Raw genomic sequence first — 144,179 nt, 5'->3', positions numbered from 1 at the left:
GAAACAAAAACACAAAAACACTGAGCAGGTGAGCGACAGGCAAGACATTTAATCTGGTAATCCATTAATCTGCCATAAAATTTGATATTCATAGCTCAAATTATCATCTCATCGCAAGGTATTTGAAGCCTAAAAACTATTTAAATATGCTAAATATAAAGACGGTGTTTCCTCTTTAGCTTTAGATATATCGTAAAGTGTCACATGTCTTTGTTTTTGTAATGTTTTTGTTTTGCTACAAAAATACTTTGAATGAAAGAAAAGGTTATTGTAACTTCTTTGTTTAATTTACTTTAACATCAAAGAAAGAGTTGTGGAATTTCAACTAAATGTCAGTTATTCATATTGAATTGAACAAGAAATTAATTGTGTTAGTTTAATCAAAAACACATCTTCAAGTTGTCTTAAGTTAAGTTAACATAAGTTCAACCACCTTGATAATGTTTACAGTGCACTTATAATAATATGTCTGAAAAGACCAAATCTCTTATGTTTACCAGTGTCGAGTTGTTTGAATTTGAAGGAACGCATTTAATCAATCATTTCTCTTTTTAATAATTACTAGTGATGATGCACCTCATTTGTCCTTGATAAAGAGAATGAAAGCTGCATTTGGAACAGGTAAAAAAAAAAGAAAAAATCACATTTTAAAGTCAGTTTTTAAATAGAAACATGAAACAAGCGGTTGTTTTTTTCCCCCTTAACTGACTACAATATAATCACAAACAGAAAACAGTGGCATAATTGTTCATCATCATCACCAGAAGGGGGAGCTGTTTGCATGCGTTTTTATGTCCTGTCTCTTTTCCAGCACTGTCTTCTGCTCATTCCAGAGTGAGATCATTCCAGGTGGAACAGAAATGTGAAAATGTGTGATCTAAAATAATCTGTCACACTAAAGATAAAGTGAATGAAAACGACTTAAAATGACACAGTGATGTGTTTCACACACTCTTAGTTATGAGTAATTCCATCACCTCGATCACTCAACATGACAAACAGCTGCTCGGGATTTATGTGACAATTTCCTCGTTTTTTCCTGCTGTTATAAAAACTGAGGAAAACTCTTGGTGGTCGTCTTGTTGTCGCTGGACAATGACACAAACACATTTCTTAACTAGATTTAATCAAAAATAGCCTTTTTCTGTGAGAAAGCAACATTAAACCTCCTGATATTGTCAGCCCTGATGCACTTAACATTTCTTTAAAGCTAATCTAAGGACACATTTCAAACACATTTCATTAAATAAATTATATAATATACTACATTACGTCCCCCTAATTAATTCCACTTTGCCTCTTAAGTAATTAGCCTTGAATTTAAGAAAATACTCCCGTGTACAAGTGGACTAAAATGAGACGAGCGTACAGTATATGACACATATTAGAAGCGACGCTCTTAGACAGGTCATTTCTCACTGGACCACGCTAATTAATGGATAATTAGTGTTTTACGGTTAAAAAGCAGGTCAGCGACTGATCTTCTGAACGTTTGACATGGACCATCATCACGATCACCATCAGGTTCATGTTCTAATGAGATCTCCTCTTTCCGGGGACTCTGATCTTAAAGTGGCTCCTTCTGAATTAAAAATTGGACAAAGCCCACACATGAAAATCCAAGCGCTCCTCTTCATTTTATATGAATCTTAACTCACTGAACGACTGATAAATCTAACGGATCTTCTCTTGAAGTCTCTCAAAGAATACTGAGTTAGTTACTAAATCTGTTCAGCTGGTGTTGCACTGATGAAAAACTGTCATTATAATGTGTGTTTATGGACAAAATGAAATCTTGTGGAGGATAAAGTGGCAGAAAATGACTGATGTGTTCATGTCACATTGATTTGTTGCTAATGTGATGTCAGTATCTATGATTTCTGACTTAACCCTTTAACACCTAAGCCTCAAAAGACTTTTTTTTGCTTATTTTAACCATAAAAGGACCAGAAAATATCCTGTAACTAAGTGCTTTTGCCCATTTTTTCCCTGAAAAAAAAAACACTGCGTCAATGACATCATATCAAAGTTGACACAGGTAACACTGTTGTCCACTGGCATCATTTAAAAAGTACTCTTTAAATAAGTGGCATCGTATTTTCTCTCTTCTGTTGTTGCTCAAAAGTCTTCAACCAAGTAGAGCATTATTTTCATCACATTTCAAAAGTCAAACCCAAAAGACAGCAAGAAAACTAACTAGTAACTAACTAGTACATGCATGTGTGACTTCAAGACTAGACCTGTGTTATTCTGTATTGTCAATCGTCCCTATTGTGTCCTTAAAGACACACAGCTGGTCCAGAATCCTGGACACGTCCAATAAATGGACTGCAATTTATAGTTCTACACCTGAGGTGCCGGACTATTGGGCTACAAACTCACACAGAAAAGTGGGAGTTTACCCATTTTCCTCAATTTCATAAAATAGAACTGTTTAATGATAACAAATAATAATAAAAAACACCAGTTATCGATCAACACTAATGTGTCCATCTCTTGAATCTACAGTTTCCCTACACTGCTGTTACAAAATTTGTATAAACTAATATAAAATACTTGAAACAAAAAAAACATAACTATTGCATGTAAAAAAATCAAGTTTTAGTGACTTTAATCATTCTTTAATCATTATTCTGGGAATAAAAATGCATAATTTGTAATAATTGGCCAATGATGATTTTTTTGAAAAATGGCAAATATTGGCAATGAATCAGTTTTACTCCAGTTCTAATCAGTTATTTTAGTTCCCTTCACAACCGCACACTGAACTAAAACCACCTCTTTGTGGATCTCGGTCACTCAGACCCTTAAATTGTCACCTATTTCACCAGATTAGATGATTCCGCTGCGTCCAGATTGCTGTTAGCTTAACCTCACACTGTTGTGCTTGTGAATAATCCTCTCACAGACTCTCCGAATATTTATGGTAAAATGACTGTTATTGTGCTTCTCGCTGTGAGATTTCTTTACTCTCTCTGGCAGACACACTGGTGTGTGTGTGTTTCTGGTTTCAGATGACAGTTAAAAGGCTCAGTGAAGAGCTCCATCTGGATGAACGACACACGAGCCAGTATTTCCCTGCCTTTGCACACACGTGTGTGTGTGTGTGTGTGTGTGTGTGTGTGATACATGGGATTACACAGCGCAGTAATTAGCCCGTTGTCTTAAACGCGTACACATGTTGCAAAGACAGATTTACTGAATACTCAGTCTCTGTCCTCGCGCTCGCACACGTCCGTCTCTCTTCTTCTTTCCTCAACCAGAGTTGAAAATAAAAATTAAAAAGAACAAAATGAAGCAGGCCATTCATCATGAGCCTGGAGACATGGAATATGGGACTGAGGCACAGGTGAGCTCTGGAGACACGCGAGCGCATGATAAATGAAGAAAACCTAATATCTACCTATTAATACATCTTGAATATGTTATGTTCTCACCTGTTCCTCCGTCTGACAGTCCTGGGGGGTTAGGAGATAATTATGCCTTTACTGATGGACAGTGTGATTGGCAGTGCGGGATCACACGGCGGATGAAAGCAAAGGGAAAGAAATCCAATCCTTTGGGTATCGGGGACATTAATGACTACGGTCATTCTGAGCCACATATCGCTCTCATATAATAATGGACCGTATTCTACCTGGACACGGACGCACTTATCAGACTTTGGTCTCGTCGCTTGATTAGCTCGTCTCTCTAGGAACTCTTAATGGAGTTGACCCAGAAATGAAGAAATCTTTGTGGAATGTCATTAAAAGAGAAGGAAGGCGGCCGTTTTCTTGGGACGGGTTTAGTTTGAGATTTGTCGCCTGCAGCTTCTTTATGACACTTTGTTGGTGCCATTAAAGATGTCGTCGGTCCATTTTCTTTATGTGAGGGAACAATGTGCTGACCTCTGTCTGTCAGCACAGTAATAGCAGTGTTTTCGCTAGCTTAAAGGCCCTGGTATGCTTCCGCGCACAGCGTACGTACTCAACGCAGTCTTTGGACTACTGAACTTCCGCCAGTAGGTGGAGTATTAAGTCTCGCTCACCAAGTAGAAGAAACATTTAAACAACAGAAGAAGAAGAAGTCGCCAAGGATAGTCGTCCGAGCCTTGAACCGGCTAACACCCGGACTCCCCTGCCCGACGGGACTTTCAGCTGTGAGCCGCTCGAAACCAGACGTGTTTGAGGGAGCTGTAGCATCGTTCTCTTCTTCGTTGGTAGGAACGCGTCCTATTCCCTGCATCCAGACTTGTACCGCCACCCGATGGTGAAGTGGGATACTACAGGACCCTGACGTGCGAGTATACCAGGGCCTTTACTCTCTTAAATGGAGATTTGAGTTAACTTGAGTGTTGTACACAGTTGTATTATGTACATCTGTCTTTCCCAGATGATTGATTAGTCTTAAAGCTTTGGTGCGCAACTTTTAAATTTAAATAAATGTCTATTACATTCAAGCTAATGCTAAATGTTTCACACAATCTCAATGAAGCCTATCAGCTGCACGTGACTCTCTCTGTATTTTCCCAGTATTGTCGTGTTTTGCCACTTAAGTCATCGATATTGCTTTCAGACAGAAAGTTCTCGTTCTAGTTTTAGTTCTAGTTCTAGTTCTGGTTCTGTGTAACTCAGGTGAAATCTCCGTACTTCCTCTACTTTCCGCTCATCTTTACGCCCACTGATGATGTCACGGTTCAGAAGGAGGAACCACTATTTTTCTTGGTTCCACCTGACAACCAACATTTCAGATTTCGAACCAAATTTGTTTTCAATTTGAAAATGCCGGCTGTTACAAAATGATGTTCTGGAACCTGGAACCGTCACGGAGCCGTGCTGGTGCGAAAGGGCTACGACCAGTGACATTCCCACGCTGCACACAGGAAGTGATTTCTGTTTATGTCAATTCCAATGACTGCAACAGGTTGGTGTTTGGCTATAAACGCCAAAAACTGACCCTAAAAAGATTCAGCGGTGGATTCTTCTCACTGTTGTGTTTTGGTGACAACAGAAGTTACACACTGGAGCTTTATTAACTTTCATTATACCCCTGCTTTACCTTGGGCGCCACTATGGAGCTCATCTTCACTGTTCTGAGTGACATGTTCATCCCTAACCCTGAAATTATTGCACGTAAGGCCAGGAAATCACAGTAACCCACTAAATTATTCATCCATCCTTGTTGTTACCACTTCATCCTGCAAATGAGGGTCACAGGAGGAGGTGGAACCAACCCCCACGTGACATTAGGTCAAAGGGAGCAGCAACGTACACTCACACCTACAGTAAATTTAGTCCAATTCATCTAATCCCCAGGATCCGAACCAGTGACCGTGAGGCAGCAATGTTAGCCACTGCACCAAAGTTGGATCATAGTGTTTTTAAAGGGCGCTGATCTGACATGAACAGGTTCACGCAGGTCAGTCTGGTAGCATTGATTTACCACGTGCATGAAATCCGTGACAGTCTTATCAATGCCACCGTTGTTAAGCAGCAGAAAATTACACTCGTCTGCTAATCACATGCAAAGTAGCTCATTGATCACAATCCCCCCCCCCCCCCCAAAAAAGGCAATATTTGCAAATTCTGGTTCCTCCAACACATTTTTTTTCTTTTGGATCCGCAGGGGCCAAAAGAAAACGCAGGTTCCTGTCACCTCTCGTTACAGGAGGTTTAAACTCGTCACCCTGACGACTGCGGCACAATGCCACAGTGTCATCAGTCATCATTATCCAGGTCTCTGCTGTCGTCTGGGAAATGGCTCTCGGGTCAGTATGGAATGATGCCATTGTGTACAGAGACAAAAGCCCCCCTGAGATGAAGCACAACATCATTTATTCCCAATGTTAATTCACTGCTATCAGAAGAAACATACAAGTCTGTTATGGAAATGTGGAAAAAAGCAGTTGATGACAGCGACTGTATATGTATGTCCTGTCCTGAAAAAAGACGTTTGTTAGGGACAGATATTTCAAACAATTTTCTATGATTCGCAACACAATTTGTCTTTGGAAACCATTTTACTTTCCTCACTGTGTCATTTTAAAGGTCAGGATGGGTCAGGATTTAAGGAATTATAGTTGTATAAGGACACGGACAACACGACTGCCGGCAGGAGAAAAGATTTTAGCCAGTTGACCAAAGGCTCACCTGATGAGACAGCTGGAAAAGTGACGTTTGTATACCGCTCTCTCCGTGCACCAAAGTCCATAGAGAAAATCACTGATTTTACATTGCGACACGCCAGAGATCTTAATCCAAAGATGCCTCCATTAAAACATATAAATATGTTATCTTTAGACGTCGATTTATGGTTCGGCATTTGACATCCTTTGTTTAGATTTACCAAAGACGCACAAACCTATCAAATGTGGAAGCAGTAGACGAGCAGCCCTTGTGTCCGCATGAGCTAAAAACAGTGATTTTCTGAATGGACTTTGGTGCAGGAGAATGCACACTTTACAAACTTCAGTTCCCGTTCGGAAAAGTCTGTCTGACAATGAGATAAAGCGATTATTGTGCATTCTTATGATGTTATAGACTTGTGAAGTGGCCAACATCTGTTTTACCTCCTGTCCTCTGCGTGTTAGCAATGAGAGTCTGGGTTCCAGGGTGGCTCGGAACGGAGCAATAAATGGGAGGCGATTGTGTGTGAACTCTTCAAGCTTCCGTGGTGGAAAGCAAAATAAATGAAAGAAGCAAACAGCCAACACTTGGTGCACAGTTAACGAGCATCTGCTGCGGGTGAATCTGTGCCTCTTTAATGAACACTGATCACTGTCCAGAAGCAATTAACATATTCTCAGAGAAGGAGACGGAAAGACGGAGCCACACAAAGGACAGGGAAAGCAACAGCTCACACTGGCAACTGCCAAAACCCACAGAAGGAGCCAGCGCTCACCTGAGACCCCCGAGCTCCGAGAAATTCACGGCTCACAGTTTTCACGGTTGACAGGAAATGAAGGAGAAAAAACAACGTGGGTAGAGAAAACGGAGGAAGTCCAGGCATGAAACGAAACACAACAAAAACGGTTTGAGGGACACGGGAGGGTGAGAACAGAAGGATGAAACAAAGGGAGGAGAAAACTGTCCCCAGATGGCGGGGCATACGCTGAGATGTGTAGCACACAAAGCTGGCAAGCTCCTAGGACTTGGAGAGCGAAGACAACGGACAAGTGTGTGTGTGTGTGTGTGTGCGCGCGTGTGTGTGAACATGTGCGAAAGTGTGTGTCGAGGTCTTTGATCATTCCTCAGAGAGTCTTCGCTCTCCATTCCCCCAATCCCTAATGAAGATCTCTATTAAATCGCTAACACGTTGTTTTTTAAATTCGGGCTTAAAAACAACACACAGTTACATTTTCTGAATTGCTTGTTTTATGTGTTGTTGTTTTTTTTTTTTATTGGCCTGTAGAGGGCGATGAAACACTAAAGTCTTCACACAGTTTAGTAATTGTTTCACATAAGTCTTACTCACTAAGAGATGATCTGGTTTTATTTCATCTGCGGGCAGATAGATAAAGAAAATGCAAATGCGTCTCTGTTTTTGCATAAATACGTTTCATTTTCTCTGAAAGCAAAGAGTTTATAAACAGGCAGTAACTGTATTTAAATCATTAGTGATCAAAGCAAGGGATGTTTTTTTCTTTCCACTGTCTTCTCCTCTTGTTCAGTCCCATCCATCAAGTGTTTTCTTGATCTCTCCCCGGGGTCTTCTTTAGCAGATTGGTGTCACTGCCTGCTGCACTGTAAAAACACAACTTTTCATCGATCCACCGCCGACCGACTGACTGACTGACTGACTGATTAATAATGGATCAGGTCGGCTCATCAGCTTTGTCCGTAGGTTGCCTCACAAACACATTTCAAGAGCTGAGTGGAGCATAATTTCAGCATGTGATTAACCTGCGTTACACCACATCACTGTACTGTAGGTCAGGTGCGTGTTCAAACTGTCTGGTATTAGCCTACGTGTTCCAGTCATCTATTTTTTTCCTCACAAGATGCTTTTTGTATCTAAATGTGTTTAAAATCAGTGATTCCCAGAGTCTGGGTCAAGACCCACAGATGGGGGGTTTTAGGGTCCTGAAACAAAGTTGCTTAAGATGTATGTTTTTATCTTTTAAATAGCATGAATACATTTTTTTTTAAATAAATTTACCAAATATCTCTTGGAATTGATTTGTTTACTATTTCAAAATTATATTATTAACATGTTATGTAAAAAAATGTGCTTCTGTCATGATTTATAGTGTGATTTGGGTCACGATAGTTTGCCGCCTTCAATAAAGGGGGTCCCTATAGATATATACAATATAGAACTATAGAACTAATTGATGGATGGATGGACGACGGACACATACGTAGATGTAACGATAGATAAAATGATAGAACAAGCGAGCCAGCAAGCGGACGGACAAACGAGTGAATGACACGAACTAGCGAATGACACGAACAAGCGAACAACACGACCGAGTGAACAAGTGAACAAGACGAGCGAGCGAACAAGCGAATGACATGAATGAGCGAACGACAGGAACGAGTGGACAAGTGAACAAGACGAACAAGTGAAAGAAAAAACGAGCGGACAAGCAAATGACACGAACGAGCGAACAAGCGAAGGACACGAACAAGCAAACAACATGAACGAGCGAACAAGTGAACGAGACGAACAAGTGAAAGAAACAAACGAGCGGACAAGCGAACGACACGAACGAGCGAACAGGCGAATGACACTAACAAGTAAACAACATAAACGAGCGAACAAGTGAAAGAAACAAACGAGCGGACAAGCGAATAACACAAACGAGCGAACAAGCGAAAGACACGAACAAGCAAACAACATGAACGAGCGAACAAGTGAACGAGACGAACAGGTGAAAGAAACAAACGAGTGGACAAGCAAACGACACGAACAAGCGAACATCACGAATGAACGATCGAGATACCTTGGGTTTGGTGAAAGGCGCTTCATAAGTTATAAGTTATTATTATAGATATATATACACAATGCTGTGGAGACCAATGTCTTGAATGAATGGGTCGCACGTGCACACCTGTATGCACACAACAACTGTATGTTGGTGTTGTGCTGATCAATAGCTGATGCTCCAAAGATAATGATGCGCAGTAATAGCAGCAAACTTGTGTGTTAAAAATTATAAATGAACATATATCTTTTAAAGAAAGTTGATTTTGCAAAGGTTTTAGAACAAAGCTGATTTTTAAGCAGCGACCCAGAATATGAATCCTCACCAGAGCAAATTTGTGCATAATAAAACGTTTCAGAGTATTTTCACATTATTTTTAGCAGATAAAACACCCATTTCCAAGAGATATGAGTGATAAATGAATCACATGCACACGTGTTATTTAAATAAATCTTCTAAAAAATCTGCTGTAACTCATCCATGGCTCCCAAACCCAATCTCTTAGATTTAACCTCTTCATCCCTGCTGGAGAACGACACGTGTGCATCTCTGCAATTACAAGCTGATATGTGAATTCATTTTATAGTAAATGTCACCTTTGAAAATATGCAATAGGAGATTAAAAACTTAAGGAAATCACGTCACAACACCCCAATGATTCTCTAAAAACATTGGTGAGAAACGCTGAATGCAAATGAGTCGTTATTGTGTTTGTTTGGACAGATTTATTCACCGTGCAACATTTCTTTCCCAGATGTGTTCACAAACTCTTGGTATTTTGTCTCTTTCTCTTGCTTGAGTCTCTCTGATGCCCTTAAACTGTGCTGAGGCGACAAGTCCAGCTGTGTCAGAGCAGCCAGGAAGTGCAGTAACTTAAGCCCATATTGATCAGACCAGAGCACTGACATGGATACAAAGAGTCCAGATGTGATGACTACTGTAGCTTAACATTAGACATAAAAAAGCCATCTTTTTCTGTCAGTATCTGTTTTCCTGTCTGGTGGATGTATTTCCTTTCATCTTTGTTGTATTCAATACACAAATCGATTACTATGGAAGAGTATTAGGGCCATATGTAAATACAAAAAAAGAATTGAAGGAAAGAAAAAAAAAAACATTAGAGAGATTCTGAATTTCTCAGAATTCTGACTTTTTCTTTAATCTTCATCGCAGAATTTTCTGTCTTTCGTCTCAGAATATTCAGACTTTAATCTCAGAATTCAACTGTTTCTTTAATCTGAGAATGTTCTGACTTTAATCCCAGAATTTTCTGATTTAAACTCTGAATTTTCATCTCAGAATTTTCTGACTTTAATCTCCGAATTTTCTTTACATTAATCTCAGAATTACTGGTCTTTTATCTCAGAATTTGACTGTTTCTTTAATCTGAGAATGTTCTGACTTCAATCCCAGAATTTCCTCACTTTAATCTCAGAATGTTCTGATTTTCATATCACAATTCTGACTTTTTCTTTAATCTCAGTATCTACTGACTTTAGTCTCAGATTTTGTTTGCTTTAATCTCAGATTTTTTTTGCTTTTATCTCAGAATTTTCGGACTTTAATCTCAGAATTTTCTGATTTTAATCTCAGAATTTTCTGATTTAATCTCAGAATTCTGACTTTAATCTCAGAATATTCAGACTTTAATCTCAGAATTCTGACTTTAATCCCATATATATTTTTTAACATGTGGCCCTAATATTCTTCCGTAGATTACGGACACTGACCCTGACAGATCTTAGATGAAGTTTGGTCTTGGCCAAATCAAACTTCTGTGTCCTCTCCGGAGCCTGAGGTGTATTTCTGTTAATGACCGCTCTCCACCAGATGGAGGAGGATCAAGCAAATCACAGCCTTAAGTATATGAGTCTTTACAGCCGAACTGCTGCTGCAGACACAGACAGTGCAACCTCAGTGTAAACCACTGACAAAGTGTGGAGCGTCATTCTCTGAAGATTCTTTGAAAATTATCCCGCTGGAAAGTTTCCAAACCTCAGCCCTTTCCTTTTTCCACGGATGCCATTGAGATTCTGAGCAGCTGTGTTTACTCACTGATGTTAGGCTAATATTTCCCGACAAATCCAGATGGTTTCACACCTGTCGGTGTCGCCTGTAGCCGCCCGTACGATCATGCAGTGTCATAAATTTGCATCAAAAACACACTCGGCCTGATCTTAACAGCAAACAAGCCACAACCGCAACTTCAGATTACAGTTATGAGGTTTGTTTGATTACGCGCAGTTTCGACGGGATGTTTGCGTTGCACCGTATTACCGGAAATGCGTAAAGGTCGCTCCCTCAGGCGGCGGGGAACGTGGAAGAGTGCGACGCCAGTTCTCAGCAGCTGTGAACGCGGTGCGAGAACCATGCGACAACATTTAGGAATCACGAAAGAGTGTGTGAACAAACATGGGAGTCCGGGGGGTTCCGAGGGTGTGTCTTTCTGTTGAATTCATGAGACATCTGGCAGCCCTGAACCCCCAAACATCCCCCCCCCCCCCCCCCCTGCACTCTATCCCAACACACAAACACACACACACACACACACACACACACACACACACACACATCTGAATAATGACATGTCATGTCTCTCTCACACCATGGGACCTTCCATTCATGCCTCATCCATTCACGTCATCTTTCAAATCCATCTCTTGTGCTGTAACTCTCACACACACGCAGATAAACACACACACACACACAGGATGGAGGGTCAGGTCATTGTATTGAGAATAATTACAGTTGAGGATTGGCTGCTCCCCCGGCCTCCTCAGTATGAGCCGCTCCGATTGGTCCACTCCGCTCCTGCCCGGCCTACCAGCTGCCCCCGTTTGTCTCAGGTGGTAAAAGGCAATTATTATGATTAATGGAGACGTTATTTATCGTGGGAGATCATTTGACATCAGAGATGGCTCTAACTCCTCGGCCACAATGGGCTCCCATTGTTGAGGTTTGCATAATTTATCCGCTCTCACGCGCTCTCGTGTGAGAAGAAAAAGAAAAAGAGACAAAGTCCAAACTCTGAGGTGTTGGGAGAGGATTTCCAAATTTTTTGACATGATCCATGCCACATTTTTTGTATTTATCAATGATTTATTTTCCAGTGTGCAAGTGTTTGTGGTTTGGTTGATACAAACTCTATCAGTAAAACTACTAAAGTACACATTTACTGTATTTTCTTCCCCCGCCCACACGTACAGCACCTTATTAAAATAATATCTCGTCATCTCAAATCATTTGCACTTTCGAAAAGGTGCTTTGATTAATTCTCACCGTGAGAGGAAATCACACAGGAGACACAAATAATGTGTCGGGTCATTAGAAGATGACAGTTATTTCAAAGTATGCAAGAGCTTTTTATTCAATTATTTATTGATTGATTGATCAAACTTTGCCAAAATATAGTTTTTTATTTTTTATTTTTTTGAGTAGAAGGAAAGAAAGAATGGAACATGGTGTACATTGATTAAAAACAAGAACAAAAAGCATTGAAAAGTTGTTTTTGGTCCTCACAAAGATACAAACACACACACACAGGTTTGTGCTGCTATTCTTCCTTGGACACCACATGTTTAGGTTACCCTAACCAGTTAATGCTTAACCTTGACCTTAACCTTAACCTTGACCTTCACTACAAAGTCAAATCTCAGCTCCAAACTTAATTAGCACCTCAGAAATGACGTTCTGTCTCATTAGGACCAGGTTCTAATGAGACAAGGTCAGTGTTCATGTCAGAAAATGTCCTAAAGAGGTAACAACTGCAAGTACACACACACACACACGTCCATGTCCTTTCCCGTGACCCTGTTTACCTCGTGGCTGTGTTGCTGATGGCAGCTTTATAACAGTGCTGAGAGAGGCAGAACTCTCCAAACTGTGTACAAAACACTCACACACACACACACACACACACGCACACACACTACACTACACTACACTTTTACTGCACACACGGATGCATGTGTGTAGTAAAAGGTGAAGAAAGCAGGAACCATGTATGAGAAGACAGACTGACCTCGCGTGATTATAACATCCTAACAATTCACCACTTCCATCTAGCTATTTTCTTACGTGTCTTGATGACATAAAGGCCTTAACTTTTTTAAATTGTAACAAAGAAAAGGCTGAAGTGATGGTTTTTGGTGGTGCCACTGGGACCTCCTCCTGTGGATGTGGTTTCCTTTGGCCCAGTATATCAAACCAACATCACAAACCTGGGCTCAGATCTTAAGTTTGACAGTCACATCAGGTCATTTGCCTTGGGAATCATACACAACTCCTTATATGGACATCCTGTGTGTGTGTGTCTGTTTATAGGTCACATATTCAGCCTTGTAGAACCTGATAATGTAATAAATCCCTGATAATGTAATAACCCCGATAATGTAATAAAAATTTGCACTTGAGTCCATTGAAAATGTAATAAAACCTGATAATGTAATAACTTCCCGATAATGTAATAAAGTGCATTTCCCAATAATGTAATACACTTTTTACCAATAATGTAATAAAGTATTACATTAATAGGAGGTTATTACATTATCAGGTTAGCCTTCATTTCGCAGGTCCTGATAATGTAATAATTCCCCAATATTGTAATAATTTAACAGCAGACCACCCGTTACTTGGGTTCAAGTGGTGATACTTTGTAAGCAACGCAAGCTCGAGAGCTCTAGCGCCACCAACAGGACAGAGTTGGACATGCATGTATGTACATTAACTTCTGACATGTTCATCCGTTTTTTTCTGCAAACCTTTAACATATTTTAACCACACTTGGTACATAGATTCATGACATCATCATTTGGTGACCTTTGACCTCTGGGGGGATGTTAAACAGGAAGTTAGCACATAGCTCTGCAAGGTTTTTATTTATCCAAACCAAACTTGGCACATAGTCTTATGACCCCCATCCTGATGATGCACGAATAACTTGGTGACCTTTGACCTCTGTAAGAGCATTATAATCACAGTGAGTGTGATTATATCACAGTCGATCTATTACTTATTAATTATGAAACTGATGTTAGCATGTTCAATCCAGTTCAAATGCTTGTGCTTGGAGAGCCTGGGTGCCAAAGAAAGCTCAAATCCATGTTAAAATAGTCATGATGAAGACATCAACCATAGAGTTCTAAGTTCTAAAATTATGGCTTTAAAATGAGGTTGCTTTTCTGGATATAAGTTACTTGTGTGTTGTGTGTGTACTGTTGTGTGTTGAAATTAAAGGGGACATTTTATGCAAAATCAACTTTTTAACCATTTCAATACTTATATTTGGGACTCTGGAGGCCCTACCAGTCGCCAAAGTGTGGAAAAAGAATACTCAGTACTTTTTTCATGGTCCCCCTTAGTGTAAGTATAGGCGATAAAACATGCGATGTTGAATTCCCTGCACTTATGACGGCAGCATGCGCATTTCACCGCAAATGTTACCACCCCACCAGTAAGTTTACCTCGAGAGCTCCACCTTAGCTCCACCTTGTCCCTATAAAATGCGAGAGTGCAGGCGAGGGAGGAAGAGCGGTATTATGTCAACGCAGAGGGACAAGTGTGCTGTTGGTGGCTGCACAGTGGAGCACAGTGTTTTACACAAACTTTCAGCCTCAGAGGATTTGATATATGAAGCTAATGTGCCGGATAAAGTCAGCAAACGTGTGTTTGTGTGTTCGCACCACTTCACATCAGACTGCGGCCAGCGGTCGCCGTATTTAGTCAGCGAACGTATTTCACCGACGTACAATCACACACATTGTTAAGAAAAGGTCACATAGAGCTCATAACTGACCATTCTGACACGTCCTAATTAAAAATATTTGTTCAGTACGTCCTCCATGACCGGAGCACAGACTCAGTCTGATACAGCCACATACAGCAGCAGTTTATGCAGCTCGCCGCTCACCGCTGGCGATCAGCGGTGACGATCAGCGGTGCTGTCCCTAAGTGTTTTTAACTGATTTACAGTTCAGCACTGTTTGGCTTGCAAGAACAGTGGCACTCTCGCTGTTTTCCGCACATGCTGCCATGTTGATATTGTCAGAAAACTAGTGGAGGGAGGGGGAGAGGAATGGAGCGGAGGGAACAGGAGCTGAGTGAGTGAGTGAGTGCAGTAACAAGGACAAATCAGAAACCCCCTGGAAGAAGTGGGCGTGTGTTTGCCTGTGTCTCATTTGCATGTAAAGGGACCAGGCACAAAAACGAGCATTCTGAAAGGGGCAGGTTTAGCAGGGTTATTGAACTGCTATGGTGCTTCATCCTTATGGTATTTTGACCAACAGACATGTTCATTAGGACACCAGGGAACTATTTTAACTTGGGAAATAGGGTATAATATGTCCACTTTAAGTAAACAGTTTAAACACAGCGCCCCCAGAGGTCAAAGGTCACCATTTTTTGTGGTATCCCCAGGATGATGTCATGAATCTATGTACCAAGTTTGGTTAAATATGTTAAAGGCTTGCAGAGAAATTGGCTTACTTCCTGTTTGGTGGCCTCAACGTCATGTTTGATTGGCTGCCACGGCCAAGTGCCTTTGAATTTCAAGATGTTGAATGCATTCGTGTGGCATGGTCTGAAGATCATCTGAACGATGTTTTGAGAAGATTACACAAAATGTGTGACAAGACAAGCCTTTAAAAGGTTATGGATCAAATCAAAGATGGCAGAAAATCAAATATGGCCGAAAAAAACATTAAGGATGCGTTGAACTCGGCTTGGCCCAAGGGTTCCAGTGATACATCGTTTGTGAAAAACGGATGAACAAGTCAAAAGTTAATGTACATACATGCATGTCCAACTCTGTCCTGTTGGTGGCGCTAGAGCTCTCGAGCTTGCGTTGCTTACACAGTATCACCACTTGAACCCAAGTAACGGGTGGTCTGCTGTTAAATTATTACAATATTGGGGAATTATTACATTATCAGGACCTGCGAAATGAAGGATAACCTGATAATGTAATAACCTCCTATTAATGTAATACTTTATTACATTATTGGTAAAAAGTGTATTACATTATTGGGAAATGCACTTTATTACATTATCGGGAAGTTATTACATTATCAGGTTTTATTACATTTTCAAAGGACTCAAGTGCAAATTTTTATTGCATTATCGGGGTTATTACATTATCAGGGATTTATTACATTATCAGGTTCTACAAGGCTTTAAAAAATGGGTGTTTTTTCCATCTTCTCATGTGTTGTTGAGTCAAAGTTATGATTCCTTTTACATCAGATTTTTAGTAGTGATATAAAGTAGCAATAATTGTGCAGAAGTCACAAAATAGACAGTTTTTTTTTCTTTTTTTATCATAAAAATGAGCCGAGCGAACTTTGAACTGTAACGTATTTACACATTTTCACAAATTCAGTACGTGTGCTGGAAAGAAAGATATAAGACACTTCCTTCCTTTTATTTATTATTCTTTACAGCACTTTTTGGTCCAACTGTGCTTCTTTTAAAGTGCTTTACAAATACAAGTTGTATCTTTCATGCGAATACTCAGTCAGAGAGAAATTAAAGATCAAAACGAGTGAAAAGGAGAAGAAGTGAGGAGCAGACAGACAGACAGACAGACAGACAGCGCGTGCATGTGTTCAGTCGGTGGATCGGTGCAGGATAATTTATTCCGCCAGTGTGTAAATAGTGTGAAGAATAATGCCATTAGCTGTGATTATATGAGGCAGCTCTTCCAGGAGCAAGCTCTGCACCGAGGAGAGCGGAGGAGAGTAATGGAACTTCCCAATCATGCAAGCAAAAGATTTATTTTAGTTAGGTGAGCCAAGTGCAGTACGTGAGGGGATGAATGAATGACTTTATAACAACCGAGTGTCCAACAACGTGGGCTTTCTACAGTATGTGCATCGATTGTGTGTAGCTGTGTGTACTTTTACTCGAGGTAAAGTGATTCATCTTTACTTCCACAACTACTGATATTTAACATTTGACCATAAATCCACTTTCACTAGTGTTGAAATAACACAGTGTGCCGCCTCCTCTGCAGCAGACACCTTTCATTATCACTGTATTTTGACACATGTTCATGATTATGATGATCTCTACTTTGATTTATGGCTTTTTAAGGTTTTAAATCGCATTTTTCTTTTTTTCTTTTTTTTTAAACTGCTCTAATGCTTCTTAGTAGAGACGGACAATTTAAATCGGTTTTGCATTGGACAATTAATACTTAATGAATTAGATTATTACTTATTTATGTTAAGTTGCACAATGTTTCTCCTTGGAAACAACGACTTAACACAATGATCATCGTGTTTAGTCGTTGTTTTTACCTGAATTATAAATTCACTGCAGTGCTGATGCCAGAGACTGAGGCAAAGGTGTTTTTTTTAACAAAGTGTTGCTAATTTTTAAGTTAATATTTTATTAATTTAAAAAAAGCAAACTGGCCAAACATATTGACCAAACAATAATCTGTGTCATTTATCAGCATTTGGCTGCACTTACCATAGAAAAAGTCATATTATTGTTCCACCTCTAATTCTCACACAATTATCTTCTGCTGATGTGCTCCTGTGTGTGTGTGTGTGTGTGTGTGTGTGTGTATTATTGTATGTGTATCTTTGTGAGGACCAAAAGACGTACATTTTTTCTGGTCCATACAACTTTAAATGGCTTTTCCATGGTTAAGAACTGGTAAGAATTTGGTTAGGGTTAGGTTTAAGGTAAGGGGTTAGGAGATGCATTATGTCTATGAAGGTCCTCACTATGAATGCTGTGCAAACATGTGTGTGTATTTTCCCGGTATGACTAAATCTGTTTACACAGTCACATTATGGAGATGTGTCTTCCTTAAGGAGACAAAAAGCAAGTCTCCTTAACGTAAATGATTACATTTTAAGAGTAGATATGTTGTATGGTTAGAATGAGTTTAAAGTAAGTCTACAGGAAATGTGATGTCCTCTGAAGTGATGGAAACCAGACTGTGTGTGTATGTGCGTGTGTGTGTGTATCCTCACCACTCCTCCTCTCCTCTCCTCTCCTCTCCTCTCCTCCTCTCTTCCTATGTTGTGGTGTCCTTGTTCTGTGTATTGTGATGTTTTTATCTGTGTGTGATTGCTACACTTCCCCACAGCCAAAACACACAGCTCTCTAAAGGCACACACGGTGCCAGCTTTAGCCGCCCTCTGAGGAATAAACGTCAATAAAATATGAGCCGTGGCAAAAACACAACAGTCACACACACACACACACACACATGTTAAAGCCTGCCTCAGCTTGTGCGTTTACACTGCTGTGAGCATCAGAGTTTGCACGCAAACATGGCCGCCGCGGGAGTTACCGCGGGCCCCGGCTCTTCGCGTCATGCGGCGACTGACTCACACACACACACACACACACACACACACACACATCCATCTCTGCACTCCCTCGTCCTCCACAGTGAAGCTGAAGTGACTGTTGGCTGTCTGTGGAAATAATGAGCAGTGTTTTTGTCCCTTTATGTCCCGGTCTGATCTCTCAGAACCTTCCTGTCTTCCTGACTGCGACCACCAACATAGGCGAGAGAGGAGAGGACTGAGGAGGAGTGACACATGAGAGGTTCCCTTGTGGGAGTGTGTGTGTGTATGTGTGTGTGTGTGTGTGTGAAGAGTGGGAACTGTTGGTACAGCGAGAGCTTGTTGGTTGGTCCATCGAGTGACAGCTACAAACTACAAGTGAAAGTTCTTCAGCGGCTTTAAGTGAGCAAACGTGACACAGCAGAGGATCAGAGGACTCCCTACTTCACTTTGGGAATCACTGTAACTTGTTGCGATCGTTGGCTGCTGTAACACTGCATATGTCCTCATGTAAAGGAATATCTTATTGTATTTGTCTTATCGTTTCACGTCTTATCTTAATTTATTATTTTATTTATCGCGTTGCATCACATCGCATCGTATTGTATCTTGTCGTATCTAATCTCATCTCATCGTACCGTACCATATCGTACTGTATCTCATCGTATCGTATCGCATCATACCGTATTGTATCGTACCGTATAGTACTGTATTGTACCGTACCGTACTGTATCGTACTGTATTTTACCGTACTGTACCGCATGGCACAGTATTGTGTCTCATCGTATGGTACTGTATCGTATTGTATCGCATCGCATCGTATCGTACCGCATCGCCGTATCGTACCGTAGCGTACTGTATCGCATCGTATCGTATCGTACCGCATCGCACAATATTGTACCGCATCGTACTATAGCGTACTGTATCGTACCGTATCGCACCGTACTGTATCGCACTGTATTGTACCGTACTGTACCGCTTTGCACAGTATTGTGTCTCATCGTATCGTACTGTATTGTATCGCATCGCATTATATTGTACCGTACCGTACCGCATCCCACAATATTGTACCGCATCGTACCATAGCGTACTATATCGTATCATATTGTATCAGACCATACCGTACCGTATCGTATCGTACTGTATCGTACTGTATCGTACTGTATCGTACCGTATCGTACCGTACCGTACCGTATCGTACCATCGTATCGTATCTCATCTCTCCATGTCTCCTTGACAATAACTATGCCACTTATCTTCACTGGAGCTTCAGGTGCAGACTTTACAGCTCCCTGCTCTGTGTCCGTCTGCCAAAAGTGGGACTTTAACCAACTGCTCCCGTAATTCATGCCAGAACTGAGCCCGGGAGAATATTCTTCAAGTGTCTCCAGATGTGTTTTCCTTGAGCTCCTTCCTGTTGTCACATTATGTTTATTGACTGGAGTGGAGCAGTCGCCCCGGAGCACGGATTTCTGAGGATCCCAGAGAGTGACACAAGGACTTTTGGTAATGATACTATATGACTCAGAGAAAAGCTCCAGGGCCGCCAAGCTCCTTTCATTTTATCACTTTAACCAAAGCTTGATGCATGGACTGCTGAAGACAGCGGTGAGTTTCCTGACAAGCTCTTTTTGCACAGCTGCCATTTTTGTCTGGTCAGTCAGAAAATCACCAGTGTAAATAATCAAATTAAGGACGGTCGAGTTCCATTTCGATCACTGGGGTTTCAGGGTGCGCGCTGGTTCACTGCCACACTGTCCATAACTGAACAGAGCCGTCATTCATGTGATCACCTGTGCGTTTCCTGCGGAAAATGCTTTAAAGGGCCTGTTGTGATTGTTGGAAACAGATTTGATGTAAATATGGAAGGAAATGACAGTTCTCAAAAGTAAAGCTAGATCATGTTGACTGCCCCCTTTTAGACAGCTGCGGGTCATAAACCCAACCTTTTCTCTTCTTTATTTTTAATTTAGGTTGTTTTTATCATTGTGATTCATGTTCAAGTGTTAATTTTTCTTGTAACTTACATTTGAATATGTTTTACCAGTTGGGCAAAACTTTATGATTGACAGCTGCGACTGACTTGGCCTTTGAAAGTTTTTTGAAATCACCCTAAACAGACATTGGGTCATTGAAAGTGCTTGAATTTTGTGCAAGAAAGATGTTGATGTTGAAGCTAATGTCTCCCTTGTTTGTTGCGACGCCACCTACTGTTTCATTCGTTGCATTGCTTGACGTACGTAGACTAGGCTTAGGCACAGGACAAACAAGACGTACTAGCGGTGTCTGTGGACACTGTCCACTGTCTCTCTCCCCGCCATTGACGTGAGATTCCGTGCAGAACAATGAGCGAGTAAAGTTAAGCAAGAGAGAAATTAAAATTCCAACATCTCTTTCTCACCAAAGAAAATTACGAAGACTGACTTTGAACCAAGATCCCAAAAGGACAATCACTTTGTTCAGATGCAGAAACCATGCTGCCAATCAATAAAAGTGGACGCCATTTTGGGTCTCTTACAAGTTACCCTCCTATCTTAAGCTGTGTCAGCACATTCAGTCCTTGAATTTGAGGGAATTTGGCCTGGAAAGTCCTTGAATCTGATGATCTTTACAGTCACTGGGTTTCACTCTTGTCTCCCTGCGAGTCACCGCTCATGTGCTCAAAGGTTTCACCCAGTCATCACGTTTCACTTTCACTCCTCCGTCTCACACTCGTCAGTTTTGATCAATGCCGCTGTGCCACGTTAACAGTTATGAGTAGCCGTGAAACGTCACGTTTATTTTTGGCGCAGTCAGTCGGTGCATCATCACGTGTTAGCAGCACAAGTGACTCGACAAACTTTGGTCCCCGGTGTTTTTCCTTTGCCTTCCCTTCAAGTTCAAATCTCCCTGTCCTGTAATAGTTCTGTCAAAACTTTGCTCATTAGTATTGACAATGAAAATTGGATTGGTATTAATGAGAGTGTGTTATCGTTGTCGATCCAGACTATTGCGGTATTTCATGGTCTGGTTGTGGGGACACATGAAGCATGGACTGACCTTCATGTCCTGGACGTCCAGAGACACTGATGTGTCCTCACCTAATGTATTAATGGGCATCATTTTTTTGATAGATGTTCAAATTAGAACTTGCCTTTCAAGAGCTTTACCTCTTTCCCTTTGCTCTCATTTGTTTCCTCTATTGTTTCTTTCTTTAGGTCCCCTCTTTCTTTTCCTCTCCCACTTCTCTGTGAATGGACACAGTTGCTCATTAAAGACGCTCTTTATCATTTAATGAAGCCATTGGATTAGAGGTGAAGCAAATGACCAGTCAGAGGGAAGAAGGTGAGGAGAAGCTTTAGGAGTTTGAGTTTGACAATAAAACCATGGGAACAAAAAAAGTTGGACACTAGTGTTTATCCAAAGGAAGATTTTAGTTTAGTTTAGATTTTAGTTGAGAGAAAAAAGATGGAAATGATAACATGTACGATGTCGCATCATAATCTGTTTTATGTCACGACTTTTCTTACACACATTTATTATTATCTACTGTTTTTTGTGTGTTCACTTCTCGTTATGTGAGAGAACTAACACCAAATTGTGTTGTATATGTCACATGCAATGACAAGAGAGGTCTTCTGTTCTATTTTGGAGAGCGATTACCTGAATCAATCAGAATTTATTGCTTTCCTTTCCAAAAAATAAGCAAAAGTAAATGAATATTAAGTATAGCATCAATAAATAACCATTTCACTATTTCAGAATATATTTGTTTGCCAGAAAATATTGTGATTAAATGTATATATATCTATAAAACTTGGTATACTGTATTTACTAGGGATGCAGGATGTTGGACTTTTTGCCGATGTCCAATATGCCGATTTTCGGAAGAGCTTGTGCCGTTAACGGATACCGATACTGTATACGTTTTTCCCTGCGCCCAACTGCAGAGGTCATTTAGTCTCTTCTGTAGTGACATCAACATCATATTTTGCCTATATGTCGATATGAATGAACTTTATTGAGCAAAATGCCACTTGTTAAGTTTTATCTTAAGTATCTTCAGCCTAAGTAAGTAAATAAGTCTAAAAAAATAGATAAATACACTGAATTCAAGTCAATTACACTGGTACATATTTAAATATTTTGCTGTTGTAGTCATTAGTCATATCGGTGCTTGCCGATATCCTATTGTACATTTTAAATTCGGTGTCTGGTGATAATTATCATCCTACCCTAGTATTTACCACCGATGAAGCCTATCAGCCACGTGACTCTCTCTCTCTCTCTGTGTTTCTCAGTATAGCAGCGCTTCAATCGTGTGTTGCCGGTGGTATTTCCACGCTGCACACAGGAAGTGATTTGTTTTATGTCGAGACAAACTGAGGAAACGGTAAAATTGTGCTCCAGTAGTCAAGTGAGACGACTGCAAACACACTGTATTGAGTATGAGCCAAAAAGTTTCAGAAGTGAATTCTACTGCTTAAAGCAAATGCTTCTTGTCTCCGCCCGCCCTTGTGCTGCTGCTGTATACACACAAACGCTCCCTCAGTCAGGTCTGATAGTTTTGCGCAACGGCAAGCTTTGCCGCAAACAAATAAAGTTACATCATTTCTGTTCCTTTTCGTCATCATCAACAACAAAAATCACCCTAAGTTACGTACTGTGACTTTAAACCACAACGCTCATGTCCCACCGTTTAAACCCGGACACTGAGATACAGAAAGTCCGATTTTAGCCCCTTAAAAAATAATTTTTTTTCTCACCTCTCTGTGACTCTGGCTGCTAAGGAGCAGAGTTAAAGCACAGATCTGCTCTTCACATTCAGGTCACACAAGAGAGGGAAAGAAGAAAAAAAAAAGGTTGGGTTTTGATATTCCGCTTGAAGAAGAACAGGACTTCAAGCCTCATCCTGGTGTCGATCCTCGGAGAGATAGAAACATCAATGCCGCGTCTGAGCTTTTAAGTGTTGATGCAGCCTGAGTTCGTGTCCTCTGGACTCCAAGCCAAGGAGACGGCGCTGCTGTAGCTGTGTCAATATTGAGACATCTCTGGATATCTTAAACAGACACGAGTGGAGTCAGGTCCATTTCACCCAGTGTGTGTGTTTGTCTCCGTCTCCATTACCTCTGTTGTCTTTCGTCCCCACCCTGTGTGTCTTTGACTTCTGTCTCTTTTACTTTATGTCACATTATTGATTTTCACTTGTGTCGGGCTCCGTTCGCTCGTTCCTTTCACTCCAGTTTGTGTCCCCGTTTATTTTTCAATGTCCTACATCGTGATTTGTATACGTTTGACTCTTTTAATTCAATTTATGCTGAAAACCCCCGTTCTCCTCTGTCTCGTATGCTCTCTCTTTGGTCGTCGTCTACATTTTTGTTGTATACCATCATAAAACCAAAAAAATCCAAAGATAATTCACCACAGATGTGAAACAGAATGTGTTTTAGTGGTGGACTGACAAAAAAAAAACTTTGTAAAACATAAAAAGCTTCAAATGATGACTTTCATTTTTAAGTCATATCATATTTTGCCAAGAAATATGTTCTTTAAATTTGGAAAAAGATGAATCACCTTTTAATTTCAAGGTGTTTTTGGACCAAGAAAAGAATTCTTGACATCTGAAAGATTGACTTGGCCGGAGATATGATTTGAAAAGCTTCCCTGAAGATAACCAGTCTTGTATAAAGTACCTTCAATGAGACTTGAGTAAAAGTACAAGTTTATTTACCAGAAAATTACTTTGGTAGAAGATGAAGTCACTTCAAGTCAGTAATAATATTACTTAAGTAAAAGTCTTAAAGTTTATGACATTTACGGCACTTAAGTACCAAAAAGTTATTTTTAGAAGTAACTGTATTAGAAAAGTGAGGAGTTAGGATTGAGTCATGGTGGATCAGTGGTAGGGCGATTTGTCTTTCAACTGAAGGTTGGGGGTTCAATTCCTGGCTCTGCTCGTCTGTGTGTCCTTAAGCAAAGAACCTTAACCCCATGTTGCAGCGTGTGAATGGATGAAAACTGACGTGTAAAAGCAGCTCATCAAGACTAGAAAAGCTCTATATAAATACAGACCATAATATCAACTCTTCTTCTGTTATTATTTTATTGGTAGTAACGAGTAACAAAGATAGTTAGAGGAAATGGAGTGGAGCAAAAGTAAAAGTTGCTAGAAATATGAATAACAAAGTAAAGTACATCTATTATGTGAATTTTGTACTTAAGTACAGTAACAAAGTATTTGTACTTTGCTATATTATTAAAAATATTGGTTATTTTATTACTGTTATTTTTCTCTTTTAAATATCCTTCTTTTTCTTATTGTGTCTGTTTTGTTCTGTTGGTCCGTTATATAAATAAAAAGACAAAAGTAAGGACTTTTATGTTTAACTCAATTGTCCCCATTGTCTCAAAGCCGCAGCAGAGCCTTTAAAGTCACATTGAAACACATGAGTAAGTGTTATTGCACACCTCAATTTGAGAAATATTAATTAGACACTTTGGAAAAAAAACATGGAGTGAGTCATCAATCAGCTTCTCAAGTGCATAATTTATAGAACATCAAACCCCCTGCTAATGATTCCACCCGGCAACACGTCCGTGTGCCATTAAAGGAGAATAAGAGTTGACGTGTGACAACCTGTCCTTTAATCCCCGTCACCACGTCACACTTCTGAGGCCCCCGACAGAGAGAGAGGAAGCATTCTTACCGTCTTTGATGAAACTACGTTAGACCCTATAGCGTGATCACCTCATTATCTTTGCATTAGAAAAAAGTATAGTATATGTGTGGTGTTATAACGACATGGCCACTTTATTAGGTGCACCTGCTCAACTGCTTGTTAATGCAGTTATCATAATTAACCAATCACACGGTAGCACTTCGATGAATATCGCCATTTTTTGGTGCTGCTGAGGTACAAAGTAAGCGTCAGGATGGAGGAATAAAGGTGATTTAAGTGACTTTGAACATGACATGCAGTGGGTGTTGGTGTCTCTTGAGAGAGTTTGCAGTGGGCAGCAGTTCTCTGGAGGGGGAACATGTTTTGTTGATGGCAGAGGTCAGAGGAGACCGACCGACCAGACTGCTTTGAAAACAAGCAACAGTAACATGCATGGGGGAAAATACATCAAAATGGGTTTTGAAATAAAATACCATATATCCAACTCAACTAAAATAGACTACAAAATCAAACTAAATCAAAATAACGGTATACATCCTGATGCCGTCCAATAAAAATTGTTTCCTCATCAGTTTAAGCTTCTTAGAAGTCAGTAATTATGACGTGATCACTAAGTATGTGGAAGGAACACTTTGAAGTCCAAAGTGACCTTGTCAAGTACTCGCCACAGCACTTGCTGAAGGACTTAGAAACATTCGACCTCTGGAAATCATCAATTATTACAACTCCAGTGACTAAATGGACAACAAAAATATATTTTAAAAAAAGTGGACACCGTGCAGTCCAATCTGTGTCCTTATGACGTCATCACGTTGTTTCAAAGAAAGTATTTTATAGTATGTGAAATCATAAAATAATAAAAAAAAGACATTTTCATTATATCAATCTCGATACAAAATAATACTTTGCAGTTTGAAATACATATTTTAAAAGCATGCATCAGCAGCAGAGTGCCATCTATTGTACCTAATAAAGTGGCTGGTGAGTGTAGTGCGAGTCATCTTCTCGTCTTGGTCACCTCAGGAAACTTTGCCTCTCGTGAACGGTGACGGCAGAACAAGGTTAAATGAATGACGTGACGTGGGAAAGTGAAAGTTGAGAAGAGCGTTTGTGTAAACAGTCGTAGTAATCTTTATAAAGCGGCGTAGTCGGCTCTCGCACTGCGTCTTTTTCAAGCCACTTCACCATCACAAAGACCTCAAAGCTGTTAAAGCTCTGCTTTCATGCATGTGGAGCCCAAAACACTTGATATGATTTGATTAAACTGCTGTGATTGCGGCAAATTACTGAAAACTAAAATGTGCTCCTCCATTTTCTTCCTTTTTCTTTACCTCTTGTCTATTTTCCCCCACACTTTTTTTTCTTTACCCGAGTCCCCAACTCTGTCTCTCTGTCTCTCCCTCTCTCTGTCTCTCCCTCTCTCCGTCTTGCTCTCTCACCCTCTCCTCCCTATAGGGATAAAGACTCAGTAGAATTACCATTCTCTTGATCTATAATTACCTCACATCTCTCTCTTTCTCTCTCTCTCTCTCCCGCGGCTCTTTTTCTTCCTTGCTTGCCATCCACTCCCAGAACAGGATAGAGACATTTTTTTTATGTCTTAATGTCTGTCTTCATGTCCTGTTTGTGTAAAGAAATGCAAGAACCACTGAGACATTCAGTCTCAGGATGTCACACATACACACACACACACACACACACACACTGTATAAGAAATGCATGACAGCGTGACCTATATATACAGTGTATATATATATATATATATATATATATATATATATATATATATATATACACATATATATACATATATACATGTATATGTATATGTATATGTATATGTATACGGTATACATATATACATATATGTATACAGTATATATGTATGTGTGTACATATATACATATATACAGTACAGTACATATATACAGTACAGTACATATATACATATATACAGTACAGTACATATATATACAGTACAGTACATATATACACATGTATACAGTACAGTACACATATATACATATATACAGTACAGTACATATATACATACACAGTACAGTACATATATATATACATATATATATATCGGATAAGACGCAAAGAGTGCACTGGAAACGCGACGTCTCTCCATCTCGATAACAAGACATATATCATATGATTCTTTAATAGCAGCTCGGGTGCTAATTGCTAATATGCAAATGAGCCACACAGTTGTGTGTGTGTGTGTGTGTGTGTCAGATGTCTTTCATGTCGGCTCATATCTCCCCCCCCCGTCAGTGCTCACACACTCAGGGCTCAGGGCAAAGTCGAGTATTAACTCCCTATGATGTGCGATTCATTGGGTAAACACAGTTATTTGAAACACTCCAGGAACAAGTGGATTGTGTAGAAGAGGGAGGGTTTCACCCTTTCACCATATAGAGGAGTGACATCAGTCTGCAGTTCACTTTATTTCCTTCCTTCTACTTTATATTCAGTGCAATGGACCGAGCCAAGAAAAAGCCAGCTTTTCTGTAGTTAACACGACTGAAATATTCTACTCCAGTAAAAGTACCACTATTTTTTGCATCATTTACGTCAGTACATGTAAAAGATAAGATAAAGGTTATTTATCCACCATCGGGGAAATTCACTTGTTACAGCATCACAAACAGCAACATTAGACAACACAAAACAAGCAAGAGATTAAAGAAAGGTAAAACAGAAAAAATAAGGACTACAGGCTATGTGCATTATGTACAAGAAAAGGTTATGGACATTGTATACATGAATGAAGGCTAGAAAATAGTGCACACTGCAGGTAGATGTATAAATAAATATAGTGTATTGACAAAAAGTGCTGGTCTAAAGATGCACTCAAGATAAAGTTAAATAAAAAAGTAACGTGTTTAAAATGTGCCCTTAAAATGTAAAAGTTAAAGTTGGGTTTCGTGCAAAAAGGACAAGGTGACACAAATCTCACATGAATTGTTTTTCCTGTGCTCGTCATTCACTGCCAAAGTTTTTTTATTTCAAATTTTTTTTTTAAATTCAGGCCATTTTTGAGATCTAAAATGTAGCAAAGTACAGTAGTTCCATAAAAAACAAAGTTAAAGTAAAATTTACAAAGTACACAAAAAACCTACTCAATTACAGTAACGCGAGTAAATCACTGTAAATTCACCCTTTAATTAATTGAATGTGTGCAAACTGACTAAAAATACAAAAAATGAGAAGAAACAAAGCAAAAATATTGTGTTAAAATAAAACTTTTTGCTTTATTTACATTTCATTTCCATCTATTTACGCTCACATGTTGTGGCATTAACTCACTGACTATCATAGAGATATTAGAATTGTTGAATATCAAGTTATTAAGGTTATTTTTCGACAGAATGTTGTTCCAGTGATATATGTTCTGTTGTTCTCTATTTATTGATATCTTCGCTTTAAGTTGCAGTTCTTCTGTAGTTTTTAACAACCTTTACTCTATAACCAAACCTCCAGAAAAAGGTTGATTTCTTTATTTTATTTTTTACCCCACATGAACCTTAAAATGCTCAGAATGAACCATAAGCAGCTAATCAAGTCGTGTGAGGGCATCTAAATGTCCTGTGGTTCTATGGTCGCTCGACCTTTTCATGCACTGATTGCAGAAAGCTGTCACGCTGAAACACGCCGGGCGTTTCCATCTGCAGAGACTGTGGATGACCCTGGCCATGAAGCCATGAAGACAGTTTGTCGCCGCTCTTACAAAGCACTGATGAGTGTAACATCAGGATAAAACTGGCTCAGGATCTTAAACCAAACAATATTTAGAATTAAACTGTGGCCATTAGCGTTCAAAAGGGATACTGTCGTCCACACGTGCGGCGCAATTTGATCTCAAGTGGGCCGGACAAGTCCAATAATAGCATTATAACCATTAAATAACAAGAACTCCAAATTTTTCCCTTTGTTTTACATTTAATTAAGTGTTTTTATTTTTTTATTTCTTGAAAAATAAGTGCAATTTCAGCAAATAAACTGCCTAAATGTATCATTTCCACGTGTGCATTACATTACTTACAGAGCACAGTGGAACTACAACGGCAGGAATCTGGAACTGACAAATATTATTATTTACTTCCTGCGGGCCGGATTGGACCCCCTTTTGGGCCGATTCTGGTCTGTGGGCCTTAGGTTTGACACCCCTAAAATACAAGATATATTATTTTTTGACACCACTGCTCTTGTGGGTTGCCAGATAGTTTCCAAAAGAAGGAAACAACAAGCTTATACGTACATTTGTATACACAAACGGGCTGTAACTGTTTCCCGTCGTCTGTTACATTTTTCATCACCAAACTTATTTGGTGTGTGTGTGTGTGTGTGTGTGTCTGCGACGAGGCGACAAAAGTGCGACACAGGGACAAAAGAGTGGGTTAGTAAACGCTGGTTTGAGCCTAAATTGTCGACCTATTACTCTTCTAGTAACGTGGGTTAAAAACCGACAGTCTTTGAGCCCTCAATGAAAAATTCAAACCTCAATAAACTGTCGTTACGACCGCGATACGTTACTGAACACAATAAATGTCGAACATAATGAACTTTTAAGCAGTCGCATGTTCTAATGTCACAGCACCGCTGTGGGGGGAAAGAGCGTGTGACAGTTTTTTAACTCTAGGACAAAGTTCATGAAATCCGCCTTTTTGTGTGATGAAATCAATGGAAGCCATACGAGGCAGTGACCCGGTGGTTTGAGACCTCAGTGGGTTGTTTTTTTGTTTTTTTGTTTTTTAACCACCGCACGATAAGATCACTCAGTCATTTGTTTAACTATGATGAAATTAATAAGGCAGTGGGCGAGGCAGCGAGGGTAAACACAGTTTGTAACCCACACTTCTATTCTCCTCGGCATCTATTATTCATCGGCCGGGATGATTCTTTCATGAGGCGAGCGAGTCGCACATAATTCATAACGCGGGGCTGTGGAAACTAGGCCAGAGAGGGAGAGAGAGAGGGGGAGGACGTGAGAAAGAGGGTGACAAAAAGGATGAAGACTGAGAGTGTGTCAGGATGAGAAGGTGACAGAAGAAGGAGAGGAGAGGAGAGGAGAGGAGAGGAGAGGAGAGGAGAGGAGGCAGCCGGATGTGGATTCAGGATAATGCGCTACAGTGAAGTGGAGAAGACGCTGCAGATGAAATCACCGCTGAGAGAGAGAGAGAGAGAGAGAGAGGGAGAGAACTTGGAGATTAGAAAAACGATGAAACACGGGGAAGGGGGAGTTAGAACAAGAGAGGGAGAGAGACAAAGGAGGAGGGTTGAGTCTAGTCAACGTGACAGACGTCTCTATCAGGCACAAAGTGGGCGGACTCTACAGCGGCGAGGGAAGAAGTTTGTCATTGGCTCGTTTGTTTTATTTCCAACGCGAGCGGCGGAGAAGACGTTTGTTCACGCTCGACTGTGCAGCCTGCTGAGCTGACAGGAAATCAGACAGACACCTGTGTGTCTGACTGTGTGTCACATGTTTGAAGGCATTTTCTCCTCAAATGGGTTCATTTTCTTGAGTCTTACCTCACAAAGATAGCGACACGGCTCATTTCAAATCAAAAAACAAGAACTCCCTCCCAATAACAGAGTTTACACTGTGAGAAAAGAGTATTTAAAGCAGTTGACTCCGTCCTACTGGTGACTAAAAGTTGTCAATCCAAGAAAGAAAGAAGCATAATACGGTGAGAAAAGAGTATTTGAAGTAAAGAGAAAGCACCAGTGACCTTTTTGACCTTTTGTCAGAAGATCTTTCTTGAGTTTTTCTTTAGAAGCTCAGTTCTCACTAAATATCATGTTAATTAAAAAAAAAGAAAATTGATTTGGTCCCATCTGTGACTAAAATCTGCCAAAACACAGAAGAAAGAAGTGACATAAGAGAGATTATACTGCGAGGAAACAGAGACAGAAAGAGGGGATTTCTCTGGTCTGGTTCTGGTTTTTCAATTTCCTTTGAAATGTGTTTGTTTGTGAGTTTACGAGTTTAAGCAATAATTACTTGACAGTTTTTTTCCGTCAGAAATATAAATTTAGTTAAAAAAACAACAAGGAAAGCAGTTGATTCCCTCCCACCTGTGATTAAAAGCTGCCAAAACACAAAAGAAAAGTGTCATAATGAAGATTATCAAAGAGGAAAGAGTGACCGAAGTATCATGGAGACTATGGAGACTGCTGGAGGCAAAATATATATAATGTTTTTATATATATATATATAAATAATTCAAACATGATTTAGTGATCTTTTTGATTTTGTGTCAGAATTTGTGCTGAAATAGTGTGTTTTCTTCAGAAAAGAACATTTATGTTATGTTTTCTACTCGGCACAGCAGTTATTTTGCATTTCCATGAGCGACAGTACCTGGTTCCTTGGTCAGACGATGTTCCAAGCTGAGCCGAGACATGATTGGTCAGAGAGTGTCGTCACTGGAAGAGTCCGACAATGCCGAACTGTAGATGAGTTTAAATCACTTAAAAACCCTGAAAACGTGCGTTAATCTCCAACATTTAGCAAAGGAAACGTCTAAAATCTAATCATTTATCAGAGGAGTCTGGCGAAAACTGGCGATCGTGGAGTCTGTGCTCCGGTCATGCGGGACGTACTCAACCGATCGTTTTAATGAACTGATTCTAATGATTCAGTTACACCGAAAACAGCTGCTTTTCATGGGAAAACTGCGTAGTGTTGAGCTAAGGCGAGGCGAGGCGAGGCGGTACTATATAGTGGAAAAAATTGCCAAAATATGAAATAAAGAAAGCGAGTTCACATCGCAATTCTCTGGTCTGGTGCTTGAAGCAAAAAAACATAAGAGGAAATTTAAAAAAAAAACTCAAACTTCATTCAGCGTGTGTGTACAGTACGTGTGTGTGTGTGCGGGAGGGAGGGAGGGAGGGAGGGAGGGGGAGACAGACAAACGGGAAAATAAGAGAGAAAGATCACAGAAAGATTGTGCACTCTTTCCCCGCTATATAGCTCTGGGCCGTGTACACAGCAGAAAGTCATGACCCCAAAGTACAGCACACAGTCTGAATATCAATGACTTTTTCACTCAGATGGAGCATGTGTGTGTGTGTTTGTGAGGATGGGTGGGTGGGTGTAAGCGTAAAGGGGGACAGTATTCCCGTGGGAGCTGATAGCAGAAAAAGTAGAATGCTGAATTGTGACAATGACACACTACCCTGCTGTGTGTGCACGCACACAAACACACACACACACACACACACAAACATACACAAGCTCTAGGACGGGACAAGGTGACCACAAATAGAGTTGGAACCAGGCTAAGCGTCTTGGCGTCGCCTTCCATATCGCCAAAGACGGAGAGAGAGAGAGAGAGAGAGGAGGACGCGACGGAGACGTCGAGTGTTGAGCGGATGTTTTAAAACATGAAAAACGCTCAGTAAAGGACCAATAAGAGTGACTTGTTGACAATCAAATAGCTGTTTTAGATCCACGTTGAACTGAAAAGCACTTTGTGCTGTATACTTCTTCATATTGTTAGATTTAGAAACATGACATCATTCATGTCACCAAAATAAGAGACTGTGGCATTAAAAGGTAAGATGTGTGTGGTTTGCGAAAGCTTCTGCATCGATCCGTTTACGCTTCACTTTTCTCCCTGGTTTTGCATAAACGTGTGCAGTGTGTATTTTCGGTGTCACTGACTCATTCTCTGTATTTTATGTCAACGCGGGGCTCCTGAGACGCAGCAAAGCACTCTGGGAAAGAAAGAGAGAGCGCGAGTCTCTCGTGTTACAGTGTGAGTTACAGGTCGTTCCTGTAGCTCCTGCTCGTAGAGACAGTGTGATGGACTCTCTCAACGCTGATGTCATGACTCACTGTGATTAATAAGCCTCCAAGGCATTTAAATAAGAATAAACATTTGAACTGTAACGCCCTTAACCTACCGTCATATTCATCTGCTATACAGCTGTTGCTCAAATTTAACTCTTTAACACGAGCGTGTCGCAGACGACGCGCTTACGCATTTTGCATCACCGAAAAAAGAAGAAGTTGCACGTCAAAGTCAATGTGTGGTTATTACGGTAATTTTACTCGTGCCATTGCAGGAAGCCCGTGAATCAGCATCTTTGTCGCCAGAAAGGAGAGAGTTGGAAAAAACGCCTGCACATAGTTTCCATTTCTTCGGCCTGTTTTTGAACATTGAGACAAAAACTCAAAGAAATATTATTTTAGATATATTTTATGCTGTTCACATTTCAAATTTAACGTGCAAAATCTGGTGTTTTTGTGCGTTAAATTGCAAATCATCGCCAGATACTGGAAAAATGGACAAAAGCACTTAGTAACAGGACATTTTATGGTTAAAATAAGCAAAAAAGAGGTTAGGTGTTAAAGGGTTAGGACCCTAATACTCACAAAACAAGTCTGAACGTGCAAAAATGAATGTTTAGAAATTTTTTAACCTTTCTTGGCCTCATTTCTGCTGTATTGTTGCACTAGACGAAAACATTAATTTATATCATCGTAAATCCACGCGCAGTGTGGCCGTGTTTGTAGTCCTTTGCAAGGGGAGAAGCAACGCTGATTTATTTTTTTGTAAAACAATCTTGCATTTTATTTTGAAATTTTATTTGTACCTTAGTAATACCATGTGAAAGTTTTGAAGTTGATTTACTTGAATTTCAAAAACATGTTGCCGAGCCTGTTTTTAATTTGCCACAACAGTTTTATATAAAAAGTGGATGCAGTTGTTTGGTCATGTGCCTGAAAATGTCTTGTAGTCAGACTCCTGTTAGCACAAGCTGTCAATCACCCTAATGAGTGTCGCATTTCATCGTCTATTTCCCTCTGAATCAGAGGTGTCAAACCGGCGGATCGTGGTCCACATGAGGGCCCTCAAATCGATTACATGCAGCCCACCTTTTAATATCCTGTCATTATTGTGAAGTACACATCATTCCATATCAAAAACATCACACCTGTGTTGCTTCTCCAACCACTCGCTTCTGAAACTTCTTTTCCTTCACGTCTCATCCCAGGCTGCTTTTAGATGGTGGCAAAATCCGGACTCAAAACCTGTGGCCTTTTCTGTAGCTGCCCCCAAACTTTGGAACCATTTAACCATGGAAATTGAATCTGCCTCCAACATTGAACATTTGAAATCACTTTTAAAGACCCATCCTTGGCCACTTCTATCCCGATTTGACCATTTTACTATATAATTATGTCACTTTTTTACTGTTTTTACTGTAACTTGTATGGTTTTTTTTTATTGATTTTATGTTTTAAACATTTTAGGTTGCTCTGCTTTTAACTCTCTGAAGCACTTTGGTCCGTTTTTAAATGTGCTCTAGAAATGACTTGACGTGAGGTTTTTTCTCCCCTCATGACCAGACTAGACGTTTATTGATCCCCATGTCTTTGAGTTTTCATATAATATTAATATAATAATAGAAAAAGGACAAACCAAGACAATCAGAAATATAGAAAAAAAAATACATAAAACCTTTAAGTCTCTCTTCAGCATTGCCCCCTGGTGGTCATTCAATAAAGTGTTTTTTCCTCAACCTGCAAACCAGAAGACAACATCCTTGTTTTGTTTGCTTTCACACTCAGTCTATATGTGTTTTAACTAAAAAAAGAAATGAGCTTCAAAGGGCAGCCAAGGTCACGAGTACGACCCCCCCACCTCTCTTTTTTTATTCATCCCGTGTCATTTTAGAAGCACCAACTCTTGCATCCTTTACTTAAAACCCTCAGATTTGCACTCAGCTGAAACTTAAGAGGCTCCTCTGGCTTCCAGCACACCCATTTCAAAATCAATAGCCGGAGCCATCGCCCCCTGCGGCGATCAATAGTGGCATCTAATGGAAAGGGTTTTCAATGAGGTCGCCTTTTAAAGTTGTGTTTATCGCATTTTCTACTTTTGTCAGTGTGTACAACAAAATCACGACAAATTTCACAATTTACAAAAATACAAATGAATAACGTACAGTATAGATGAATATATTTATATTTTTTTATGTATTATATTCAGTTTTTGATGTTCAATGTCAGATGTTCACAGTGACTTTGGAGCATGTTCATTTACATCAAATAAGATGAAAAAAACACAGTCTTTCTGCATAATTATAATTTTGCATTGCCTCAAATTAACCACAGTAGGGCTATATTCATAATCGATTAATCTTTTGGTTGTTTTGTAACCGTTTGGTCCAGAAAATGCCGATCAGCGTTTCTCAAACCTGGAAAGGAGGATGTTCTCAAAACCAAAAAAGACTAATGGCGAAATGACGGCTAAATTCAAAATGGCCGACATCACGTTGGGTCAGGTTTGTGTTGGGGTTGGTCTCTTGTGTCACGTTTGAAGTTTGGAGGCTATTGGTCAATGTATGGCGAAGTTATAGGGCACTTCCTGTTTTGTGGCGAATGGTCGGAATTCGTCCAATATTCACATTTATGGAGCTGAAACAATCAGAAAACTTGTCTTAATTCCTTAAAAACACTCGAAGCGATTCATGGATTATGAAAATAGCTGACGATTCATTGAGTATTCGATTAATAATCGAGTAATTGTTTCAGCTCTAAACCACAGACGTGATTCCCTCCTCCTGCTGCTGCTGTAGTTCAGATGTAGACATGAACTTATGTTTAATCTGAGGATGTGCAGTCAACGCAGCGGTTCAATAACGCTGTTTCCTTCTTATTTTTCCTCTCTAAAACATCCATACATCTTTGTACCGACAGAATCCAAACATCAACTCCGGGGTATTTCCTCTAAGTTTACACAGCTACTGCTTCACCTTATACTGACATGTCTATTGATCCGTGTTGGACGTGGAAACAAGAAAACAAAATGTCAAGATGAGGTATAAAAAAACTCATACTTTTAGGAGATATTTTACTCTTTTATCGCCACTTTATTAGGTACACAGAACACCAGCAGGTGTGGTCTTCTTCCAACTGCTTGTTCCAATGATTTCCGGCAGTTTTCCTGTGACCTCTGGCACCGACAAGACTTTCGCTCACTGGATATTTTCTCTCTCTCTAATGCTATAGCGACGCCTTTGTGTGGAAACCCCAGCAGATCAGCAGTTAATGCCGAAATACTCAGCCACGCTGCGTTCAAAGTCACTTAAATCCCCTCATTCTCTCACGCTCGGTTTGAACCTCAGCTGGTCATCTTGACTGTGTCTACACGCCGAGTAAAATGCATTAAATTGCCACAGGGAGTGAATTTCCTGCAGTCGATATGTCAGAAAATCACTGAAAATGTGTTTTTACCCCACATTTTTGACATTATTTACATTACTCGACACCTCTCTGCCACCTTGGTTGGTACTCGCCTCATTATCTGCTCAGTATATGTTTCTTTGTCTGTTTCCACTTCTTTCTTTCCTCGTTTCTTTGTCGAGGTGTAAGGAGGAGGAGGAGGAGGAGGAGACTGACACTCTTCCTCCCTCAGTGAAAACCTTGTGAAGGATTTCCACTGATGACTCAGTCCTCACAAGTACTCCTCTCCATCTCTGTGTCTGTGTGTGTGTGTGTGTGTGTGTGTGTGTGTGTGCGTGGGTGTGTGTGTGTGTGTCGAGGCTCACTAATCGTTGTTAGTTTGTTTCCTGTATCAGACGTTTGCACAGACTCTGCTGCTGCCAAATGCCCCGAGGCTGTTTGTGTGTGTGTGTGTGTGTGTGTGTGTGACTCTGGTGACTCCTTGTTTATATTGGGGTCAACTGACATCACACTTCCTCTCTGGCAGTGTGTATGTGTGTGTGTGTGTGTTGTATTTGTGGCTTTGTGAGGACCAAAAATCATATAAACCACATGGAGTGAGGACATTTTGTCTGGTCCTCCCATCTTTACAGGTCTTTAAGGGTTAAGACCTGGTTTTTAGGGTTAGGGTCAGGTTTAGAATTAGGCACTTGGTTGTGATGGTTAAGGTTAAGGATAAGGGGCTAGTGAATGCATTATGTCTATGATGTGTCCTCACTAAGATATAATAACAAATGTGGGGTTTTTTGTTACCTGTTAGGACCTTTTTCTGGCATAAACACTGATCTCGTCAGGACCAGTAGTCCTTATGGAGACCAAAACCTGGTTGTAATGAAGCAGAACCAGTTTTTTTTTGTTTGTTTTTTTGAGGATGTGGTTAAGTTTAGGGCTAAGATCTTTTTTAAACTGTTAAGATGTAGGTAAAGGATGTTAAGATTCCTTTACCTATTATTCCACTGTTATCTACATCCACGAAGGAGCAAGCACTTGAATTTATTTACATATACACGTACAGTATTTAAGACCAGACTAAAATCATGCACAGGAATGAAAGAAGCGAGATATTTATTTCTACAAAAACAACACTCAAAAAACAACACACACACACACCTAACAAAGCTGTCACGGTGCCACAACTAAGTGAATGTGACAACCACCAGGGGGTCATTACACCATCGGGGGGGGGGGGGGGGGGGGGGGGGGTCTCTCTCCTATTCAATCTCTGCCGCCTGCTTTTATTCCTTTGAAGCTTTAATTTCCTTCTGTGTGTGTGTGTGTGTGTGTGTGTGTGTGTGTGTGATGTACGTTGGAGGGGGAGAGTGGGAGTTTGGCAGACAATGACACTGAAGGTGTGTGTGTGTGTGTGCGTGCATGTGTGTGAGTCATTTCTGTTGCAGTTTTGAGTTTTACATATTAATAATAACACGTAGGACGTGTGGCGTTATGTATTACATCCGTGTGGATAATGAAGAGGACAACGTTGAACATGACCGGCCACAAAAAAGTGATTATATTGAACATGATCAACAAATATAATATGGTACACACATATATATATGTATATATACATATATATATAGAGATATAATGGGGGGAGGTCCTGAGGATGATGTGTGGGAAACAATTATCAGCTCATTATGCTCAGTGTCAGACTTGCGGTAAAGAATCCACCTGTTCCTAATTTGAAAACAGATAAATGGAATTACTGAGTGTAAACTTTTACAAAACTTTGGTTTCTTTTCCTTCTTTTTTTCAGGCCTTTAAGGTTTTACTTTGAAAACCCTGCTCCACCTTATTTAACAGAGATTATGACGAAACCCCCTGATTTGCCATCCATCACTGACCTGGGAGTTTTTAACCCTTTAACACAGAGCGCGCGTTAGCTGACGACGCGTCCGCACAAGCGCACTTTGCGTCACCGTTATTACGCGGAGGTTTGTGCTGTCGGAAATATTCCATCGTTTTTCTGAAAGATGAGAAGTTGGCCCGTCAAAAGCCAACGTGTGGTCATTACGGTAATTTCACCGGAGAATCAGCATCTTTGTCATCAGAGAGGAGAGAGTTGGAAGAACATGTATAGTATATATAGACTTCAGACAGACCCAGATGGTTTTGTGACTGTATAGTGGCTGCCAGGAGGGAGCTGGCACAGCTGGCAGACACTGCAGACGGTCTCTAATAACAGCTTGTGTATGAGCTCAGTGAACGCTCACAGCGGATCGCTGGAAAACGAATGCCTGTTGTGCTTCGCTATAGGTCATTAATTATTTTGCCATTTTCTTCTTTTTTGGCATTCGGAGCCTCTGCAATTAGTCCGAAGAAAAAAAATCTATTAGGTGCACATGTGGTGATTTGAAAGGTGAGGACTGAGCACGGAGATGGCTTTACACCCACAGACTGTGCCGTGTGTAAATGTGAACCTAGTCGTTCAGTTTTAAAACCTATGTTTTGAGGCTTTGAGATTTGACGGGCGCCATGTTTGTTCCTGAGACTAGTTCACAGTTGTCACCTGCACCTGGTGTCCACTCATATCTGACGTGTTTTATCATCTATTTTTTCCTCTCAACGAGAACGTCATTTACACATTTGCAAGAAGACCCGGGTTTGCAAGCCCAGTCAGAAGGAGGGTCTTCCTGCATAGAGTTTGCATGTCGTCCCTGTGTGTGCGTGGGTTTTCTCCAGGTTCTCCGGTTTCCTCCCACAGTCCAAAAACATGCAGTTTTGCGGATTAGGTGATTGGACAAAATCTAAATTGTGTGAGAGTGGATGGTTGTTTGTCTCTATGTGGCCCCCGTGATGGACTGGTGACCTGTCCACGATGCACCCCTGACTTCTGTCCTATGTCAGCTGGGATTGGCAGCAGCTCCCCGTGCGACCCTCGGTAGAAGATTCATGAATGAGTGGCTACCATGAGTAACCTGATTTCATTGGTTGATGTCCACGCTCTTGCTTGGAAAGTGGAAGATTTGTCATTCCGGCCACCAATGCCCGGAATGGATTCCTAGACCCAAAATCCAACTGTCAAAGAACTATTTTGCAGCTTCAGCCTTCCTTATGTCACAATAGACCCTCGTGTGGCGAATAAAGTAGTAGATGATGGATGGACAGACGGACATGCTGCCTATTGAAGAAGACCTGGACCTTGTGATTGAGACCAGTAAGGATGATGTTTAGTGACATTATAAATCAAATCGAAGCTTGTTTTCCTTTAGTCTTCCATCCAAATAGAGTTCTTTTTACAACTATCAGTGTCACCCCCTGGTGGCTATCGATAAATGAGTTACTTCCTATTTATAGTAGGACTGTGAATCACAGGGTATCTCACGATACGCGATAACATCGCGATACAATGATTCTGCGATAATCAGTGTATTGCGAGACAATCATATCGCAATACATCGCGATTTCTGTCTAACTGAAGAAAGAACAAAACAAATATTTATTCACAACATAGAGAACAAAGGTCATAAAGTCTATGTGTTGAACGTGGATGGAGCATCTCTTAACGTAGCTTTCTCCACCTTTCTTTGGCTGGGTCACTTCCACCCAGAGGAGACACGAAGTAGTGACACCCGGCGAGTGAAACTGGTCTTAATATGTTAATTAAAATATCAATATTTGCTGTGTTCTGTGTATCGATTATCGCATTACACAAGGAAGGGCGACAATAAACAGTATAACTGATATTTTGATGTATCGTAAGACTATGTCCACTGTGTATGTGCAGTCCAAACATAGTTACTGATAAGATTCCTGGAGTCTCACTTGAAAACAATGAGGAATTCCTTTGAACGGCTGCTTCATTGCTTCCTTGTCACTGCCAAGGACGCCTGAAGGTCAACATGGTAAAAAGAAAGACGCTTGTAGATGTTGTCCACATTCGCCGCGTGCCATAACACATTACACGGCCCATATTTCATGTTAAACGCAGCTACTCGGGAATGCAAAATAAATTTTTACTTAAAAAGCCCGACGCCATTACGACACCGTCTCGTCTCATCAGGCCTCGTCATTTACCTGCCAGAGGATAAGCAGCACAGCTGGCCGCGCTGCAGCGGGAGCGCTGGGTGAACAGCTTGCAGACAGACATATAGGACGGCGATGAGCGGGGACATAAAAAGGCCGTATGGCTTTATGTTTCTTTCATGTGCTGCTGGGAGACACAGAGCGGCCAACGATGTTGAAAGAACACTGATTTCAGATGCAGACGGGGTTTAAAAACCTTCATTAAACAAATGAGAAGAACTGAATTTTGTGCTTATGGAGCAAAACAAACATTCATTGGGAATGAAGCGGCTTGTACCCTATACTATATCGATCTCATTACATCTTTTTATATATACATATACATATATATATGTGTACAACAAATATGACTCAACCGCAATGGTTTCGTAAGTTGAGCTGAGAGAACAGCTGAGTCTGGAGATGAACAGAAATACGTCCATTATGTCCATTTTCAGACGCTTTGGTGTCATATTTGTCCACTCAAGAGGCCGGTGCAGTTTGTTTGTGTCTTCCATGGAGTCACGGATGGTTTCAGGCCAAGTTACACTCACAACGCCCTCTCCTGGACAACTTGGGCATCATGTCGGACTGCTTGTTGCACTTCTAGGCTGTATATTTTGAACTCAAACAAGTTTTTAAGGGTTAAGTTTGAATCATTGCCTGCGATTGTTGCTGTAGAGTTACACGGTGTGGTCCTATTCAATAAAAAGTGTGTTAACGTAACTATGTTTTCAGGCGTTCCAGGTTAGAGGGAGATCAGACTTTTGTACAATTTGCAGCGTTAGGTTTGTGAAAATATCTTTCATAACCGAGCAACATATGGAAAACTAAATGAATCAATATGAATGTAGTTTTAGTGTATTTTAGTGTATGTGTTAGCAAGTGTTTATCATACTTTATTGTACTCATTCTTTTTTATATGTATCATTAGGGACCCTATTGAAATGCAAGGAGTTATTCTTCTTCTTATATAATAATATATTTCCCTCAAATGTGTTTTTGAGGGCTTTCCCATACCCCAAAACGCACGGATTTCTACGACTGCAAAATGTATGATGAAAGTCGTTTGGTGAACAACCGTGGAAAATTGAAAGTGGGAGGGGCTAACACATTTATTTTTTTTAAAAAACGCTTTCATCAGGGGAATTTTTGAAATGTTTGATGTACATGAACAAAACTTGGTACACGCGTTGATCATGTCAGGACGGTCCAAAAAGTCAATGACGACTTTACCGTAAGTCCTACAGGAAGGCCGCCATCTTTTTTTGACAATCGTTATTGGGTGTAATTTAGTTTAGCTTGTAGTTGTTATGTATATGTGTTTACATTTCATGTAAAAGGGACAAGAGTTGCAAACTAGCAGTAGCTATAAACTCTATCAGGAATCGGAATCAAATCCATTCAGAAAATCTGTCGCAATACCCATATATACCTAAATATCACTATTGCAATTAGTGGTACAAACAATGCAAAGCACCTGGAATTATGCATAAAAAAAATAATAATTTCAAAGCTCCAGGAGTCCAGGTTCCGCTGTTCCTCTGTTGGATGGAACCTCATGAGGGATCTGTGCTCACACTGTGATGTGAGTAGAAAAGATCCAATTTGGCATCTAATATTTACACAATAAAAACAACAAAGAGCCTAAACATGATGATTTGTAATTGTGTGTGTGGACAGACGGAGCTGTTTAGAAAGCCACTTGCTATAATTCAGGGTTCAAGTTGGATTGAACTGAATCCCAGCGAGCACCGGACAGACGACAGGAAAACCACCATCAGCATGTCAGCGTTCAATTATAGACCCTGACAAGGCAAACCACTGGGAAATTTAATTTGTCACAACCAGAGAGAGAAGATTTTATGCCCCATCGACAGTTCCCACTGGCTTGGATCATGTGACACGTGTTTTCTGCACTGAAACGTTTTTTAAAAATGATCAAAAAACCATGTCAATTATGCAGAAAGAGATCGTCTGTGCTTTCCCTTCAACACAAAGGTATTTGATGACCAGATCAATCAGTATCTTAAACCGTGACACTCCTTCACTCATATTTACACAATGTACTGGTTAACGGTGGCACATGATGGAAAAATCTCACTTTTTTACATTTTCGTTGTTCTGAAATGTGAATGGACAAATTGTTATTGTTATGATGTAATTGAAAAAATGTCTTAGTTTTTCCATATAATGGCTAGATTTAGAGATGTTATTGTGTATTGTAGATCTGATGTGCAAAATAACTGCTGCTTTTGTATCATATTTGGTTTTTACCCACACGGAAACTGGCATTTTGGGAGCCCTAAAATGTTTGTGCAATTCTCAAAATGTACTAATAAGTACTAATTAAGGGCTTACATAAGTGTTACCTAAAACGATAAGGAAAACCAATAAAAAAAGAATCAATAAAATTAGAAAATGTAGAATAGCGGGGAAAGTGTCACCGTGTTTTAACCACAACATGACCAGAAAATGTCCTGTGACTAATTGCTTTTGCCCTTTTTTCCAAAAAAACCTTCAATATCTGGCATTTATTTACAATTTACTGTATGTTAAAATACTGTTTCAACAATTTAAAATGAAGAAAAAGAAAAAGGTTTATTTAAAAAACCACTGTAGTTGTACACGAACATCTACCTACCTACCTACCTACTAAACTAACAGCCTACCTAGAGAAAGTGTGAATATATATAAAGACATTTATATATATATGTGTGTGTATATATATGAAGAAAGTGTGAATATATATATGTATATATAATGAAAGTGTAAATATATATAAAGTCTAAATATATATTAGAGAAAGTCTATATGTATTCAGACTTTATATATATTTATATACTGTATATATAAAGTATACATACATAAATATATATATTTATATTTATATAGACTTTCTCTGTATATATGTATGTATATATATGTAAAAGAAGTCAAACAAAGATTTAAAACACACCTCAGACAAAGTAAATGCGCTTCCGTCTGAGAGGTGAAAGTTTGACGTCTTTGTCCTGAGGTAGATTTTTAATAATAAAGCTGTAAAGCAATAAAAATTTAATCATATAATACATGAAATAATGGAGCCTTTTCCAACGCAATGTAAGAAGCGGAAAGTGCTGAGAAAGTGAAAGATAGCCCCCCCCCTGACCTGGCTATCGTGGCCTTAATTACTCGCACACTTGTGCCACACAATGGCGCGGTGAATCGATTCTGCAAGGTGCGGAGAATAAAAATGGCTCCCTGGTGGAAACGACAGACAATCCTCGGCCAAAGACTCCAGTTAAATCCCAGACTGTGGCGAATCCGGCTCTGTTGTACTCAGGTGGCTCCCAGTGTGACATAAGCCGCTGCGTCCTCCTCGCTCGCTAAATTTACCTTTAGAGGGAAATTTCATGGATTCACAAATACATTTTTTTCCCCCATTGTTGTGACATGTGACGCAGGTTTGGGTATTATGACTTCTGACTTTGTTTTATATATGTATATAGGACAGATTGTGATATTTTAGGGGTATGAACAGTCCAAATTCTGGGTTCCTCAATCCTGTCCCTGGGGACCCAGTGTCCTGCATGTTTTAGATGTTTTCTCTGCTCCATAACACCTGATTGGACCGTTATCAGGCTTTTGTGGAGCTTGTTGCTGAGCTGACTGTTTGAATCAGGTGTGTTGGAGCAGGGAAACATCTAAAACATGCAGGGAAGTGGGTCCCCAGGGCCACGATGGAGGAATCCTAGTCACACAGCTTCATTTTCATTTTTAGCAGCACCATTCATTCTTACCCGTCTGTCTCCAACTGAGGAATAGATCTGGTGCCCAGTTCTTCATCTTTTTTGGAGCTTTAATAAACATTGGTCTTAAAAGGACAAACATAATGTTTTTTGATCTGTTTGGATCCCAATAACGTCAGTCAAAACTTCCATTTTTTTACAGTAAATGGTGCCATATCTTTACTTAAAATTTATATAATATATGAAGTATATTAATAGATGTATTTTTGCATCATAGATGTATGTATAAGTCAACCCAGATCAAAAGAAACACTTTTTTAGTTTGTAATTCTGTGAAATATCATAATATTTCCCGCTTTTTCCCGTAGACCACCCCCTTCTTGACCAATCTAGATGCTCACTGGCCCCCAGCTCAGTTGACTTGTAGACTTTCTATCTTCTCCATGATTCTTCTCTGAATATCTTTACTTCCTACCACAGTTCAAAGATGTGCAGATTGGATTGGTGTTTGTTTTATTCACTCTAAAATTGACAGAGTTGGGCCTGTGATGGCGTGAAGCTGCAGGATTAACTCCCACTTAATATCATGTTGTCATGAAAACACAGCCCACGACCTCCTCTGCCTATAGACACAGCGCGTGTGGCTGTGTTGATAGAATATAGACATACACATAAGCTTGTTTGGTGGTTTAATTACAGTCATCCACGTTGTTATTTCCTTGATTTTTGACTTATTTCTCTGTTTTATGATATTAATAGATGTATTTTGCATCATAAATGTACGTATATGTTGACCCATATCAAAACATACACTTTTTTACTTGTGAAATATCATCATAGATATCCCACACCCTATTGAACAGTTGTTTTTTTCCCACTTTTTCTTGCCTTTTTCCCGTAGACCACCCCCTCTTGACCAGACTAGACTCTCATTGGCCCCAGCTGAGTTGACTTATATCTTCTCTATGATTCTTCGCTGAATATTATGGCTTCCCACCACAGTGCAAAGACATGGAGATTGGGTTTATTCACTCTAATGACAGAGTAGGGCCTGTGATGGAGTGAATTTTTTAATTACTGTTTAATTACCCACATTGTTATTTACTTAATTTTAGATTTATTTCTCTCTTTTATGACACTATTAGATGTATTTTGCATCATAAATGTGTATTTTGTGAAGTACATATCGATCCATATCAAAACGAACAGTTTTTTACTTGGAAATTCTGTCAAATATCATCATGAAGAGTCGTTTTTTTCCCACTTTTTCCCGTAGACCACCCCTCTCTTGACCAGACTAGACGCTCATTGGCCCTCAGCTCAGTTGACTTATATCGTGTCCTTCTTATGGCTTCCCACCACCGTGCAAAGACATGCAGATTGGTTTTGTTTTTGTTTTATTCATTCTAAAATTGACAGAGTTGGGGCCTGTGATGGAGTGAACCTGGGATTAACTTCCCCTCTTCCAACCCTTCAAACATAATCTGTACAGATAATGGATGGATGTTCTTTATGTCAGCTGACGCACTGTTCCCACTTTCTTTTCTTTTTTTCAATCACCGTGTTATGTATTTAAATTGGGAGAACAACAAAAACAAAAGTCAGGTGAGTCATCTGCGTGTTTGCATAAACGTCTCCGTGTCGCTCTCTGTTCCCTCTGTCATTTGCAAATCAGCCAGCGTGGAGATTTTAGTAATACAAGCATTAGCATAATATTCCCCCCCCAAAAAAAGTCTCGTTTTTGCCCGTGTCTGTGTAAACTTGTGAAATTGATAGATAGGGAGCTTACACTTTTAGAATAATCCGGGGGCCGCGGCCCGGGCGGTAAAGTGTGTAATAAGTTGCCGAGTTGCACAAACAGCGGTGGATATGTGGGACGGTTTCTTGTGGCGCGGCATCTCGCTCAATCGGCTGTGACAGACAGCTGCGCGGCCTCGATTGTGCTCCGTATTCCCCACAAATATAAATGCATAGCGTGCGACAAGATCGTATCAGTTTCCCCGCTTTTGTTGCAGGATGAAGGCGAGTCTTATGTTATATATGTTCATTTATTCCCCGGAGAACTTCACCAACCATACTCTCTTTGCCTTTATGTCCATCTACACACACACACACACACACGCAGCATCCAGTCCATTATTGCTCCATAGGGACCCGTTTATTTCCACCATGTAACGGTGAAATTAAGCAGCATGTGTGCACTTGTGTGTGTGTGTGTGGGCCGGGGGTGGTTTGTGTGTTCTTGTTTCCTCCGTGGGAGGAAATGGACAGAGAAGGTAAATATGGAAACATATGTGTAGCTTGAACATGGTTGACAATGTTTCTTGAGAGAAATTTAGTACATTGTGCTTTGTTTATTACTCATTGTGTGTGTTCTCCAAGCAGTTGCTATGCTATATTGGTAAATACCCATTTAATTTAACACTTAAATGCGACTCATGTCTTTCTTTGTTTGTCTTTTTCCTGTGATTTCTCCACTTGAGTGATAATTGTAGCCGTTAAACCAACGCGGCCTGTTTTTATTTGAACAGCCACGTTCCTGATTTACTACAAAGTGGTTGATTGTTTTGCGTCCGGCGCGTCTGAAGCTCATTTGGAGATGATTCACACTTTTCCCTCACTTACAAACTGTAAGTGAGAGTGTTTCAATACAACTCCCAACTGCTGCGGCTCAATTAAATTAAATCCACTCTGCTGTTAGTCTTTGTGAGTGAGTCTGTGTGTTCTCATAGGTCTTACTGGAGAATAGAGGATTATTTATTAAATCAGCTCCATTTATACATATATATATATCATATATATATATATATATATATGATCAATCATTGGTCTTAAGTTGTAAGTTTTATTCTATGTCCTGTGCTTATGAATGTTTTTGTGAGAAAATACAGTGACGGACAATAATAGCAAATTTGATGAGAATTCATTGCAAAAACTGATTTCCGTAAAAGTAAAATAATCCTTTTTTTCTGGGAAATTGTTCTTAATTTTTTGCCTAAGAAGAAAAATAAGTAGAAAAATAATATCTAACCTTCTCGACATAAGATATTACAGTGTATATTACAGTGTATAATTACAGTTTGTATGAAATATAAATCATATGAAATATGAAACAATACTGTGTATTAAGCATGTGTCAAATATCAATAAAATAAAATTCACTATCATGGATTGGTGTGTGTGCAAGTATAGGAAATACTAACATATATATTTTTAAAGTCAGCTTAATCATGTCAACAGAGACTTATTTTTACTAAACATTTGCCTGAGACACATTACAGTTAGATTTACAGTCAGGTTTAAGTTTTCTAGCCAAGCAAAAGTTGCCTACATCATTGGCATCATTTTCTTAAAACCAATATTTGGCTCATTTCTAGTGAGGCTGTTTTGTTTTTGCAGACAAAATAATGACAAATGATGACAACTGCATTGAGCTGTAATTTCAGCAGAGAATTCAAACGAGAGTCTATCATTCTGCTGCTGCTGTTTGTCTCTGAAACAACCTGTCAAAGCACTTGACACTTTATTCATCAATTTTACCAAATACACACAAATACAGGACATTTTCTATAACATTTCATTTAACACACACACACTGGCACAGCTGTCGGGGCAAGAATGCTTTAGCACTTGCCTTATGGAATTAGATTGTTGTCAATGTTTTCAGACAACACACAAATGAAACACAATATTTTTGAATGATCAAATTGATTTGTGTATTTTGATTGTGTGCTTTATTTTTGTTTGCTCAATTCATAAAGTGTTGCTTGCTTTGAAAATATTGCCACAAATCTAACTCCATAATGCCTCAACTGGAAGAAGAGACCCGGGAATCAAACTTCCGACCTTCTGATCAGTGGGGTCACCTGAGGGGTCACCTGAGCCACGGCTCCTCCCAGGTGTGTCTGTAGTGTGAGTTGTAGTTGTTTGATCCAAAGATGGAGAAACAACAGATGGACTGAAAATGTGGCCGGCTTAATTGAACTGGACATGCAATTGATTGCATTGCCCTGAACCCCCAGGGCGTGTGTGCGTGCGTGCGTGTGTGTGTGTGTGTGTGTCTGTGTCTGTGTGCGTGTGCGTGTGCAGCCAACACCAGTTTTAGAGTTATTTTCCACAGTTCTATTTTCTCACTTTCACAGCATTAGCTATCAGTCGTATCAGTATAGGAGTAGCATCATAGCATTATTGCGCATTTTAGCATTATTGCACATTGTAGCACTATTGCACATTGTAGCACTATTGCGCATCGTAGCATTATTGCGCATCGTAGCATTATTGCGCATCGTAGCATTATTGCGCATTGTAGCATCATTACACATCGTAGCACTTTTGCGCATTGTAGCACTATTGCGGATCGTAGCAATATTACACATCGTAGCACTTTTGCGCATTGTAGCACTATTGTGGATCGTAGCACTTTTGCGCATCGTAGCACTTTTGCGCATCGTAGCACTATTGCGGATCGTAGCATTATTGCGCATCGTAGCACTTTTGTGCATCGTAGCACTTTTGCACATCGTAGCACTATTGCGCATCGTGGCATTATTGCGCATTGTAGCATTATTGCACATCGTAGCATTATTGCACATCGTAGCACTATTGCACTATTGCGCGTCCATTGCACTGTTGCTTGGTGAGGTCAGCCTTAATACTCCACCCACCAGTGGGGCGGAAATTCAGTTTGCACATGTGCTGTCCATGCGTTGGGTATACCAGGGCCTTGATTAAAGCAATAAAATTGCAAATTTCAAATGCCAAACTGGACACAGGATCGGCCTCAGATGTGCTCACTAACAAATGTAAGAGACTGCAACACACGGAGGAGAACACATGAACATAAGTACTGTGTCTATCAGTGGAGAAAAAAGCTGGGGGAGTGAAAAAAGCTAAAGTGACAGAAAAGTGCAGGGATGGATGTGTGTGGGGGGGGCTTGTTGTGAAGAGCGGGAGAGGAGAGGGTTGACTGGAGGAGACAAAAAGGATGAAAGAGATAAAACAGGATGGGGGGAGAGGGGCATGCCTTTGGGAAATGGAAGCAATCAATAGAAAAAAATGCCAAAGTGTTGGGGGGTAAAGGAGGGGGGGGGGGGTGCTGTGTTATATAACTGCAAAATGGCAGCTCTGAGTTGAGTTGAAATCAGACTTGTGTCGCGCCCTCGTCGCTCGTTTTAAGTCGACTTCTGTGGAATCAAAGCACAGAGCAGAGAGTGTGTGTCCGGTGAATGGAGCTGCATGAACCTCAGGCTCCGGGGGAAAGGAAAAAAAATCCCCAAATCTCAGAAAGTGTGAGTGAAAAGTCAACAATATACAGCTCTGTGAGATTTGTCCATGGAAAATATGAAGCTGTGTAACAGGATTGAGATTCAACTTTTCCCGCCCTTTTAAATCCAGTGAAGGAGATTTTCTCCATTGTCTATTTATTTAATTGTTTTTTACCTGTGCAAACACGATTTATCTTATCTTTGTTTTTCTTTGATAAAAGATGACGAACAGATACATCCATCTCATAAAACTGTGAGGAACCTGAACCTTACTTGAATATTCTTCTTTTTATACATTTGCATTTCCAGATGAATATTTAAGATAAATACTTTGCGGTTCCTTCCTTTCTAAAACAAGTGTTTACGTTAATCTAGCATTCAGTCTTAAAGGAATATTTCACAAATTTTACATTTAGCTTTACTAGAACAGGGCTAGTATTTTTAAACTCAGTTTCCCCTGTGTCAAGAAATATCTTAATTCTTTTCTTTTTTTACGTGCCCACGAGTGACACTGTTAGCGTAGCTGTTAGCAAAGATGGCGGACACTGTTTACATTCTGGGAATGAGGTCCCGCCCCCTACGAGTGGGTCTAAAAAGTGCGGAATTAGCGTTGCAGTTTCAAGCCACTTTTGGATGTCCTTGTGTTCTTTGAGCACAGAATCGTAACGTGTTTCTTCTTCTAATAATAATAGAGGTGCAATGCTGCCCTCTACAGGAAAAAGGTTTCCATGGTTACCGACTTATACTTTGTCTCTTTTGACCTAGATAAGTGTGCGCCAACAACTGAGCTCGTGGATATTTTGGCGTGGCGATATTATATCGATTTTGAGACACGTGATAATATCTTATCGCGGTATCTCTGGTGATTCCCACCTCTAGTCTGCAGATGACGTGGTTGGATGTGGAAAGTGTGACCTGGCGCTTACCTTTTTAAAAAAAAAAAAAAACAATATTTGTGTAACAATGTTAAAAAAAAGGAGCAAACGTCACTGAATATAATGAGAGTCTTAATTCAAGCACTTCATTTTTTTGGAGTACCTCTGCCGTGGCTCCGCTGGCATTGTTTTCTCCACAGACTGCACGGAAAGTAAGTTACCCCGCAGCCCCCCCGTGCGCTTTTCTTTTTTTTCTTCATATAAAGTATATATATATTCCGGAGGTCCTGAGTTGGGAGATAAAATATGTGAAAAGAGAGCAGTAGGATTTGGAGCAGCGTGCAGAGAGGAGCAGCCAAAATAGAGAGAGAATATCAGCAGCAGTGCCTGCCAGCCTCACTGAGCTGCTAAGCAGGGCTTAACGATGCCCGGGGGGTTGTGTGTGTGTGTGTGTGTGTGTGTGTGTGTGTGTGTGCGTGTGTGCATGTCAGTGTGAGTGTGCAAATGTATTTCTGTGTGAGCTTTCCTTCCTTTTATAAGCCCAAAACAAGAGCTCCATGTTCCGGGGTCAAATAAAGGCCAGTGAATCTGTAAAGCAGAACTTTGTTTGATAACTTGTCAAGTAGTTAGCAAACTGTCTGAGTGGACGCAGGCAGGTTGGTTTAAGGGTGGGGGTGGGGGGGGTTGGTGTGTGTGATGGAGAGGAGACGGACTGCATGATAGTCCGGCTGCGTTGGCCTGTGGCTGCATCGCAGCTTTACTCACTTAACTGTGTCTATTTCACAGTGTGGTGCCGCAAAGCGACGTCCATGCTTTCATTTAAGAACGCATCAATTCTGCTGCACATGCACCTGCCAGGGTTTGAGAGCCACAGGAACAGAGACAGATGAAAACACAGCTGGCTACGTGTTTGTTTTAAAGCAGAACTGTGCAGGGTCTCTACCCTGCGCTAACAGCTTTACGGGTCATCGTGGCGGTTGCATGTCTTGTTGTTGCAGGGAGATTGGAGGACGTCCGCTGAACCGGAGTCCTCAGAGTCGGGAGGTCTCGCAAAGTCTCGGGGTCTAACACACTCCCAGGGCAGTGTTATATGGAGCTCTTCCATTAGTGACAGTACCTGGTACCTTGTACCCTGGTACCTGGCAGAGCCAGTGAAAAACGAAGCAGAGAAAACCGTCGTTGGAGGACGTGAGGAAGAGGAAACCACACAGAAGGCATGGGCTTCCAACAGCACTGTTGAAATCAAACGCACATGGTGAGGAAAGGGGAAGGGAGGGGGGAGGAGCGTCAGTGGTGAGTTTTTGACAACATTGAGGATAAAGCCGTAGACAATGGATGGATGTTTAAAGTGGTGTCGTAAAAATATGCATGACGGGATATGCAAACTCTCATAGAAGAAATCCTTGTGCTTTCTTCCTTTTCATCATTGTTTTTCTCTTGTTAGTTGAAGACGCAAACAACTGCAGAGGACACAATCCACTTCCTGTTTACACCAGCAAGAGCACGTCCTGTGCACCAATCTAGTGATTGAGACCGTTCACTCCTCAGGAAAATGTCGACTCATGATTCAAGTGAGAAATTAGTCAAATGTTCCCATACACTTTCATTCAAATGTGCCCCCTAGTGGCAAACTGCTACATCCATTCTTTCTTCCCGGGCGTTACATTTTTAAAACATCCATTTCTTACATACAGTCCATGAATAATCTCTGAATAATCCCAGCCATCGCACTCGGAGATTGATTTCCGTTACACTTCCTCTGAGAATACTCAAGAGAGGAGAATCGACATTATTTTATATCCGTGAGAAAAAAAGCACATTGATAATCACTCTTTTTTTTCACTCCAAATCCAAAAAGGCAGCATGCACATGAGCAGGGTCCTGGAATTGGGACATGCGAATGGAGGGAAGCCATGACGCTTCATCTTGGTAACGAGACGTATGCCTTTTCCTGCTTTCATGTGCCAGAATGTCTGTTATTGTCCTCTTTGGATCACCACAAATCACGTTTGTATGTTTTTTCTTCTTCCAAACACAAAGTCATTTGGGCTCAGAGCAACGCAGCAACCCGTCTACACTTAATCTAATGTAGACGTTCGCTGTTTTTATTTTTAATGAGGAAACGTCACGGAATGAGGCGTCATTTGCTAAAATGAAGTCGTTTTAGAGCTCATATTCTCCTCATGTTGCTCGGAGGTAACTGCGTATGAAACGTAGGATTTACTGTAAATGCTGCTCCGGGGGCCGAGTTGTGTTGCAATGTTTCGCCACTTATTGCTGCAGAGCGCTCTGAAAAATCCCAGAGTTCCTTGCATCAGAGGCCAGCTGGTCAGGCCCCAAAGCTGATTATTTTGGGGGGGGGGGGGGGGGGGGGTGTTCTTTACGAAACGCAGGAAGGAGGAGTTCAACTTTATCTCGAGGCCTATTTTCTCCCCAGGGGAAGTCTGGCCTGTCAGGAGGAAATATTTGAGAAAATGTAAATCGCTTGATTTTATGCTGATTTTCATGCAAAAACAAACTTGTTCTGCACATAATTTTTTTCCTCCGTATGTTTGACTTTTCTTTTGTTTCACACTTTTTATTGATTTTTTTTAAGAGATAAAATAAAAGGATTCAACATTGCGATCATCGCTCCCATCCATGGGAGTAAATCCCATACTCACACTCACCCTACAGCAGTCTGCTTGGCCCCATACACTTAAAAAAAAATAGATACAGCAATTCTGAGAGAAAAAGAAAAAACCTTTTCTATCAGAAGGTAAATAAATTGGCCACAACAAATAAAGCAAAGAATTCTTCAACACAGAGTATAAAAAGCATAAAGTTAATTAACCTTATACTGTCCCGTAAAACTAACTAATGGTGAATGGATTGAGGGAATTAAGAAAGAAGTGATGTTAAAACTAAACTTCTGTTGAATTATTGTGAAAATGTTTCAGTTCTGGTTCGATTTATTACTCTTTTTTTTCCCCTGACTGACTCCAAAAAGTAAAAAAAAAAACCTTCCCTGCTCCTCGAAGCTTAAGGCGTTTTCATATCTGACCGCTCGATGAAATCATTGGTTTTGTTTTTGGACAAACACAGAAGAGGTTGGTGAGCACAGAGGTCCGTCATTTGTTGCTATCTGCCGTCTAACCATTAGGTGTCACTATTTCTATCACATTTGTGTACGACTACAGTGTTTTTTTTCTAAAAAAATAAAACTTTTTGTTTTTCCTCATTTTAAATTGTTAACTCTTATTTGCACAGATGCAACCTTGGTAAATTTGTGTCATATGATTCTGATTCGGGTGTTTTTTTCATCAGATTGTCTATAGGTTGAGCAGAAAAAGGCATAGAAGACGCTCTATGTTGCACATTCTTATCGCCTCTGTATGCGTTTCAGCAATAATGGAAAAAAGCAGCTGAAATGCTCCGTGTTCCAAGGGTTAATACACTATTTTAACATGCAGTAAATTGTAAATAACTGCCCAATGTTCAAAGTTCTTCTGTAAAAATGGGCAAAAGCACTTACTCACAGGATCAATTCCGGTCGTTTTATCTTAAAATAAGCACAAAAAAAGTCCGTACAGGCATTTTGAGGCTTGGGAGTTAAAGGTTTAAAGGAGACAATTGAGTATTTTTGTTGTACATTCATCTACTTCCACTCCAACTTCCCTTCTCAGTAGGTTAAACATTGATATTATCAAACTCCACTGTGGCTGATCTAAGAGTGGAACTGCAAACTTAATCCACTAATTCAAGAAACGCTGCGACGGAGCAAAGAAGAAAAAAATTTCAGAACTAGAGGATAAATACATCACCGTGGCGGATTGTTAGGTGCTGCTTTCACGTTTTCTTTTTTTTGGATTGGATTTTTTTTTCTTGCACTTTTCACAGACATTTTATAGAATTAAGCCGACAACACCTCCAGGAGACAACGACAGTTTCTGGCATCCCAGAACCACCTCCACACCTGCTGTCAGTGACGATCAGACCCCTACACCACTGAAATACAACCCCCCCCCCCATGCTACACCACCACCACCACGTACGGGTACGCTTCAAAAACAGTGTTTAAAAAACGCTAAACCGGTGCATTAGTGCGTCTATACCGAGGCCGACGAATCGGCACCGGTGCGTCTGTGTGCGCGTACACAAGGAGCGTGGGAGGTGTCGGCGGGGGTAAGCCACAGGAATATCACCCAGATTCAAAGAATCTAATTTCACCACGGAGAAGGAAAACAGTGTGTGTGAATATGACAAAGCTGAGATGGAAAAGGAAGAGTTTGCTCTCACAAATACAGAGCCTGCAGATACTGTATGAGGAGAGGAGGATTCATGGGAAAATTGAGTTGCAAATCATCAAACAGCATTTCACAGTTTTTTATGACCCCCCCCCCCCCCCCCCCCATAAATATAAATGAATGCAACTGACTGTAAAGGATCGCGGATGTTGAAGCTGATTTGGAGCTTTGACTCAGGAGCGGACAAAAATATAAAGTTCTATTTAAATCTACATTGTTGCTGGAGTGAACACGTGCATCATTGGGAATCAGGAAAACGGGAGTTGGAAAGTCGCCCTCTCAGGTCTGATCTGTAACTCGGAATGTCGGGGTAACACATGATTCCAAAAAACTACATTTACTGTTTTGTTTTATTTGTTGTACACATAGTACTTAGGATATTTTTTTATCCGTGGATGCTGGAGAGCGTTGTTATCAAGTATCGGCATTGCTTGCCCCAGATATATTTGTGTCCATGTATTGTTTTCTCTGTCTTCTCAACTTCCAACAGTTCCGACTTTCCTGACGTAAACTGAACAAAAGCACCACAGAACCTTGGAGTATTCAGCTCCTGTTGAATCACTAAACACGCCGCTTTTCCATATAGTTCTAGCACGACTCGACTCGGCTCGACTTGTTTCCATGAGTGATAGTACCTGGAAGAGTCGCAAGCTCGACGTCCGACACGAGAGTCAAACCGAACAATGCCGAACTGTAGATTAAAGTTAAAAATCCTGAAAACATGCGTTAATCTAACAACATTTAGCAAAGGAAATGTCTAAAATCTCAAGATTTAACAGAGGAGTCTGGTGTATTTAGCGACAGCAGGTCATCGTGAGCCGTATCACAACCCGTTCAGTCGTATTTCAGTTCAGTGATCGCTCATGCAGGAAGTACTGAACTACACGATCTGCCTCTGATCCAGTAAATCTGTCGGTCTTGGACAGAAAGGAGTGAACGTGAAGACTCAGTCTTATCTGTCTAAGTTAAGTTAAGATATAACACCGTCCATAAACCCACTCAGGACTGGGTGTGAAATGAAAAATACAGTGTGAACACTTTCAAAGAGACTTCATCCTCCTCCTATGTTCACAGCGTGAAGGTTTCCACACAAGGCGAAACAAGAAAAAAAACACGCCCCCTGTGTTTTTATTCACGTTAAGCAGCTTATATTTAAACTGTTATAGTTCACGACACAGTGTCGCGTGACTCTAACGTGGTCACTCAAAGGTGCTGATCGTGTGGACTCTGTGAGTCCAGCAGTGATGGTGGGGTTCACCTGTGGACGCGCTGTGATTGGAGAGGCTGTTCCGCTGCACTCCGCCCCCCACGGTGCGCTGACACCGCCCCCCCCAAAGCCGGAGCGCTCGCTGCTCCTCAGTACCTTCCTGCGCCCTCAGCCTCTCACACGAGCTCTCGTCTCTGCGCGAGGACGCACAGCACAGTACAGCACGAGCACAGTACAGCACGAGCACGGCAACGCAAATGGTTTATCTTCACGGTTTCTCCCGTCGCTTCGCGCTGAATGAAAGTGCACTTGTTTAGGCGAAACCAGTCGTGCTCGCGGTTGTGGTTGTCGGTGTCTCCGGGACGCGTCATGCCGTCTCGCAGTCTGTGGAGTTGTGGCGGCGCTCGGCTCGTGGCGTGGACGTGGGTTTGGAGTGTGGCGTTGCTGGGAGCGCGGAGCATCCCCGCGAATGAAGGTAAAAGCCTTTGGCACGCGACGTGGGCGTGGGGGGGGGGGGATTTAATTGTCAGTGTGTGTGTGAGTGGTTACAGCTCACAGAGAAGCAGGTAGCATATTAAAATTAATCTGAGCCAAGAAAACAGTGATGACAGCTGTGTGTCCTCCAGGTTACCAGTGATTATGTGTTTTAAAAAAACTGTAAAATCCGATATATTCAAGCACCTTTGAACACAACACGCGTTATTTGATGACTTGCTCAAAAAAAAGTGTATTTGTATTCATGCTTTAAAAACAAGAGTTTTAATTGACCTTATAGTTTTGTCACCTCTACAATAAGAACGCGACAGCAGCTGCTTCTATATTTTTTCTTCATTTTCTTTAAAAAAATACTAATTAAAATAGTTTATAATAACATTCTCTTGTTAATAATTGTGAAACATATCCCTTTAACTCCCCTTAAAGCAGATGCGTGAAGTTGTTTTTACTCTTAACCACAATGAAGGATGCTTAAGTGATTTTTTGTGTGTGTGTGTGTCAAAAATGATTGTTCCCACGCTATTGTCTGCAGACTGTGCAGCATTTTAATAGCTGGACATGAATGCCATTGTTTGTGGGGGGGTTACTGAGACAGCACTATCCAGGGAAAGCCAGGGGTGAACATTCATCAACCTGCTCATTCTCCACATGGCAGATTTATTTGGTCAAAGTTTAGATTCAGATAGAAAAAAAAGGTAGTTCCCCAATGTGTGGCCCGGACACATCCATGTGTCCTGTGGTGTTTCATGGCTTCCTTTAGGACGACAGAAAGCGGTTTAAAGTTCAACACGAGTGCGTGGGTTACTCAGTGTCATCTGGATCACATTATTCCCGGGTCTTCCTGCTGAAGTTGCCAAAAAATAAGTCAAGATTTCACTTTTATTGTATGTGAAATGCTACGTTTGACTCACTCGAGCTTTGTTTAGTCCTCTGAATGGGAAGCGGAATGCTCTTTGTTTTTACTCGTGACTAAAGAACGACAAAGAGGGAACTTTTCAAACGTGACTTGATCTCTGACACAGTGTGGCGTTGGTCGTCTTTTGATATCTTCATTCATCACAGCTTTTGTTTTCCAGCACATCAAGCCATGTGTCTTCTTCTTCTTCTTCTTCTTAAAAGTCCTCTCTTTATTCCAAAAGCCACCTTCTTCTTCTTCTTCTTCTTCTTCTTAAACATTAAAGATCTCGCTCCTCTCCGAGTGGTTTGTTGGAAGCAGACACTCAGCACAAATGTTGGACATAAATCTGGCTCATATTTATGTTGCGCTGGCTAATCATACCACTGCATGCATAATTGGAATGGAGAAGCAGCCCATAATTAATGGAGCTGCTATTCTGTCACTGGGCTAATTTATTGTAATTGAAAAAAAAAGTAAGATTAAACCACTTTCAGGCCCGTAAAAAAGGAATCTTTTGGGGGAAGCTGGCCACTCGCCCGTTTCAATGTCTGTCCTCGTCCAATCAGGCCGACTCAAGTCTCTCTCTCTCTTTTTAAAGCCGAGGTTCACCTTAAATTAAATTAAGATTAATTCAATTTGCAGCTACACGCCAACTTGTTTCCTGATCAGTGACTAATTGAAGAGGGCACGGTGTGTGTGTGTGTGTGTGTGTGTGGGGAGGTGAAACGGAGAAAAGTCCTGATCCCAGTGACTTATTATATTAACATTTCTCTTCTTATCAGGAAGGGACAGTTTTCCTGCAGTGGATCTCCGCCACTGATGAATGATTTTGAATAAAAGCGTGCACACACACACACACACACACACGCCGTGCCAGCTTGATTAATGCCGTCTCTTCAAGCCAATCCATTCTTATTTAAATGTATCAATTTGTGAGAATCTCGATGCGGAGACAGATGCCTCCCTTCTGTTTTTTTTTACCGAGTATTGTGTTCTATTATCCGTCCATCCGTCTATTAACGACGCCGTCAGGCTAATGAGTGTGATCTGAAGGTGTGTGAGCCGACACACGTTGGTTCATTTTAAAAAAAGAAAACAACCACTTTGGGGTTATTTTTCTTTTGCTGGTAATGGTGTTGATGAAATGAGGATGGCAAATTGTGGTAAATGACAGTAAATGGTCGGGGGGGGGGCAGAAGTGCGTGTTTATCTTGCCTGTGTGTGTGTGTGTCGGTGTGGGAGCAAGGAGTCAGACCATTAAGCCTGGAGTGATCCTAGCTGGCATGTAAATGCCACAATCAAACATCATAAGGCACAGACACAGGGGGAGGAAAGCCTGGAGGGAAAAAAAAAGAGAGAGAAATGTGATGAGAAAGCAATGATTTTACACTGGTTTTATTGTAAGAATTGCAGATACAGTCTTGGACAAGATTGTGTGGAGTGTAGCTAATTAATCACAAAAATAGTCAAAATTATAAGTGCGATATCCCGATGGGAATTATGCCGCAGTCGCTCATGCACATCGCTTTAATAGCGGTGGGTAAAAATAAAGATTTGGTGACATATCGTCGTCCTTTCTCGTCCAATGCGATCATTAAGGCACTCTATGGTCAACAGCGTCCCTACTTCATGTCTCCTCGTGATGGAGTTTACAGCGGGATAATTGCAGAGAGAAAGCTACATTAAGAGATGCTCCATCCACATTCAACACGGACACTTTAGGCACTTTGTTCTCTATGTTGTGAATAAACAGAGAAATCCTGCACTTTTAACATTTCTATCGCTATATGATTGTCTTGCGATATATTGATTATCATAGAATCGCTGTATCACAATATTATTGGCATTGTATTCCATGTATCGCATCATGTGGTATCCTGTGATTCCCACCTCGACCAAGTGCTCACTCTTGCTAGCGCTGTTCATCGTATCGTGACTTAAATACCGTAATAATATCGTATCTTTCCCACCCCTATGTTTTACTGTTTGACGGTTGGCAGCTCTGATACTTTGGTGCTAGTGGTGGCTAGCAGAGGTTAGCAGAGCTGTATCTGTCACGGCTAACGACGTAGCAAGAGTTGCTAATGCTGCTAAAGGGGAGAACAACCTTGAGCTTTGTTTTATGAGCTAAATGCTAAGTGTGATTTCGCTTGAGCTGCCGCTTGGAAAAGTTGAACATTATCTTAACTTCTGATGCTATTCACAGACCCACAATGCACTTCTTCAATGTTCGACGCCGCTCCCTTCGCAAGTGTTGCTCTTCAGATGCGAACATGTGTTTTTGTTTTGTTTGTTAAAACCCTCTAAAATTGTAAAATCATGATTTGGATATATAACGTCATACCACGTCAGCCTCCCAGATAAAATAATCTCCAATGTTTTTGGCCGAAAATCTACTCAGTTCCTCTCTTCAGCATATTTTTTGAAGTACTTTGAGTATCCTTGAAGTAGTGTCAGTACCAAACTTTTAAATCACTCCGCTCATTCAGCGATGACTTTTAATAATAAGCTCTATAGATCACTGTCACAGCTGAGCTGCGCCGCGTGCAGCGGTTTGATCCTCACAATGTGAGAGGGGTAACATATCCCTTATGATCTAGTTCAGCTTCACTTATCTCTTCTTTATGGCCTAATTAGTTGTCTAATCACCTCCGAAGGACATCTTTTATTATTCTCTGTAGAGCGGTGGAGACAGTATGACGACTGCCTGTGTAAGTGTGTGTGTGTGTGTGTGTGAGATGCTTTTTAGTCCCCTTACAGGGACCTCATCCCATGAAGACACTGACCTTGTCAGGGCCGCTTGTCTCGGAGAACAAACTCGCCTCCTCCTGAGGTTTTTTCATCTTTTAAAGGTGGGCTGTGTACAGTGAATTCAAGTTTGCTGCAGCGTCCTAACAAAAATAGCTGCGTGATTGTGTGTGTGTGTGTGTGTGTGTGTGGGTGTGTGTCGGCAGGTGTTGCAGACAAAGTGCGTTACTGAGCTGGCTCTCACTCCATGTTTTGTTCTGCTCGGCGCTCACACCTCCACCCGTCCGTCCTGTGGTTGACACGGTGCCTGCGTCTGTCAGGATCAGATGTTCGTGGCTCATCACGGAGAACACGTGACTGGGAAAGATTGTCCTCAGCAGCTGGTTTAATATTTATGGCACTACGGTCTTTTGGATGACTTATTAGTGTGAGTGTAAATGTTGAAAGAGTTGAAAGAGTGTCGCTCGTTGCTGGCGGCTACAAATAGCGAGAAACACTTGAATATTTTTAGCCTCTAGAGCGGTGGTTGTCTAATTTTTTACACTGAGAACCACCTGAGAAAATATGGAGCTGTTGAAGTAACACCATTATCACCAACGTGGTGTAAATAGACTGAGCTAAGTCAGCTACAGACTCTTCTCAATAAGATCATTTGCGCTCTCACATCATACCCCGGTTTATACACTAGAAGAGTATTTCTGATTTTCCTCCAAATTCCAAGAGAGTAAAGTCGCGTACCACTGGTGCTACATGCACCACAGTTGGAGAACCATGGATCTAGAATATTTAGTAACTGGTCAAACATTTACAGTATATACATAGTCAATCCCCATCTTTCAGTTAAAAACCCCATGTATACTTACTGGCCACTTTATTAGGTACACAGGTCACCCAGTGTGGTCTTCTGCAGCTGTAGTCCATCTAGTTTCACCCCTCTGTTGCCATTTGGCATGAGTACTTCTCATTACCACAACTCCTAGACCTTTTGTGGATATCAAGAAAATTCCCAAAAAACCACCAGAAAGCAAAGAAATAGAGCCTTTCGCCCATATACTTGTCATTACGGTAGCCCTCAGGACACGCGTTTGTCACGTCAGCTTCTCAGTACTGTAATTCCTAAACGGTTTAAATCACTACTATTGAAAGTTGAAGTTATCTTGGGAAAAAGGGGGCAGAACATTTTTTTTCTACAGCCATGAAATCAAAATAAATCCAGGCCAGGCTGATTACCGTGAAGGTCTTAAGAGGGTTAAGGTTCAACGTGTTGTGGGTCTTTTGCATATTTCGGTATAGTTACAAGTGATTATCTGATGCGAGTTGCTGTCGACTACTTGCTTATTCAAATCAGTCGGGCAATTTTCTTCTGACCTCTGGCATCTACTCTGCATTTTCTGTCCAGAGAATTGCAGCTCACTGGGTATTTTCCCTTTTTTCTATGAAATACTAAAATACTCAGATCAGCTCGCCAGCAACCATGACATTGTGTCTTTTATAATTCTCTTAAATCCCATTTCTAATGGCTCAGTTTCAGGTTGCCTTGTCCACACAGGTGTAGCTCATAAAGTATCTGCTGAGTGTGTTTAAAAAATGATTTCATGAGATGATAAGAGCACTAAAACAATAGAAAGGATAACCAACAATGCTATTGATTTTTTTTTGGATGTCAATGTTGAGTTGCTAGGCAGACCATAGTAGGTAGATACTGTAGCTGTTGATTGATTATGTCTAGTCAACAGTTTGAGCTAAAACAACAGTCCAACATAAATTGGAGGAGAGTTAGAGGAGCCTCTAAGTGAAGCTGTAATGAGAAGTTACTGAACTCAGTGAGACCAGACAACATGGTTCTCTTGTGGTTGTAACTGGAATGTAGACCAACCCAGTTCTACTGAAGAAGACAAGCTGTTTATTCATTAAATTGTTGGCTGTTGTGCGTGTTATCAACTAAAGGGGTCACCGTGAAAGTGTTGTGTGTTCTGCAAATAAAGGCAAACTATCCAAAGAAGTGGATTGCATGTTTTGGGCAGGAACCTATGAAAGCCCATTTCTCTGAAACACAGACAGATGGATTGCGGGTATATTGAGGACTATTTCAAACGTGGCTTTACAACAAATGAAATCCGTTGTGATTACGTCCGATCTAACTAAAGTCAACTCTAGTTACCTCATTTAGGATTGCATATTGTGAGCATGGTTAGGCCAGCGAGATGATGGATGAAGGAACCATTAAAACATTGAGGCGCATGGGCACTTCTTATCTCATAATTTTGACTTTTTATCTCATAATTTTGACTTTTTATCTCGTAATTTTGACTTAGTATCTCATAATTTTGCTTTAGCTATCAACTAATTTTGACTTAGTATCTCATAATTTTGACTTAGTATCTCAAAATTTTTTTTCATCAAGTGGCAGAAATGGGCTTCCATAGGAACCTGTTCAGGAATGGTAAATTGTATTTATATAGTCTTGATGACCACTCAAAGCTGCTTAACACTACAGTTTTGCCATTCACCCATTCACAACTGATCATTTATTACCACTCATCTTTCACACCCATTCACACACTGACTGCACAGTGGGATTAAGTGTCTTGCCCAAGGACACATCGGCATGTAGACTAGCAGAGCTGGGAATGCTTGCATTCTGATAGAAAAAAAAACGGATAGAAAAATGATTGCATGAAAAAGCCAGAAGCGGATAGCCCTCTGTCCCAGACTTAAGAATCTGAAATGATTTCAAGTCATGATATTTCAGGAAAATGTGCATGATATTTATTGCAATATTAAAAATAACACAGGGAAACTGAAAGATTAGTTATAAAGCATAGCATTTATTCCAAAAACAAGTGTGTTTCCATACTTCTTCAATCACCGAATGAGTACTTAATTAGTTGAGCATCTGTTACCTCAATGTGGCAGCAGCAGCAGGTGACGACATTTACAAGGTCCCTTGAATGCATCAGCAACAGGCATTTGGTTAGTGGGGCAGTGTGTGTGTTTGCAGAAGTAATGAGATTTACGAGGCACGTTGAATGCACCTGTGATTCCAGCATGCTTTGGGGGTTTACCATTCCGTTTCATGAAGTCTCTAGACTGGGAATGAACTAAGCTACTAACACCAGCCTCGATGGACTGAGGCAGTGCAGCGATGTTGATGGGTTGCAAAATGAAGTTGTCATCCTCTAATATGTATAAACCTAAATGCTGAGTTATTGATCAGTTGGATTTTGGCACATTCTAACCCTTAATCCCATTTGTCAATATTCTTTGGGTCATATGCTTTGGGTCTACATTTGAAGTCTTGGCCGAAGCTATCGTAACATGAAACTAAAGTTTGCTGCAGGACAGACAGACAGACAGACAGATCAGACTCTGCGTCTTCCTTTCACCCGTCTCCATGTTTTCTTTCACCGTGTCGCCTTGAAGTACCCTTTATTGCAATGAGCTCAAGCTCACATTCATGGCCTCTAAACTCATCTGCACATTGTGAAATTTGATTTAAAAAAAAGTTGAATTTAAAGTGTGTCTTAAAAAGCACAAGATGAGACTGCACAAGGTCTAACCGAGTCTATGAGACATTTACTTGGCTTCTTTCAGTTGAACACGTTGACGTCTGCCTCCTCCATGTTTGCGTTCATTACTTGGCAATAAAAACCGTCAGTTGGACTTTCTCTGTTATTATTTGAGGCGGGGAACGTTATCAACGGCACTGATATGCAGTTTTATGACGGGACATGTCCCGTGGCAAACATGGGCGTTTTAAAGCTGCTGCAGTACATCGTATAAAGCAATATGGTCACCGGCATGACGGTACAGTTCTGACGAGGGCTGCTCACTAAACCGAGCTTAGAGCTGAGCCTCACGTCGATGCTGCAGGAGCAGGCCAACATCAGACTCATGTTCTTCTCTTACCGTACACCGCGGCGGTTGCAGCATTAACCTGTGCTCGCTGCTTTTCTCTTAAAATGTCTCTCAACAAGAGGTTTTGTGACTTTTTCTTTGTTGGAGAGCACACCGTAGGGCGAATGACGATCTGTCACAGTGCTGCACAACATGAATTGTCTTCTCGAAGGGTGCTGCGGTCGTGTAATTGCTGATGACAGCTTTCGTCTTAGAAGCAGAGGGAGAGGGATTTTTAGTTTCCAGTTGAAAGCCTCATTCAGCCTCATGGCCGAGGGGGAGGAAAGCAAACAAAACAACAACTTCTTGTTAGGGCGCGGTGGTTTCCAGGTGACAACTGCGACCCAGAGATCCCCCCGACAGGCACTTTGCAGCCTGTGTGCACACAACAGATAATTGATAATCAATAATTATAGGCTCAAAGACCTCCCTGTTGCTCGCCGTGCTCCTCTAAAGTTTTCACTGGAGGAGCTCTGGAGAAAAACATCCACCTGCGTTGTTGGGTGTGTTTTGATTTGTGGCAGAAGTGAAAAATAAAAAGTCTGTTAATAATCGTGTGTTGCTGATAATGGCCGCTAATCAGGAATAGTGTGATTAAAGATGTCGGTAAGATAATAATCTCCCCTCTCGGAGCTGTGGATGAGTGGATTCTCTTCAGCAGCAGCTGTGTCTTCCATGCATCGACGGCAGCTGTCAGTTAAATATTTCCCCTGATTATTCCCACGCGACTAATTAACATTACTTTTTCTTTTCTTACTTGACAAAGTAATTTTTGGGGGGGTTGAATGGTAGTAGTAGTATACTACTACTGCTATATTTCTACCAAAGCATGTGGTTCAATCTATTAAAGGCTGGATTTTAGGGCGATTACTAGGGCTGCTTTAATGTTTTAGAGATTTGTTCACTTTTCAGCGTCTGGTTTCTTTGCTCCATTTGACAAAGAAATCATTAAACCTGAGTCATTATGGTTTGTGGACGGCATGAACAAGGCATTTGAGAACAAGTTTGGGAAACGCCGATCAACATGACTGATTGCTTTATGTTTTTGACTTCCAACAGTGAACCTGTTGGATTCTCGCGCTGTGATGGTCGACCTAGGATGGGTGGCGTACCCAAAGAATGGGGTAAGTTAGTTATCGATTATGATAATGTTGTTGTTGTTGTTGTTGTTGTTGACTGTTCTCATGGACACACTGTTGCCTGAGACTTACATTTCCAGTGTGTAAGCATTAAGCCATGTTTCCATCGAGCCACCAAAACGACCAGCTCCTACCATACCATTTTTGGCCACTCTTCCCTTGGGGCACCAGAGTAAAGGTCATGACCTTTGACAGTAAGCCAGTGCGACATCGACTTAACGCCACATATTTTGCTGACGCGGCCCACACTCCGCCTACCAAGTAAAGGTATAATGTTCTTAGTCGAAATGCAAGGCTTTACCATTCCAAACCGGACCATTCTGTACCAAACAACCTCGTACCGTGATTGAAACACAGCTTTTGTGTCCTGTAAATGGTGAGACTACAGACTATATGAAAACTGTGGCTCTTAAAAGTAGGCCTGCGATCTTTGTTTGAATATGAATGGATTGAACCTCCAGCTACTTTGACATTTTTCATTTCATCATTAAATCATTTTTAAATAATTCAAATCATTTCGGTCCGTGGGTAAGACCAGATATTGAAGTACATCTTAATTTCAAGGTTTGGGGAACGCAGATCAACCTCTTTTATTACATTTTCCGACATTTTATGGAGCGATCGAGTATTGACGAAGCGGATTCATAGATTATAAAAATGTATCGTTAGTTGTAGCCCGACCAGAAAGGATGGAATTCTTCTTTGTTTGCATATTTAGCTTCAATATGCTACACAGGCCTCCATAAAGCAAGACCCTTGTCTAAATTTTATTATTCTGTACTTCTTATTTGTTGCACCTTTAATGCTCACAGTGATATATGAAAACACATCAACACAGAGTAAAACAAATCTCTTTGAAATACTAATTAAAACATTCAATCCGTGCCACAATTCCTTAGCGATCAAAGGGAATAATGAAGTATAAAGTCCTGGGTTCAAGGGTTCAAGTCGCAAAAACTCGCTTTCATCGTATGGATTCGGAAGACACCTTTAGCTTCGCCCCGTTTTCACTTTGAAGTGCAGGTACTTCATTTGTTTTTTATCAAGGTTAACGGTCATTTCATTTTCAGAAACTCCGACTTCATTATCGGCTGGGTAAATTGAATTCATGAATAAGAGAGTGAATATATTAGTCTCACGCCAGCAGTCGGATTTCCATCCTTAAGTATTCCCAGGATGACGGCTAATTAGAGGATGACATGATAATTAGAGTCGGGAAATGTTTATTTGATCGACTTTTTACAGTGAAAAAAGTACCACCTTTATTTGCAAGGTCACTTTATATCATGTATAAGAAGATCTTTTAAACGGACAACTTCAACACAGTAGATGGTAGTTTAGAAATGAATACCAGAGTTGTGGGGTAGGCTAGTCTAAGGCCACATCCAGTCGTTTTCAAAAAGTTCCCCTGTCCAGACTACAGCGTTTTGAGTTCCCGTAAAGACGGCAGAGAATAGCTCCGTCCACACGGAACCCCCCCCCCCCCGAAACGCTGCCGTCTTTACGCGGACTCAAAGCGCTGTAAGTTCTTATGCTAGCACTGTAAGTTGCGCTGTAACGTTACACCAAAGAACGCAAGAAGAAGAAGACGTCGTAAACATTACAGATATAGGAACAGAAACGGAGACAGAATGAACCGAGCCAGGGGGAACCAAAGGTTAATAATGTCTGTTTGTTTAAGTTTACGGTTTCCGTGTGAATATTTAGCGACTTTATAGCAGCTAGCGTCCCTCGAGGACTTTCTGTCATATCCATAAATACTTAATGAGTAATTCCGCCACACGAGTGAGATCGATCTAACTGTCTTTACTGCGAGAGTTGGACACACACAGGTATCGCAATCGCCTACACCAGTAGGTGTCCAAACTACGTCCAACGGGCCAATCGCGGCCCTCTGTGAGATGTTACACGGCCCGAAGCTTCGGTTTTAGTCCCGGGTTCTAAACCCACCTGTGACAGCTACATGCACTCATCTCATATTATGTTATTTGACTCCAGATGTGGGAAAGAAAGGCACTTTAATCAAATTAATCCATTATTAATCGATTACTGAATGATCGACAACTATTTTGATTAATCAATTCATCGGTTTGACGCTTTTTCCATGATTAGAACAAGATATGTGTGGTTGTTTAAGCTTCCTGTGAATATTTTCTTCATTTCTTTGCTCTGGATAACAAAGAAATCAATAGAAGTGAATCATTTTGGTTTGTGGACAAAACTGGACGTTCTAGAACGTCGTCATTTCCAGGTTTGATGAACACCGATCAACATTTTTTAAGGTTTTCTAACATTTTATGACAGATTAATCGATTATGAAAATAATCGTTAGTTGCAGCTCGGTTATTGAGGCCTTTGAGTGTTAAAAAGAAGGATTTTGAATTGCGGACACGTATGGGGGAGCCAGTGAAGTTGTTTAAGGGACATTAAGACGGACGTCTCCTGTCCAGTCTCCGCAGAAAGCGTCTGGAATTGCAGTGGTGGCTTTTAACAAGAATTAATTTGTGCCTCCCATTTGATCCTAATATAAAAACCTGACAGTCGCACGGCTCCCACTGGCAAATATGCAGCTTTACACGGCCGGGACCGATAGTGCTGACCTTAGTGCTTTTCTCAGCTCCTGTGTATTCAAATCACGCCCCCCCCACACACACACACACACACACACACACACACACACACACACACACTCTGTGGCTCATCGTAGATGGGTGAGATAGTGCTGACAAAAGCATCCATACGCGCAATCATATTAATGAAGATGTGATTATGGCGCGTGGCTGCGACAATGCACCTGCATAAATAATTGCATTCGGAGCGGTAGACAGAGGGGAGAGAAAATTAACAAGCGAATGAGACAATGTAAGGATCTTATTATCGCGCCGCGGCTTTTATTCCGCTGATTGAAATATAACTCTTGTGGGTTTTTTTTTCTTAATCAACTTGTCAGACACTGACTTGACGGAGCAATCAGACCAAAATATACACATGTATGTGTATTCCCTTTAGGGCTGCATCGATTCATCGCTTTTGATTGATCAATTAATCAGTTTGAGTGTTTTTGTTTAATAATTAAAGCAAGTCCTCTGATTTTTTTCAGCTTTATAGAACAAAGAAATCATCAGAAATTGTCAATGTTCTTCATTTTTTCATCCATTTCAACGAATGGATTCGTTGAGAAAGCGATTGACGGATTGATCGATAAGGAAAGGGCCTAATCTCTACATCATATTCAAGATTATAATCTGCAGCACAGGCTCACAAACACATTTGCATTCACAACAGTCGCAGACTTTATCCTCCTTCTTCGTCTCCTTCAATCCACATCATTGCTTCCCCTTCCACTTTCCTTCTTCCTCTACTTTCTTCTTTCCTTGTCCACCCACCAAAACGTCACTTTGACTCTGCGTCCCCATTTTCTTGTCATGTGCCTGTCTTTTCTCTATCTCGCCATCTTCTCCTCGCTTCTGTGCGCTTTCCACTTTCAAAGCTTCCCATATGACGACGATGATCCAAACATGTGTCTTAAGATACAGATGAGGGGGGAGCCTGAAGTAAGGGCTTTAAGAATTCTATAAAGTACCTTAACGCGAACACCGTTACATGTATGATTGGCTTCTTAAACGTGATGTGAGACAGAGGTGGACAGAATTATTATAGAGCCACTGTAAAGGGAGAACACCGCGTTACAGAGACGTAACCAAGCGTCCCCCTGACCTCTGTACTGGACAGTGAGTTCTCTGTCTCCTCCCATTTTAAAAAGGAGATGAATGGTGTCTTAATGTCCTCGTGTCACTCTGTGGATGTTAAAGGAGGCTGATGAAGGATTTGGATGGAGACAAATGGATAAACTCTTGAAGAGAGAACGTTGGACGTTGTTCCCACTTTCAGAAAACAGGATGGGATGGATGGATGATGGAGGGATGGATGATGGATGGATGAACACTTTACAACTCTTGAAATATATGAAATTGGAGACATGAGATAAATGCAAAGAAAATATGACATAAAATAAAATAAATATTAAAGAAGAAAGTACAGCTTTACAAAGACAGAAAAACACATTAGAATAAAATATGAAATATTATTTTGAAAAGGTGTTAATTGTAAGGACATACACCACAGCTATACAGAGATTAAGGAATAAAAAACATTAAAATGCAACCAGGAAAAATCAACAACGATGACTCTGTAGTGCAAGTGTACAGAGTTATGAATGGATATATTATTAGAAAGTTTATATATTATTTATATATAAATACATTAATAGAAAGTAGATTTTTAAAAATCTTTAGCTTTATGAAGGTTTGTATCCTAAATGTCGTGATGGACAAAGACAGAGACACGAGATTAAAGACGATCTATTTTTTTTGTTCCTCGTCCCACTGGAGCTATTTGTCCGTCAACCGTTTGTCATCTAATACGACATCGTTTACTTCCTTTACTCGCTGCACTGGGAGCAGGAAGGAACATGGCTGTGCACTTGGGTCTCCTGCTGATCAAATGACATCAGGTGGAAGATTTTTTTATCTCCGGCATCTTTGAGCGTCATGAAGTTTAAAAAAAAAGACAGAAATAGTCTTGTTCAAGGGTTAGTTCATCTTCAGGTACAAAATATATGAAATTAGACACATTTCAGACCTGCAACTAATGATTATTTTCTCGATCTGTGGATTGTTGTTTGGCTCATAACATGTCAGAAAATGTTGATCGGTGTTTGGAAAACTTGGAATTGAAGATGTTCTCCAATATCTTTATTCCGTTTGAATGACTTCTGTGTCATATGGAGCTAAGAAACCAAAAACTAGGCACATTTAAAAAAAAAAAAAATCAGAAAACCTGTTTTAAATCTTTAAAAAAAAGACTCAGTTATAAAAATAGTTGATGAATCATTTGATAATCGATTAATTGAGTAATTGTTTCAGGCCTAAATGATCTGCTACTCTCCTCACTTGACAACTCTTAATATATAAGAAAATAGAATAAAATATAAACTGATATTCCATTTTATGGAACATATACATTCAATATAAATGCAACAGGTTTACTGTAAAAGCCTGGAGGTCACAGAGGTCGGCACACGGCAGCCGATGGCACTCGTTCATTTACAACAGATGCTCAGTGACGGCCAACACTTGTGTCAGGGCCCTAAACTGTCCCTCCCCCCGTCCCGTCCCCCCCCCGTCCCCCCCGTCCCCTAACGAAGAACGACAGCAGATTAAGTCGTTTTTTGTTTTTTCCCCCCTTGTGTCGTGTTGTGATGCTGCTCAACATCTTGCTTCTCCTTTCTCTCCGCACATTATGCAATAAAGAGAGAACACGGACGAGGACGGGTACAAGGGACAGAGGAGACGAGGCAGATAAGAGAAACGGGGCGAGAGATTCATTTAGAGCCGCGACAGGAGAAAAAAAGACGGAACGGAACATCAGCAGAAATCGGGGACAAGGAGGAAGATGAGAAGTTGAAGAGATGGGGGGGGGGGGGGTTGAGTGGCCGAGCCGAGCGGTGTTTCTGGGTTAGACGTAAGATTGGATAATTGAAGGAAGAATAGAGGACACATGGAGGGAAAATGATGACAGACGTGGCTGAAATGGAAAGGCAGGGGGGATGAGGCATGAAAAGTGGGATGTTTGAGACAGAAATAGGGAAAGAGAAGTGGGGGGGGGGGGGGTTTGACGGAGACTTTAAGGGAAAGGAGTGAGAAGTGCAGATCTATTATGGTATAGTCGGTGGGAATCTGGATCGGTGGGGATGGGGGTCGGGTCGGGTCGGGGCGGGGGGTAATGATAAGTTGCAGTCAGCTTTATGGACTTAGAGCCAGGAGGGCACTCAGCGGAGCCACGGGGGGGTTCTGCTGACGGATGTGACACGACGACACGTGAGTTCACCCACACACGGAGCAGTCAACAAACCACACACACACACACACACACACACACACTCTAATGAGGGGCGAGATGTATGCCTGAAGGAAGGGTTCCAACAGAGAGGGGCAGGAGGTTGAGACGAGGCGATGCAGAAGTAAAATGGAGGCCGAGACATCCGCGAGACGCTCAGAAATGACTATGGAAACCTATTAATGGTCACTATAAAGAATCATTAGAGCAGATATTAAAAGGAAAACAAAGAGAGTGTGTCGGCAGTGTTCAGTCCACAGGATTTGTCGGTGAGATTAAAAAATCCCCCGGAAGACGAATTTTAAAAATATCCCAAGAGAAATTAACTATTACCTCCTGCAAGGACGTTGTTGTGGTGGTGGTGGGGTTTTTTTTTGGGGGGCGGGGGCGGGGTTTTTGTCTGTTTGGGATCATTAAACTCAAAAAAGTAAAGTATGGTTTTAAATAAAAATGTTCTGTGGAGGTTTGGTGGTCATACAGATCTGGATTCAGGATTGTATGAATGCGTAGGAAAGCGAGCAGCCTTGGTTGTTGGAAGTGATTCTGTTGTTCAGTAATAATAATAATAATGATAATAATAATGATAATAATAATAGTCTTTGCTGTCAGCAGCTTCTCTGGGGGCAAATTCTAATTGCTTCCATTAAACACTGGAAACAGCCATCTCTACATCAGAGTTCAGTAATAACAGAGTAATAGTCTAGTAGTCGCAATAAGGAGGAAGTATAATGGTTTTTCCCTCTTATTTCGTGCGATGTCAGGTAATAGCTTGGTTAATAACAATGGTAGTACTGTGATATTATAAGCATACACACACACACGTCTTTATCTTCAAGGTCACACTGTCCATAGATGGATAGATGCAACAATAAAGTGCAAAACAATGAAATACAACACTCTCAAGACACTGCCAAACTCACAAGGTAAAAACAGTAAAATAGGAAACAACGACAGATAAAGTCATGGTTACCACAGGGGCTTGTTACCTGGAAACATGGTCATTTTTGAAACTTGATCATCAACCTGTTTCTGTTTAATTTGACTTAATTACCTTGTTACTCCGACACTAATACCGGGCTGTAATGTTGAAAATAAGATCTTATTACCATAAATTCAATCCCCTATTACCACATTGTTGCTGAACTGTAATTTGGGGATGAAGTGAGGAGGTTGTGTGCAGATTACAAGATCACACTTAAGAAGGAATAAGAAATGACATTACAGAATCGTAAAAGATCCATCCGAGTGTATTTGTTTCTACAGCAGGTCACTCTTTCTGCAGGGGGGGGGGGTCCTGACCTTGAGCTTTGTACTCACCACAGAGTTCTGTGTTCGACCCCTGAAGACCTGGTCCACCAAAAAAAAAAAACCCATGTCCCGCAGTCTTTAAACCTCCCAGGAGAAGCATGAAACTCCCAGAAAATGCACTGTAGCTATAATAATGTACTGTATTCTCCGTGCAAAGGTTGGTCTGTGTTTCTCCTTAAATAAAAGCCCGGTATTTAATACAGACCTATTTTAAATACAGCACATAAAGAAGGTGTGGATGTAATTTAATGGAAAACGAGAGTTTGAGCCCCGACGCTCACCTTTTTAATGGAAGTGTGTGTGTGTGTGTCTGAGCTCTTTGTGTTCACTGTATTTATCCTGAAACTAATGGCTCGTGTTAAATCATTGTTTGACGACTCCGCTTTACAGCGTTAGCCTATAGCTCGCGTGTGCGCCGTTTCCATTAGTAATAAAAAAAAAAAAACATTGCTAATGTAGTGGAGCTGCAGAGTGGCTGAGACTTGCAGAAGCAACAAAGTGTTTTGTGTTTCTGTTATCCACACACACATTCAGAACCCATTTGATTTGAAGCGAGAACCAGACAAGGGCTGGGGGGGGGGGGGGGGGGTCATCTGTTCAACTCCCTGCTTGGCCACCGCTAATGATTGATGTGTGTCTCTGTGTGCAAATGTGTGTTAAGCTGTGTAAAGCCCGGCGCAGGCTGCTAGATCTGTGTGATCTAACCAGTAAGAGGCTTAATGTCTGCACTGGGACTCACTGGGACGGTGTCTGGGAGAGATAGGGGGAATTGGTCCCACACGAGGTTCCCCTCATCACCCGTAACTCTGACGCCACGTCTTAAACCTCAAAACGGCCCTTCAAAGAACTGTTGACATTCAGAATGGTTTGACTTTTCCCAAAAAATAAATGTCCTTCACTCCTAAATCCACGTATATTGAACACAACGGCATGTGCGATCGACGGCGCCTCAGTCACTTCGCAGATTATTCACACACAGAGAAACCAGAACATGGACTGAAGCAGGGAAAAAGACAGATGGTAAACAAGACAAGAGAAAAGAGAGAAGGAGAAGACAAAGGCGCAAAGGTTGTACACAACAGCCACAGCCAGCATTGATTAATATGGGCTATTAAGCTATAACACCAGATCATAGTCTGGTCCCTCTGGCCATATTATGGTGACATGATGAAGCGCCTGTATTAGCCATGGGAGAGTGCTAGTGATGCAGATAATAGCCACGTCCCAGGAGACCTGCAGAGGGAATTAATGCTGCTGTCTGACACACAAATGTAGCTGCTCACATACACGCGAGCTTTGAATGATGACAGAGTCATTTCCATACTGTACGCACACACACACACACACACGTAAAGCTATACGATACATTACACACCTATGAATGCAAATTAGGCTAAATCATACACCGTATATGGACATGGACGTGGTCTTCTGGCTCCGCTTCTGACGCCAACCAGGAGGTGAGAAGATGTCGAACAGCCACTCGGGGGCTGTCCACACGAAAACGAGTCTAGACGTTATCATATCCCATTTCATCCGCATGGAATTGGCGTTTTTGGAAGCCCTGGAATGTGTGGGGAAACTGAAAAATTGAGTGTAGACCACGGGTGTCCAAACTCATATAAACCATATTTGATAATGAGAAGATTCCCAGGGGCCAATGGTCCCTTAAAGGAATACTTTGCATTTAGCGTTGTATTAGAAGAATAGGGCTAGTATTTTTGAAAAACAACTCAGAAATATCTTCATTCTTTTTTAGGTTATGTGCCCACTGCTAATTCCACACTTTTTAGACCCACTCGTGGGGGGCGGGACCTCATACCCAGAACATGGTACCATAAAGTCATATTTACAGGTATATGACATACACAGACGCATGACACCAACAGTTGTAGGCAAAAAAAAAAAATTTAAATGCAATAAATGTGCTCTTTTATTACAGTTTTGCAGTGGGTGAATGCATTCATCCGTCTGTCACTGCCAGGGCCGATTTCCCTGTCCCAGTCCGACCTCCCTGGTCATAAATAATAGATAATAAAACCAAACTGAAGCTGCGGGTCGGACTTTGGACGTCTGTGGTTTAGACGATCAGCACACTACTTTGGAAAAACAATGATGTCATACGTCCTTGTTGTTGTCGCCGTCATCCTGCTTTGCTCCACAATAACTTTTATTTCCTGTCCTTCTGTGATTGTGTACTGTTTCTGGTGTAGCGGTGTCACAGCGCCACATACAGGCCTCACACGTGCACTGCAACCTTTTAGAGTCACCGTGGGTGCTTCATGTTGGGTGAAGACGTTTCCTGACATGAGGAGAACTTTTTAAAAGAAGAAGTTCACGTTCCGTTCCGTTTGTGTCTCTCTTGATTTTCTGTGTAATGCCAGTAAACTAGTTTTTGGTTCTTCTTCAGTAGAACATCCTGTAAAAATTGGTAATATGTTCCACTTTAGAGGAAAATGGACGGTAAAGAGCGACAGGAGCCTGGTTGCAGGTTTGACACATTTGAAATTCCACTCATAAAACGTCAACCAGCCAAATTGCGATTTCGGAGGCTTGCTAATGGGAGTTGGGGGTTCTTTTTTTGGGTGACATCACGACTGGTTTTCACTTAGGCTAAACCCCTTAGCACTATCTCATATTTTCCCGTCCGTCTGCTGTCGGGAGTAAATGAGGAGGCAGAGATGAGGATTATTCTTCTATCTATACCCGCACACACATACACGTACCTCATTACTGTTAAGCCGTTCCGAGATGTATTACAGGAGCGTTCCGGTCGAACGGTCACAGCACATCCTGTATAACAGCAGTGTCCACACTTTGATTCCGGCAGCAGACTTTTGCTAAACATGTCACACACCTTCCTTCCCTCCTGCCTTGTTTCCCGTCTGTGTCGTAGACTGTCAAAAATACCAGAGTCAATCTCAGAACAATTGCATTGAGTATAAGATAATTTTTTTTTTTATATATAACATACTAGTGCATATATACCTCCATGTTGACACTGGCCAAAAAAAATTACATTTATATCATGTTGTTTTCACACGATATTAATTCTTGTCAACTGATTTTGTCTAAAAGTAACAATGTCCTTCAATTGCAATGTTATTTGTCTTAATATATAGTGATTCATTATTAGGATTTTACCTCCACTAGTTCAAGTCTAAGCTATTTACACAATAAATTCAACTTGCAAGTGCAAAAGCTTATGGTTTACACACTTAACTAAGGTATTACCGATTGAGGTAAATTCTAAAAGTTAATATAAACCAAAGTTAGGACGTTATATGCAGAAAACTAGCTTACTTAATGAATTAATTTGATTCATTCAGGTGTATTATAAGGATTTCTCAACCATTTCCTTTGTTCATTGTAAAATGTATCTACATCAACAACAACAACAACAACAACGTTAAAAATATGGATAGAAAGTTGTGTATTTGTTTCTGTTTTGCATCCATATCCACTAGAACCTTCTCTTTCTATATTGGTAAAAGTTAAAACAAGCTAAATTTGAGCAGTGTTAATGGTAAAATGCCATTAATCTCCTTCTTCCCTCTGCCTCAGTGGGAGGAGATCGGCGAGGTCGACGAGAACTACGCCCCCATCCACACCTACCAAGTGTGCCGCGTCATGGAGCAGAACCAGAACAACTGGCTCCACACCAACTGGATCCTGACCGAGGGAGCGCAGCGGGTCTTCATCGAGCTCAAGTTCACCCTCAGAGACTGCAACAGCCTGCCGGGCGGGGTGGGAACCTGCAAGGAGACGTTCAACATGTATTACTACGAAACGGACGGGGGCGAGGACGAGATAGAGGAGGGCGAGATGAGAGACGGGCCGGGCATGACCGAGGAGGAGGAACGGGCGATGAAGGAGAGCCGATACATCAAAATTGACACCATCGCGGCCGACGAGAGCTTCACGGAGCTCGACCTGGGGGACCGCGTCATGAAGCTCAACACGGAAGTCCGCGATTTAGGCCCTTTGACGCGGAAAGGCTTCTACCTGGCGTTTCAGGATTTGGGAGCCTGCATTGCCTTGGTCTCTGTGCGGGTTTTCTACAAACGCTGCCCCTTTTTTGTGAAGAGTCTGGCCGAGTTCCCCGACACCATCCCAGGCTCGGAGGCCTCGCAGCTGGTGGAGGTGGTCGGCCACTGCGTCAATAACTCCCTGCCTTTGTATGAGCCTCCCAGGATGCACTGCAGCACAGAGGGCGAGTGGCTGGTGCCGATCGGGAAGTGCGTCTGCCAGCCGGGGTTTGAGGAAATCAGCGGATTCTGTCAAGGTGAGAAGCAGTTCCCGTCGAGTTGAACCCATTTCACTTTTCCGCTGTGAGTAAATGCTGCTTTTGACTTTTCATATCAGTGCCCAGTGTTCACATTTTATTTATTTTAGGTCTTTGAGCACACATTGTTGCGTTCCTCTTTCGGTTTTTCCATCTTCGTCCTGTGTTTATTTTTATATCTGTGCTCATGTTTGTTTTTAGTATTGTGTGTTTGAGTGTGTGCGCGGATCTGAGTGTTTCTTACTGTGTGTGTGTGTGTTTCTCCCCAGCTTAGTGCAGGGTATTCCCCTGAGCCCCGCAGCACTTTGCTGCTCTCATACAGCCGCTGTTCTGCTTGCGATTCCAGCCCAAACATTCCCAGCGCCGACCTTAACTGCCATTTGCACAGGCACCGTGGGCCTCTCTTGTTTTGTCTCTACCCAATATTCCCCTGTTCTGGCTTTGAAATAACTCCATTTTCAGGTTTACTGCGAGTAGCATGGCGAACTTTCAGAGTAAAAGGAGAAAAAAACAAAACAAAGAGCGCTTATTGTAGCAGCATGAAGTTGGTACAGAAAATTGAAAATGTGCCATTATGTGATGGCCGCCGAGCGTTTCATCTCCTCACACAATGCTCCGCCAATCGAGTGGCTGTCTCGTGTGATTGTGTACGCGGTGAATAGAAAATTCACTGCACCGCATCACACAAAACAACCCCTCGTTTAATACACTTTTTACAGGATCGTTGCTTTGCGGCGTTTTTATTATACATGCCTCTTGCCATGGCTTAAGTACTAATGCAGCAAATGTATTACACCGTATTGTACCTCGGCCACAAAGCTCGTATCTAACGTAAATGGGAACTAGTTTCCAGAGCATTTGAGGAGTGGTGTTGTTTGACAGCGGTGTATGCGAGGAGCGTGTTTCAACTGGATTCGTCACACGGTGCCTGCAGCGAGTCCAACAGTGTTTTCTCAGAGCTGCAGTGTCACTTTCAGCAATGGTCACTTCATTATAATCAAACGATAAACCCGGCACCGATGCTACAAACCATATTTAGGCTTCCTTTATCACACATGAAGTGTCCGCGGGGACATCATTAGGAAACAGTTTTCCAACTGCAGTCATACTGCTGCAGACTGTACACTCGGCCCAGACTCTTACACTTCTGTGGCTGACAAGAGCATGAAATGTTAATGTTTGCAGAAGTCTAAATATTCAGGTGTGCACTTTTGTTCTGTCCAGTTTCTTGACACTGTCGTGGTGCGGCTCCCTGGTTTGTGATGTCTGTTGATTAGAAATATAAAGAAAAATATATATAAAGAAATATTCTAGAAGTGGGTTCTCCGGTTTCTTCCCACTGTCCAAAAACATGCAGATTTGTTGATTAAGCAAATTGCACACTCTAAATTGAGACTAAGTGGTTGTTTGTCTCAACGTCAGCTGGGATTGGCACCAGCGCCCCTCATGTGGAGGATAAAGTGCTACACGATGAATGAATTTGACTTTGAATTTGACGTTTGAAATATATAACTATGATTTGACTTGGGTTAATCTGCCTAAAGAAGAATAATTCTGTCTTTACATTTCATTTTCTTCCATTAAAATCATTTTTATTTGTCTAATATGTTAATATATCTAAATTCCTGCAAGAGTTGTAGCCTCAACTGTAAAAAGAAGAAAAAAAGTATGCTAAACTGCGAGTTTTAGCATGCTAACATGCTAAACTAATATGGCATCATGATACTTAAGCAGGTTATGTCACTACCCCATTACTTCCTATTATTGCTATTTGGGTTTTTTTGACAATTGTGGTTGCCACTTGCCATAAAAAGAAAACCCTTATTCTATAATAAAATCGGTTTTATTTAAAAATGTGTTTGAGACAGGAAGTAGCTACTACCTATTACTGCCATTGTTTTATTTAAAATCCCTGAAACTGCCCGACTTTATTTCAACAGGAAGTAGCCGCACTTCACCTGAGTAATGTGTGTTTTTCACAAATGTTGTTGCTAGTTTTAGCATGCTAATAGTAGCACAGCTCAACTAACTCACTCCTTTGTTGTCAGACAGCTAATTAGCGTACGTGTGGAAAAAGTCCTCGCGAGCTACTCCGGCAACAGTTTGTGGTAATTCTTGTACCACATTTTATGTTGAAAATGAAAATGGAAGCAGTCATTTGAGCTAAAAAAACACAGACACATACATACACACCGGAGCTGTGAGCTGCACAGTTTTATTTTGTCGTAATTTCTTAAATTGTTTCATCGTCTTGTCTACTAAAAACCTGAATGAAGCAGACATTTTACTCGCTCCTATTGAGGTTTTAGCCAGGAATACAAATGAGGTGTTTGGGGAACTTCAATAAGAGATTTTTCCATCAAAGTGGAGAACTCGCTTTGCTGCTCACTTTAGACTTTGTAACTTATCAGACTCTTTAATGCAGAAAAAAAGCCACCACATATGACACAGTGAGGGAACTATGAAGTAAAAGGAACAGAACTTTTGTGGTGATAATGTATAGTTAACTGCACATAGTTGATTGCACGCCGTTTATTTATGGTATTTTCTGACCTTTTTCACTCTTTAAATCATGAAAAAAGCATTTACAGACTGAACAAAAATAGATTTAAGACTGTTTTATTAGATTTTAATGAGTTCTGATGTAGGCAGAGCTTGAAAAAGTACCTTGCCATTTGTGCCCGTTTTTCAAAAAGGGCAGAATTATATGACACCGTAATAACTGTGTCCTGAAAGCAGTGGACGCACCCCAATGTCCCATTTTCCGCTGCAGGACAAAGTTTGACTGATTTTCATTTTAATGACTTTCAAAGTGTTTTCCATTGCGGGGAAGATGAAGTTGTGTGATATGCAAATAGGTTTGCAAACAGTTTAGAATAAAAACACAGTAAAGTTGATTGATTTTTGTTTTTTTCTCTTATCATGGTCGTATGCGCAGGAAAATGAGGTAAACAACATTGAGCAGTGAGCGGTTAGAGTCGGTGCATAGTTCCTTGCATTTAATGAAGCTACAGGGTAATTTCTTCCCTTATTTTTATTTTTATTTTACCAGCAGCTTCATATGCAGATGAGCCTGTTTAAAGTTACACTCTTTGAAATCATCTACTGAGAGGAACATGGCAGGGTTTCCTCTCTCTCTCTCCCTCTCTCCCTCAGCTTTGTAACCATATGCGTCTCCGCCTCAGCGATCAAGTTTTTCATGTGTGTTTCAGACGCTCACCTTGGAATGTGAGGTGTCAAATTTTTGTTTGTGAGATGTTGAAAGAGTCCCTGGACGCTCAACTGCAAGGAGTTATGTACTCGGCGTCTTCTTATATAAGGAGGCTTTCAGGTTTCCTTTCAGATGTGGAAGTTGTGAACATCTGCCAGCCTGGGTTTGAGGATCTGTCCTGGGATGCATTGATTTATTTTCCTTCTCCCCTTTATAGTATATTATATTATATATTTTGCCCTCTCTGTGAATGTCGTGTGTTTTTAACAAGTGTTTAAAGGAGACGGAACACGAAACCAGGTTCAGGTTTGATAGCCCGCTCAGCTTTTTCAGTTCATGTTCTAATGGTTCCCGTCTTGTAGATTGTAAATCAGTGTGTTGCAGCTCAGATTGCACTTTAATTTACACTCGCACAATATAATATACACAATATAGCGAGTGGTTACTGTCTGGTTATTCTCCACTGACCTCTGGCATTAAGGAGGGATTTCTTTTTTCTTCTCCAGAAATGTTCTCTTTCTTTGGAATCGTTCTCCGTAAACCCCCTTGGGATTGTTGTGCATGAAAATCCCAGTAGATCAGCACTTTCTTGAAATACTCCGGCCAAGCTTGTCTTGCGCCATAAACCATGCCACGTTCAAAGTCACTTAAAGGCGCGGTTCATCACTGCTGGCTGCTCGGGTGTCTCTCTCGGTGAACACGGTAACAAAAGGATGTGGTCGGAGTGTCTTGTTTGGTTACCTAGTGGTGCCAAAAAATGGTCTTTTCTCACTCTTGACGTTTCATGGGGGGTTTTTGGATAACCATGTCATTATGAAATGATGAAATGCTCGAAACACCTACTTACTTATTAGGTGTACCTAACAAAGTGGCGGTTGTGTGTGACGGTAGAAGTCTGTGTTGGATCACGGCTGCATTGTCTCCATGTGCCAGCCTCTGTCGAGCATGATTTAACGCAGCCTTTTGTGGATGTAGGACAGAGCTCGTTATGGACACCTCTTTGTTTCTCCCCACCTCCGTTCTATCTGCTCCTGCCATCTTTTCCCTCTTTTCCTGCAGCCTCAGACCTTTTGCTTTGTGTCTCCGTCAATACGTCACCTTCTCCATCCTCCATCCTTTCCCATCGTGCATCTTCTCGTGCTGTTTCCCCCCCTCTCTCTTTCCTTTCATTTTATCTTTCCCTGGCTGCATTTCATGCCTCATCCATCCATCTCTCTCTCTCTCTCGCTCCTTGACTTTCTTTTTTATTGCTGCCAACCACATTAGCACTCTCTTGTCTCTTTCAATCTTGCCAACGCCTCTCACCCACTCTCTCGCCTTCTCTCCACTCCCCTCTCCTTCCTCACTTTAAAGATCTGTCCATCTTTCTCAATCAAGGATCCAGCTCTTGGCTTTTCTTTATAGCCTTCTCTTTCATACCTTATGACGCACACTAAATCTTGAAAATAAATACATCATCAGTTGTTTATCCCCGTTGTGTTAAATAAGTAATACGTTTCGCAGACGTTTACTGTGTCCACCGACGTCCAAGCACACTGTGTGCGACCGTCTTGGACGTCGGCACAACCTAAGCGGAGATAATTGGCGATGGCCTACAGCTCTGTCAGCCGCAGCAAGACTAAAGATGGGAGATGGATAAAATGGAGAGAGAGAGAGGAAAAGGATGAAAAGGAGCGCAGAGCCCGAGAATTGATGGCTAAACAAGGGGACAAGAGATAAATTGGAGATCTCACACTACAGGATGTGAGGGCAGTGGAGACACCGAGATGGATGGCTGTTGTTTCAGGGTTGATTGCGATAGAGGACGGATAACGGAGAATGGAAGTGGGCAGATGGATGAAAAGCGAGATGAGGAGGAGGAGGAGGAAGAAGAAGGGGGGATTGTAGATTGAGACGGGCCTCGCAGATGTGGTCTCGCACTGAATGAACACTGGGAGGAAGGAGAGCTGGAATAATGGCCCGCGTGGGGCAATGAATAATCTTTGAGTTGAACGTTGGGTGTGCGTGTGTGGAGGAGCTGGGTGTGTGCTGTCAGGATGATTGGAAACCCAGTTTTATCCTGCTTTGGATCATATACGGGAAATATGTGTAGTCCGTTAGAAGCACGAGAGAGAAACCTGGTTATTTATCGCCTTTTTAATATATTAGAGGGATGAACCCAGTTTGTAGACTGGTTTTTAAAAATAGTGCTGCAGTAGCATGAACTGTAAGGGGGTTGTTTTCCATGACTTTTGCACATGCATGACCAAGTCTAAAGCATGAATTTAATTGTTTTATGTGTTGTCAGATGGCAAAAAACATTGATTTTAATATATTTTATTTGTGAAAATATCCAAAAATAAGCATTCCTATTAATTATGGGCCAAAATAATCATTTTCTGCAAGTAGAAACATGGATAAGGTGTTTATAAGACATCAACGATGGGCCATTATTTCACGTTAGGTATATCTAAATAAAACCAGACAGAGCAGACCAGCTAGACGTTTGAATATTTTACAAATTGTCCCTCAGTTCCTTGTTCACCTGTCGTGTGGAATAACAGAGGCTCAGTGCTGGTTGGTTAAGCACATGAGGTGAAGTCTGGCTCAGAGAGGAAGCCGTGTTTTTATCCCAGGTATTTGGAATCCAGAACATGATGTGCACACTTACAATCGGGGGTTACTACAAAAGAATCACTGGAAATGTTCTATTGTCAGAATAAAAGGGCCAGAATGTTTGTTTGAACAGTGGCATTTTGGAAATGAAATCGTCCCGGAGAGTAGAAATTGTAGATAAAAGTCTGGATGGATTGGAAATGAGCTAAATGACACAGGAAAGATGGGGAGGGAAAAAAGATCTGGATTCAATGTTGGAATAATGGAATGTGGGCTAAATTGAATGTTGCACTGACAGGATAAGAGCTGAACGCCACGTTGAGGAAAATGGCATAAAGGCTGAAAGGAATCCTGAGATTGACAGTTTTCAGGCTGCATTGAATTCACTGTGACAAAAGGACTTTGAGGTACAAGATGGGCAGCGAAGTCAGGGAAGTGAGGATGAGGACGGGTAACCGGGGGGAGGAGGGATGGATATAGAGTGACAGAAGAGGATAAGAAGAAATTATAAGGAAATAGCTTGGATTGATAACGTGATGCTCACTGGAGGCACAATGGAAACTGTAGAGCTCTTGGTTTCTCGACGAGTGTCGTCTAAGTGTGTCATGGGCAGAGCTGGATTTTCCCCCTCTGACGATACGTTCAGTGCCAGCGCTCCCCTGATGTTTCCCCTGATGTTGCTCAGTGTTTGCCTGCCTGTCAGACGTCAGCGCCGCATATGTCAAACTCGATCTGGTCACGCCGGTGGCGACCGCTGCTGCTGCTGCTGACTCACAGGCGCAGTAATGTGAGGAAGACTCGCAGAGCGCCGACTGTTCTGAGGAAGGCGTCGCTTCAGTGTCACCAGCGTCTGCCGTTTAAATGTGATTACCCATGTGATCCGACAACGATATAACATGCATTACTTCATCCTTCCCTTCCAAGTGCGTTGGGGGAAACGATGTCGTCTTCAGCAGTGGTGGAAGTGACAAATTACATCGACTCAAATGACTGTAATTAAGGACAATTTTGGGAGTATAACCATTCATTTCGCTACATTTAACTTCCATTTTACCTGGCAACACAAAGTTAATGACACGTTACGAGAAATCTTAACGTCGCTATCACATGAACGCGCCCACGGAACCACACAGCAGAGGGTTTGGGTTCGAATAGGAGTTGCGTTGAGAAAACGACATAGAGAATTGTGGTGGAGGAGAAGCCTTGGCCACAACTGGACAAATGATTTATTTACCATGGGAGAAAAAAAGGAAATGGCGTCCAAATGCAGTGTAAAATGTGCTTGCCAGCGTGTGCAGTGATATTGGCTCATAAAACTTTAGCGTCTAATCCGAAAAAACAAATTGAGGTAAGAGAATTGTTCTAGAAAAGGTTCTGAAAATTGAACGTCACTTTTAAAAAGTAATTTATACTCTTGACTATATTTTTTTCACCAGTACTTGTAGTTGTTGTTATTTCAGTCACGTAACAATACTTTGACTTTCATTACTCTTAAGTTACTCTGAAAACTCTAAAGTTGTTTTTTTGTCTATTGTAAAAAAAAAACCATTGTGGTTCAGAATGGCAGCCTCTGTAGAGCTGATCCGCCTTCTGATATGAATTGAAATGAACTAATCTTTCTTTTTTTCAATAATTTCAATAAGCTTTGTGGTTTTTCACCGTCTTAAATGAGAATATTCTCTGGTTGCTTTGCTCCATGTAACAAAGAAATCATCAAAATCAAATAATTTGAGAACATCTGAGAACATCATCATTTTGAGGGTTGGGAACATTTTTAGGGTCAAACAACTAACTCATTAATCGATTATAATATTATATTATATATAAGTGCAGTCCTAAATTTATAAAAATAGTAGCCCCCCCCCATTTGCTCCTTGTGAAGCTCCAACCTTTACATTTTCATGTGTTTTGTTCCCCAAAATCTTTAATTCATCTTTTAAGTTTTTTATCATCCCTGTTAAATTGCTCCACAGACAGAACAGAAGAGTTCAGTGACTGATGGCACAGAAATCTGCAAGTGGCGGGAAGCCTTTGTGATTCCATCACCTCCAGAAATATGAATCGACTTGATTTATTCGTTCATCTTTTTGAGATCTTGTTCCACTGGAAACTGCTCCGGGCTTCTCTCTTTCTTTCTCCAGCTCTGTACGTTCCCTCAGCGTCTGTCTCTCTCTCTCTCTCTCTCCCTCTCCCCTCCTCCCTCTCCATCACCCCGTCATCTCAACATGGTGATGCTGTCATGACAACTAAAGTGCTTCCTGAGTGCTTGTTGGGTAAACTGACTTTCCCAGAAGTGCTTCCCCCATTTTACCCTTCTCCCCGCTAATGTGCACACACACACATCCACGTATTTGTGAGCTCCCTATACGACACATTACTTTAACCTTCAACACAAAAATACCACTAACATCCTCAACTTCTTAACCCATAAATTAAATCCGATACTCGCCATAATCTCTAAAAACCACACGTTTGAGGACCCTATAGTGTCCTGACAGAGACATATGTACAGGAGAACACACACACACACACACACACACACACACACACACACAGTTGGTGAAATATTCATAAAATGCCTCCTCCAGCAGAACCAGCTCCTCCTCTCCATGAAAGCCCCGGTCGTCTCCTGTGGCCCAGTCAGCGGTGGCTCGTAGAAGTGGTTACTGGTAGTTACGGACACTTCAGATGCATGTAGGTCAGGTAATGAGTCACTCGGGTATATAATAAAGCTATTATAGATTTATGGCGGGCGTGCATAGTTTCTGCACCCGCACACACATATATAGACATTCTGACCCTTACAGTAAAATACATGGTGATCTGAGTAAACCGGAGCTACTTTTATATCCCAGTGTGGCAAATTTGCACCTACTGTGCGTTCATGGGGCCACTTTATTAGGTACACTGTGGCAGGAGAGGCGTTCGTCGTCGGCGGCTTCAGCGTTTCATGAGTTGTGTGTTCAAAGATCGTCTTGACCGTGTCTCGCATGCACTGAGCTGCTGCCATGTGAGCAATGTACAGAATATACAGTCTGCCAAGCCGCTGAAGTGTACACTTGTATACTTGAGGTTTTAGATGAGTTCTAGCCCCTGAATTTTCCACATATAGACTGAAGGATCCATCAAACTACAGAGGCTGTGATTAGCTGATGAGATAATTGCGTCAACGTGTACCTGTAAAGCTCGCTGTTGATTGTGGAGTGTAGAAAAGGATTTTAACCATGTAATGTAGTACATATGTTGTGGCATTGTTTGTGTTGTAGGTTAAAAATCGAAATTTTAGGGCTTTAGGGCCATGGTTCTCAAACTGTGGCACGTGTACCACTGGTGGTACGCTAGTTTCCTCTGGTGGTACTTGGAGGGAAATGAGAAATGCTTTTTCTACTGTATAATAACAGGGTATGTGATCACATTGAGGCTTATCTCTTGCTCCATCTTAATTTAATTTCTCTAACCCAGTGTGTGAAGTATATATGAGGAAGAGGAGGAGGGTGAAAATTCTCATCTTATTGGGAATAAATCAGCCTCCTGTGAAAAGTGCGTGGCTGACTTTTACTCGACCTATTTACATAAAGTGTATTTTAACGTTGCAGATAACAGTGTTAATTCAAGAGTGCAATATTTTCTCATGTGGAACTTGGTTTCAAAAGGTTTGAGAACCACTGCTTTAGAGGAATCTGGACGTATGCAGCCGTCCTCCAGTAGATTAACTATGAAAAAACATATACATTGAAATGTTTTTATAACCTGATCATTTCTTGTTACTTCTTCCGTGCATGTGGGGGAACTTGAGGTTAGGACCACAGAAAACATGTAATTAGCCAGTGATAAATGTGCATACACATGCAGATTTATGAATGCTCAGCATAGCTGCACTTAAATCAGTCAAAAGACGTCGAAAAACCAATTCCGTCCACCTCCCTTTTTCCCCTTAGATCACATGTCTCGGGAGGATTGTTGTGCCTCTCAGATCCTGACCTTTGCTCACCAAATGTGTGCCTGCTGGCACTTTCCCCCCCCTCACAGCTGCTAAGTGTGTCGCCACACAGGGACTCCATTTAAATCTCCATTATACGCCGTCTAGTGTCACCGCTAGTATATGGTCGGCTCATCTCGACGCTTGATGTATAGCTAATATTCAGTCGTACCCTGTAGGCCGACTGTCGTGACCTCCCGTGACCCACATGGGTCCTGATTGTGAGAATTAACGTCCGCCGAACAATGAGCTCCAGACAGGAAAACGCTGTTGACTCCATTGTATATTATTGCGTTATTATCGTGTAGCTTTTGTTTGTGTTCACACACACACACACAGAGACGTACACACAAGCTAATACGTGAAGGTATGAAAAACCCGCAGTGTTTATGTTCCTTACGGGCCAGTAGCTCGCTGTGGGACAAATACAGGAACAGGATATTTACTGTGTTTCCTCGGCTCAGTTTATTAGCTCACAATAGTATCTTCTGACAACACAAACATGCTGTTGAAATTCAGCCTCAGCCAATTTTTTAGGTTTTCTCCTGTTAAATGTCAATCCTGAGTGACAGGGGAGACGTAAACGTAAAGGAAGGACACATGAGACAAATGGTTTGAGTTGTTTATTGCTCTCATTTTGTCTAAATTGGGACATTCTGTGTTTGGAAATGACTACAGCCTTTACAGCAAGAAGACCCATTTGGAACAAGGGTCTTTTCGCATGGAGTTCGCATGTTCTCCCCGTGTGTGCGTGGGTTTTCTCCGGGTTCCCCGGTTTCCTCCCACCGTCCAAAACCATGCAATATGGGGATTAGGCAAATTGGACACTCGAAAAATTGTAAATTGACTCAGAATTGTTGGTTCTGACCCTGATGTGGAGGATAAAGCAGTAGAAGATGAATGGATGGATGATATTTGAGTATATTTAGGTGGAAGTGCTTTTGTAAAGCTTACAATCAAGTTTTTTTTTTACTTTTAAGTCCGAGCTGGACTATATTAACAAAAATCATCATTGTTATTACAAAGTCGGTGTCAGTAATGATCACAATAACTGTCAGATAAATAAAGATTGAGAGACAACGGGTTGTGACGTCACTCATAAGAATTGAAGACTCAGTATTCGATTTGTTAGGCGCCATGTTGACGTTTTCCAATGGTCTCCTTTTGGACGGTAACAGCTGTCAATATCAATTATTTTCCCTAAAATAAGAACAGAATTTACAAATATGACATCACGTGCTGTAGAAAAAGCCTGTTAACTCTTTAGGAAAATGTTTATTTATTTAATAAATCCAGTGGAAGCTTATTTTCCCACTCTTTTTGCATCGAGTGAGGTCGCCCCCTAGTGGCTATTCAATACATTTTTATTTCTTGGTTGGCTTCAGGAGGAACCCAGACAACATCCACTTATTTTTATGTACAGTCTGTGGTATAAACCAGTAAAGTTGTGGTTGTAAACAGTTTTTATGGACAGAAACATTTATGATTGCTTTGCCCTAATTAATATTTATAATAACTTCTCCATTATATGTTGTAATTTTAGCGTCTGCAACTTGAAGCGTAATCCATCAATTCCTTTTACAAACCAGCTGAAACTCTTTCCTCTGTAATCTCCCTGTTAATCCAGCAATTGACCCGTCGTCCGACGACTTTCAGGAATTTGTCATTCCTCTTCGTACGTCAGAACAAATGTGTGTCTCTCACTGTGTAGAAGAAAACAACCAACCACATTCAAACCCACAGTTTGGCTGAGAACGCGGCTCCTCAAACCCCACCGTCCTATGACTCTCCGCCTCGCCTCTAATCTGCTCGCTCCCTTTAATCCCGACCAAAGCGACAACAGCCACGTCTTTATAAATCAACATGTTTGCAGTGAAATGTTTCCAATTAAAGAGGACGCTCATTTAGAGGCATCGGCGGACACCGCTGGATCCTTAATTGCTCGGGACGCCAGTGTGCGATGCATATTAATTACGCATTAACCTCCGCACACGCACACACACGCACAGCTGCGTGGAGGCACATCAGTGTGTATTGCATATTAATTACCGTTTAGCCTTTTGTGTTGTGCATTAAGAGCTGCGTGGCATCAGAGAGACAGCTTGCCCAAGGGCAACTACACACACACACACACACATACACACACACACATGCTAATACCACCAACGCTAAAAACATTCAGGTTGCATTAGCAATGAGCACTGAGCTATTTCACTCAATCAGCCGTGACCATCGCTAATTCCAACCACGGAAAGTGTGAATTCACGTGTCTCTCTGTGTAAAGTGATGAGTTCATGGGTGGGCGTGTCCTTTTGAGACCTGGATTTACTTATATTTTACGGCTGTAGAATTGTCAAAAACCTGAAAAGATAAGTTTCACATTTCGATATCTGGCAGTGATTCAACCGCTTAGGAATTCACGGTACTGGGGAATCTTGTCCGTGATTGGTCGGGCGTCGTGCGGAAGTCCTGAGGTTCTACCGTAATGACAAGTGTATGGGCGCAAAGCTCCATTTCTCTGCTTTCCGGTCGCTATCCATCCATCCATCCATCCATCCATCCTTCTTCTATCGCTTTATCCTAACCCGACGTAGGGCGAAAGGCGGGGGTCACACCCTGGACAGATCGGCAGTCCATAGTTTTTGAATTTTCTAGATATCACAAACGGTGTAGGAGTTACGCGGTCACAGAAGGGTTAAAGCACCTTAAACCACTTCCCTGACCTCACATCCGCCTCTCTTAGGCTTAAAGAAATGACGAGACTGATATAATTCGAAGTGGAACTTCATGTAAATGGCTTCATTGATGACTTATGACCTTCTTTCTTTTCAAAATAGGAGGAAATGCTGCTAATTGACTAAAACATTGTATTTTCCAAGTACAGTTTTTTAAGTCAATTTAGTGCATTGCGGTGCAGATACACAAGGAACATTGGAGAGACGAAGCACTGGTTTTATTCGTGTTAGATGATAAATGTTAGAGTTTAGAACAGAAAACCAACCAAACATTAGCACCATGTCTTTGCTGCACTGATTTTTTTTTAAAGATTGCATCAGCCTCAGCCAGGGAAAAAACTCTTATTGGTTCCTCTCTGTACTGATCGTTGAGCGAGTGATCTTCTAATGTTTTTAAATTGTGGAACACTGGCAAAAGCGAAATCCATTTAACAGATATTTATGCATTTCACATTTCAGCAAAAACCCCGTACGAACATGAATATTTTGTATTAATCAAAAGGAAAATATGTTTGGAGGATGAAACTCCTACATTAGGTTCAACTTAATCCTGTTTCCAGTTTGGAATATTTACAAAAGACCCTGTACTAAATTCCCCAATCCCATGGAAGGTTTCTGGATATTTTACTAAGGGTTTCCAGCCCCTTTGCAGCCTTACTTAGACCTAACAGTTTAATACACATAATACTCATAGTAGAAATGCTCGCATGCTAATATGGTAATAACAACATTTCTTTTTCTACAAAAATCTCTTCAAAGAAGAGTTATTCCCCCTCAATCACGTAATTATTTATTTCAATTAGGGCCCGAGCACGAATGGCAGGGGCCGAAACAGCACGTAACCTATCGTTATCCTTCAGATTGTTATTATATCTGTGGTATCCTCTTGAAACTTTGCACGGAGGTCAGGTCTGGCGAAAATGCAATGTTGGACTCGGACCTGTGCGATGCACCAGGGCTCTATAGCGCCCCCCTAAGGCAAAATGTGGAAAGGAGCGAGCCAAGATTAATTTGCACCAAATTTCACGAAACTTGATAGGAACTTGTAACGGCCCATGGCGAACAAAAAAGTCAATTTGGACCACGGCCTCAACTCAAAAGGAAGTCTGCAAATTTTGAATTTGGCGTCCGTCTTGGCGAGTGCGTTTACCGTACCGACATAATGAACGTGACAATTTTTACTAGATAAACCAAAGGCTTTTTCCCAATAAAGTTTAAGATTAAATAAGTAAATAAACCTGACCGCAAACTTATCTTGGGCTTAACATTGTTTCGCAATAGTCAATAACAACACTCTACGTATCTGCAATGAACAGTAAAAGTAGCAGACTGTTTTCGTTACTGACGTGAATGGCAGCCATCTTAGAATCCCATGTCAGGGTGGTTTGTGATGTTGCTCCAACATTCCGAGTTGTAAATCGGGATTTTTAAGGGATTAGGTTGGCTCTTTACGTCCACACTGAACACACACATGTTCTCATTTAGTCTCTGTGGCTTTTTTAATCTCTTCATCCCAGTTTTAGCCTTATTTCACTGCGCCCCCCCCCCCCCCCCTTTTTTTCCTTGTTGTGAATCCTGACAATCATTCAGTCATTTGCACTCATGCTGTCACATCACGTTAAACTGCACTCGCGTGAACTTCACTTCCACACGTTCACTTCTCCCGCCGAGCATAGGTAATCTGTTTTAGCCTAATTGGAAATGAGCTAGAATAATGATAATAAACATGTTGCCTTCCACTCTGTCAGTGATTGTTAGTCAGTTGGAATTGATTTTCATTAAAGTGACATTGCAAGTTTGAATTTGCACATTTTAATTGCACATGTTTATATCATTCTCATAATCATTTATTTGCCACTTCCATGGCATTATTTTTTAATTTACTGCAAACATTTTTTATCTCATATCTAAGACCACATTATAGGCAAATCTGTCTTTTTTTAATGCAAATGCATGTGGCTCACCCAACACGTTTGCTTTCTTCCCTCAGATATGTATCGATAATTAGTTTTGACTGATGACCAAGAAAAAGCGTGCGACTTAAAAAAGATTTGCTTCGGTTCCCAGCGTGTGTGGAATTAACCAAAATAGTAAATAGCGATCCTCAGTAGTGACAGCTGGCAGCGACTGTGGCCAACAGACAAAATCATCTACAAATCTCAGAACTTGATCAACAGGAAATCTTAATGAGCAGCCATTATAGCGCCACGCTGGGCCCGCACCATACTGTTGATTGACACACCATGTGGCGAGACTTAAGCACCTAAAGTAAAAAAGATAAGTAATGAAAGGAAATGGAGGATAGTTGCACTGGCTTGCATCGCTGTTTGAAAAGATTAATAAACCCCCCCCCCCCCCCGCTTTTTCTGGATTCACATCTTCTCCTCTACACTTTATGTAAGAGTATTAGGGCCACATGTAAAAAAAAAAAAAAAAATTCAAAGAACGAAAAAGAAATAAAACAGCATGAATTCTGAGATTAAAGTCAGAATTATGTGGAAAAAAAAGTCAGAATTACGACTTTTTCTTTAATCTCAGAATTCTGACTTTTCTCAGAAATTTGACTTTAATCTTAGAATTCCCATTTTTTTTAATTAATATAAGAATTCTCACTTTATTCTCAGAATTCCATTTTTTTCTTATAATTCTGACTTTAAGCTCAGAATTCTGACTTTCTTTAATCTCAGAATTCTGACTTTTTCTTTAATCTCAGAATTCCAACTTTTTCTTAGAATTCGGACTTTTTCTTTAATCTCAGAATTCTGACTTTCTTTAATCTCAGTATTCCAATTTTTTCTTAGAATTCTGCCTTTAATCTCAGAATTCTGAATTTTTTTCTCAGAATTACGATTTTTTCTTTAATCTCAGAATTCTGAATTTAATCTCCAAACTCTGACTTTAATCTCAGAATTCTGACTTTAATCTCCAAACTCTGACTTTAATCTCAGAATTCTGACTTTAATCTCAAAATTCTGACTTTTTCTTTAGTCTCAGAATTCTGACTTTTTTCTACTTTTTTTCTCAGAATTCTCACTTTAATCTCACAATTCCTGCCGTTTAATTTTTTGGTTCTTACATTAGACCCTAACACTCTTCTGTAATACTTCACTCGGTGCGTGTGTGTGTGTGTGTCTGTATAAGTGAAATGAGCTGCCACCATGTTTTTATGGATTTGGCCATCCATGGGGGAGTTTGGAGGATGAAGTCAAGGAGAGCGAGACGACGCCAGACTGCGGCAATAAATCTGTACATAACCGCGAATGTTTGTGGATCCGGATCAGGTGTGTCCCACTGCCCTCGATGCCAAAAAAAACCCAAGTGCGATCAAATAAAATCTGCCGCAAATCAAATTTAGTTAGCCGCCATCAATACAACACTGTACGGAGCCCTTCTCCACGTTTATGCCCTGGAATAAATTCAGGGTCCGCGCTCCATTGAGCGTGATTTATGTGATGAGACGCTCGGGCGAAACTAGGCCAGGTCACAAACGGCAGAGACGGCGACGTCTTGAGCCTCAACACATAATTGGGATTTGGGTAAGGTACAGTATGTGTGGCATTCTTCATGACAGAGACTATTATGAAAGTGTGTGTGTGTGTGAGGAAAGACACGGGGAGGTGAGACACACACACAGCGATCCCGGGCAGAGGGAGAATTTTTCAGGCCTAATGTTCCGTGACAACAGGCCAAGGTTCCGTCAAGGTGAATCAGTGCCACCGACGACACACACACACACACAAACACACACACACAGGTTCATGCAGCTGTCCTTTTTTAAAGCACTCGCGTTGACCTCCATTCTTTTGGACATCTTAAATAACAAGTCGTCTCTCACCTTAGCCACAACCAGTTAATGCCTGACCACGACCGTATCTTACGCCCTGACCTTTACTACAAGGTCACTGTTTATGCAAGAAGTGGCAACAAATACAAGTACACACATAAAAATAAGACGACGCACACACACACACACACGCGATCCTCTGCCTCCTCCTTTGTTTCATCCAACCTTTCCCATCCCCCCTCGTAAAGTTTCGTCCTTCCTTCCCTCCCTCGCTCCCATCTTATCTCCTTTACCTTCCCCTCCTAACCTCCTCTTTATTCTCCCCCTTGGACTTTAATTATGTAGTTCTTAATCACACTTTTCAGCGTGAATGGGCCGAGCACCTCGGCCAAATTTAAGAAACAACGGGTGAACACAACAACAACAGCTTTCGAGCCCCGTAGTGCGGCGACTTCTCCTTTGTCTTACTCTCTTCTCCTCCTCGCTGGTGTTTTCACCTCCTCACACCTCCTTTCTCTGCTCCTCTCAGGAAAATATGTGGCGCGCGGAGCACAAGATTTGTTGTTACGCCCGCGACGATATCTTCAGTAATCTGTGGAACTCGCCGCTTATCAAAAAGTCCAATATCCCATTAGTGTTTCATCCCCTGACTGTATGTGTGTCTGTTTGTGTCTGAGCACAAGAGCAAATTCAGGACGAAAGTGATGCTGTGATAAAGAAGTGATTGGTTGTTTTGAGGGAATGGGGTGTAACCATGGCGACAGAGGTTGTTGATGTGTTCTTGTGTGTTAACATTCTGAGCGAGTAAACCCTCCGTGTCTACCTGCTCGGCGCAGATTAACCGTCTGAGTGTGCGTTTGTGTGGGAAGATGAGAGATTATGCCGGTTCCCATGTGCGTCTTCTTTTTCTTTCTATATGCTGCACATATATATATATATATACAGTATATATACTGCATATAGGGGGGTGTCAATAACCCGCGGCTGGTTACTGATCAGTAAACTGCAGTGTCTGATTTGAGTAAGACAGAGAAACATGACAGAGAGAGCAGAGTTGTTCAAATTGGATTAAAGAATAATCCCTGGAGGAATATAAGAGGAAATCAGAATTAAAAAAGAAAATGTAAAAAACAAGCACAAATGTGCACCAGAAACTAACCTTTTTTTAATTACTCTAGTTCTCTGATGAGGAACTTTTAAATTAACATGTTCTGCTTTATCTCTCCCCTGTTTCCCTCCTCCTTCCTCGTCCTGTTTGTTCGTCTTCTCTTATCATCTCATCTTCATCTGGCGCTGAACTCCTGGTGGCTCCCTCTGCAAACCTCCTCCTCCTCCTCTTCCTCCTCCTCGTCCTCACTCCTTCAGTGTGCAGCGTGGGGTTTTACCGCTCGCTGCTGGAGTCCCTGTCCTGCAGTAAATGTCCGCCTCACAGCGTGGCGAGGCTGACGGGCGCCACCTCCTGCACCTGTGAGGACAGCTACTACAAGATCGACTCCGACCCGTCCAACATGGCCTGCACACGTAAGGATGAAGTATCTAACGTCGGGCTGTCACTTTCTGGAAAAAAAATCAAGTTCAAACTTACTGAAACACACGAATATAAAACGCTATTTATCATTCACTCAAGTGAAGCTAACAGATTTGTTACTTCGGATATCGGACAGAGAGAAATGTAAAATCTGATACAATCCAAAAATTCCTATATATCCCAAGCTTCACTATGCATAGACTATAAAAAAAAGTATATTAACCCTTTTAATGCCTAAGATCAAAATGTCTGTCTATTTTTTGCTTATTTTAGCCATAAAAGTACCAGGAAATGCCCTGTGCTTTCAATATCTGGCAGTTATTTACAATTTATTGCCATGTTAAAATGGTGTATTAACAATTTAAAGTGAAGAAAAACCAGACTTTGTGTGTTAAAGTTTTAAATTTGAGCAGTATAAAACATATTTGAAATAAGAAAAGTGAAGTTTTTGTCACAAATGTGCAAAAATAGGTCAAAAAATGGAAACTATGCACAAACTTTTCGCCCGCCTACTGCAATAACCCGGGGTGAAATTGCCGCAATAACCACACTTGACGTGCAACTTCTCAGCTTTCGGAAACCGTTGGAATTTTTCCGATAGCGCAAACAGTTGCGTAATTACGGTAATGAAAAATGCGTGAACGTGTCGTCTTAAAAAATTTCCAAAAGCATTTTAGCTAGGTCATGTTTGGGCCATTTATTGCAACAATATTTGTTACACAGTTGGAGAATTAAGTCTTTGAAATGACGCTGGTAACAAATGTGTCGTTACCAGCGTCATACGTTCATAAATGGTCTTAAATTTTGGTCTTAAAACTGTATCGGACTAATATCGGTAAATACTCAAGTTTGTGATATCGGTATCAGCCACAAAAAAATACACGCTGCTTCTCACGTCATTTGGTGACATTATTGTCCACTCATAGCACCAAAGACAGGCATTCAACACTAATGCACTTCTAGGCTGTATATGTTCAACTCCGCTTAAAAGTGAAATATCTGTATAAATAATCTGCCAGATTCACGATGTCACCGCTTGTATTCTCGTCTCCGTAGGCCCGCCCTCCGCGCCACGCAACGCCATCTCCAACGTGAACGAGACCAGCGTCTTCCTGGAGTGGTCCGTCCCCACGGAAACGGGCGGCAGGAAGGACGTGCGCTACAACATCCTCTGCCGGCAGGTGCTGCCGGAGGGGCGGGGCCTGGAGGAGTGCGGCCCCAACGTGCGGTTCCTGCCGCGCCGCGTGGGCCTGTCCAACACGTCGGTGATGGTGGCCGACCTGCAGTCGCACACCAACTACAGCTTCCTGCTGGAGGCCGTCAACGGCGTGTCGGAGCTGGCCAGAGAGCACGCCAAGCAGTACGTGTCGCTCAACGTGACGACCAATCAGGCAGGTATGTCTCCGCCGGATCTGTCACGGCAGATTGTTTTTTCCCTCCTCCTCCTTTAAGCTCCACAGCTGTGCTGTCGCAGCTGCGTCAGCCTTCCCTCCCTCTCTTCCTCCTCCAAACATCATCATTTTGTCATGACACGCTGCTTCTTCCTCTTCCTCTTCTTTTTTTGGGGGGAACGTTCGTACGCAGCAACTTTTGCCAGCACATTGTTTTCAGTGGGGACACACATGTATCAGACATGCACACAAACACTTGGCTCGTCTGGGGTGACGCGCCTGCTTTTCTCCACTTTTCCTTTTAATGCATGCGATGAAATTCTTTCTGAGCATTTTTTGATACCGGCACCAGAGAAGTAGGTCAGTTTGTGCTCTCTGAAATAAGCTTTGAACCTCCCGTCATCCGGAAGAATTTCCTGAATTAGTTAGCGACGGATATGATGCAGCCAGACGTGGGGAGTTTCTTCATATATATAGTATATATACTGTATAAATATATATATATGAAGCTCTCAGGTTGTCTGCGGTAAAAAATGTTGATTGGTGTTTGTCAAACCTGGAAATGACGATGTTCTCAAATGTCTCGTTTTCGTCTGCAAACCAAAAGGATTCAGTTTGAATGATTTCTTTGTTTATATGAAGCAGAGAAAAAAATATTTGACAGGTCAAGTCTCGCGTGGTTGTGATTGTCCTGCGAGATTTGTTGCAGCAGAGGATACAGGAAGTAGCATATGTTAAAAGATTTGTCAGATCTTACACATAAATATCGACGTGAATTGGAAAAATCTGGGGGGGTTTAATCCAACCCGTGACCACCCCGATAAGAGGTGACTGTCAAAATAATGAGGCCGTCTGGCTTTATTTTGATTTTTTGCCTGGAGAATTGTCAAAAAAGGTTCAATGAGTGAGTGGTTTTTTTTCAGGATAACTTTCACTTTCAACAACTGGCAGTTATTTAAACCGTTTAGGAATTTCGGTGCTGGGAAGCCGACGTCACAAACATGTGACACGCTGGGCGGTCGTTGCGCGGAAGTCCTGAGGTTCTACCGTAATGACAAGTATAATGGCGCAAAGCTCTATTTCTCTGCTCTCCGGTATCCATCCGTCCATCTTCTACCTTCTCCCTTGCCAATCTCGGCCAACGTAGGGCCAAAGGCGGGGGGGGGGGTCACACCTTGGACAGATCACCAGTCCATAGTTTTTGGAATTTTCTTGATATCACAAACGGTCTAGGAGTTGCGTCAAATCCTGGATGGTCACTGAAGGGTTAACCTGTTCCTAAATAAGATGATTAAAAAAAACAATCGCATGCACACAAAACAACAATCAATCAAACCAGCGGGTGCAGAAATATAATACACGTCTGATCATGTCATCAAAGAAAAGAAACCCCGTCTGCTGGACCACAGAGACTCCACAGAGTCCCAACACTACACAAGCAGGATTTACTCTGACCCAGCGGCATCTACATTGGTTCTGATGGAATCTCACAAGTGTTATCTTTTATTTTGAGAGCGAGATCATTCACAGAGAGTTTGTAATTACAGAGATAAACTCCCCAAAAAGAGGAGCCGGGGAGGAATCATTTAAAAAAAACAGCTTCTTTCATATGGTTTTCCACCACAGATTTACTGGCATGTTGGAGACCAGCACACGGGAGAAAAAACGTCCCAATATTTGTCCAACAAATCAGTCGTCCCCCTGCAGTGAATGATGGAAAAAGCCTTTATTTTCTTGTCTCTTATTGTTGCCGTGGCATTTCTATATATCATTGGGAACGCTGCTTGCTGCCTTCACTCAGGCTGTGCACTTCATCAGCAGAGACTCTCTGTGTCTTAATGAGAAGCCTGATTTCTGTTCCAGGCCGCCGTGCAGCGTGTGTCGGGCGGCAGGTGTTATTCAGTCGCGCCTGTCGCCGCTGATGTATCCGGCGGAGGACGTGCACACTTACACGTGTTCATTTTGGATTTTCTTGAGTCTGCGGCTGCCGTTTGTTTTGTGCCCGCAGCTGCCGGGCGATATTTGTTATGAGTTGCGGAGCCCAGAGCAGCGCTGTGAGCGAGGAGAGTGAAAGAGCCCCGGTGCACTTCCATATCTGTAAACATCAGATGCTTCCTGTGAGCTTGCTTTTAAATGGACATTAGATTATTTATTTATTTTTTATGTCTGCTTTGGGAGCTCATTTATATATTTACAGGCAGTGTGCGCTGGTGTAGTTTATTTTTATTTGCTCATAATGAAATGAGGAAAAATATGAGATTAATGCACTTTCCCTCGACGTCCATGTGGAGATGCATTGAGGGGAAAATAGTCATTGGGAAGTAATATGAGATCATGATTTTTGTACAATAAAATCACAATCATGATTGTTTTGGGGGTTTTTTACATTGATTTTTAACAAATACTATTTTGAACAGTGCCCTAAAATAGAATATACATATATAACAGAACATTTAGGCTTGAATCTGAACAGATTTTAATCAGTCTCTGCCAAATATAATGGACATGTAACAAGTATGTAAGACTTGAAAAGTTATTTTTAATTTAAAAGAGAGACACAGACACAGATCTCTCCTCTGTCGCACAAACAGCGAACAGTGTTGACGTCAGCGCTTTGCAAATACTCGTCTTCTTTTGTGCAGAAAAGCCAAATCATATTCCATATAATGGAGGTTGGAGTTCTGTTTAGGGACCGACTCCAATGTTTTGTTTCCATTTTTAACCATGGCTCGAATCAAACAGGCTGTGGGGGAATGAGAGATCAACGAGACTGCCTGTGTCTTTGCTATGATTGGTCCATCACTGTTTCTTGAGGGTGGGCATCAAGAAGACAATGGATAGAATGTTCCCTATAGATTAAACTACTATCTCTCTGCTGTGGCAGACCGTCTGCAAGTTCTAATCCTTCATGATCTAACATCGTTAAGTCATGCCAAGAAGTTAAAGAAACCGATTAAGGTGTTCCCCTCCTCGCCTGAGGTGGCGCTGCATCAAGAATTACTGAAGGAGAGGATGAGACAACCAAATGAACAAGAAAACTCATAGCTCACCTATTGGTTAATACAGGGCAACTTCTGTTTCATCAAATCCTATCGGTCGTGGGTTGTTTTATTTAGTTTTATGTGAACATACGACACATATCAGTGTATGTTTTGGTTGTGTTTACCCACAATGCCCTGCGTTGTAGTCCGCTTCACTTGAAGCGAAGCGAGACCTGCGTTTCTAGGCGGACTAGAGTTCGGTTGTGCGTTCACACCTCCCCAAATGAACCGGACTTTCCGAGCAAACGAACTCTTATCGGGTTCGATGGAGAAGGAGCTGGCGTGGACACACCTTTAGTCACAGTACAGGTGTCTGTACAGGTGTCAGATGGTTGTCAGACTGTTTAACCACAGCCACTGGGTCAAGATAGAAGACATCCCAGGACCAAGATGGAGTTTCTTATCTGTCTGTGCAGCCTCCTTCTGTCTACTGCCCCGGCAAACCACTCCTAAAAGGACAGCTGAAGGTTGTAAAGAGCGCCCCCTACACTCTAGTCTCCTCAGCAGTCTGCTCTGACGTCTCCTGTAGAGAGCAGCAGCAGCAGCGGCGGCGGCAGCAGTTTGCTCAGTCCAGTCCATTTTACCGTCCAGGTGAACACTCATGTGCTGAGAAGACGACACCAGTGATGTGGTGACAGTCAGCAGTCTGAGTGGATTACACACCAGACTGCACAACTCTCATTCACTTTGCGGGAGTTGTTGCTGGATTAAAGTTAGCCAGTCACTGGACCAAGTGCAGATTAGGCATTACGGCAGATTACACATGGCTGGTGGAGTCACGGGCAGATAAATATAGTGCTCTTTCTGTGGCGTGGAGTGTGGAGAACAGCCTTTTGTACCTTGGATGTTCTGTATTTCAGTGCAGCCACTGGTATTCAAAGAGGGAGTTTAAGCCGGTGCAACAGTGGTAATGTTAGAGGGCAAAAATCCAGAAGTGATTGTCGGGCTTGGTTGTGGTCATTTCAAGTTCTTTTGGTGAAATTAAATAGCGTTTCTTTAAATTGTTTTATTGAAAATATGGGATAAACATTCAATAAATGGATGTATAAGAGTAAAATTAAGTGATAATAAGTAGAAACTAGTAAGTGTTTATGTGTACAACTTGGATTTACCAGTACCTACCTATCTTACCAGAAAATGACTTTGGTAGAAGTAATTAATACAAAATTTAAACAAAAGTGTTAGGAGTTAGGATTGAGTCATGGTGGCTAAGTGGTAGGGCGAGTTGCCTTTCAACTGGGAGGTTGTGGGTCCAATTACTGGCTCTGCTAGTCTGTGTCCTTGAGCAAGACTAGAAAAGCTCTATATAAATATAGACCACAATACAAACTCTTCTTCTTCTGATTTTTTGGTAGTAACGAGTAACAAAGATAGTTAGAGGAAATGTAGTGGAGTAAAAGTAACCGTTGCTAGAAATATAAATTAAGTAAATAAAATAAGTAAAGATAAGTGAATTGTGTGTCTTGTTTTAGTCCCAAAACCAAAAACTATTCAGTTTTAATGATTTCTTTGTTATATGGAGCAAAGACACCAGAAAATATTCACATTTAAAAAGCTGAAAAATCAGAAAACGTGTTTTAATTCCTTAAAAACACTCAAACCCATAAGTCGATTGTAAAAATAGTTGACGGGTAATTTAATAATCGGTTAATAATCGAGCGATTGTTTCAGTCATAATTAGATTCTAATCATAATGTGAAATTTTCTCAAATCCAACCTGGGGGCCGGAATTCTGGCCCGTGGGCCTTATGATTGACACCCCTTGTTTACAGTATATCAGCACATTAAAAATAACAACTTAACAGCACATTTACAAGTTCCTTCTGCAACTTTTACCGTCCAATGTTTTTAAAACGTGTGACTTTAGATTCACATGGTTCCGGTCAATAACGGCCTTTTTCTCCCTTCGTGTTTTATTGAACGCTGAGGTTTTCCACTCGTTTAACGCCGATCATGAAGCCAAAATTGTGCCGGAATCGATGGATTTGAATCTGTGTCGTGAGGGTAAAAGATTGACGTCCAAAAAAAAACAAAAGTACAAACAGAGAGAGACACACGAGGCACGGAGGAGACTCGGTTTGACGGGGGGACACATTTAGAGGACTCTGCTGCGTTGTGGTGATGATGTGTGGGAAGTTTCACACTTGACAAAGGGCCCGTGACAAAAGTTGATTTCACAGTGAATAATAAAGTGTTTGGTAATCATGAGGAGGAGAGGTGAGGAAGAGAGAGAGAGAACATCAAGGTAGAGAAGACAAACAAAGGCAGAGCGAAGGTGAGAGTGAGTGGGTGGATTCAACTTGCTCAAAGACTTTCAGAAACTTTCATTCAGGAGGTTTTTGGATTTATTTAGCTGCCAATAAACGAGTGCATCCTGGATATTCACCGCTTTACTGTTGATTTTTACGTTAGTCAACAAAAGTGTAAGAGATTCAAAAAAATGGAAAAACAAATCGAGGTCCAGTGTGTACATTTTGGCCGACATTATGACTATTTTACAGGAATTGAAGATAAGATAATATCATTTTTTTAATTTATTTTTTCTTTTACGTATGACTTGTTAGAGTTTTTATTTTTATATCAAGAAGTCACTTCTCATAGCCTACAACAATGGAATAAAGGTGACTCACAATAAGTTTATTATGGTCAAATGTCGTCTTTTTGAGAAAATCTTAAATAATCCACGACTGACATGAACATACAGTTTTAGTGGCATGTTTTAAAGTGCCTGCATGTTCCTAGGACCTCAGGATTTATAAGACTTTTTAAGATTCTTGGTTTTTCTTTTAGACGTTTAATACAAAACGTGTATCCTTTTATCTGATGCAAAAAAGAAAACGGTAACATGAAGGGATTTCTGTGTGCGTAAGAGACTTTTTAGATGTTTGTAATTGACACAAGTCCAATTACTTTGATCGGGATTACATTTTTAAATGCTTTCCAGTCCAAACTGAAGGCTACATCACACACTTGTACGGATATTCGTCTGCAACCTGCAGCTTCACCAATAACCACTAAAATCTCCACACTGTACCTTTTTTTTAATTTTTCGGTTCCACTGCGAGGGCTTGAATTAATTCGGCCAATGTGCATTAATTGAGTTTTTATGCAAAACTAGTGTCCTGTTATTTGTTTATTTCTGCTCATTTGTTCTTTATTGTTGTTGTTGTTGTTGTTTACTGTGTGGGAGCCGTTTGTGTTAATGACACCAAATGCTCCCATACATTGTTTTCGCCGTCGTCGGCTATTAATCAGACGAATTGTGATGCATTATCCTCGAGGCTTGTGGGCGGCGGAGTGCACAGGCTGTAGTGCTGTGGCCATGTGTCTCACTTTTGTTGTTTTGTTTTTTTTTAAGGCACAGACTGTGTGTGTGTGTGTGTGTGTGTGTGTGTGTGTGTGTGTGAGGGCGGGGGGGGGGTTTGTTGGAAGCGTTGAAATGAAGTGAAGTTGTTACGTCGGAGGATGAAACGTGACAGACGCGATGTTTAGTGGATAAAAGCAGAGACGTTGTGGGAAGACTGTCGCTGTGATTAAACGGAACGTTATTACAAACAGAAACCCTTACATTTCAACCCATCGATGTATTTCTGACGTGCGTTTAGAGATGCACAACAGATGCAACCATTTTTTCCGTGTCCAACAAAAGATCTACTCGTTCAGTCCAATACAGTCATTTTATATCTTTTAACAACACATTAGGGCTGGTGCTTTTACCCAGAGCCATAACCAGTGATTTTTTTTAAAAAGCAAACAGCTCAACATGACTCAGTTAAAATGCTGCTGCTGCTTTTTATTTAACGTTTTTACTCGACAGGCTCGTATAGTATTAAGGATTTTAGGGTTTTTGGATTGTATCTGAATTCGCTTTTTGTCCTTTTTCAGTAACACATCCAGAGATTTTTTAACACTATTGGACCAATACCAAGTGTGACTATGGCCTGTTCTGATTACCTGATAACCTGATTCATGAAGAAGCTGTCGCCTTCACAAATGGTGCCCGATGTTATTCCTCCTCAACCCTAAATAAACTCCGGAGTGATAAAAACATGCATTTTTAGGGTTTTTGGATCGTATCTGATTTCAATTTTTTGTCCTTTTCCATCATCAGATCCAGAGATTTTTAACACTATTGGACCAATACCAGTGCTAAGTATTATTATGGCCTATTTTGATTACCAGATAACCTGATTTATGAAGAAGCTGTTGCCTTCACAAATGGTGCCAGATGTTATTCCTCCTCAACCCTAAAAAAAACTTGAACGAGTGACAAAAATGTGCATTTAAAGAGTTTTTGGCTCATATCTGATTTCACTTTTCCATCATCAGACCTAGAGATTTTTAACACTGTTGGACCAATACCAATGCTTAATATTATTATGGCATATTCCCATTGTTAGAATGGCCAAAGAAACCGTATTTATTCTGAATAAATAAAAGGTTATTTTGCAGTCCAACTGAAGAAGCAGGCACCTTTTATAAATAATAGTTTTTTCCCCTTTATTTTAATGAAATTCAGACCTGAAGGTGAACAGGTCTGGCGAGTTTTTTGGGGCACTTAACAACGGTAGAATAATTCAGTATTCTTTTAATTAAAGGTGTTGTATTAATCAGACAGCAACAAATGGTACCCAATGTTATTCCTCCTCAACCTAAATAAACTCCAGAGTGATGAAAATTTGCATTTTTAGGGTTTTTGGATCGTATCTGATTTCACTTTTTGTCCTTTTCCATCATCACATCCAGAGATTTTTAACACTTTTGGACCAATACCAATCCTACGTATGATTGTGGTCTATTCTCATTGTTAAGGAACCTGATTTATTCTGAATAAAGTCAACAAATTTCCCGTTGTTTCTTTCACAGTCCAACAGAATAAGCAGACACCTTCATGATTGTTTTTTTCCCTTTATTTTAATGACATTCAAACCTGAAGGTGAACACTTAAATGGTTGATGGTTAAATAATTCAGTGTTCTTTTAAAGGTATCTCCTTTTATTAAGTGCATATATCAGATTGCAGAGAAAACAACAACAGGTACCCAACGCGATTCCTCTGACAGAAATTTGCATTTTTTGGATCGTATCTGATTTCACTTTTTGTCCCTTTCCACTATCACATCCAGAGATTTTGAACAGCACCAATGTTTATGCTTTTAAATTCTTACAATGGCCAAAGAAACCTGATTTATTCTGAATAAAAGTCAACAAATTTCCCGTTGTTTGCTTCTTCAGATGGACTGCAAATGAGACACCTTCATAAATGATTGACAAACATAGTTTTTCCCCTTTATTTTAATGACATTCGAACCTGAAGGTTAAAAAAACGAAAAATTCAGTGTTTTTTCTCGATTGCGTGACTTTTATTAATCAGACTGAAGCCAATGCTTTGTAGGTGTAGTTGCACACACAAAAAAAGAATGAGTTTTGGTTCTTCACAATCTTAACGAAACCATCGCTCTCTCTCTCTCTCTCTCTCTCTCTGTTACAGTGTCACCCTTTCACTCTCTCCCCGTCCATCGTCGTGTCGTTCTCTCAGGGTAGTTAAAGGATAACACCGCAGATAGTTGAAGGCGTGTATTGATTTTCGGCGATTGCTCCGACAGATAGAAGTGTGAGAAGCTTATGTTCTCCATTGTGATAACACTGTGCTTTTATCTGGCGTTGTTTCACTGCAGGGCTGCACGCGTGTGTCCAGCCCAATAACATTTTTTTACGACCTTTCTTGACCCCTGTCTCCGTGAAAATACACGACGTCTGTAGCAGACAATGGGCCTCACAGACGCAGAAGCTCGGGAGATTACCTCCGTCTGTTTTCACCACTCTAGGTGCTCATTAGTTAAATCTAACACGCGCTGGAAGTGTTTAAAGCAGTCGCCGTGATTGCACTCGGCTTCCTGTTGCTAAAAAGGAAAAGTGTTGCTGGAGCGCTGCCTTCGCCACGTCACCCCGCCACCCCTCACTTTTTTCATATCGCACTTGCTTTCCGTTTTTGTCAAACCACCCGCTTGACGTTTAATCCCCTCCCCAATCCTTCAGCGCCCCCTCCCTCTCTTCCATCACCTCCCATTCGCTCCGTCTTCTCGAGATCTGTGTAAAAGACTCAGTTTTTTGGGGGGGGTTTATTTTTAAATCTCAGCAGCAGAGTTGTGGAACTACAAGGTGTTTCTTTGTGGAGGAATTTGAGGAGGAGGAGGCTTCTGTTGTCTCATATGGACGTGCGTTGCATCTGTGGAGGAAAGAGAAGGATGCTCTTCACATACCTGCTACTCCATGGCTGCAGGATTCACATCCAGTTGGGAGGATATTAATATTACTAGTAGTTGTTGTTATGATTAAAATTGTGAAAAAAACACAGGATCCAGGAAGTAATTTCAACAGTTTATTGTGGACCGTGGTGGTATGCATAACCGATAATAGATGATGGAGGATTTTTCCTACACAAATTTTCAAACTCGTATTCTATATGGCATAAATCAGGCCTTAAAACACAGGAATCAAACGATATATATCAAACAAATCAATATTATAAACATGAAAAATGGGAGTATTAACTCACAGGAGCATGGGCTGAGTTTTGGGTCTTGTGTAAATCAACCTAATACATTAATTCAGGTCTTTTTTATATAGTTTCACAACTATTTAATTCTCTCAATGGTTCAAATTCATATAATATCCACATTTTACATCGTATGAAGTAAGGGTGACCTTGAGACGATCTCCCCACATATATCTGAGTCAGTCACAAAAATGATACAGATTTTTGAAAAGATTGAGGGGAAAAAGTGATGGAAAATACAGCAAAGAAAAGAACAACAAAGAAGAAGCCATTTTCATTTAGACATTTGATTGAGCTGCAGTTGGAGGAGTCGTACATATCAACAGACTATGGAAGAAAATGCAAAGAAAGAGCTGCAGCCATACAGATACTTAAAAATGGTGGAGAAAAATAATAATAACCCTGGACTGTTTTTTATATTAAAGTTAAATAGACATCCTATCAACCTTTTGCACTCCCATAGAAATTCTCCTTGTCCTTCATTTTCTTTGTTGGGCTCTAACCCTGTATTAAGTTTATTTTATATAACCCAAACTCCTACGGTTGTGTATCAAAGAGGGCTTTAGACTCCGCGCGCCCTCGTTTGACACTTCTCTATTCAGGAAGCTTTGATTAAAAACAGCATGGCCAACTGTGTCCATTTTTCGGAGGATTTAAAGTTAAGATTCTGGTGTATTGTTACCCGTTAAGCTGCTGGGAAAAAGTTTCCTCCATCATGGCCTCTCAGACCTTTTTTTTTTCCACTATTTAAGCATGGAGAGATTATATGTGTGTGTGTGTGTGTGTGTGTGTGTGTGTGTGAGAGAGAGATTCAGTCTCTGATTTCAGAGCTTTTAAGATGTTGCAGATAACACTTTGGTGTGCGACCATGCACTCAGGATACAGTTACTGTGTTTGTAGCGATGATTTATTCCCCACAGAGTTCTGCTGAGGCTACTGAAACCTAAACGGTGTTTAGCATTTGCAGTCGAGGCCTCACACACACACACACACACACACACACACACTATCAGGATGTTGCCAGAGGGAGCATTTTGCCTGGTTAAAAGCTCTTTATGTGTCAGAGACTCTCCAACTGTCCCTCAGAGAGACGGGCCAATAGCTCAGGTTACTACAGGACGGGTTGATGATTAATGCAAACTCACACAACTGAGCTCTACTGAACAATACTTAGAGACTAAATTACCAAATGAAAGCCCAGTGTGTTGACGGGAAGGAGAAATTAAACACTTAAACAGTCTCAAACATGGTTTTAATGTATACTTTCTGTGGTAGAGTGTTAAAGCCACAAGAATTGAAAGAAAGAAAAAATATATATATTGTGTTTGATATTAGAGATTAGGTAAATCTCAGCGATTAAAGTCAGAATTCTGATATTAAAGTCTGAATTCTGAGATTAAAGTAAGAATTCTGAGATTAGTCCGCATTCTGAGATTAAAGTAAGAATTCTGAGATTAGTCGGAATTCTGAGAAAAAAGTAAGAATTTTGACTTTAGTCTCAGAATTCTGAGATTAAAGTCTCAATTCTGAGGAAAGAAAATCTGAATTCTGAGATTAAAGTCATTCTGTAAATTAAGTAAATTCTTACTTTTTTCTCATATCTCTAATCTCAAAATTCAAACTTTAATCTCAGAATTCAGACTTTTTTTCTTTTTTAATCTCGGAATTCTGATATTAAAGTCATTCTTTAGATTAAGTCAGTATTTTTGACTTAATCTCAGAATTCTGAGATTAAGTATTTATTATTTCAATTTCTTTATTTTTTTTACATGTGGCCCTAATTCTCTTGACCTTCATATTGCAGTTGCTGTGAGGTAAAAAAAAAGAAACAGCATGTCAGCTGAATTAATAGCTGCTTGAAAAGTATCTTGAATCTAATAATCCATAATTCAGGTGGTTGTTATGCCTCTTCATTTGGAACAAACACAAAGTGGATCGTATCCATTGCCGGTTGCCAAATCCAGTGCTCTAAACGCTGGAGAGTCGTACTCGACTTCTCCGGCTCCTGTTGCCAGCAGTGCACGATAACAGGCTGGTATAAAAAGAACAGTGTAATTAGGTGCAGGTGCACTTTACTGTCACATTACAGACATTTTATTTTTTCTTCCCCCTCCAGAGGCAGAGCTGCCTTAGAACCAAAAATAGTCGTACTTGTTGAGTTAGAGTCAAACGGAGGGAGAAGAACAAGCAACCTGTGAAATAGCCTGAGGGGAAAGAACTGTAAAAGAGTTCAAATGTCAGTGTAAGTAACCGAGTTAGTTCTGCATCGGTGACCAAGATTTTGTTTACTTTTAATATTTCATAATGTGCCACGGTGTCACCTTCGACTCTGCTCGTGTAAAACATGACAGGAAAGCGGTGGCGTTGATGTCGATTGTACCCAGAGGATTTTTACAGCTTCGGCACCTTTTTCCATCTTCTGTTTCTGTTTAATCCCCTGATTTTATGTCAGTCCTTGCTTTAAATACTACAAGAAAAGTGAAGGGATTACACTGGGTTGCCTCATTAAAATTTGACTTTACATTTCGAGTAAATTGGTTTTGATTTTAGGTGTTGATTCTTTATGTCCGTGTTTGTGTTTGTGTGTTTGTGTGTCTGCAGCTCCGTCCCCAGTGAGCGTGGTGAGGAAAGGTCACACAGAGAAGAGCAGCATTGCCCTTTCATGGGCTGAGCCCGATCGTCCCAACGGCATCATCCTGGAGTACGAGATCAAGTACTTTGAAAAGGTAAAAGAAAATACACATACACATGTGTATATATATATATAAATATATATATATGTGTATATATATGTGTATATATATATATATATATATATATGTGTATATATATATATATATATATATATATATATATATATATATATATATATATATATATATATGTGTGTATGTATATATATATATATATATATATATGTATATACAGTATGTTGTGAAAAAATGAGGATTACTGAGAAAGGGCATGTTCAATAATACAATATTCCATCTGTTGTTTTCCTGTTTTTCTTTAGATCAGATAAGACTTTATTGATCCCTCACAGCAACGTTATTAATGTTCTATTGTATCTTCCTCCATCTTTTTCTCCACCAAAAGAGTCGCCTGATTTACTGTGAACATTCGCGGATGTCTTTAAAACTGCTGAATATCTCGTATTTCCCGTGCTTTGGAGAGTTTGAAGACACTACAGGGAGCTCATTCCAGTTCTGGACTCCAGATATTTAATGTCGTGGATTAGCGGGAAACTTTTAGACCCACATTGGCCAAATTGGCCCTCAGAGATACTGTAGAAGCTAAATATACTCTTTTTCTCCTTATAGAGTGGCCTTTTAAATCAGGTCCACTATTTAAAAATGTCTCCATATAGCTATTTTTTTGTGTAGGTAGAGCAATTTGATCCATGTATTCAGATCATTGTTCTCGTGCCCTTCCTCTGCTCTTTCTTCTCATGTCTTCTTTTTCTGGGAAGGTCAGAATATAAAGGTATAGACACACACACACACAGGGGTTTGTGGTCAGTGGTGAGCTAATGGCTCCGGGGCTAATGGAGAGAGGGCATTTAAGCCGTGTTTCAACCTGATGTGGTTACAGTTTTGGAGGAAACTGATCCTCGCACATGCACTCACAGTAGCGCCCGCCATGGAGATGTGCAGGGAAAATTGGAGAAAAAAACAGATGGAGACAACAGATGCGACGTGGACAAAGTGTGGCATCCACGGTCGCTGGTCTTTAAAACAGGGGAAGCTCATTCCAGGCCCACTTATTTAGACATAAATCCAGGAAACTAGAACAAGGAAACGCGATAATAACTTGTTCTATTCACAGTGAGACTCCCAGAGAAGCTGAGCTTCCGTGGAAGTGACGTTTTTGCCGCATTTGTCCAAACACTGTCGTCCCATAGAGAAGAGTTGAAGCTGAGCTTCAGGCGGTTTTAATGCGACACGCTCTAATCGCGTTCCAGCGCACGTTTTGGTATTGAAATGTAAATATGACACAGTTTCAGAGGAAGCAGGTGAGTGAGCTGCAGTAACCCTCTCTTCTCTTTCTCCCACGACAGGAGCAGGACTCAAGCTACACGATAATAAAGTCAAAGGAGACCGAGATGGTGGTGGAAGGCCTGAAGCCCTCTTCAGTCTACATCTTCCAGGTGAAACACGAGAGTTATACTCACAGATTTACGATAAATAAAGTTATCCAAAAAGATATTGTCTAAAATATTGGGAAAATTTTAGTTTAAAGGTGTAGTATGTAACTTTTTTCTCGACATTCCCAAACGGCACACAGATCAAGGTGTTTTTTAATTATGACTGATGGAGAGTAAAAAGGCAGAAGAAGAAGAGCCCTTATTCGGCTGTGGCGGTAAATCTAGACGGCGAGATGGCAGCGAACACTTGTAATCTGAAAGCTCTGCCAAAAAAAAAAACTCACCTGAGGAGCGAGGAAAGTCTGATGTCTGCGTCTGCCTCGCTGGCTTAAAAACGCCAAAGAATTACACACGGAGAGTTCAGCCCTAATCCTCGTCGTCATGACTCATGCAGACTGTGTGTGTGTGTGTGTGTGTGTGTCTGTCTGTCTGTGTGTGTGGAGGAGAGCATGTCTCTGTCACTCAATCAATTCATGTCTTTGTTTTTTGAGTTTTTGAAAAAAAAGCAGTGTTTTGGCGACAGAAGTTGCACACTGGAGCTTTAATTCACGCTATTTTTGAACTAAAATCCGGTTTAAATGCAATAATCGAGGCGCGAGCCGATCACAGTCTCACCAGACTGCCTGTTCTCACTCTTTATGACACATTTTACTCGTGTGTGTGTAAATATTTTCACATTTCCTGAGCAGTTTTTTTAAATTTAAAGAGTAATTTTAAAGCAAACTCACTGGGTCATTCACATTCAACTCATGAATCAGCAGATTTTCTATTTACCGTATATTGTCGTTATCTGTAGTGAACACATATTGTTATATTAGTCTTTGTGACTGTGAGATTCAGGTTGACGCTCTCTCTCTCTCTCTCTCTCTCTCTCTCTCTCTCTCTCTCTCTCTCTCTGCACCGTTTTATTAATCTGTGACATTTTCCTGTGTCATTAAAGGTTTGTTAAATAAAGTCATGTGTGGTATTTTGATGTGAAATGTGAAATACATGGACATGTTGTATTCCAGGTGCGAGCCAGGACCTCGGCAGGTTATGGCGCATTCAGTCGGCGATTTGAATTCCAGACCAGCCCTTACTGTGAGTACAACCCAGAGAGAGAGAGAGAGAGCATGACAGTACAATAAAGTTCAGCTTGTATGTGTCTCCCTCCTGCTTTTTTGGAGGCTGCAGCAACAACAGATGCCTGCTGTGTGTGTGTGTGTGTGTGTATCTATTTATTTCTCCCCTCTCTTTGGCAGTAACTGCCACCAGTGAACGAGCTCAGGCCTCCATAGTGGCGGTGGCCGTCACCCTGGCTCTGGTCCTGCTGGCAGTGGTGGCTGGATTCTTACTGAGCGGGCGGTAAGAAATAAAAATACATCCCTGACACAATGTAAACACAACACTGTTAGATATGTATATATATGTGTGTGTGTGTGTGTGTGTGTGTGTGTGTGTGTGTCCACACTCACATTATTCTCCTGTGACAACTCTGGGGAAATGTATATGTACTCACAGCTAAGATGTTCCAGAACCATCACACTGACATGTACTGTACTGTGGGTAGGCAAGTAGTCTGGTAGATATGTTAGTTTAGGTAGGTAGGTTTGTAGGTTGGTTGGTTGTTAGTTTCATGGTTTGGTAGGCTGGTAGTTTATTTGGTTGGTGGGTAGGTTGTTTGTTAGTCTGGTAGATGGGTTGGTAGAGTTTGATAGGCAGCTTGTTGGTTTCATATGTAGGTAAGCAGGTTGTTAATTTGGTGGGTAGTTAGTGTGGTATATATAATGTTACTTAGGTAGGTAGGTATGTTGTTAGTTGGTAGGTAGGTAGTTTGATAAGTATGTAGGTTGTTAGTTTGATTGTTTGGTTGGTGGTTTGGAAGGTAGGCTATTAATTTGGTAGTTTTTTAGTCTGGTTGGTTGGTAGGCTGTTAGTTTCATGGTTTGGTAGGCTGGTAGTTTATTTGGTTGGTAGGTAGGTTGTTAGTTTGGTTGGTAAATAGCCTGTTAATTTGGTAGGTTAGTAGATAGTTTGGTAGATGGGTTGTTTTGGTAGGTTGTTAGATTGGCAGGTACTGTAGGTAGTTTGGTAGGTTGTTATTCTGGTAGATAGGTTGTTTGATAGGTAAGTAGTCAGATTGTCAGGCTGGTAGATATATTGTTAGGTAGGTAGGCTGTTAGTTTGGTTGGTAGGTTGTTAGTCTGGTAGATATGACGTTAGTTTGGTAGCTTGGTAGTTTGGTAAGTAAGTAGGTTGTTAGTTTAGTAGGTTGGTAGTTTGGTTGGTTGGTAGTTTGGTAAGTAAGTAGGTTGTTAGTTTGGTTGGTTGGTAGTTTGGTAAGTAAGTAGGTTGGTAGTTTGGTTGGTTGTTAGTTTAGTAGGTTGTTAGTTTGGTTGGTTGGTAGTTTGGTAAGTAAGTAGGTTGTTAGTTTGGTTGGTAGGTAGGTGATGAAGACTAAGTCCTACATTAAGAGCAGGTGTATAATACAGACGGTGAGTCCTGTGTTTGGCGACATAACCTTACATTGTAACACTGGGGTATTTAATGCTCCCTCCTCCTTACATTATATACATCATACATTACATTACTGTTTTATTTGCATGCATGTGGGCTCATATGACCTTCACCTGACCTTGTGTTGTAATTAGTTGAAGCAATTTTCACCTCATAATTTTCCCACACGCAGCCACAAAGGTGTAAATACGAAGTAGAGACATCATTTGCATATGCAAAGCATTTAATCGGCTGCTCATAATATTACATTATTTAACACTTTTTTAGAGAAATATTCAGCGTGTTGTCCTTGTACGAGTGTCTTTGTCCCTCGCAGCTCTTTTTATTTGTTTGCAGAAGTTTCGTAAACTCTTGAACTCGAACCCCGATTCCCTCTTAATCACATTTTGCCATGAAATGTATTTAATTAAGTTAATTACAGGCTATGTACTGTGTCCATGTCCTTTTACTGAACCATAATTAACAAAGCTGAAGGCAGCTTCATAAAATAATGCCCGGTGCAAATTCAGATTCTCATCCCGTGGTGTGATGGTCTCCTCCTCCTCCTCCTCCTCCTCCCAACTCCCCGTTCACACATTTGTAATAATGATCTATTTCACATTAATCTATCCACGGATGTGTTTAATCATCATCTTTTATCCATACACGGCTTCATTTTTTTCTCCCACCCCACATAAGGTCATCATTTTAGTTCGTTATAATTAAAAACAAAATGTATTCAAAGGCGTCAGGAATGATCGCATGAAAAAGACAGCAGATGCAGTGGTGAGGATTAAAGATGTAAAAAAGAAATTCTCAGAGACTAATGATTGTGGTTTAACTGAGCAGGGACGGAGGAGGAGAAATGGACGAACGCCAAATTTTCCATTGGTTGATTTTGGGCACGATCCTCAACCTTCTGTCCACTGTACGCCCCCCGCCCCCCCTCATGACCCTCCAGACTACACTAGCATGTGTGTGGACATGCAGACACAGCACACATGTGCACGCTGATGCATGTATGCATGAGTTCACCTGCACTCACACACGGACCAACGCAGGATGTTAGAGGGCCGGCTGTAGGCGCTGGGCGTTTTTGCTCAAACCCCTCGACTCAACAGAACCGGCAAAACTGAAACACCCTGGGTCACACGCACACACACACACACATTTTCTTGTACAACATCCTTAATGAGGACACTCATACCATAATCATCATCATAACTAACCCTAAAACCACGTCTTAACCCTCAAAAAAGCCCCTTAAATTTGTGAGCACCTGCCAAAATGTCCTCACAATAGAGTACACACACACACACACGCGCATTCTTGTACAGCATCCTTAGTGAAGACACTTATAGACATAGTCCTTTAACCTAACCTTAATGATCATCATAACTAACCCTAAAACCACATCTTAAGGCTCAAAATGGTGAGGACCTGACAAAATGTCCTCACAGTTTAAATAAAAATGTGTTCTCATAACACACACACACATTTTCTTGTACAGCATCCATAATGAGGACACTCAATACCATAATCATCATCATAACTAACCCAAAAACCACGTCTTAACCCTCAAAAAAGCCCTTTAGATTTGTCTAATGTCCTCACAAAAGACAGGTTTGAATAAAAAGGTGTCCTCATAGCCTACTGCAGACATGTAGACACACAATAACACACACATTGAGACTCCCCTCCCCCTTTCACTATATCCAGCTGCCCATACCAAACCCCTCTGGCCAAGCCTTGCCGCCCTACAGAGAGCTGGACTAGAAAATACTTAGACGTGACCTCTCTCCCTCTCTCTCTCTCTCTTTGTGTGTGTGTGTATATGTGTATATATATATATATATATATATATATATATATACAGTATATATATATATATATATATGTGTGTGTGTGTGTGTGTGTGTGTGTGCACCTTTGTCTCCATGTTTTGAACAATGAAATCAATTCTGTCTCTAAAAAAAAGAAAGAAGCCTTTTAGCGGAATCCAAGTTCTGCAAATTCAAAATCCATTGACTGCGCAAAACTGTATGTATATCCATTTTGAGTGTGTGTGTGTGTGTGTGCATGCGCGTGCGCGCGTATGTGAAAGTTCACAGGATCAAGTTTAAAACCAATCCTCCTGTTTAATCTGGGTTATCTGTGATTATCTCTGATGTTCTCTGTCTAAATATTGACACACACACACACACACACAGACTATTCTCTCATACAACATGAAGTTTAATAGATATTTTTGGCCATGAAGGGTGAATGGAGTATATTATACAGAAATGAAACATGGCGGTAGATTAAGTGAATTCCTCCTCCAGTTTTTGGTTGTTTTTCCCTCCAGTCTGTACAATGAAGACTGTTCTCTGTGGTGTCACAGGTCAGAGTTGATGTGTTGACGTGGGTTTTTTTTCTTGATACTCTGTGGAAACTGCAGTCGTTTTGCTTTCATCTCGACGGCTCGTACCTTTTCAGCGCTTTCAGCAAACGTTGGGGTGTAGGTTAGCAGATCCTATGAGGAAAAACACAAAGCTGGCACTTAGATTCAATTATGATTACGTCTTTTGACGGTCACGGTTTCCTTTTCTATGTCTTTTCCTATGTCGGTGCTATCTTTACCAGGATCTGACGTCATATTTGAAATGTCACCGTTTGCCTTTTCTGGTGAATCTCACACTTTTGCTCTTTTTTGGTGAGGAAATGGTAAAAATAGTGTACAATCTTTGCTAAATACCCATCTAATCTCAATGTTTTCTGACACGTCATGAGCAGTGGCATCATCAAATTGTATCTTAGGCACTAATGCATGCTTTTACATGTGCTTTTAATGATATTATAGTGTGTCACGTGTGCTTTCTCTCAGGCGGTGTGGCTACAGCAAAGCCAAGCAGGATCCTGAAGAGGAGAAGATGCATTTCCACAACGGCCACAGTAAGTTTATTTACATTTTAATGACTGTTTTCTCTCTCTTTAGGCCTTAGGTGTAGTAATTATGGTTCAGACTTGTTGTATTTTCGTGACGAGATGCAGTCATTTTGGGTAGGATTTTAAGCTTCATATAAACAGTAAACACCTTAAAGGTTCAGTGACTTTCCTTCATCATATCACAAAATGGAGGAGCAGTGAAGGAGCTGGCAGCAGTGATGACAGATGTGCTAATGTGCTAAAATTCAGAAATGATATTACTTAGCACTAAAAATCTTGATTAAAATCTGTCTTGGTGCATAATTGTGCACACAAATCTCCTTTTCTTTTTTCAGACTTTATTATTACTGGGGTTAGGGTTTTCTGTGGAATTAGATTTGTGTCAATATTATCAAACAAAGCAAATGACAATGTACCACAAAATCAAGAATACGCAAATTGCAAATAAAATATGGATTCAATCATTCCAAATTATTGTATTTTATTGGTTTGAAAATGCACTTAACCCTTTAATACCTAAGCCTCAAAATGTCTGTCTGTACTTTTTTTTTTTGCTTATTTTAACCATCAAAGGGCCAGAAAATGTGCCTTTAAATAAAATAAAGAAAAACTAAAAGTTTCCTTCTCTAAAAAGTGTTGCTTGATAATATTGACACAAATCTAATTCCATACCTTTCTTACTCATGTGCTTATCAGTCAAAGGTTGTTTGTTTTTTTACAAATCAGTATCAGTCTTCATTATGACTCATTGAGAGTAGATAAATGGTCAAACTTCACCCTGTTTTCTGCAACAGTGGCTCTAAAACTCTGATGCTGCTCTTGTACATAAATATGCAGAAAAGAAAGAGAGACAGCCTCTTTGTAGATGACACATCAAGGTGTTTTATCACACTGATGGAGAGTAATCCACTAAATTCTGTCGTGGAAAAAAAGAGTAAAAAATGTAAATCCATTGCATCACTGACTGATGATGAATTCTGCTGAGGCTTTACGTTTCAGTGTGAGACGACGAATACGACCCAGTTGTTTTGTATGCGTGTCTACAAGTGTGCACTCTTATGTTAGTATGTCACTAACAGACCATAATAGTGCACCGCATGTGTCTCCGCAGTAAAGTTCCCCGGCGTGCGCACCTACATTGACCCGCTCACTTACGAAGATCCCAACCAGGCGGTGCACGAGTTTGCCCAGGAGATCGACGTCTCCTTCATCTCCATAGAGAGGATCATCGGAGCTGGTGAGTCTGTTACGTGTGCGCGTTACAGATGCGCTCATTCTCATTCCGAGCAGTCGGTTTAGCTTGTGGGGCTGATTTTGGGGCAGAATAATGTATGGCATGAATACATTACATCGCACTCTGTGAGCCAACTGAAGCGAAACCTGTGTGATCAAGGTAAAAAAAAAAAAAAAAGATCCTCTTCATGTCTCGCTGCGGCCCTGATGTCGTACAAAGGCTTGATGAGAACACACCTCCGCCGCTGTAATAACAGTAATGAGTCGCGCCTAATTCCGACACGTCGCGTGGAATTTAAGCGCTCTGTCGTTTGTCCTCCGTCGGCCGCGCCGCCTGTTTCCCTTCAGCCCGGGTGAGTTTGTTACGTTCATTATCGCAACAGGCCTCGTAAAAAGGAAGACGCGCCGTTACACACGGTCAATTAAGCCGCTGTGCTGGAAAGTGACAGTTCACGCGGCTATAAATTTGAGTTCCGCTGACAATTATGTTGATTTGCGACATTTGTAAACAGCGTCGCCCGGGATTTAAACACGAACATGAGATCAGACTAAAGGCTCAGTCCCATTTCTTATTTGTATATACCGTATATATCATGCCGTGATCCAAACAACAAAAGTTTCTTCTTTAAATGTGAATATTTTGGGGTTTTCTTTGCTCCGTATGACAAGAAACCATTCAAACGGAATCATTTTGGTGTGCGGACAAAACAAGACATTTTCCAGGTTTAGTAAACAACATCTTTTTTACGTATTTTACGGAGCAACAAGTACTGGATTGAGAAGAGTATGAAAATAATCGTTGGTTGCAGCCCTGATATCATGATGTATGCAGAACAGAACAGGACGTGCACACTTTTATCTCACTGCATAAAAGTAAGAAATAAATAAAGCTGCAAATCCGTAGCTTAATGTCTACGTGCAATATGTCTGCCATTTCCTGGCATCCCGGAGTGTTTTTCTTGCCAAGGAACTTCAGTAGCTTCTCCATAAAATGAGATTATAAGAGGTACAAGTGGCGCATCTGTTGTTTTTATGTTTATCTGTGGAAACAAGTCTTTCAATGGCGCCTTTTCTTTTGAGTATTTACATCAAGGCCACAACAACAAACAGCGCAAAACCCACGAAAGTCGTCCTTACTTCTGTTGCTGACAAAGCCACGCTCTTTTGACAACCAAAGACGGGTCAAAAGCTGTCTTCATCGTCTGGGAAGAATAGTGGACCAGTTGGTTTATACAATAGACTGCAAACAAGACATTAGTTTGGATTGGGTTAATCTGAATAACCCTCCGCTTGGAGTGTTTCCAAGTTTAAAGAGCTAGTTACGCCGGTACGCTTCTATTTCAACAAGAATCAGGACAAAGCTTCTCTAAATGAAGCATTTGTGCAGGTAAGGGGTGAAATAGGTTTGAGCCCAAAAAGCTGTTCCTTTCAGTTTGTGCCACTTTGGACAATAAATTGACCTCCACGCTCCGTCTTTCAGGGGAGTTTGGAGAAGTGTGCAGTGGACCGCTGAGGCTGCCTGGGAAAAGAGAGATCCAGGTTGCCATTAAGACGTTGAAAGCGGGCTACACCGAGCAGCAGAGGCGCGACTTCCTGTGGGAGGCGTCGATCATGGGCCAGTTCAACCATCCCAACATAATCCGTCTGGAGGGCGTGGTCACCAAGAGTGAGTCGTCCGTGTTTTGTCTCTCATGTGTCACAACATTCTCACTCCTTCACACACACACACACACACACACCGTGGACTTGTGTGGATCTTGTCAAACTTCTTGTGAAATCTGTACTTTGTCAGCACTGACTCAGCTCTGCTCTATCACCGGGCTTCAGATGTGCTTTGACAACTGCAGCTGAAGGTTTATCGAGCGCTCGGCTCCGCTGACTTGACCTTTGTCTGACTCGCTCGTACACTTGATACATGATTTCTGCTGCTACAGTAGCAGGACATTTAAACATCGACAAGAGTAGTTACAGGCTTATTATTCAACATACATGAGTTATATTATGGTAGGAGCCACATACAGAATAAAATGACTACTGACGTGTGCTTAAATTGTAGAAAATCAGTATAACATTATAACATTTTTGTTCATTCTATTAAAAATGATTGAACTATTCTTTTATTCACCTTTTTATTACTAATTCAGGTAATGTTCGCATGTAGTTGATGGCTCATGTTTCTCAAATATGTTTGTTTTTCTGCTGTTTTATCAGTTTTTAGATGAGAATTTTGTAATCTTCTGTACATATGTGGAAAAAGAAGTTGTTATATCTTCAGGATGTTCTGAAAACAACATAATGTGTTTGTAAATGTTTCTGTATTTCACTTCTATAGGCAAACCGGTGATGATCATCACTGAATATATGGAGAATGGATCTCTGGACACGTTTCTCAAGGTAAGATGAGAGTGGTTTCCAATGGAGTGGTGAAGGCTTTTGGAAGGTGGTAAAGATAAGAATTGGAACTAGGACCGTTCTGTTTATGTTAAAGCTTTTAAAAAGTGGAATTTTAAAGTACTTTTCCTGCCATTTTAACGTCAAATTTGTCAGAGCGCTGAGGCCACGCCTTTTGACTTTTGAGAAAATCCTTTGACAACTTGTCTAGAAACACATGGACCGAGTTTGACGTGGCTAGCTCAAACGTGCTAGGACGAGTTGGTTCAAATGTGTAGACTAGCCATTTTTGTTTTTCCAAAATGACCAAATTGTGGGTGGGCGGAGCTAATGGAAGTATATTAGAAATTTGTTTGGATTCATGAGAGCAACAAGTGTACCAAGTTTGGTTAAAATCAGTACAACTACGTGTGACTTAGACACGACAGAACAAATCTGAAATTTAGCATTTAAGACGAATTTTGGCCAAAGCCACAAACCCACCAAATTTTGTCCCGATCCGACAACTATTGTTTGACTATAACCAGACTTCTGGGGGGCGCTAAAGAGCCCTGGGGCTACAAACGGGTTTGTGCCTTATGCCACTATCGCATTTTTCACCGATCTGACCGCTGTGCCAAATTTCAGGAGTTTTTGTGCCCGTTAACCCCCCAAAAAAATGAGCGCAACATCGGAGGAAAAATAATCATCTCAACAGGAATGATAGGTTGCTGGCACATTCGTGCTTGGGCCCTAAATATAAGGAGGTTATTTTCATAAAGATCAGATTTCAGACGGTAATTCCCGACATGTGCATATCTGCACGACCGTCATTATTCAAAAATAATAGCTTCGTCGTCGTACTCACTCGAGTTTGACCGAAGAACAATATGTGATTTTCTTCCAGGGAATTTGTTGTAAAATCTCAGTCTGTGCTGCAGATTTTCAAGCTTTCACATTTTGACCCTGATGAAAAGAATATTTGTACATCCATGTGGGAAGATGGTGCGCTTTATTTTGTATGATCTCCTCCCACTCCTAGAATAGAACAAAATGTCAAAGTGACTGTGAGTGAGTGTTAAAACAACGTGCAGACCAAAAGTGAAAATAAGATAAAACTGCACACTGACATTGTTCTTCAGGGTGAAAAGCAGTCATCTAATTAACGGAATCTCACATAGCTGTTCACATGCTGTTGCTTACGAGCATGATGGAAGTGTTGAGATCGTAAAAAAAGAAGAAGCACAGGCTGAACCTGAACGCCGGAGAGGGGAAACAGACAAGAAAGTGCACTTAGTGTGCGAGGATGCACTTACGTGATTTGTATCGGCAAGAGTTTCCTTGTGGAAGCTGCTCATCGGAGAAGAAGGAGGCCAGATTATCTCAGAAACATCTTCAGAGGAGCTTTGGACGAGGCGAGACAAAAGCAAACGATTTCAATGTGTCTCAGGGTTTTGTCTTGAAGAACTTGTTGAACTGGTGGATTACATGAGCTTAAGGTAAAAGGACAAAAACTGGACGTGATCTCAAAACAGATTACTGATATGACGAGAGATCCTGAAGAAACTGGGGTCACTGATTAGATTGACACGGAGGAGAAATGAGTGTTTTTGCCCCGACCAAAGGTGGAGGCTTGTGTGAACAGGAACAGCCAATTTCCTGGCATGAGTCAGGGGCAGATTCATTCTCAAGTCTCATGATGAATTTGCAGGTCCTTTTACTGAAAGTCGATCAAATAAAACGCGTAAACTTAAGCTGTGATTCAGCGCTTTGGCTCGTGAGAGATTGGCATCGCTTGGGGAAACACTGTCTCAGTCATCATCATCATCTTCATCGCTACCATCTGATATCAGACGCCCGGCCCAAAGAAGAAGCCGTTACAGTCGTCATGTTGGAGAGATTAGTTTGATATGTGTGTGTTCAATAATTCATCATGGCCTCTCCAAGGATGTTGTAAAATTAAAGTTTAGTCAAATAGGAGAAAAAAAAAAAAAAAACACCAATCCAATCTGAAATCCCGCACCCCCCCCCCCCCCCCCCCCGGCCTTGACTGTCTGGCCTGAGCAGAGGACGATAAAGAAGAGGCAATCTGGCAGATCTGTGAATGAGGCGATCCCTCTTCCCCTCGTTCATTCTGTTCACCAGTGGTCCAGCGCTCGCTTGGCAGATGAATTGCGTAAACCCTGTATGGGATAAAAGGAGGACTGCAGATGGCGAATGGAGAGATGAAATAAATACGGTTGCAAGATGGTACGGGCATATTTCTGAATGGAGCCTGCGTCATGAAACAGATGAGTGTTCTGCCCAGAAACTGCAGCGACAACACAGCGGAGCTCAGTGACTCTGTTACCGCGGTTATTGTTTGTTTTACTTCAGTCTTACTCAGTGTTGACGCCAGAGACTGTTTACAACCAAATGGACGTAGTACTCCGGTTTCCTGCATGAAGCCAACCCGGAAGTAACAATATACTGAGTGGCCACCAGGGGTCGACTCCACTGGGAGCAGAAATAACTGTTTGAATAGAAGTCTCAGAGCTTCTACTTCTCACTTGATTTGTAACATCAGTTTTGTTGAGGAGTTCATGGTCTCAGTGGTCAGTTGCAGGTCTTCTTCAGTAGCACATGATGTTGTGATTGTGGACTAACGGTTAGCGCTGTTGCCTTTGCAGCAGACCTGGTCAGAACAAGGAGTTTGCATGTTCTCTCCGTGTGTGTGTGTGTAGGGGGGGTTTCTCCAGGTTCTCCGGTTTCCTCCCACAGTCCAAAAACATGTAGAGGTTATTGGACACTAACTTGACCATAATGAATGAATGAATGAATGAATGTTTACAGGGAAACGGATCATATGTACGGCACATATCGGTGGATTCACATCAACAGTGTAAGCCAAATCGAGAATTTCAAAGCTTCCTTGGATTCTTGTGGGTGATGGCGGTTGCCACTTTGTCTTGTGTTGCATTTCCATCGTGGTACGGTACAGTTTAGAAGGGTAAAGCCCTGGGTCAGGCTTGTATTTCGACTTAGAACAGTACCTTTACTTGGTAGACGGGGTGTGGGCTGCGCCCGGTGTCGGCCGTGTCGGCGAGATACGTAGCCTGACCTTGTGCGGGTGCGACGACAACGGATGGCGACATCGGACGCGACACAGCGGACGACATCCAGTGGAGGACATCCAGCAGCTCTTTGTGGACGTTTGTCTCAACAAAAACGTCAAGCTTTGTATGAGATTAGACTCGCACCCGACTGATGTCTGCGGAGCTCCACTCTGACCGTACTGTACCATTTCACTCTGGGTACCTTGTTTGGTACCCAGGAGGGGCTGGTTATTTTGGTACTATTCCTAATGGCAACGCTAACCACTTTACGTGAACACGGCTTTAAAGAAGAAATGATCACGTTCACCTGTTTCTACTAATATCAGTCGAAGCAGAAGCCGATTAAAAGCCACGTGTAGTGCAGTCATTTGACACAGGAATGAGTCAACCAATCAAACCCGTTCCCACTGGTCAAGAACACCTGGATTATGTGGCTTTCTTTGTGTTAATGTGGTGTCTTTTGCTAGAGTTTGGATGCACTGTTGGCATGCTTGAATTCAAATTTGCACAGGATGCTCTCGGAATGAGAGGATGCTGTGAGACAAAAGACAGAGGAAGGAGGGGAGGGCGCAGATCTGCTGTATGGTCAGAGTAACTGCTGACATGACTGTCCTCTGTGCTTCAGCGTGTAATCCTGGATGCCAAAATGGGGCGGCAGAGGAGTTGTGGGGAGTGGAGGGGGGGGGGGGGGGACCATCAGGCGAAACAGCACGGCAAAACACCCTGAGAAGTAATTACATGGATGGCTGCTGTACTGATGCCGGTATAAATGACACAGCCACGAGAAGAACCAGGGGTCGCACTGACTCCCGGATTAAGTGTCACAGCTTTGGACAATGCACGGCAAAGGGCTCATATTTCACGTCTTTGGCTTAACAACTCATTTCACATGTAAGAGGGATGTTCTGCCCGTGGAATAACAGGAGGGGCAGTTGCAGCGTTGATGGGAAAGCGAGGTTGAAGTCAACAACTACAGCTCTGCTGCATATCTTCCTGTGGAAATGTGCAGAAAGGATGAAGAAGGAAAAAAAAGGAGATTGGATAGTTTGCATGTGGATCGGAAGACGCTGAGGCTTAAACCAACAGTGAGAGCTGTCGCTGGTAGGAAGCGAAGAGGGAAAGAGGGAGTGCAGTGGAAAGGCTTTCGAAGGCAGTCACTGAACTTACTGTATTATATAAACTTAATATTTGCTCTTTACACACTTTATTATCAAACTGAGCATCAGTACTGACCACCCTAGATTATGATTTTGACCAATAAACTGTGATTAATGCATATTGTTAAACTAATACCGTTTGATTATTGTGTTTTTTAAAGCATAGTTCAGAGTCTTTGAAAGAGCGTTTGTTTTTTACCGCCGTTTCAATGTTTACACTTGCTCCCGTGTATAAATTGGACGAAAACAGATTGAAGCTGCTTCACAAAAAGGCTCAGATAATAAAAATATATGGCAGCTTAAGCCTGTAATATCTTAAGAGTATGTTATCTCACTGTAGACTTGTCTTTTCAGGCTGAAAACCGAGGTTTGTAAACCACGTCCTCTCCTGCACCAAAGCCCATAGAGAAAACCAGTGTTTTTAGCCAACAGGAACACAAGAGCTGCTGGTCTACTTCTGCCTCTTTTTGGTTATTTTTTGTCACTCAGGCAGAAGTCAGTAAAGGATCTCAAACACCAAAGTAACGAGATGGTGTATTTTAACTTACTGGTGGAGGTAGACGTGAATCAAAACGTCCTGTGTGCTGTGATGTGAAATTGACAATTTTCTCAATGGGGTTTGGTGTAGAGAGTTTTCAAAGTTGTTTCCAGGCAAAAAACTAACTCGAAGTGAGCAAGTTTTTGGCTCTAAGGCAGGTCCAGAGAAGTCAGTGTCGATAATGTGTCAATGTCTCATACAAGCACACTTCAGAAACCCCTGAACTGCCACATCCAGCCCTGCTATAAAAGCACACTTGGATTAATGCTGTGACTTGAATCAGGTTTGGCTGCTTTTTTCCCCACTCATGATCTGAGAGAAGCACCTTTTTCTTTTTTGCTCTCACATAATTCTTCACTGGATGTTGAAAGAGCTAATTATCAATATAGGGTTATGGAAATTTAAGTGCTACGAGAGAAGGTTAAGTCAGGGCTGGACATGAATAATGAGAAGGTGGCTGCGATTTTTTAAATAATTTTTTTGCTTTGGGGAGTCACTGCAGTTGTGGAGTCTGCAGCAAAAAAAAAAAAAACATGGTGTGATTCAGAGCAGCACTGAGCCCTGAGCGGGATTAAAAAAAAAAAAAGTATCTTTAATCTCGGTGTGGGCTTGTTCATAGAGCCAGAAATCAACATCATGAAGGACACGCGGTGGGCGGATCCATGTGAGGGATGACCTGAGGTAAAAATGATGCATGTTGGGGATGAGAAGACGAGGATTATCGTCGCCAGTAGAAGAAGGATGAGGAAATTGCTCGTCGTTAGAGACGACGAAATCACCCAGAAATTAAAATTGCCAACAATTAGAAGCAAATGAGAATAAGCCGCGGTAATGTGACTCAAACTGAGACAGAGTCGAGGCGCTCACAGTCGGGTCTCCATTGCCGTCCTGTAGGTAACAGTAATTGGCTTTTTTTGGGCTATCAGTAGCTGTGTGGCTTTCGTGCTACGGGGGCCAACTTTAAAGTGGCTTTTAGACGAATGCTCCGCTATTATTTTTCACCTTAGAGGTCACACACACACACACACACACGTCTTCTCTCCGCGGCTTATCCTTCGGAGTTGACCCAATTTAGTCAACACAGGCTTTAAACTGTGCCGAGCAAGTGACGGGGAAATGAAGCGTGTTTTCATTTAAAAAGAAGAGACATTTTTCGTTAATGTCAGACCGTGTGGGCGACACCTTTATCTTTGCAGGTTCTAGACACTAAGGGAAAATTCCAGGATTATACTTCTGTCTCATGTGTAATATTATTTCTTCTCTCTTTCTCGTCCGTTCTTTAGAAAAACGACGGTCAGTTCACGGTCATCCAGCTGGTCGGCATGCTGCGCGGTATCGCATCCGGAATGAGGTACGCACTCACAAGCACATGACCATAAATGAGCGCGTCACCATGACGTGGTTTTGACTAACTCTCGTTTGTTGACAAATCCAGGTACCTGTCCGACATGGGCTACGTCCACCGCGACCTCGCGGCTCGTAACATCCTGGTGAACAGTAACCTGGTGTGTAAAGTGTCCGATTTTGGCCTGTCCCGAGTTCTGGAGGACGACCCGGAGGCTGTGTACACCACACGGGTAAGACCGCATGTTTGTGTGTATCTTGTCCAGCTGTAAGTGAGCTGTGAGGGAGTTTTGATTGTCTGAAATGGAATTGAAATCTTTGAAAAACAAAGAGTTGGCAGCACATCCCACAAAGAGGATCTTTTTAAGACCCTCAAAAAGGAAGAATTAAGACCTATCGGCAGTGTAGTTCGTCGAGTGCTTAGCGGATGCTTATTGTGTTTCCGCGTCAAAGTTCACATCGTGCCTCATACTCATTCAGCCAGCCACGACGTTTGTCGTCTTCCAGACACCTTTTGTTAAATTTACAATTAAAGTGTAAACTGACGTCTTCTTCTTCTTCTTCTTCTACGTTTAAATGACGGTCACCGGTTCCAGAGCTTAACAGTAAAAAGACAGAAACTGAAACTGTTTGAACACTGTGGTCAAAGTCTGCTCCAAAATAACTGGCACGCGCCTCAATGACCTTAATTCAGTCCTGCAGACGGTAAAAGAGGTTGCGTATCATGATCATGTCCATCATAGTAGTAGTTTGCGTCATACCTGCAAAATCATGTGTTAAACTGCTGAACGCTGGGGAGTTAGTCTAGACTCTGAATATTGGGGTTTATAGTGACGATATTTACTTATGTGAATGTTTAGAAATTGAATTCCTTCAGGGATGAATAAGGTTTTCTGAATGTACAGTATGACATGCTAAAGCCACTGTTCCCTCTGTGTGTTGCTGTCTACAGTCTCACCATTAGATGTCACTCATTCTTACACACCTGACCTTTGGATCATGACGTTGTTGTAAAATGGAGAAAATTAGCAATTTATTTATATTTAACTGGCTGCTAATCAATTGTGGTCAGATGTCTGCCTGTCAGCTATTGTCTCATCAATAAATCGACCACTTCATACTATAGATTTTTCGTCAGAGTCAGTGAGAGAGAGAGAGAAAGAGAGACACGGGTGCACTTCGAGGGCAAACTCTTACGTCTGTTTTCCGTCATTTGCATTTATTCCAGTGTCTGTGTGTGTGTGTGTGCGCAGCGACTGTGGCTTTTTAAACTTTGGATTAAGTGGGGAAAACTCTCACACAGGCTCGTTCAAGCCCGGTGCGCACATTTTATTCTTCTCCGCTCGCGCGCGCGCACCAACACACACGCATACACAGACGAATATACTCGGGGAGCTGGTTTTAAATTGAGCTGTGTGTCCCAGGCTGAGTGGCGTTCCTGTCAACCAGAGACGGGCTGCTTCCTGCACAACGAGGCCCAATTAGTACTCGGTTCAGTCTCTGCAACACTCAATTAGCACCGAGTCTTGCTGCCTTAGCGCTAAATATCCTGTCACTCACCTCTCACTGCCAGGCTACATCTCTTCTTCCCCCCTCTCTCCCTCCCTCTCTCCCTCTCTCTGCCTCTCTTTTCCTGACGGTGCAGCAAGAATAATGTAATTCACACCCTTCAAATAATCAAGACCCCGAGATATCCTGCTGCTGCTGTGTTCATCAATACTGCATCAGGCTTATTTCACCACTCATCAGCCCAAAACACATTTTTCCTCCGGAACACAGCGAGTCCTCCCAAGAACTGATTCTGCCTCGGCTCTGAAAGTGCAATGATGGAGAGGGAGGGAAAGGGCACAGAGGAATCTCGGGCCCCCCGACGGTTAGGACAGGAAATTTGGAAGAAAAAAAGAAAAAATGAAACTTGGTATCATGAATATCTCCCTAAATTGGTATTCATTAGCAGGGATTGTGGGTTGGACCACATGTGGTAGAAGAGTAAATGTGAAGATTGCCTGAATGGCTGCAGCTGTATTTACACGCCCGCGATGTTGTTTGCACAAGAGTTAATGTTTGCAATGAAGCTGCTCCACATATGGAAATTATACGACCAGACGTCAAATATCTAATACGTTACTATGAGTTATGAGCATGTTATGATTTTTTTAACTGAATTGCCTTCCTTGCATGTTTACCGCAGGGCGGGAAGATTCCTATACGCTGGACGGCTCCGGAGGCGATCGCGTACAGGAAGTTCACGTCGGCGAGCGACGTGTGGAGTTACGGGATCGTCATGTGGGAGGTGATGTCGTACGGGGAGCGGCCCTACTGGGAGATGTCCAATCAGGATGTGAGTTCTTTCTTTCTTTTTATTTAGTTACCTTCATGATTTTCATTACAGTAAAATGTTTTTTGGAGCAGTGAGGAGAATATAATCATTATTTATGTCTGCCCCCTAATTGAAATAAAAATAATCTTATTTGCATATTTTTGAATTTGATTCAGTCAGAATAGAAGTCTTTATTCACTTTTGCTTATGATTCTTTTGTGCAGTGAAGACAAATCACTTTTGTGATTTGTAGTCGTCGCTAAATTTGTTTTGCTGTTTAATAAAATGCTGAATAAAAGGACAAATTATAAATTATAAAACCTTATAAAACCAAGTAAAGAGAATTCAGATAAAGGTGCTTCAGGCTCCACTCATCAAGCCTTTAATGTGTAGAATGTAAAAATTTAGGTGAAATTTACTTTCATTTGGCAGAAATTGAAGATAAAATGATTACATCGTGTCAGCTCGCCAAAGTTTTTTAACATTGGTTTCCAGGATAATCTGTTGCTGTCTTTTATCCACTCTGCACCAGTTACTGTACATGGAACATGCAGCAGAGCGACTGGAAAATGACAGAATTGATTTCATTGAGTGCTTTTAAATCCAAATTAAGAGCATTTGATCATCATATGATGATCAATTAATTAATCCACTTGTATATGTTGTTTATAAATGTGTCATTTTTTCTATTCATAGTTTTAATTGTGCAACTTTTGTTATTTGTGTTTTTGTTGTGATGCTGCAGATCTTTCAGAAACTAAAACCTTAACTCTAGGTTGACCAACTCTGAGTTTTGGGTTTCAGAACAGCAGTTCAATCAACTCTGAGTATGTTCACTCTGAGTTAAGCGTGTGCATTGGGAGTGTAAAAAAACATCATCAATGGAGCTCTGATACTACGATTCACCATGGCAACGGGGTAAACAAAGAGCACAGACTCCATTTGATCCAGTTGAGCAGAAATATTAACACATGCCAACGACCATGACATTTATGTTGAAAAACAGGAGAGAGGAGTCAATAAATGAGCACTATTACATTTTAATAGACTTCATTAATGATGATAAATGCTGCAGTCCTACCATATGTTCCATTTGATTTGATATTTATTCAGCTGGAACCTGACGAGACACAAACTGAAGACGAGAATATTGATCAAACTGATAAAACATAGTTTACTTATGGACCTATCATTTAAAGGTCCAACTGAAGAGTCCATCTTCAAACTGAATCACTTTTTTGACTCCATTTTACATTCAAAAAAAATTCCTAAAAATACTTTTATTATCCCAAAGGAAATTGTTTTTTTACAGTTGCTCCATATCAGACTCAGAAGTGCCAGTTTTTTAAAGAGCACACAAGTTAAAAGTTTGATCAAGTTTCCACGTGTAAATATAAACGCAGTCACTGAAATGCTGTCAAACATTAAGATTTCATCTACAGCGAGATTCAAAAAGTCACTTGTAAAACTACAGTGAAGTTAAAGTGTTTCCAGCTGCATCAGAAATATTCACATCAGCTATAATCTATAATAATGATGGGATCTATGACGGGAACATTTCACAACCTGACACATGATGACAACAGTACCAGAGAGTGTCTGCAGTGATGATTAGCCTACAGTAACACACGATTAAACAGTCTGACACAGTCTTAATGTGCACACAGTCACAGTGTTGGTGTGAACTATGGTGGAGCCAGCACTCTCACCCCATGAGCTCCCCTGGAAATGTGAGAGGGGGGGGTCCCTGTTCACAGGTTAGGTTGACGGAGTCGGGGTAACTGACTCAGAGTTAAGCTGAACTGTCTTTGTGAAATCGAAAAACCAGAGTTTCCCTCATCTCAGGGTTAACTAACTCAGAGTTTTCACTAAACCTGCTTTCTGAAACAGGCCCCAGGTCACTCTTTGGGAAAGAGTTGTTGTTTTTTATTTCAATGGGATTTACCTGGTTAACCCCAGGTGCACCCTGGGTAATTTGCTGTGGGAATAACACACAACTCCTTATATGGACATCCTGGGGGGGGGGGTGTTTATAGGTCACATCTTCAGACTTTAAAAAAATGCATTTTTAAAGGTTCTGATACATTTTACATCGTTTTTCGGGGTGAGGGGGTTTAAAACAGAATTTGCGATAATTATACAGAAATCACAAAGCAGACTGTTTTTATTTTATATTTATTTTTTACTTATGTATGTACACATTTCACAAATTCAATCCAATTTAAGAGCACTTCTAGATGGTGAAAATGAAAAAGAGTATATAAAACACTATATTACACTATAGAGGCTTATATATTCTTATAGCCTCTGTATGTACGTTTTAACATAGTAATGGAAAAAAAGTAGCCTAAATGCTCTGTGTTCTAAGAGTTAAATAAAGGTTAATAAATAGCAAAGGAGATTTTAAATAAATAATATTAAATAACTAAGGATTAAAACTCCAAAAAAACCCAATAAATCAAACTCTAACTTGTTGAACTTGTGCAGTTTCACACGGTCTTCATCAGCAGCTGGAGTTTGTCCAACGTTTTCTCAGCGCTCTTGTTTCTGCGTCACTAATTAAACGTTGGATCCTGTTCGTTTTAATCCGTACCAAAAAAGAAAAGAAAAGAAAAAAAAGCTGCGATGAGATTGCGCGTTATGTGCCAGATTATCTCTTGGCCAAAAATCATCCGTCAGGGTCGGTTGCCTGGCAACTGCCCAGATTCCAGGAAATGGTCTGGCACATGGCAAAAAATATATATCTATAATTTACTGGATTTTTTTGTGTTTATTTGTGTTTGTATGGAATAATAAACGAGATACGTCGCGTTAATTAGAGAGCTTTGGACGCCAGAGATGGATTTTTTTGGACAGGTTTGGACACAGAGCTGCGCTTCCGCTACGCCGCGCTACTGTTTTCTTACTTTTGCCGTCTCTGCTCCAAAGCTACTGGCTGCTAGCTCCGTGTTCAGCGGACAGATGGTGCCGTTCTCGTGTGAAACGTTCTGCCAAATAAGTATGTTTCCCAAAATATAGACATTTTTAGTTTTGAAGGACCTTGGAAAGTGTTGAAGTAGCAGCAGCAGGTATTCTTTTTATTCTGTTTATTTTCAAGCGTCAGTCTCGACACCTCAGCTGCGACCTCTCGGTTTAGCTCGCACACAGATATCACACTCATACGAGTCGCGGAGCATTTCTAAATAAGAGTCATCTGATCGCAAGTTGTACGCATAAGTGTAAAAATCTGTTTGATGGAGAAAGGAAGAGGGAAGGACGGAGGCGGCGGAGCGTGGTTCCTGGCAGCAGCAGCAGCGGAGTGATCGCGGCTGAAATTGGTTTTTGCAAATTATTGTTGTCAGGAGAAATCTGTGACAAAGAGCGCTGTTGAAAGTTTGGAAAATCTATCACCGCTTACCAAACACATAGATATGGTGTTATTTTATCTACCTCTTGTTGAGTTAATCCTGCTCCCACACTGTAGAGGATAATTGGCCAGATTTTTGGTCCCAATCTGTCTGTCAGATTCTAGGCTGATTTGATAAGATTATCTGGCCAAATTATCCTGTAAATGTGAGGTATTAACAGACGCTTTTGTTTGTAGAACCGTAACTTCTCAGACAGTCCACCTGCATGTCCGTTTACATTCTGAAGTCACGTTAAATCACGCAAGTTTCTGTGAGTTCCCAAAATCCCTGGAATCTCCTCCCCGATTAAACGTCCTGCGTCTTGACTGTAGTGTCTAATCTGTGCCTTCTCGGGATTAAATCACTGAAAATCGGTTCCCAAGTTCGTTCTCCCACGTTTTTATAATCAAGTTAGATTTATAAGTGGGACGGACTTTAGACAAAAAAACTGAAAAGTCAGTCAACATAAAAGTAAGATACGTATTTAAAACTATAGTCTGTAACTTTTGAATAGAAACATCCGTTACATTTACACAAAGCTGATTATCCACATGACTCTAGTATAGCGGGGGTTTCTTTAGATCTAGTTTTGCTCGGTAACATTCCCGCACTGCACACAGGAAGTGGAGGGAAGGAGGCAACAGCAGTGTTGCGCTAGTAAAGAGTACGACTGAAAACAACAAAGAAGTGTCGCGTGAAAAGTTTCAGAATTGAACTAGCAGTGGATAAACGCTTCTTGTTCCCGCCCACTTCTGCTCTGCTGCTGTATACACACCCACAGCTCCTCCCTCTGTCAGGTCTGATCACTTCGCTTGACATTTTGTAGGAGGCAGCACACAAATACTTGTGAAGAGGCAGAAAAATAACATAAAACAACAAAAATCTTGCACGCTTAGTGAGTCTCATGTAAGAGTTTGAAGCAAAGTGATGAGGAAATAAGATGTTAATTCATCCGTTCATGGTGCATTTAGATTAAAACACTGGATTAGAATCTGTTACCGATTCGTGTCGTCTCATTTTCACACCTCTCGCTAAAGTCCAGAGATGTTTTTGTCCCAATTTAAAGCCTAATTCTTCTAATATATTGTCAAATAATCATATAGAATTAGTCATTTTTGAGCGGCGCGCGGCGGAACATTCAGTTAACGCAGAGCCGTCCATCGGAGAGAGAAATGTGATTCAGAGGAGGACGGGATGTGAGCTTGCAGGTCATTTCAATGCAGAGATCTGCAGTCGTGTCACATGGGCACCGTGGCGTGTGTGTGTGTGTGTGTGTGTGAGAATGTATAGCATCTGATCCCAACACACACACACACACACACACACCACACACAGGCAACATATGCACACACAGCCCTCCAGTGACCTCTTCATCCCCTCCCTCCTTTAGTTATGAGACTCCGTCTGTCTGTCTGGAAGAGTCTAGAGTTGGAGAGGAGAGGAGAGGAGAGGAGAGGAGAGGAGAGGAGTGGAGAGGAGTGGAGTGGAGTGGAGAGGACGTTTGATGTTTAATTGAAAGTGTTATGCCGGATTTTCTCTGATCTGCACAAAAAAAAGTGCAGGCTCCCACACTCTCTTTCCCTCTAAGCTCTCGCCTTCTGTTTGCCATTTCACTCCCGTCTTCCCTCCGTCCTCGCTTTTGTCTCCAAAATAATTCAATCCATGCAACATATTCTCGTCCACCTCTGTGTCTCTCCCTCTCTCTCTCTGTCTCTCTCTCACCTCCGCCGCTCATCTTCCCCCTCTGATCTCTCTCCTCCCTGCCACTCAGCGACGTGCAGCCTCTTCCCCAGCTCAGCGTGCACCCATAACTCCATGGCGCCGCCTCGATCTCTCTCGCTCTCACGCGTGCGTGTGCGCTCACACGTGTACCGCAGTGCGATCACGTCTGTCTTCTGTTCCGCGTGTGAATTTGACACAAGTAAAGGCTGTCATGAACTCAACAAATCAATTCCCTCCAGTGTTTTTGCCCTGGCAGAACTAGGCTGAAAACTTCAGCCTGCTTTTCCACTGCCGGCTCTCTGGGATTTATTCATTATTCATGCAACTCAAACCCCCCCCCCCCCCCTTTTTAAACGGGTAAATCTGTGATTCAGTGCATCAGAATTCTGGGTTATTCAGCTTGATAAAGTAAACAAAATCATACTTTCATGGTTGTTTGTGGTTGATCTTCGCGGGGGTGTTTGGTTGTTGGTTTGTTTTGCTGACTAACTTCATGCCGTCTTGAGTCCAAGGGTCGGGTAAGAAATGGAAAAGTCTGAGCCTCCCTGAAGAGAATCCGAGCTTCTGTATCGAGGAAAAAAAAAAGAGGTTGTTACACGTTCACATGTCAAAACAAGTCATGTCCTCTCCACTCGCTCATCCACTCAGACTTCGGCCACGCAGGAGATTTTCTCCCACTGTCTGTGTGGAATCAGCTCATATATAAAATCCCACACGAAACAAGACTCGACATTTTTCGTACACTTTACGTTACAATAATCTTTTAGTAGTTTCTTCCAAATGCAGTTCACACATCCTTATGTGTATTTTACTACACCTTTTATTGATTTACTGTAAAGCTCTTTGATAGAAAGGGCAAAACAAATACATGTATTATTATTATATTATTCCTGATCACATTGGTAAACAATGGTATTATAGTTCGTTAATACCATGATTATTTCCAAAGTAATGTCCAGGTTATTATTAGAATAACATATTGATAATTATCATATGGTAAAGTTGACATTTATCTCCCTTAAAATGTTATAACGATGCTATTACTTTGTAATTACTGTAGAAATAAGATGAAATTACCATTTATATTGCTCCACTATTACAGAATTATTACTGTATTGTTCGTACTACAGAGATTATACTACTTTGGTTGTTTTGTCAGCTGCTTTTAAAGAGTGTTTTAAAGGTTTTCAGCTTCTTGCCAAAGTCCAGGTTTAAAGCAATGCTATGTAACTCTTGCTGTGTTGTTACTGTAGCAAACGCACGATGATAAAAGCAGGTTTTCAGTGCGGCTTTAAGGCCTTTTTAAAAAATGTGCATGTTAATATTCCTTTTTTTTCAACCCTATAATCAGTCAATGCAGTTTTAGCATCAGTGACAGAATTTATTCAGTGACGGCGTTTGTTTTTTCACACCTGAATGTCAAAATTAATCTCCCAATTATTTGCACTTCCTTACCATTTATTTGCACTTCGCGGTCGATGTGCAAAAGCCTTTACCCTGGAAATCACTGGACCCAAATTTGGCCGTTTGTGTTGCTAAGTCAATCGTTTATAAACTTCCTTTTCCCTCTGCCATCAGACAGGAGTACAATGACTTACATCTCCTCCTATACACCTGATATTCCATCTACCTTGCACGCTTTTTATTTACAGAATCTTTCTTTACTTTTCTTTTCTTTTACTTGCATAGTTTATCTTCTTTATTTTCTCTTTGCTTATTTTCGTACCTCTTTAACAGGCATTCAGTGTGGACCACAAAGTCAGAATTTCATTGTAGAGCTGAAACAATTGATCGTTGAATCGATCGGTTTGAAGCTTTTTTTCATGATTAAAACGAGATTTCTGATTGTTTAAGCTTCTTAAGCGAGTATTTTCTTTATTTCTTTGCTCTGGATAACAAAGAAATCATTAAAAGTCAATCATTTTGTTTTGTGGACAAAACAAGACATTTGAGAATATCATCATTACCAGGTTTGACGAACACTGATCAGCATATTTTAAGGTTTTCTGCTATTTTATGGACCAAACGATTAATCAATCAATCGAGAAAAATCGACGGATGAATCGATTATGAAGATAATCGTTAGTTGCAGCTCGAGTTTCTTCACTGTACATATGACAGTAAACGCTTCTTTAGTTCATGTGCAGACTGTGAATGGAAGTTGTGATGCTGCTGCTTCAACAGGGTTAAATACTCCTGTATCTCCTTCTATCAAATAAAATGATGATGAGTTGTGAATTTTGAACACATGTTTTTTATCTGCAGGGATCCTCAGTGTTAGTGTTTAACATAAAGCCTCTCACTGTTCCTCACCCTTTCATTTTAATACTGTCAATTGGGCACTTTTCTCTCCCTCTTTCCCTCCATTTCTGAACCCATAAGTGAGTCATTTTTAGACTTTTTAAGTGTACCGTCTCGGGATGTGTTCCCAAAATAACCCCTCCTCCCTGCCCATTGTCTATTTACAGGTAATAAAAGCAATAGAGGAGAGCTATAGGTTGCCAGGTCCTATGGACTGCCCCGAGGCTCTGTACCACCTAATGATGGACTGCTGGCAGCGCGAGCGCAGCAACCGCCCCAAGTTTGACGAGATCGTGTGTCTACTCGACAAACTCATTCGCAATCCCAGCTCGTTAAAGAAGCTGGTCAACTCCTCGCACAGGTGCGACGCCACGCGCATCACACACACACACACACACACACACACACACACACAACACTCAGTGTGTGTTTGTACTGTTTGTGTACACGTGGATATGAATTTTACTCGCACTTTCAGCGTCAGTTGTGTGTTCTTTAAATTGACTTGTTCTTCCCCACTGCGAGCGAATGGGCTCATCATCATCATCATCATTCAGATTAAATATAGTGTCTAATGAACTATTGATTGAATTAGGACGTACTGTACTTACCGTCGACGAGATTAAACGAACGTGGATTGATTATTTTTTGACTTTAAAGCACTTTAAATCTTTAAGTCTGAACTGTGTTTGAAAAACGTTCATTACTAAGCCTCACGATGCCGTGCGTCAGTGTGTGGTGACCACACTAAATTGCTGCGAGTGCTCTGAAGCAGACATTTTTGTCAGACACCCTCATTACCTTATTTTTCTATTTTAGAAATAATATGAGGTGTTTCCACCCTCTCTCACACTCACACTCACTCACACCTCTAACCTCAAGCATAACCAGTTAATATTTAACGCTAAACCCTAAACCAGGTCCTCACAAATGAGGTTCTGCCTCATTAGCAGTGTTGTACAGTAACTAAGTACAAATACTTTGATCACGTATCTGTACTTTACTTTGTCATTTATATTTCTAGCAACTTTTACTCCACTGCATTTCCTCTAACTATCTTTGTTACTCGTTACTACCAAATAAAATCAGGGAAGGAGGAGTTGGTAATGGTCTGTATTTATATAGAGCTTTTCTAGTCGTATAGTTTTGCCATTCACCCAATAACACATATATAGACTAGCAGAGAGGAATTGAACCCAAAACCTTCCAGTTGTAAGACAACTCACCCTACCACTGAGCCAGCATGGCTCAATCTGAACTCATTTATGTCATAAAAAAAGAATTTTGAGTACTTAAGTGCCATAAATGTCATAAACATTAAGACTTTTACTGAAGTAGTATTATAAAAAAAAGTGATTTAAACTTCTTCCAAAGTCATTTTTTGCTTTTACTCTTGTAGATACTTTATACAAGACTGTACTTAACCCCATGCTGCAGTGTGTGAATGGGTGAAAATGTGCGTAAAGCATCTCATCAAGACTAGAAGAGCTCTATATAAATACAGACCATAATACCAACTCTTATTCTTCTGATTTTATTTGGTATAACAAGTACTTAATGACTTAAGTTTAGTATAATGTAAGTATAGTCACATGCTTTAAGACTTTTAGTGACTTCAACTTCTACCAAAGTCATTTTCTGTTAACATACTGCTCATTAGGACCAGGTTTTCAGTCTCCATGAGGACTACTGGTCCCGGCAAGCTCAGTGTTTATGCCAGGTACACACACACATGTACTCAGTAAATGAGCGGCATGTCTAACAGCCCGTGCAATAACATATGACAGATTAAAGGAAACAGCAGCAGCGGCGGCAGCAGCAGCGCTCGGCCTTGTTCTACATGACGGTGCGTTCAAGCCTCAGAGTGGAGAATATTGTTGGCTGGCATGATGAACCGTTTTGTTTGATAGCATGAGGATATTTTTTTCTTTTTCATGAAGTGTGAGCAGAATGACAACGAGTCCTGTGTGACGGTGCATAACTCCAGTGTTATCACGGCGCGCTGGTAACTGTCAGGAGCGTCAAAATACACTTGATTGCACAGTGAATCACACACACACACACACACACAGGCTCATTTACATTTATGATAATGATGTGAAGCAGAGCTTGTTCACATACAGTTCTGTAATCTACTGTTTGATAGAATACACTAATAATTCTTTCCTTTTTTTTTCACCATGTCCACATGTGATAGGGTTTCCAACTTGTTAGTGGAACACGCCAACGTACAAGGCGACTGCAACACCCTGAGCCAGACTGTCGGCGAGTGGCTCGACTCCATCAAGATGGGCCGCTACACGGAGCTCTTCATGGAAGGAGGCTACTCTTCACTGGAGACGGTGGCTCAGATGACTTCAGAGTAAGGCCACGTCAGCAAATGACCACATGTACATATGCAAGTAATCTCACATCTAAATGTGTGGATGATTTGAGCTTTTTTTTAATCTGTCAGAGTAAATCATTCCGAGGTGTAGGATTTGAATGTGTGTGCGTGTATATCGACAGTATTTTTGAACTTAAGGAGCGTGAGATAAACTACTAGGCAACTATGAGGCTAATTTATTTGATCGCACTTGTATATAAAAAAAGTGGATCCAGTTGCAAAATGAACTCCCTATTTTGGCGCCATGTCAATTTTTGGAACAGGAAATTCAAATTCAACAGACTTCATGCTGCCAGCAGGTGGTGCTATACCCTTCACTTAGTTTTGGTGTGCTGATGTTTTCTGGCCGCGTCTCTTATGTCATCAGTTTCGAGCAGATCGGTCCATGAACGGCAAAGTTCACGGCAGTTCACTTCCTGTTTCATGCCAACATTCCAATGGTTGCCGTGGCAACGTCCCTTTGAATCCGCGAGACCTTTTGATAATTTTTCCATCTTTGATGTTTCTAGTACAAATTGACGCTGCTACGATGATTGCGTAAACAAATAGCCAATATGGACGCCAAATTCAAAATGGCCGACTCCCTGTTGACTTGAGGTCATGGTCGCAATAGACTTTTTTTTTCGTCTTGCCCTGTAACATGTTTACACCAAGTTTCGTAAAATTTTGTGCAACTTAGTTTTGGTCTTGTCCTACCGTGTTTCACCCATTTTACACCTTGCAATTTTCTTGTGTATTTCTCTAAAAATTAACATCATGTGCCATTAAAGAAGACCTAAAACTAGTATTTGAGACCATTTAAATAATGGTATCGCCCCCTGGTGGCTTCCTGGTTAAGTTCACCCTGCAAACTGGAAGACTGCATCTGCTATTATATATAAGGTTTTGTACATTATCATACACAAGGGTCAGTCATTTATGAAAAGAAAAGAGCACAAAGAAGGTTTAAATCATGTTATACAACAGGGATAAGTAGTGAAGTGCAGAATTGTAAAGGAGTAGAAGCAGCAAAGGTAAGTTATTTAATTGCTTTAAAAAGAGTCTTGTAAAATATTGGTATTATATATAATATTTGTGAGATAATTGCTTTATAATTAATGACCTGTGGTTTGCCGTTTTTCTCAGGGATTTGCGGAAAGTTGGCGTGAATCTGGCCGGACATCAGAAAAAAATCATCACTAGCATCCAGGAGATGAGAGTCCAAATGAACAACACCAACTCGACTGTAAACATGTGATGCATATGTACAGGCAAAAACACACACACACACACACACACACACATTCACAGACACACACAGTATATGGGCCTAGTATGTGAAGAAAAGACTCGCTGTTGGACCTAGAGCAGCTTAGCACTTTTTAACGTGGACGTGGAAACCCAGTGTTAATGGATCTAAACGGAAGCATCCGTGGAGTTTGCTTGTGGTGTCACTGGGGGATGTTTCTGACATTGCTGGGCTAAAACCAAACTGAACTGAACTGAGCGGCGCTGACACGAAGGGGAACTTTGAGATTAAAAGTAATGAACTGCATTACACCTTGCGACGTGAAGACTTTTACATCTACTTACTCTCATTTTTTTTTTGTGAATCTTGGGATTTCTAATATCTTGTGCACTCTTTGGATTATCTCGGATCCGGCATGAAGCGCGGAGTGTAGAGTGTAGGCTCTGAGAGAGAGACTGTCTCACACTGCATCACACACATGAAGGCTCAAAGTCACATGTTTTCAGCCTGTCTCAGGTGATCAGAGCCCAACACACCTGAAGAGCACTGGCTTATTCCCTGGCATTCTATAGACGTACACTTCCATCAGGCATTGTTCAATTTAACACTGGTCCCAGGCAGTGTTCACATGTAACAATTGATCAAAAGCAAAATACTTCATTGTTTCAATTTGCTTTGCTCTGTTGATGTGCTTTGGTCTTTTGTTTTCCTGTCACACTCAGGTCCCAATGCCACAAAACTGTCGCTGTAATCCAGCTTTTTAAGGTCTGCACATGTTATATTCACCAACGCTCACATCATTATCGTCCATAAAGCAATGCAAGACAAGAACACATGGTACAACTTCCATTGTTTATAGGAGCTGAAATTCAAATCAAGGCTCCCGGCTCTGGCATTCTTTATTTCTTATGTTCTGGCTGAATGTAAAACACTAGACATAACACGGTGTTCTGTCGCAGCATCAAGAATGTGGCAATAGAACCATTCTGGTCCTTCAAATTAGTCTCTGAATGATGCCGCTGCTTGTACAAGAGTTTCTGGCTTTGCTTTCTCTAACAATCTCTTCCCAAGACATTGATATGTTCTCTCTGATAAGTTCTTGCAAATCCCCATCATTCACCAAGATTCTCAAGGACCTTTCACCAGGTTCTTCCTGCAACATTAGACATCCAAACATTCACAAAGGTACATTTAATAAGATCCAGTGACTTTCTTTTTGCATTCCAATGGAAGCTTTGCTTATGGAAAACTGTCCTGATGGAACATTTGCTGATGTAAAGATGGGACTGCGTCTCAGATTATCATGGAAAGGATCAACTAGATTATTCTGGAACTGCTCCGAAAGGATCAGCCAGATTCTTTTGGGACTGTTCAGGAAGGATTGACCAGATTTGTTTGGTACTGTCCAGAAAGGATTGACCAGATTATCTTGGAACTGTTCAGAAAGGATCAGCCATATTTTTTTGGAACTGCTCCGAAAGGATTGACCAGATTCTTTTGGGACTGTTGAGGAAGGAGCAGCCAAAATCTCTCAGAACTGCTCGGAAAGGATCAACTAGATTCTTTGGAATTGTTCAGAAAGGATTGACCAGATTCTCCTGGAACTGCTCAGAAAGGATCAGCCAAATTCTTTTGGGACTGACCAGATTATTTTGGAACTGCTCCGAAAGCATCATCCAGATTATTTTGGAACTGCGCCAAAAGGATCCGCTACGTTCTACAGGGACTGTTCCAATGAATGAACCTTCACTGAGATAATGAAGGAAAACTTCCAACAACCTTCAGGTACCACAGAAGACGCTCAGCTGTCCGTTCAGTTCCCCCGTGTTGGCGTCGCAGAGACTGGCTGCCTCGACACATCCGCCGCACCACAATAAGCACTCTAACCTGAAAAAGGGACTGCTGGAAAAAAAAGGGAGGGCAATATGGATCAACTTGATAATCATTTATTTATTTATACTTGTTTAAAGAAATGAGCAAAAACTATGTAGACGGTTTGTGTTCCATCGTAATATTCTCGTGGACTTCCGAGCAAATCTGCCTACACGTCTTTCATGTATATAATGTACTATATATTTAAAGCAGGGAGCGTCGTGTGGACAGGTTGATGATGATCAAGCATTTCAGAGAAGCAGACGTCGGAAAATATTCAGAATCGTAGCATATCCGATCGGGTATGCAGACACGTCAGTTATTTATATTACCTTGTCGATGATTGTGTACCATTTCAAGATTTGGTGCGAGACCTATAAATATTTCCACCGAGGCTTTGTTTGTAAAGGTGGAGAAGTGTACGCACAGGGATTGATATACTGTATGTATGATGTGGTCATAATTTAAACAATGATGTCAATGATCAAAGCCCTTGCTTTGCTTCTCCGTGGTAGCATCCGAGTAGCTACGCTTGGATGCTTTTTGTTTTGCTAAAACTTGGCCCGTTTCACTTTCGTCTTCAACTATATCAGGAAATCAAATCTGGCAGTAGATATATATATACATATATATATATGTATATATATATATATATATATATATATATATATATATATATTCTCTTTGCAGACGACGTGCTGATATTTTTCATGGTTGTGTACGCGGTGAACTTACTGCGAGTGCTTGTGAAATGAAATGAGATTGTAAAGTTAGTTTTTATAAGAGCTGGTTCACCGGGCTGTCCGAGAAGCACAGAGGGCAACACAAGAAGAATGTAAGTGTTTTAAGGGGAATTTTGCTTTTTTTCATTTTTTTTTTTTTTAAGGGTTATTCTTTTCTTCTAAACACCCAGAACTTCCACTGAGTTAAAATATAGTCGAGTTAAAATACGTCTTGACTGGAGACATAAACAGAAAATGATTGGGGTCAACTAAGGCGCCCTTTACACCTGGCATTAGAAGGCGTCTGTGGTGTCCATATCAAGTTCCGATTGCTATCCGATCACAGTCTTCCCCCTTTATGTTGCCTCTCCCTGTTGTTGTTGTTGGGGGCCAAACGTTCTACTACCAGAGCGAAAGTTTGATTGACGGCAAATATCTGCATAGCCGCAATAATCTGCATTTTATTACTTTGGCGATTTGGCTCAAGCTTGTGTATTATACGCTGTATTTTTAGTTGAATTTAGGTAGCATTAGCTCTTGGGCGTTTTGTCCCTTTTTCTTTTTCTTTTTTTTAGAACACAACAAACTTATTTCAATCAACTAGTTCTCGTTTTTTTTGTCTCCTCAGAGACGCAACCAATTTAAAACATTATACATAGATTACTGAGGCTATGCAGATGTTTCATTTTTTTGGTGGGTGGGATGCATCCATAATGTAGTTGGACTGGATGCTTTAAATTTACCACACAGCAAGTTTCATTTGATTGGCTGTTAACAACTCTAATTTTCATTTTTCATTTTAAAGCCGAAACCTATGACGTGGTATCAGTGCCTCTCGTCTTTTAAGAGCACCGTTTCTTTCCCTCCCTCCTGCCAAAATCCTACAGTATGCCCTAGTTTTTTTCCCCCCTGAATTTCTACACTATTAAAGTGAACTCTATTTTTTTTGCCAACAATATCTACAGGCAATAAAAAAAAGAATGTCAGACAAATGTTGGAACTAATTTAATTTGCACTTTATGAGAAATCCGTTGCCCTTTCGTTCGACTTTTTAGCATCATGGTTTATAATTGCTCTAAATGTTTGTTTTAATGCTTCCCATTAAAGTGAAATTTGACAGTAAAGCACAAGGAATTGGTTTTTAGTTTTAAAAATAAACAGAGCTATACATAGGTTTCTTCATATAGAGCAGGAGTACGCATAAGCAGAGGATTTTACAGGCAGATCGTCGAGAGAAGTGTCTTTATTGATACGAATGGTTCATTCTCAGCGCTTCAGAATCTTTGAATCAGTTCTCGTTCAGCGGGCGGCAACAAACCGGCGAAGACTTCGACGATTTATCGACGCGTAATTTCTCAAACGACGACTGTCGGCTGGGACTTCAGCACGTCAGTTTTATATCGGAAGTAAAACATGGAAGAACGTTTGGTTTAACATCTCCAACTTTCTGAAGATTCTAGAATTAAAATTTTTTTTTTGTTTTTTATTTATTTTATTTTTTTATTAAATATTGGGGTTCATTGAAATCGGCTCCAGAATAAAAGCACTGTTGGTTTGACTGCAGTTCTTGCAAAAATTTATAAAAGCAATATTTGCCAATTTGTGATATTATTAGGTGGAAAATTTGTATTTGTACTGGCAATATCGTGACATCGCAGACTCCACTTCTTCTTCGTTTTTTTTCTTTTTGAATTGAAGTTTTTAAATGTAAATTTAAATTTGCAACTGTACAGCTGACGTCTCAGGAAGTGGAAAATAAGTTGGGTTCATTCGTTGGGACTGAAAATGTTGACATTTCCCCCCCGCGCGGGTCAAAGACGATTCTGTTGTCCATAACTCACACGTTAGACTTTACAACGATTAAATAACTGTTTTTGTGATTCATTGAAAGCACAGTTAAAAAAATACTTTACCTATCGATGTGCTATTGGTTTGTTTTATGAGTCTGTCATGTGTTCTGTACGTGTTGATGTTTTTGTAGTGTGTTATCAAATTTCTATATTTTTGCAATAAAACCTTGTCAAAAAAATGTTGATTTCATTTTCATTCATTTCATACAGTTTGTACACGTGTAACGGTTTAATTTGGTCTTTAATTCTGAATGTGCTCTCGGTTGTTGCTGTTGTTGTTGTCAACAACTAATGGACGGAAATCCGTCAAAAAATGTTGACCTTTTGTGATTCCCGGGCTTTTTATGTAACTCATCAACATTTTTACAGTCGTCAGAGGTGTTGCCATGACGTGTGTTTCAAACACTCGTGTGTTCCCTCAGGTTCAATAAGGTTGTAATAACGTGGAGAAAAAAATGCCTGTGGTTTTTCTCAGCTCAGTTTTTTTTTGTCCAATACTGAATTTGTCATGTTTTTATTATATGTCATGGCAAAAAAAACAACAACGAAGAATTACATGTATAACAAATAGATTTTTAAATGGCATATATGCAATATAGACCTTAAAATGTATAGTATGTCATTTTTAATATGAACAAATGACATTACATTTTAGATTTATGTTACTTTTAAACCATTTGAATGAATGAACCCAGTGATGATTAACACGACTCTCTCTGTGTTTCTCAGTATATTCTCAGCTGTTGACATCTCATCGCACGACAACATTCCCGTCCTGCACACAGGAAGTGACACGTTTTCTTTGTCATTATAGACGGAGGCAACATCATGCGAGTAGAGAAGGAAAGATGTGAACAGGTTAGAATGAAGTGCCCGTGAAAAGTTTCAGGAATTTATTCTGCTGCATAGTGACGAAACAAATACTTCTTGTCCCCGCCCGCCCCTGCGCTGTTGCTGTATACACACTAACGCTCCCTCAGTCAAGTTACGCACCGCGACTTTTGCGCACGCTCTATCCTAATGTCTTTATTTCTCCACATACGTTGTTTCTGTTCGTGCAGACATACTGAGACAGAATAACAATGTTATAAAGTCTCTTGAGTGCTGTGTGATGAAACTGAGCTTCTCTACACGAGTGTAAGTGGTGACTGACCCCACAGGCCTGACTGTGGCTTCATTCACTCGACTTCAAAGCCTGACTGTATTAGAAACATGTACACATTTATCTGCTGCTGCTGCTGCTGCTGCTGCTGCTGCTGCTGCTGCTGCTGATTCCCGCTCTCGTACACATTGACTGTCATTAACACGTCCCAGAACAGCACTCAAACCCCCTGACACTTGTGCTAATTACACAAAATTAGCGTGTTAGCACACTGAGGGCATTTTCACACCTGTGGTGTCGTTGCCTGAATCAGCAGACTAATAGAATTTATGTAATTTGACAGGATTTGCGTTTGTGTGTTTCCTGTTTGTCCTCGTTGTCGGTCGGTCTGTATGTGACAAGACTTTTCCTGGACGATGTTTTTCTAGCGCTGCAACTGGACATGGTTTAGTCTTCTTCTGATGTCGAGTGAGAGGGAGGAACAGATGGAGGAAGACGGATAAATAAACACTGAGAAAATAGAGGAAAATATGCTGAAACCAAAAGTATCAGTGACCTCGTTCAGACTGATCATATGTAGATCTGAGGCGTCTCAATCTGTCGCAAAAAAAAATCACATTCAGTGTTATTTTGAGCCCACGTTCCTGTACATATGTACAGACACAATCTGGATTATCGACCGCCTCTTCAGATTACATCATCTGATTTGTATAATTTTTTTTTTTTTACAATAATCAGTGATCACATGTTGATTTACTTGTTGCCACCTCAACGATAGTCTCACTGATCTGATTTCTTTGAATAGTGACAGTTTGATGTCATGTTACAGCAGCGTGAGTAGTCACTTGAAACATTAGTCGTGGGTCTCGTTTAAAAACACAATTTTGAGCTTGTAACCAGACATGACGTCAGAGGGGAAGCCTGTTCCGTCACAGGAGAAGCCTCCAGGATTCATTTTATAGCAGAACTTTGCAAATGTGGTCGCTTTTTTTCCCGCCTTTTTCTCTGCAGAGCTCCCCCTACAGTTTCGGAGT

General features: G+C 41.1%; 1 protein-coding gene across 2 annotated transcripts; it reads left to right on the top strand.

Moving 5' to 3' along the window:
• The first annotated feature begins 55,655 nt into the window (after positions 1-55,655).
• On the top strand, positions 55,656-142,216 carry LOC131446304 (ephrin type-A receptor 5). 2 transcript variants are annotated; one of them, XM_058617451.1, is made up of 19 exons: positions 55,656-55,957; positions 64,580-64,644; positions 75,430-76,150; positions 93,820-93,975; positions 95,039-95,377; positions 107,574-107,698; positions 109,030-109,119; positions 110,127-110,196; positions 110,358-110,460; positions 114,458-114,525; positions 115,631-115,756; positions 117,233-117,418; positions 118,085-118,146; positions 124,196-124,263; positions 124,348-124,489; positions 126,448-126,597; positions 134,153-134,346; positions 136,183-136,347; positions 137,497-142,216. In XM_058617451.1, exons 1-19 carry the CDS (start codon positions 55,780-55,782, stop codon positions 137,606-137,608), a joined length of 3,120 nt encoding a protein of 1,039 aa, XP_058473434.1. In that variant the 5' UTR covers positions 55,656-55,779; the 3' UTR covers positions 137,609-142,216. The 2 variants fall into 2 exon arrangements, with proteins under 2 accessions (XP_058473434.1, XP_058473435.1); XM_058617452.1 differs by having other exon boundaries at positions 136,183-136,375; positions 137,497-137,580.
• Positions 142,217-144,179: the final 1,963 nt, after the last annotated feature.

Source organism: Solea solea, chromosome 19, assembly GCF_958295425.1.
Source record: "Solea solea chromosome 19, fSolSol10.1, whole genome shotgun sequence".
NCBI classification, from domain to species: Eukaryota; Metazoa; Chordata; class Actinopteri; order Pleuronectiformes; family Soleidae; genus Solea; species Solea solea.
This window is presented reverse-complemented; position numbering and strand designations above follow the sequence as displayed.

What these genes read in the sequence shown, in the direction of transcription:
- LOC131446304 (XM_058617451.1), top strand. Translation starts at nt 55,780, where the DNA reads ATGAAAGTGCACTTGTTTAGGCGAAACCAGTCGTGCTCGCGGTTGTGG. An exon ending in GCATTTCCACAACGGCCACA is followed by an intron (nt 114,526 to 115,630) that starts GTAAGTTTATTT and finishes GTGTCTCCGCAG; the next exon opens with TAAAGTTCCCCGGCGTGCGC. An exon ending in CTGGTCAACTCCTCGCACAG is followed by an intron (nt 134,347 to 136,182) that starts GTGCGACGCCAC and finishes CACATGTGATAG; the next exon opens with GGTTTCCAACTTGTTAGTGG.